We start from the raw sequence: 144,179 nt of genomic DNA, 5'->3' as shown, positions 1-144,179 counted from the left end.
GCTGAACAGGCAGAGAGGCAGCCACTGTCAATATTTACAGTTGGGGATGAATCACGGAGCATTACAATAACATTCCGTGCATGCTTGTGTGTGCTTGTGTGAAAAGGAAGGTGTGAAATATGCGGCTGCGGTAGCGGGGTTGCACAACGGAATCCGGTGGCACTCCCATGACGGACAGTAGCTTTTGGGAACGGAAGCTTTGTGGAACGGTTATGATATGGTTGTCTGTCGTGGTATAGAATAGCAAGGAGTCCTGTTGGCTCTATTCATTCCATTTCTATCTGCGACATTGTGAAAACGTTTACCTCACTGAATAAATAAACCCCTGTGGCTGTGTGTGTGTGTGTGTGTGTGTGTGTGTGTGTGTGTGTGTGCCATGCGTCTCATAGTAGGAGTGCTGATTTAAGCTCTAAGAGAGTTTTGGTCTCTTAGATCATAATGAATGGGAACTGATCCTAGATCAGAACTTCTGCTCTGACGCTTTATGAATACAGGTCTCTGGACTGTGTGGAGATGGGAGTGTGTTTGATGAGATGTGGTTCTATTGGTCATTACAGCAGTATCTATGTTGGTCATAAACACAGTAATAACACACTAATTGCACATTAATAACACAGTAATAAGCCCCATCTAGTATGCTAGGGTCCCGTTGCAGCATGTTTCAATCTATAGCTACTATTTGTCCCTCAGTCTATATTCCAAAAACAGTTGCTTCTGGTTCATGCACACTCACAAACTAGCTGTTGAATCCATTTCTTGATATGTTTATGGTTGGAGTCACTGTTTTTTTTATCCTCTTAAAAACTCCTTACTCCCAATGTACCTTTGTCCAAGGACCTTTTCAATGTCTTTTCCGGAGCTATTTGGAGTTAGCGAGCCTCACCTGTCTGGCCTTGGCCACGGAATGAAAGAAAGAAGGGAAGAGAGGACAGAATGAAAGAGAGGTGAAAGGGAAAATTGAATGAACTCATAGTGCGAAGGGAACATGCATTTGTGATCTAGTGCGGAGACTATTATCCTCTCTCATTGGCCAGTAATTGAAGAGAGTTCTCAACACAATCAATGGGTGTGTGTGTGTGTGTCCGTCCGTCCGTCCGTCCCCTGGCTGTTCCCGAACCACTACCAAACAAAGCCCCTATTGGCCGGGAGCCGAGGGCTAAGCCACGGACCCAAAAATATTCCTCTCAATCAATTGTTCTGTTGCCTAGTTGACTGGCCCTTTTTCTTGCACATTAACTCCAACCTGATAATTGTTTTAAGATGCTCATACTATAGATCATTTAGATTTTTGATTTGGAATTGTAGGACTCCGGTAGTTATCAGAAAAATATACCTATACAAATTTGGTAAAACATTGAATTTGGCCTTTACTGATATAGCAACATAGAAACACATTCAATAACACACTCATACATGTCAAAACAGGCAGTCAAAAAATAAGTCATAAGGCATAAGATTTGGAAGTGTCTGTCCTATGGGACATATAAGACAGCTTGGTAATATATATATATTTACACATATTTAACCCCCTTTTTTGGGGGTGCACAACACTACTTCCATTCATTAAAAAACAAAGCGGTACCGGGTTACCTTCAGATGAGTCCCCCGTGAACATCGTGTTCGTAAGAGTCTCACATTAGCTTGTAACCTGGTTCAGAGGCTACAGACAGAGGTTGTCACAGTGGCGGAATCAACTTCAGATGAGTCCCCCGTGGGGCTTGAGGGGGTCGAAGATAAAAAAATAATAATTTAAAAACAGGGAACGCCACCGTGCCTGATCATGTTTTCGTAGGCCAAACCGTTCGGACGCTACAGATGTTTTTGTGAGGAGATCGATTTTCGGGATCTAACCTGGGTCTGGTGTAGCTCTGCCACTTTCAACCACAGATGCAGGAGGCTGATAAGGGCGGATGCAGTAGATTAAGATGCAGCCCATAGAGAAAAAACTCCATCTTAAAGAGACATATTTCGATGGGGATGTGTATTGTTAGTTAGATTGACGAGCTGCTCTATTTATTTATTCTTTACTGACAAAATGTGACTCTCTCTGAGGCCGGCCTTCTACATTCTATCTCCAACCACCTAACTAACATAAGCTAGTGGCCTTAGCGCAGTGCTGCCCTGACAAGAACAGAGAGGTGATTCTTCTTGATTTACAAGGAATTCCTGTTTTTCTGACATCCTCCGTTGATATATAATTGGAACTGACCATTCCAGATTTTCCTCATTTCCTGTCTTGTTCTGATCACATCCCTGTCAAGAAGAAACGCAGCACAACCCAACAGCACAACCCGACATTATCTAGGCTACATCACCCAGCATTATCTTCTACATAACCCAGCATAACCCAACATTATCTAGGTACGCAACTTAACATGATCTAACACATAACCCAACATTTTCTGACTTCACGCAGTTGGAGGAAAACGGAAAGGGAAAAACACGTTTGAAGAAACCCTACTAGCAATCAACAGGCAACCGCAACCTAACATTATCTAGGCTACATACTCAACATAACCAAACATTATCAACTTAGCCTTTAATTACATAGATTATCTTCACATTGCTGTATGTTGGTGGAAAACAGAAAGGGAAAAAAACATATATGACTGACATGGCGACCTGCCTGCCTGTCTGACTGTCTGTGACGTTAGTCAGAGGACAGACCGACCTGCCTGCCTGCCTGCCTGTCTGACTGTCTGTGACGTTAGTCAGAGGACAGACCGACCTGCCTGCCTGCCTGCCTGTCTGACTGTCTGTGACGTTAGTCAGAGGACACACCGACCTGCCTGCCTGCCTGCCTGTCTGACTGTCTGTGACGTTAGTCAGAGGACACGCCGACCTGCCTGCCTGTCTGACTGTCTGTGACGTTAGTCAGAGGACACACCGACCTGCCTGCCTGCCTGCCTGTCTGACTGTCTGTGACGTTAGTCAGAGGACACGCCGACCTGCCTGCCTGTCTGACTGTCTGTGACGTTAGTCAGAGGACACACCGACCTGCCTGCCTGCCTGCCTGTCTGACTGTCTGTGACGTTAGTCAGAGGACACGCCGACCTGCCTGCCTGTCTGACTGTCTGTGACGTTAGTCAGAGGCTGATCAAATGCCTAGATATCTAGTCAGGACAGGCTCCTAGCTGTTCCAAGTTCAGGCTCACAGAGTTCGCAGGTCAGGCCTAGACATTAACCCAGGCAGATGCACTAATTAAAGAGCTGCATCTGTCCTGTGATGTGAAAGTGGAGAGTTCAAACCCAATGAGCTTTCTACTGCAAAGCAGCTAAATGTACTCATTACCCCCCTAAAGAAGTGATTGTCATAGTTGTAACTGGGAGAACTAGAGCAGAATCTTTTATGGTTTCAAAGGTTTTGTTTGTTTCCCATTTCAGTTTACACATTGCTTGCATAAACATGGTTTATTTTCATGTCATGTGCAGCAAAACCCATATTTTTTATTTCATTGAACCTTTATTTAAGCAGAGAATCATGCTGAGACCACAGTCTCTTTCGCAGACGAGCACCTGCGCGAACAAATCAATTAACAACAATTACACTACACACATCGATACACACATCAATTACCTGGAGGACTGTACAATGTTTACTGTGGTTCATTTCATCATTTCAGGCACAGATAATGTGGTGTGGTTTGTCCACCACAACCCACCTACATGTATTACCACTGTCCATTACTATTATTTTAGTTTCAATGAAGCGAACATATGATGTGCTTTCCCCCCCCCCCTTTCATCTGTATCTATGTGTTGGCCATAGATCCTAGCATACCAACTACCACATAGCAAAGAAGTTAGGTAGCAGAGAGAGAGAGAGAGCTGGTCCTGGAGAGTGTCTCGCTCTCTTTCTCTAACCCCCAGTTCCCACGCTGTTACACCTCCCTCCCTCCCTAGCAGATCTTTACCTGACTCACTCCATTCTGCTCGCTGCAGATTGAATCAAATCACTAACGCTCCATTGGCTAGCGGCCTGGGTCACTGGCGCTCTATTGGCTAGTGGCTCAGGTCATGTGACCCAACAGCCAGCCAGTCCCACCTCCTGTGTGCAGTCCAGGATTTTCCCATGGGAGCGACCAGGAGAGGAGAGGAGAGTGGGACTGAGCCTGTGTGTGTGTGTGTGTGTTCCTCCTCCTTTCCTCTCTCACTTCACTCACTATCCCCCTCTTTTCTCTCTTTTTTCCGACACATCTTCTCCTTTGAAAAACAGTATCACATTCTGATAGCCTTTGTTGTCACGACAAGGAGAATTATCTTTGGCATTGTCCCAAAGTGTGAGATACCGGGACACTGTGAAAAGAGTGGAAAGAGATAGCTTACAAATCTCTTACACTCATAAAAATCTTTGCACATTGTAAATGTTGTGTCTATGTATGGATGACTTACACCAATCTACGTTTATTTTTTGCTTACTTTCATTATTTTTAAGTAGTTAGTATGTTATACTTTTATATATTTTTATTTCACATTTCTTTAACCAGGTAGGCCAGTTGAGAACAAGTTCTCATTTACAACTGCAACCTGGCCAAGATGAAGCAAAGCAGTGTGACACAAACAACACAGAGTTACACATGGAATAAACAAACGTGCAGTCAATAACACAATAGAAAATGTCTATATACTGTACAGTGTGTGCAAATGGCCTGAGGATGTAAGGCAATAAATAGGCCATAGTAGCGATGTAATTACAATTGAGTAAATTAACACTGGAGTAATAGATGTGCAGATGACGATGTGCAAGTAGAAATACTATAGAAGAAATACCATAAAAACAATATGGGGATGAGGTAGGTAGATTAGATGGGCTATTTACAAATGGGCTGTGTACAGCTTCAGCGATCGGTAAGCTGCTCAGATAGCTGATGCTTAAAGTTAGTGAGGGAGATATAAGTCTCCAACTTCAGAGATTGTTGCAATTCGTTCCAGTCATTGGCAGCAGAGAACTGGAAGAAAAGGCGGACAAATTAGGTGTTGGCTTTGGGAATGACCAGTGAGATAAACCTGCTGGAGCGCGTGCTACGGGTGGGTGTTGTTATCGTGACCAGTGAGCTGAGATAAGGTGGAACTTTACCTACCAAAGACTTATAGATGACCTGGTGCCGAATATGTAGCGAGAGTCAGCCGACGAGAGCATACAGGTCACAGTGGTGGGTGGTATATGGGGCTTTGGTGACAAAACAGATGGCACTGTGATAGACTGCATCCAATTTGCTGAGTAGAGTGTTGGAGGCTATTTTGTAAATGACATCACCGAAGTTGAGGATCAGTAGGATAGTCAGTTTTACGAGGGTATGTTTAGCAGCATGAGTGAAGGATGCTTTGTTGCGAAATAGGAAGCCGATTCTAGATTTAATTTTGGATTGGAGATATTTAATATGAGTCTGGAAGGAGAGTTTACAGTCGCAGCCAGACACCTAGGTATTTGTAGTTGTCCACATATTCTAATTCAGATCCATCCAGAGTAGTGATGCTAGTCGGACGGACGGGTTCGGGCAGCGAACGGTTGAAAAGGATGCATTTAGTTTTACTAACGTTTAAGAGCAGTTGGAGGCCACGGAAGGAGTATTGTATGGCATTGAAGCTCGTTTGTAGGTTTGTTAGCACAGTGTCCAAAGAAGGTCCAGATGTATACAGAATGGTGTTGTCTGCGTAGTGGTGGATCAGGGAATCACCCGCAGCAAGAGTGACATCGTTGATATATACAGAGAAAAGAGTCGGCCCGAGAATTGAACCCTGTGGTACCCCCATAGAGACTGCCAGAGGTCCGGACAACAGGCCCTCCGATTTGACACACTGAACTCTGTCTGAGAAGTAGTTGGTGAACCAGGCGAGTTAGTCATTTGAGAAACCAAGGCTGTTGAGTCTGCCGATAAGAATATGGTGATTGACAGAGTCGAAAGCCTTGGCCAGGTCAATGAAGACAGCTGCACAGTACTGTCTTTTATCGATATCGATTATGATATCGTTTAGTACTTTGAGCGTGGCTGAGGTACACCCATGACCGGCTCGGAAACCGGATTGCACAGCGGAGAAGGTACGTTGGGATTCGAAATGGTCAGTGATCTGTTGATTAACTTTCGAAGACTTTAGTAAGGCAGGGCAGGATGGATATAGGTCTGTAACAGTTTGGGTCTAGAGTGTCACTGCCTTTTTACATAGTTTACATAATTTGCTCTCTCTAGACAAGACAATGCCTCTACTGTTTTGAACAATGATTCATATGCTATTCATATACTTCTAGAAAGAAGATGCAGTATAACAAAATAAAAAGTCATATTTTAACATCAAGGTGTCATTTCATGTTATACATTTTTGGGCTTGAGGAGTGGCTTTTGTCGTGTGTGTGTGTGTGTGTGTGTGTGTGTAGCAAAGAGAGAGAGAGAACGGTGTGTGAGTGGTCAGCAGGGTTGGGTAGGTCACTTTCTAAATGTAATCTGTTACAGCTACTAGTTACCTGTCCAAAATTGTAATCAGTAATGTCATTTTTGGATTACCCAAACTCAGTAACCGAATCTGATTACAATTTCCCCCTTAAGAGACATTAGAAGAAGACAAAAATGTATGTTACCAATTGAACGACATCTATTGCAGGATAAATCAATGTTCAAGTTTACATAGCTGGCCATACATGGATGTTACATTTTACTTTATGGGTTGATTATTTAGGCTTATTCTAACCCATCACTTTCGAACACATATAATAATATGATTAAATTGTATCTTTACATTAATATATATAATTTACAGTGGTGGAAACAGTACTCAAATCGCATACTTGAGTAAAAGTTAAGATACCTTAATAGAAAATGACTCATGTAAAAGTGAAAGTCACCCAGTAAAATACTACTTGAGTAAAAGTCTAAAAGTATTTGGATTTAAATATACTTAAGTTTTAAAAGTAAATGGAATTGCTCAAATGTACTTAAGTATCAAAGTACAAGTATAAATAATTTCAAATTCCTTTTATTGAGCAAACCAGACCGCACAATTTGTATTTTATTTTTTATTGATGGTTAGCCATGGGTACAATACAACACTCAGACATCATTCCCAAATAAAACATTTGTCTTTAGCGAGTCCGCTAAGTCAGAGGCAGTAGGGATGACCAGGGATGTTCTCTTGATAAGTGTGTGAATTGGACCATTTCCCTGTGCTGCTAAGAATTCAAAATGTAACGAGTACTTTTGTGTGTCAGGGATGGAGTAAAAAGTTTTTAAAAAATATTTAAGAATGTAGTGAAGTAAAAGTAACCAAAAATATGAGTAGTAAAGCACAGATACCTCAAAAACTACTTAAGTAGTACTTTAAAGTATTTGTACTTAAGTACTTTACACCACTGATAATGTTTAAGTCCAAAAATGGATGTAGGAACTACAGATGGCCCCTTTTAAGTCTATCAAAGTGTGTGAGTTTGAGCATGTGTCCATTAGGCCTATGGATTTATGGATTTTAATCAGCGTGAAAAAGATTGAGCAATAAAAACCCTAATTTTATTCCATAGGCACTATGCAGGTGTTGCAAGAGCGCATTTTTCACTGGCTGTCCACTGGTTTCAAAAACAATGATTGATAAACAGCTTAAACTTCTTGAATTCAATTATTGGGTTGAAATATACATTTATATTTGTGAACAGCCATCCACATCAACCACAATCCACAAGGCACAAATAGCTAAATGAGAGAGCAGCAGTGTGATTCACATTAATGCGCTATGTAGATATCAATAATAAGTGATATCCGTATAGCCGTAGACTACATCACTGCTGTCATCCTTACCTCCAAACATTTATTCAAGTTGGATCATATTTGGATGCCGACAGCAGTCGCACCATAGGAAGACATAGCTTGGACTGTAGTCTACAAAAGTCCATTCCTGCTCTTTTCCTGCGATCCATCAAACACATTTGGTGTGTCATCATAGTGGTCTCTGATTTATGGTCATAGTGGTCTCTGACTCACTCAGGTAGAACAAACTTAAACTTAAAGTAATCATCTAGTTTTTCTAAAGTATCTGTAATCTGATTACAATATGTTTTGATTACAGTTACCTTCTTTTTAAACCTTTTTTTGTAATCCCTTATGTAAACCGTTACTCCCCAACCCTGGTGGTGAGGAGGGTGTGTACTATCTGTACTGTATTTGTGTGAGAACCTTGTGTCTGTGCGTATCTCTGTCCGTGTGTGTGGTGAGAACGTTGTGTCTGTCTGTATTTGTGTGAGAACTTTGTGCCTGTGCGTCTCTCTGTCTGTGTGTGTGAGAGGACGGTGTGTGTGTGTGTGTCTGTCTGTGTAACAAACGTCGATGGAAAGAAAGAAAGGAGTGTGTGAGTACTTGCATAAGCTGGGAGAGTTACCGGTGCAGGTTTTGACTTGCTCGACCATGGGAAACTTTGAGCTGAGTAAATAGTCACTGTTGTCCTGGCTGAAGCGCTGTGATGTGTGTGTGTGTGTCTGCGTGCCTGCCTGCCTGCCTGTCTGTCTGAGCAATGTGTGTGTGTGTGTGTGTTAAGAGATCAGCCTAGTTAGAATACAGAGGGGCATGAGAGCGATGTCTCCATTCAGACAGCCAGAGGTTAGCACATGTGACACTCCAACACACACGTCCCACACCTCCACAGACTACACTACAGACTACACTCACATTGCTTAGTAACAGACGGAAGAGGATCATGTTCAGTCAAGAAAATGATGGAACCCATACATTCATCTCATTTGCACATTAGACACATGCTATTATAATTGCTTTGTTCACTTTGAATAGTAATGTTGTAATACAAAGCTATTCATTAAAACTGTACTATTATTGTTCAAGTTCAAGCTTTTACTGATATCCACATGGCAGTCAAGACACTAAAATACATGGATGTTACAATACACAGTAAAACACACTGTAATGTTCAAGTTGTAAAATTCACGACTATAGTTTAATACCTTTAAGGACACTCAAAGAGTTTTGTTGATCCAGTTGCATAGGCAGGTTATGGGTTCCTTTATATATCTCTCAGTCCTGGCCTGTGGGATAGAGAGAAGGTGGGTACTTCAGGTGGATCTCCCTGACACTTGTCCTCGACAATTGGGTAGCCAGTCTTGGAAGGGGGTCACGGAGTGAGGGCAGTATTAGGGAAGATACGAGCATCCTTGTATCCAGGATATGCTGTGCCGAGGACGATTCCACAAGTGTGCTTCTGTATGCGTTTGAGTTGGTCAGAGAGGGTTTGAGCTGTGCCAAGCTGGTGCGGCATTGTCTAGGCAGGGTCTAACATAGCCTGTGTAAATGGCTTACCAGGTCCATTTTCATACATTTTAAATATGCCCACAGAGGACTGAGTTGGGTCATATTCATTATACACCAAACTGAGTTCAAAGAACTGAAACGGGGAGTAACTACCTGCACTTATGCAAAAATAAACACTTGCTTGAATCTTTCCTTTGCAAACCGTTTTGTTACACTTGTCTGTTGATTCACGGCCCTCTCCAAAGTGGCGTGTTGTTTACAGGGGTTGAGTCCAGGGGTATTGACAGGGCTCTTAGCATCAGTTTGCTGTCAGGGGGGGCTACAGATGAGGGCTCAGCCATGTGACACTAGAGAACTAGAGAACACAAAAGCACCATAGAAGTGTGAGTGCTACCCAAGCGCGAATGGTATCTCCCACAGTTCCTCTCTGTCTCCCGTGTGTGTGTGTGTGTGTGTGTGTGTGTGTGTGTGTGTGTGTGTGTGTGTGTGTGTGTGTGTGTGTGTGTGTGTGTGTGTGTGTGTGTGTGTGTGTGTGTGTGTGTGTGTGTGTGTGTGTGTGTGTGTGAGGACGGTGGGTGTGGTGGTAACTGGCTGTATCTGGGTGTGTCTGTTGTGTGAATGCTGCGGAAATGCCTGATGGTCTTTACAACATCACATGAAATGCCTTAGCTTGGGAAGGTTTATACGGTCTCTCTTTTCTTCAGCTAGCTGTCACTTTTATTCAAAAGTAACTTACAGTTGACACAGACACATCTATTCAGTACATGTGTGTAGCCAATGCCATGCTCCATTCATTCATGTCTCTTGTGAATACCATGCAGATGTTAAGGCAGTAGGTAAATATTACGTTTGGTGTGTTCTTCAGTTTTCAAGGTAACAGTGACCAGTACCTGAAGCTACCTAGAAAGACATGACACGCATGCTGAAGGAGAGAAGTACATTCCCTGTCCCTTCCTCAGACACCTTCCGGTTTCAAATGTCAGAGATGTTCATTTTGAAAGTAAATGGAGTTTTCTATTCCTCTCTGCAGGGTTTCTACAACAGTAGCAGCAGGCTCCTGTTCCACCAGAAGGTGAGACCTGGGACAACCCTCCCCCCAACCTGTCTACCACCCCAGTCCCCTTCCTGGCCACAGGGGCCCACACGTTCAGACATGGACCCCTCCACCTTCCACGCTCACCTTCACTTCGGGAGCTGTGTTTTTTTAAAATGAATTTTCTTTAACCAGGCAAGTCACTTAAGAACAAATTCTTATTTACAATGACGGTCTACCCCAGCCAATGCTGGGTCAATTGTGCACTGCCCTATGGGCCTCCCAATCACAACCAGATGTGATACAGCCTGGATACGAACCAGGGACCGCTGCGCCACTCAGGAGCGTTACAGCTCCACACCGTGCCCCCTGGCCTGCTACCTAGGTTGTCCTTCTTCTTTATCTGCACTGGCTGTGGCAAGGTCTTCTGGGAATGGTCCCACGTTCAGCAGGGTCGTGTCAGAGTTCCAAGAAGTGCTGTATATCACTGAGGATACTGAGGATACTACTCCATCATCGAACAAGGCTAGACCCGTAACCTCTGACCCCTGACCTCTCTCAGTCCATCTTGTAGGAGTCAAAATGGCCACTGACTGAAATAGGCCGACTCTGCTGATTACTGTCTCCCCCCCCCCCCCCCCCCCCCCCCAAAAAAAAAAATATTCTGTTGGACTGTTTAGGGGTGGGTAAAAAAGAGAACTTTCAAAAAAGAGAACTTTCAAAAAAGAGAACTTTCATCATCGCTGATGATGGTGTTCCACAAGAACGTTTTAGGTAGTTTTACTTGTCTTCCTTTTGCGCAACGTTTTGGCCATTTCTGTTCTTATCTTATTGTTCATTTCAACGGGAGGAGTTTGACTAATGGCTAATCTATGATGCAAAATCGCTCAACAAAGACGGCTGGAGGCATTTCTCATACTTGGATAGTGATGGTGCCACCTCTGTGACTGGTGGTGCAATGTGACTGACTGCTCGGGGGTCTTTCCTTCTTCCCACAAGCCCCGGGGCAAGGTCACCTGGTAACCCAAACCCTCCCCTGGCCCCCTTTTCTCTTACAGTCCCTGGTGAACAGCGGTGTGAGCTGCTTTATCCCTCCATGCTAAACAAATGAACACAGAACTCAACTCACACAATTTATATAACCAAGCGTCAAGATAATATAGGCTTTTGTTGCTTCTGTTGACTAATGTTATGGTACATAATAGTCTTGTTTTGACTTCTGTAAAGTAAAAATGTGCTTTTCTGTGAACCAGCTGTTAATCGATGACGGTGCCACTATAGAGATCTACAGTCCCCTACATATTTATGTGGGCAGTGAAGCAAAAATGTTTAATTTGGCTCTATATTCCAGCATTTTGGATTTGAGATCAAATGTTTTATTTGAGGCAACGGTACAGAATGTTGAACCGTTCATAAATGAAAGCGCTTTATGCATGCCACCATTTGACGGTGTTATAGTGTATTAAAGTAGTCAAAAGTTGAGTATTTTGGTCCCATGTCCCTAGCACACAATGGACTCCATCCATCAAGCTTGTGACTCGACAAACTTGTTGGATGCATTTGCAGTTTGATTTGCTTGTGTTTCAAATGTTGTTGTGTTGAATAGAAATGAATGGTAAATAATGAATTGTCATTTTGTAGTCACTTTTATTGTAAGTAAGAATCAAATATGTGTCTGAACAATTATACATTCATGTGGATACTGCCATGATTACAGATAATCGTGAATGTATCATGAATAATGATGAGTGAGAAAGTTAGAGGCGAAAATACCATACCTGTTTCATACAGGTATGGTATTCATTCATGTTCTGTCTCTTATCTTAGACGACACAGATTGAACAGTTAAACCATTTCAGTTGCTTAACTATTGTTTATTAAAGGTCAACATCTCATCATCAATACAGATACTGGGGCACTGTAGTTGCATGGTAGGAACGAGTGTTGCACACATTAGTGTCCCCACTGCAACACAACAATACTCCCGTTAGAATGCCCCTCACCCCCAATTTTTTTTTATACCTCAGCTGTTATTGGTAATTGTGACGACCCTCCCACTCTGTCTGCCGTATTTTGTCTTTGTTCTTGTTTCCTTCCTTATTAGGATGCCGGTGGGCGGAGTTGAGAGGGTCGTCAGCTACATGGGAAACACCTGGGCCCAGGTGTTTCCCAGGATAAATACACCCCTTCCCCATTCATGGAGGAGACTCTCTCCATGCAGACATTTGTAGATTGTGTTGTGGTTCTTGTTGACTTTTTGTTTGTTTGCTTTGGCACCTTTCAACACCCTGCATTATCACATTCATGCATGCAAAACACTCACTTACACTACTGATTACTGATTACACACATCATTGTATATTTTCCTTAGTTGCTTCAGTTAATAAATATCTTTTGTTACTCCTTATCTCCACGTTGTCTCCCTTTGTTACGGGCTTTGAGCCGGTTCGTGACAAGTGGGGGCTCATCCGGGATATTTGAACTGTTGGTTTGGGAGACCGTGGAAGTACGTGTTTGTTTGTATATTGTGTTTGAGTTTAATAGGCCCAGTATTGGTTGCCTTTGGTTGGGTTGTGTGCTGCGTTGGAGAGAGTATAATGGTTAGTTTCCAGGCCCTGTCTAGCCTGGAAACGTTTGTTCTACTTTCTTTTGGGACATCAGCCTGAGGTGAGTAATCGGCTGTGTACCTCAGTGGGAGATTTGGGTAGGGTAGTGGAACTTGCTACCTGGAGCTATAGTTTTTTTCCCCTGATAGGCTTAGCGACAGGTTTCATTTTTGGAATATGTTGGGCATGGTTAATGTTTGTTATTTTTGTGTGGTGTCTGTGGACTGAGCAGTTGTCTCGGGGGCACATCCGTGGCTTGGTGGAATTTACCAGCATGCTGGGGAGTTTTTCCTTGCCAGCGGGCTACAGCGCGTAAATTCCCACTGCAAATCTGCACGAAGACTAGGGTTGAGTTATTATAGGTTTTGGGGAAGCTCCGTATCTCATCTCTCTTCTGTGGTGCTCAGGGTGATTGTCAATTCTCGGGTTATGGTCTGGTGTGCTCAGCAGAGGGGAAGAGCGAAATTTTTTTTTTTTTTTTTGTGTTTTGTTGTAACTATGGCATCTTATATAGATGAATTCATTCGCTTTCCATCTGAGAAATTGTTAGACTTAGGTACTAAAGAACAGCTGTTGAAGGTCGCTGAACACTACAACGTTGAGATTAGTGATAAACGTCTAAAGAATTCTATTAGGTTGATATTGAAGGCCAATCTGATGGAGAGTGGTATTCTTGAAGTTACCACTGAGCCAGCCTCTGCTGAGAGTTTGTCGTCTCCCCATAACGTTACAATGGCCATTCCATCGGTTAGTCCAAGTAGTCTTCTTTTTGAACAGCAGAAAGAACTGCTTTTGTTACAGCTAGAGCATGATCGGCAAAGTAATCGTGAGAAGCTAGAGCATGATCGTGAGAAGCTAGAGCATGATCGTGAGAAGCTAGAGCATGATCGTGAGAAGCTAGAGCATGATCGTGAGAAGCTAGAGCATGATCGTGTAAAGTATGAAAAGGAATTGGCATTTAAACAAGATATGGAGCGTGCTAAAATCAAGTTGCAACAAGAACGTATAGAGTTGGTTAGGGAAGGAAAGATCTCAGGGGAGAGTTTGTTTTGGGAAGGTGATCCAGATTTACCTAGGGGTAGTTCCTCTTTTGGTCGTGCCCCAGAGACATTTGATATTGTTGGGAACTTACGGTTATTGCCTCAGTTTAATGAAAGGGATCCCGAGACATTCTTTTCGTTGTTTGAGCGTGTTGCTGACGCTAGGAGTTGGCCTGATTCTGACCGCACTTTAATGTTGCAGTGTGTGCTGACTGGTAAAGCGCAGGAAGCATATTCAGCTCTTAGTGTACACGACAGTGCCAATTATGATAAAGTTAAAACAGCTGATTTATGAATTGGTCCCTGAGGCTTACCGCCAACGATTTAGAACATTAAAAAGGGATGATAAGCAATCTCATGTTGAATTTGCGCGACAATTATCTTTACAGTTTAATCGCTGGTGTTCCGCCTCTGCAGTTGTGACTTTCCAAGGGCTGTGTGATCTGATTATGTTAGAACAATTTAAGGACACAATTCCTGAACGTATTGCCACGTATATTAACGAACAGAAAGTAAAGAATGTCGCTGAAGCTGCGGTTTTGGCGGACGAGTATGTGTTGACTCACAAAAGTGTCTTTGCAGAGCCTCGTATTCGGAAAGAGTGGGGGCGTTCGGATAGATTTGGGCTTCGCTCACCGAGATACTTTGGTTCACGGGCAGAGTTCTATTCAACTAAGGTTGAGCCTGACTCCCATGGTAAAGCTGACTTTGGGCAGGAGTGTCACTACTGTCAAGGTTCAGGTCATTGGAAAAACGAATGTCCACTTCTCAGGTCAAAGGGTGCTTACGCTAAATCCAAGCCTACCGCGTTAGCTGCACCTTTTTCACATCAGTTCACTCATGACTCATTTCCTCAGGCCCAGGAGAATGTGAAAGTCCATATTGATCCAGACTATTTACCTTTTATTACGGAAGGTTTTGTGTCTATGTTAGGAAGTAAAGACCTAGTGCCAGTGAAGATCCTGAGAGACACAGGTGCCTCTGAATCATTTGTGTTGGAATCTGTGTTACCCTTTTCTGCTAAGACTGATTCGGGGAATAGTGTTCTAATTAGGGGAATAGGTTTGAACACTCTGTCAGTTCCATTGCATAAACTGATGCTGGATTGTGGACTGGTGAAAGGTGAAGTTGTTGTGGGAGTGCGGCCTTCGTTGCCTATTAAGGGTATCGACGTTATCCTTGGGAATAACTTGGCTGGTGAGCGTGTATGGCCTGCCGTGTTTCCATCTCTAGTGGTTTCCACTAAGCCGTCATTTGTTGGGATTCCTGATGAGAGTGTACAGAGTTTCCCAGAGGTGTTCTCTGCGTGTGCAGTGACACGTTCTATGAGCCGTGGCGAATTGGTCACTGCGCCGACTAATGATAATAATACAAAGAAGTATGCCACTGTTTTCCCTGTTATTCCGTTATCTGTAACCCGCTCAGATTTAATTAATGCGCAACGGGATGACCCCACGTTAGAAGAGTTGCGTGACCAAATTGTGCCTGTAGAACAGTTGGGAGATGTCGCCCATGGCTATTTTCTCCAAGAGGATGTCCTGATGAGAAAGTGGGTGTCTCATGATAGTTGTTTTCTGGGGGAGGCAATTAGTCAGGTTGTTGTACCAGTTAAGCTTCGTGACTTGGTGTTGGAAACTTCCCACAGCGACGTTGCTGGACAAATGGGGGTGAGGAAAACCTACAATCGCATTTTAAGACATTTCTTTTGGCCTAGATTAAAGAGGGATGTTTCTGATTTTATAAAAACTTGTCACACCTGTCAATTAACTGGTAAGCCTAATCAAGCTATTAAACCGGTACCATTGTTTCCTATTCCTGTACTCAGCCAACCTTTTGAGTATCTGATTATTGACTGTGTGGGTCCCCTGCCTCGTTCTAAAAAGGGTAGCAGTTACCTGTTCACTGTGATGTGTCAGACCACTAGGTTTCCTGCTGCCTATCCTCTCCGATCTATCACAACTAAATCTGTGTTAAAAGCTTTGACTCAGTTTCTCTCATTGTTTGGAATCCCTAAGGTCATTCAGAGTGATCAAGGATCGAATTTCACCTCTAATCTGTTTAGTCAGGTTCTTCAACAGCTCCATATTAAACACAATTTGTCTAGCGCCTATCACGCGCAAAGTCAAGGAGCACTGGAACGTTTCCATCAAACTCTAAAGTCGTTATTGAGAGCTTATTGTACTGAGATGGATAAGGATTGGGAGGAGGGGTTGCCTTGGTTACTGTTAGCCGCTAGGGAGGTTTCACAGGAGAGCACGGGTTTCAGTCCAAATGACCTTGTGTTTGGACATAGGGTGCGTGGACTTTTATCTGTTCTCCAGGATGACTGGAAGTCTCCCGAGCCTCCTCAGTCCCTGTTATCGTATGTGTGTGATTTCCGGAGACGGCTGTATGCCGCTGGTGAAATGGCTAAAGAGAAGTTATCATCTTCACAGGAGAGGATGAAGGGCATATTTGATCGCCGAGCTGAGCCTCGTCAATTTAGTCCGGGTGACCAGGTTCTTGCTCTGTTGCCAATTGTTGGTTCTCCTTTTCAAGCCAAGTTTCAAGGTCCATATACAGTGTTGCGCCAGTACACTGAGCAAAATTATCTAGTGGCCACTCCAGAACGAAGGAAAGCACACCAGCTGTGCCATGTAAATCTGTTAAAACCCTATTATGCACGTTCCTCTGAGACTGAACAGTGGGATTCTGCAGAGGACGCTAAACCTGTTCTTTTGGCTGATACCGTTGTTTCCTTGGGTTCTTGTCGTGCTAGATCTGTGCATGAGGAGGAAGATGTTCCTGGTCCTGACGATTGTATATTGCAGGGTAGATTGAAAAATTCTGAAACACTGGATATCTTAGACAGTCTTCTCACTCACCTACCTGTTGATGGGCGGAAAGAGATGGTTGGTCTGATTCAGAGATTTCCAGGTTTGTTTTCTGATACACCTACACGTACAAACTTAATGGAACATGATATTGACATTGGAGATGCTGACCCCATTCGTCAGCGGTTCTATAGAGTTTCTTCAGAGAAACTACGTTGTCTGGATGCTGAGGTCAAGTACATGCTGGAGAGTAAGATAGCAGAGCCTTCTTTCTCCAGTTGGGCTTCTCCCTGTATCTTGGTCAGTAAACCATTTTGTACGGACTACCGTAAGGTAAACAGTGTCACAAAGCCAGATTCATTTCCTCTTCCTAGGATGGAGGACTGTGTTGATCAAGTCGGTGCAGCTAAGTTTGTGAGCAAATTTGACCTGTTAAAAGGCTATTGGCAGGTGCCACTGACGACTAGGGCACGTGAAATCTCTGCCTTTATTACACCCTTTGGTCTGTACTCATATTTGGTTATGAGTTTCGGTCTGCGTAATGCACCTGCGACTTTTCAGCGACTTATGAACAGGGTTGTTGCCGGTCTGACCGGGTGCGCTGTTTATTTGGACGATGTAGTGATATATGCAGATACTTGGGAAGAACATCTGTCCCGTATTCAAGCCTTGTTCGAGCGTCTGGCTGCGGCTCGCCTCACAATCAATCTGGCTAAATGTGAGTTTGCTCAGGCAACCGTTACATACCTTGGAAAAGTGGTTGGGCAGGGTGAAGTGCGTCCTGTTCGGGCGAAAGTGGTGGCTATTGATGCTTTTCCATCACCAACTACTAAAAAGGAACTGATGCGTTTCTTGGGCATGATTGGTTATTACCGTAGTTTTTGTAGTAACTTCTCTACTGTGGTCGCTCCCTTGACCGATATGCTGAAAGCTAAGGCTGTTTACGTTTGGTCTACTCGTTGTCAACACGCTTTTGAAGAGGCAAAGAGGTTGCTTACCTCAACTCCGGTGCTGGCTGCTCCTCGCATGGATTTGTCATTTACCTTGCAGGTGGATGCGAGTCATGTAGGGGCAGGTGCAGTTTTGCTGCAAGCAGATGTGTCTGGGGTTGAGAGGCCTGTTAGTTTCTTTTCCAAAAAGTTTAACGATTATCAGTTGAACTACTCGGTTATTGAAAAGGAAGCACTAGCACTCATTTGGGCGCTACAACACTTCGAAGTGTATGTCGGGTCGGGGGTAGTACCTATTGTGGTCTACACCGACCATAACCCCCTCACTTTTTTGAGGTCCATGATGTGTCCAAACCAGAGGATAATGCGATGGTGTTTATTTTTACAATCATTCCATCTCGATGTGCGGCACATCAGGGGATCTGAAAACGTGATTGCTGATGCGCTCTCTCGTGCACCCTGCTCCTAAATGTTTACGGGACTGACCATTGCTTCCTATTGTCATGTTCTCTCTGTCCTGTCTGCTCCCTCCTGGTCTTGTTTTCTTCGTTCCTCTTAAATGTTGCTTCCTGTGCGAAGGTTGCTGAGGTTTGGGGAGGAGGTTGGCTGGGGCAAATTGTAAGTGTAAACACATAACCCCTCACCAATTTGGGACTGCAGGGGCTGGTATGTTGTTCCGGGGTCCTTGTTGGTCCCCGGTTTTATGGGGGGGAATGTGACGACCCTCCCACTCTGTCTGCCGTATTTTGTCTTTGTTCTTGTTTCCTTCCTTATTAGGATGCCGGTGGGCGGAGTTGAGAGGGTCGTCAGCTACATGGGAAACACCTGGGCCCAGGTGTTTCCCAGGATAAATACACCCCTTCCCCATTCATGGAGGAGACTCTCTCCATGCAGACATTTGTAGATTGTGTTGTGGTTCTTGTTGACTTTTTGTTTGTTTGCTTTGGCACCTTTCAACACCCTGCATTATCACATTCATGCATGCAAAACACTCACTTACACTACTGATTACTGATTACACACATCATTGTATATTTTCCTTGGTTGCTTCAGTTAATAAATATCTTTTGTTACTCCTTATCTCCACGTTGTCTCCCTTTGTTACGGGCTTTGAGCCGGTTCGTGACAGTAATGGTGAGAGGTAAGTATGATTTTGGGGGCATGGTTTTGTAACTCCGTTACGGATCATTATTCAAGATCATTCATTCTTTACATAATCATGGTAGCATCCACATTCATGTGACTCCAAAAAGTGACTCCAAAATGACACAATTCATTATTTACAATGTATTTATATTGGACACAACACAACCAAAACCAACTGCAAATGCATCCAGCTTGTTGTAGTCATTCCGTGATAGGAATATGGGACCAAAATACAAAACTGTTGACTACTTTACTAGAACTTAACGGCCTCGGGTAGCCGAGTGGTTAGCGCGTTGGGCAAGTAACAGAAAGGACACGAATCCCCGACCTGACAAGGTAAACATGTGTCGTTCATTGTAAGTAGTTGTTCTTAACTGACTAGCCTAGTTAAATAAAAGGTTACAAAAAGGATAGTACTTATGACACCTTCGAATTTGGGGACTATATAGGCTACATTAAGTGTTTTAATTTCTACGGTAAAACAGATATGTATGAAAATACCCTAAAATAAAAAGGTGACATTCTGTACTGTTGCATCATTTAACCCATGTTATTTCAAATCCAAAATGCTGGAGTATAGAGCCAAATTAAACGTTTTGAATTTATTGTATCTGTCTGGCTATGACCAATGCAGGTGATGCTAAAATCCCTAATTTGAAGTTGCAATGCAATAATAGTGCAACCAATATGTTGCCTCAATGAATTAGACTCAATTTGCACGGGGGAAAGAGGAGTTAATGCAATGCACTTCAAGCGGGCAACAGTTTGGCCAATAGTTTATTCGTTACATTTTAGAAGGCGATTTCCTCTACTTCACAGTAGCAATAATTGTTCAATGGCAATTTGCCCCCCCCAAAAAAAATGTGATCAGTATGTCTGGCTGAGCCTCATTCAGTAGAGAGAAAGTAGACTCGTTGAAAGAGATAATTTAGGTCAAATCGGGGTTTGTTCTTTTGTAGAGAAAGCTGGTGTTTGGATCGGAATATAATCTAAAACAGTGCATGCATGGCGCGTTCTCATCGCTTTACCGAATTGACTGTGAGGTCTCTGTCCCATTTAGTCTTGTCTATTTTTAACTTTGACATGTTTTAAAGAATGTTTCAATGAACCCTGAATAGTAGGTTCGTATTTTTTAAATGTATTTAACCTTTATTTATCCAGGTAGGCTAGTTGAGAACAAGTTCTCATTTACAACTGCGACCTGGCCAAGATAAAGCAAAGCAGTGCGACACAAACAACACATGGGATAAACAAACGTACAGTCAATAACACAATAGAAAAGTATATATACAGAATTGAAGCATTTAGCCCCACTACAGTATTATATTGTTATGGTGGCGTGCGCTCTCCAGCCCTCTTGGAATAATCTGTCTCGCCTGGCAGTAGGCTATTTGTAGGATTGCAGGATTCTGTCGAGCCCTGGCCGCGCTGCGTATAGTAGCTGCCTGCTCGCAGAGCTTTTGCTGCACTGTTATTTGATCCTCGCTCTTTCTTTGCTGGGAAGAAAAGCTCGCCTCTTTCCCACGCTCCTTGAACACGTGGTGCTGTAATGAATTGGATTCCCGAAGCCCATCCCTCTGTTGAAACGTCACAGCCCGCTCCACAGAATCCCTGTGATGTGAGTCAGTAGAGGCTAGGGGCTCCTCCCGTCCTGTCTATTCTCCCTGGCCTCGGCGCCAAAACCCAACACAACGGCCTGCCTGGCTGGCTGGCTTCAGTTTGTACACATAGCAGCTCACGCTTTTGTGTTTTCTTATCTGTCGTAGAGAAAGAATGAAAAAAAAATGTTTATCAGCAATAGAAAAACATTTTTATTTATCCCCCCCCATCTTATTATAGACCGTTCAGACGCTTCCCTTTTAGAAGTCTGAGAAGTAGGAATGGTCACTAGGCTGCTTTTGTTGTTTTGGCTGCTCTGACTCTACACCCTCTTGAAATGACGGAGGGCCTCCAATATGGGAGATGAGAGATGCGCTTACAATCCCCACTTTGTTGTTTATTGATCATCCTCTGGAGACCCCTGATTCTACTTTACGCACGGATTGCTCACGGGTTTGTGTTGGGGGAAACGCTACTAATAACTTTGAATGGTGGTGTGCGTTAAAATAGCGATTGAATAGATTTCATTCCAGTAGATGACGTTTGACTCTGAATAAAACTAAATTGTTATTTGTCAAAGCGTTTTAGAGAGTATGGCGGGCAAACAATGAGACTACTCGTTTTTAAGGCGTGATCAAAACAATACCTTACTTTTTTAATCCAAACATGTTTCCAGTATTACTGTTTGAGTGCTTTAGTTGGCTTCGTCGAAAGAAAATAGCGTTTTAACATTTTCCAGACTTCAACTGCGCCCTAGACATGCCAAGTAAGAGGAGAGCAAATGCCACAGTTTGGGAGAGCTTGGCCAGGGAAAGGCTCCTGCAGGGTTCTTTGCAAACGTTTTCCACCTGGCCAGACACCACTTTCTGATTAGCAGACAGATGTTCCCGCGGTGTTTAGGATCTCCCCTGGCTAGTTTGGGGAGCTCTATGACCATGGGCAATGGTTTAGTATTGTCTAAAGGTGCCTGCCTATTTGGTACCATGCCATTAAATATTGCTAAAATAGGCCTACATGCCACAGACACTGCAAAGTAATGTATGTAATACATTTTCCAAAACTAGGAGTACTAAGGTACAAAGTTATCATTATTGCCTGCATTTGATTTTGATATTCGTTCTGTCCAGGGGTGCAACTTTCACCGGGGAAGGGGGGGGCATGTCCCTCCCACATTCTAAAATTGCATTTAATTCCCCCCCCCCAGTTTTAGCATTGGAATGTGATACAACACGCAGCACAGTGTGCTTTGGAACTATGTGGACGCCTCCGAGTGGTTGGGTAGGCTGTTTGGAGTGTTTATTTGACTGGATTTAGGACCATGCGGACACTACACAGAGCGGGCTGACAGGCTGTGTGAAGGCAAAGCTTCAGGAATGCTGGCTGGACCAGAGAGTTGAGCATGGTTCAGTGTGTAGGGTTGTGCTCTTTCACCGAGTTGTAAAGGGTAGCAGAACAGCAACTGGCTACTCTTTAGTTGCCTGATGTAGCTGGCAAGGTAACTGCTGTTTAACTTAACAGAAAAAAACGAAACTAGTGTTTATTCGCAGTGCTGAGCTAGTATTGTAACTGACATGCAATGTTAGCTAATGTTTAATCCCCTCTCGCCTGAGGTGAATGAAAAAGCTACGGTAGCGAGTAGCTACCACAGCCAGATCAGCTCTAGCCTCTAGTTATCTGTCAGATAGCGATATGAGGTGGCTATTATTAATATCTGACATCAGTTGTTTGTATGGAAATATCATGTAGCTTTTGTTTTGTCCCGTTTCAGAAGTAAATGAACTTGGCAATCTTTTGCCAGTTAATGTACCGTTAGAGAGAGAGAGAGAGCTGTCCAAAAGTTGGCTTACATTAGCTTTTATTTTTGTCACCTACGCCGAATACAACAGGTGTCAGGTGTCACCTTACTGTGAAATGCTTACTTACAAGCCCGTAACCAACAATGCAGTTCAAGAAATAGAGTTAAGAAAATATTTACTAAATAAACTAAAGTAAAATGACATAACAATAACAAGGCTATATACAGGGAGTACCTGTACCGAGTCAATGTGCAGGGGTACAGGTTACTCAAGTTAATTTGTAAAGTGACTATGCATAGATAATAAACAGAGAGTAACAGCAGTGTAAAAACAGAGGGGGAGGCAATGTAAATAGTCCGCTCTGGTACCGCTTGCCGTGTGGTAGCAGAGAGAACAGTCTATGACTTGGGTGACTGGAGTCTTTGACAATTTTTTGGGCCTTCCTCTGACACTGCCAAGTAAACTCAGCAACAACAAAAAACACTTTTTCAGCACCCTGTCTTTCAAAGAGAATTCACTGTTATAGAATGTTTATTTAAATTGGAAATGTTGTGCATTTATCAAAATCCCATCAGATGTGTCATGTTAACAAGATTATTAGGGAACTAGTTTTTCTTGCAAAGCATGTAAATGTTTAAATCAAACTATTATATTAATCTGACTATTCATGAAAATCACCTTATTGTGCACAATCTCAGTGCTGGCCGTGTTCCTATTGGTCTGTCACCGCGATCGGCTCGTAACACCAGCCACACTACTTGATAAATTCTCATCATTTCGGACACTGACAGAACTTAGTCGGAGCCTACGACCATATTTTTTATTTAATTGAATTTATTTAACTAGGCAAGTCAGTTAAGAACTAATTCTTATTTTCAATGAAGGCCTAGTGGGTTAACTGCCTTGTTCAGGGACAGAAGGACAGATTTTTACCTTGTCAGCTCGGGGATTTGATCTTGCAACCTTTCGGTTACAAGTCACTAGGCTACCTGCCGTACTTAGTGGTACTTAATCGACAGACCTAGACCCTGTCAAACATGAATGAGCCAAGACATCCGACAATTTTCCCACAAAGTAATCATTTTGGCTAGGACAGCAAAATCGTGGCATAAGATGACTAAACTGGTACAGTCTGTGCAGGCCTTTAGTTCGTGTTGAGACAGAACCAGGGGCACAAGTTTAGTTTTAGAAGTGGGGGGACATATTTAAAAATATATATTATTATATGTATAATTATATATTTTTAGGGAGTAGATCAGCTTTAATATTGCAGAAAGATTGTGGCTTCCATCAATGTAATTATCTGCATTATTTCCAACCCCCCCATATATTTTATGGTAAATATATATATTTTTTCAAATATATTTTCCTTTATTATTTTCCCCTAACCCTACCATCTTCCTCCTAATTGGAGTAAACGAATGGACAACAAAACTTAGGCTTCTACTTCTATCTTATACATACTAAACTCAGCAAAAAAAGAAACTGACCTTTTTCAGGACCCTGTCTTTCAAAGATAATTCATAAAAATCCAAACAACTCCATAGATCTTCATTGTAAAGGGTTTAAACACTGTTTCCCATGCTTGTTCAGTAAACCATAAACAATTAATGAACATGCACCTGTGGAACGGTCATTTAGACACTAACAGCTTACAAACGGTAGGCAATTAAGGTCACAGTTATGAAAACTTAGGAGACTAATGAGGTCTTTCTACTGACTCTGAAAAACACCAAAAGAAATATGCCCAGGTCCCTGCTCATCTGCGTGAATGTGCCTTAGGAATTCTGCAAGGAGGCATGAGGACTGCAAATGTGGCGAGGGCAATAAATTGCAATGTCTGTACTGTGAGACACCTAAAACAGCGCTACAAGGAGACAGGATGGACAGCTGATCGTCCTCGCAGTGTAACAACACCTGCACAGGATTGGTACATCCGAACATCACACCTTCGGGACAGGTACAGGATGCCCTAGTTACACCAGGAACGCACAATCCCTCCATCAGTGCTCAGACTGTCCGCAATAGGCTGAGAGAGGCTGAACTGAGGGCTTGTAGGCTTGTTGTAAGACAGGTCCTCACCAGATAACACCGGCAACAACGTCACCTATGGGCACAAGCCCATCGTCGCTGAACCAGACAGGACTGGCAAAAAGTGCTCTTCACTGACGAGTTGCGGTTTTGTCTCACCAGGGGTGATGGTCAGATTTGCGTTTATCGTTGAAGGAATGAGCATTACACCGAGGCCTGTACTCTTCAGCGGGATCGATTTGGAGGTCATCCTGACATGACAATGCCACCAGACAAACTGCTCGTTCTGTGCATGCTTTCCTGCAAGACAGGAATGTCAGTGTTCTGCCATAGCCAGCGAAGAGCCCGGATCTCAATCCCATTGAGCACGTCTGGGACCTGTTGGATCGAAGGGTGAGGGCTAAGGGCCATTCCCCCCAGAAATGTCCGGGAACTTGCACGTGCCTTGGTGGAAGAGTGGGGTGCAGTCCATAAGGAGGAGATGCACTGCAGTACTTAATGCAGCTGGTGGCCACACCAGATACTGACTTTTACTTTTTTTTTGACCCCCCCTTTGTTCAGGGACACATTATTCCATTTCTGTTAGTTACAAGTCTTTGGAACTTCTTCAGTTTATGTTTCAGTTGTTGAATCTTGTTATGTTCATACAAATATTTACGCATGTTAAGTTTGATGAAAATAAAAGTAGTTGACAGTGAGAGGACGTTTCTTTTTTTGCTGAGTTTATATAGGTCCTGGATGTCAGGAAGCTTGGCCCCAGTGGTGTACTGGGCTGTACGCACTACCCTCTGTAGCGCCTTACAGTCAGATGCTGAGCAGTTGCCAAACCAGGTGGTGATGCAACCTCTCAGGATACTCTCGATGGTGCAGCTGTTGAAGTTTTTGAGGATCTGGGGACCCTTGCCTTCTTCACAACTGTTTTTGAGGTGTTTGGACCATGATATTTCATTGGTGATGTGGACACCAAGGAACTTGAAACTCTCAACTTCAGCCCGGTCGATCTTAATGAGGGCCTTCTCGGGCTTCCTTTTCCTATAGACCATGATCAGCTCCTTTGTCTTGCCCACATTGAGGGAGAGGTTGTTGTCCTGGCACCACAATGCCAGGTCTCTGACCTCCTCCCTATAGGCTATCTTATCATTGTCGGTGATCAGGACACTGTTGTGTCTTCAGCAAACTTAATTATGGTGTTGGAGTCAAGCTTGGCCAAGCTGTCGTGGGTGAACAGGGAGTACAGGAGGGGACTAAGAACGCACTCCTGAGGGGCCCCAGTGTTGAGGATCAGCGTGGCAGATGTGTTGTTGCCTACCATTACCACCTTGGGGCGGACTGTCAGGAAATCCAGGATCCAGTTGCAGAGGGAGGTGTTGAGTCCCAGGGTCCTTAGCTTAGTAATGAGCTTTGTGGGCACTATGGTGTTGAGCTGTAGTTAATGAACCGCATTCTCACATAGGTGTTTCTTTTGTCCAGGTGTGAAAGGGCAGTGTGGAGTGCGTTTGAGATTGCGTCATCTGTGGATCTGTTGGGGCGGTATGCGAATTGGAGTGGGTCTAGGGTTTCCGGCATGATGGGGTTGATGTGAGCCATGGCCAGCCTTTCAAAGCACTTCATGGCTACAGACGTGAGTGCTACAGGGTGGAAATCCCTTCGGCTGAATCAAATGTCGGTGATGGCCATCGGCCATTGATATTGATATTCTGACTTATTGTCAGTGCAGTGTGAGTTGTATTAGTCAGTATGGCAATGTAACTGTATTGATCTGTCAGTTTCCCTAGCTAATTGCTTACTTTTCACACTGACACGGTCAGTAAAAAACAGCTCTAATGTTACAGTCTTCACGGTCATGGTGCACAGTAGAGGTCTGCGCGAGACCAATTTCTTCAGCCCGCTCCCGCCCGCATCCGCTGGGTTTCTCTTCGACTCTCACCTGCTACCGCAAGAACTGGTCCCAAACCCAACCGCAGTTATTTTAGCTCATTTTAGCTCATTTGCCAGCCATGGTCTCAGCAATTTTGTGCCCTATAGGCAATATAAAATGCTCAAAAATACCTTAAAAATAGGTTAAATTACCTGAGATTCTCACATGGTCCTTACATTGTATTACTGGGCTATATTAGCCAATATGCTAGATGTAGTTTGAAGAGAGCATAGTTGGAGAGACTTGCACTTACTCTTGAGGTATTTTTATAGCCTACCTTTTAGGAGTGGGAAAATTCCCATCAGGGTCAGACAGCCAGGGAAGACCAGTCTACGGAGAACAGGAGAATTTGGCAGTATATTCAATGAATGATACAAATTTCCATCTTGAATTGATGGGTAATTCTACAGTAGATATAGAACATCAGCATAAGCTTAAAGCTACAGTCTGGGATCTGGGAATAATGGTCATTTCAATTGTTGAACCATTTATTCTATTCTTGGATAATATAATGTATACACCAAGGTAATTCTTTGTTATGCCGCATTTTTAGGAGGAACAGACGGTGACAGGGGTCTCAGCAGGGTCAGGCGGCCAGGGAAGACCAGTCTGTGACAGAGGTGAGGTGAATTTTTGCAGATACAACACTTTATTCTCTCTGTCCAGCAAACACTGGACAAAGACAGATGCTATTTAAAGGCAGTCTGACAAACCTCCAAATTTGATTTCCAAACTGTATCAAGGGTTGGTAGAGGCTTGGGGTTGGTAGAGGAAGTCCTGGGAGACGCGATTGATTATGATGAATGGATATAACAGATATGTTAGAAATCCCAGTCATGTTCATATAATCTCAGACATAAATGACTGCAGTTTAAGACCATCCATAGAACGTACTATATGCCATTGAAACTAAATATCATGCACTTAGAAATGGTATTATTCTGCTGGGGGTGTAAAACACAGAAAGGGACATATTTGCATGTGTTGTGGCCTTGTTATTTTATCTCGGCGTGTCTACAAATGTTTTTGTTTGCTTGGAAATGTTGACACTGGAGACTGTTATCAGAAGAAACTGTGTCATTTAGCATTTATAGTGGCTAATAAATGCATTCAGAGACTTGTCCCACAGTTGACAATGCATGTCAGAGCAAAAATCAAGCCATGAATTCGAAGAACTCAAGACAGGATTGTGTCGAGGCGCACATCTGGGGAAGGGTACCAAAATATTTCTGCAGCATTGAAGGTCCCCAAGAACACGGTGGCCTTCATCATTCTTAAATGGAAGAAGTTTGGAATCACCAAGACTCTTCCTAGAGCTGGCCGCCCATTAGCAATCGAGGGAGAAGGGTCTTGGTCAGGGAGGTGACCAAGAACCTGATGGTCACTCTGACAAAGGTCTAGAGTTCCTCTGTGGAGATGGGAGAGGCTTCCAGAAGGACAGCCATCTCTATAGCACTCCACCAATCAGGCCTTTATGGTAGAGTGGCCAGACGGAAGCCACTCCTCAGTAAAAGGCACATGACAGCCCGCTTCGACTTTGCCAAAAGGCCTCTAAAGACTCTCAGACCATGGGAAACAACATTCTCTGGTCTGATGAAACCAAGATTGAACTCTTTGGCCTGAATGCCAAGTGTCACGTCCAGATGAAACCTGGCACCATCCTTACGGTGAAGCATGGTGGTGGCAGCATCATGCTGTGGGGATGTTTTTCAGCGGCAGGGACTGGGAGACTAGTCAAGATTGAGGGAAAGATGAATGGAGCAAAGTACATAGAGTTCCTTGATGAAAAACTGCCCCAGAGTGCTCAGGACCTCAGACTGGGGCGAAAGTTCACCTTCCAACAGGACAACGACCCTAAACACACAGCCAAGACAACGCTGGAGTGGCTTCAGGACAAGTCTCTGAATGTCATTGAGTGGCCCAGCCAGAGCCCGGACTTGAACCCGATCGAACATCTCTGGAGAGACCTGAACATTTCTGTGAAGCTGTGTCAGAGGAAGGCCCAAAAAATTGTCAGACTTCAGTCACCCAAGTCATAAACTGTTCTCTCTGCTACCGCACGGCAAATGGTAACGGAGTCTAGGACCAAAAGGCTTCTTAACAGCTTCAACCACAAAGCCGTAAGACTGCTGAACAATTAATCAAATGGCCACCCGGACTATTTACATTGACCCCCCCATCCAACCTGACAGATCTTATCAGGATCTCAAGTCTGTAATCGCTGCCAAAGGTACTTCAGAAAAGTACTGAGTAAAGGGTCTGAATATTTATGTAAATGTGATATTTCCATTTTTTTTCTCATAAATTAGCAAAAATGTTTAAAAAACAGTTTTTTATTTTTCATTATAGGGTATTGTGTATAGATTGATGAGGGAAAAAATGGTTTAATATGTTTTAGAATAAGACTGTAATGTAACAAAGTGTGGAAAAAGTCAAGGGGTCTGAATACTTTCCAAATGCACCATATTATGTACCTAGTTCAGTCTTATAAAACACTTAAACATATTAAATAATATCTTACCTAACTTGATGACTATGGACATTTTTGCTTACTTTTTGTTGTTCTAAATAGAGTTGGCTAGAAGGGCCTGGGACATATTAGATTTTGTAGAATTGAAGGAAACGTGCTTAATATTCGCCCCAAAAATGTGAGGACCCCCAAGCCCCCTTCCAAGTTATGTCCCCCTATGTAAATAGCACTGCTGGGTGATTTAAAATGTTATAGTTAATCGATCAATAATTAATAATACTCTCAGCAAAACAAAATATTTTTTATTTACACTATTTGGAATCTCTGAAAATAGAAAGATTCAGATGTTTTGTGAAACATCACAGCAAGAAACCTGGATGGTGTTCATGTGACGGCTGGCTGAAGGACTGGACCAAGGTGCAGCATGGTAAGCGTATATTTTTTCTTTATTCAAAATGACGCCGACAAATGAAGAACATAAACCAAACCAAACCAAACCAAACCAAACCAAACCAAACCGTGAAGCTTTGGGCTATGTGCCCTGAACAAAGACAACGTTAACTTCCCACAAAACAGGTGAGGGAAAAGGGTACCTAAGTATGGTTCTCAATCAGAGACAACGATAGACAGCTGTCCCTGATTGAGAACCATACCAGGCCAAGACATAGAAATACAAAACATAGAAAAAAGGACATAGAATGCCCACCCTAGTCACACCCTGGCCTAACCAAAATAGAGAATAAAAAGCCTCTCTATGGCCAGGGCGTGACAGTTCAGAGATAGATGGGAGGGGTTGAGTAGAGCTGAAGGGTGGGACTAAAAACAAACAAAAGATAATTATTGTAAAATTTATAAAACTATAAAAAACGTATAAAAAAAATAAATAAACGTCCTCTCACTGTCAACTGCGTTCATTTTCAGCAAACTTAACGTGTAAATATTTGTATAAACATAACAAGATTCAACAACTGAGACATAAACTGAACAAGTTCCACAGACATGTGACTAACAGAAATGGAATAATAAGTCCCTGGGAGGGTCAAAATAACAAAGGGAGGGTCAACAGTCAGTATCTGGTGTGGCCACCAGCTGCATTAAGTACTGCAGTGCATCTCCTCCTCATGGACTGCACCAGATTTGCCAGTTCTGAGATGTTACCCCACTCCTCCACCAAGGCACCTGCCAGTTCCCAGACATTTCTGGGGGGAATGGCCCTAGCCCTCACCCTCCCATCCAACAGGTCCCTCAATGGGATTGAGATCCGGGCTCTTCGCTGGCCATGGCAGAACACTGACATTCCTGTCTTGCAGGAAATCACGCACAGAACGAGCAGTATGGCTGGTGGCATTGTCATGCTGGAGGGTCATGTCAGGATGAGCCTGCAGGAAGGGTACCACATTACAGTCTTCCCTGTAATGCAGAGCGTTGAGATTGCCTGCATTGACAACAAGCTGAGTCCGATGATGCTGTGACACACCGCCCCAGACCGTGACGGACCCTCCATTTCCAAATCGATCCCACTCTAGAGTACAGCGGGGCGGCAGGGTAGCCTAGTGGTTAGAGCGTTGGACTAGTAACCGGAAGGTTGCAAGTTCAAACCCCCGAGCTGACAAGGTACAAATCTGTCGTTCTGCCCCTGAACAGGCAGTTAACCCACTGTTCCTAGGCCGTCATTGTAAATAAGAATTTGTTCTTAACTGACTTGCCTAGTTAAATAAAGGTAAAATAAAAAAAATAATAAAAATAAAAAACAGCCCTCAGTGTAACGCTCATTCCTTTGACGATAAACGCGAATCCGACAATCACCCCTGATGAGACAAAACTGTGACTCTTGAGTGAAGAGCACTTTTTGCCAGACTGGTCCAGCGACGGTGGGTTTGTGCCGGTGATGTCTGGTGAGGAACTGCCTTACAACAGGCCTACAAGCCCTCAGTCCAGCCTCTCTCAGCCTATTGCGGACAGTCTGAACACTGATGGAGAGATTGTGTGTTCCTGATGTAACTTGGGCAGTTGTTGTTGCCACTCTGTACCTGTCCCGCAGGTGTGATGTTCAGCTGTACCGATCTTGTGCAGGTGTTGTTACACGTGGTCTGCCACTGCGAGGACGATCAGCTGTCCGTCCTGTCTCCCTGTAGCGCTGTCTTAGGCGTATATATATTACCATATATGGGTGGGTTGTAAATAAGGCAGACAATTACATTCATGGAAGCCACAATCTTTCTGCAATATTAAAGCTGATCTACTCCCTAAAAATGTATATAATAATGTATATTTTTTTAAATATGTCCCCCCCACTTCTAAAACCAAACTTGTGGCCCTGGTTCTGTCTCAACAAGAACTAAAGGCCTGCACAGACTGTACCAGTTTAGTCATCTTATGCCACGATTGTGCTGTCCCAGACAAAATGTTTACTTTGTGGGAAAATTGTCGGATGTCTTGGCTCGTTCATGTTTGACAGGGTCTAGGTCTGCCGATTAAGTACCACTAAGTACGGCAGGTAGCCTAGTGACTTGTAACCGAAAGGTTGCAAGATCAAATCCCCGAGCTGACAAGGTAAAAATCTGTCCTTCTGCCCCTGAACAAGGCAGTTAACCCACTAGGCCTTCATTGAAAATAAGAATTAGTTCTTAACTGACTTGCCTAGTTAAATAAATTCAATTAAATAAAAAATATGGTCGTAGGCTCCGACTAAGTTCTGTCAGTGTCCGAAATGATGAGAATTTATCAAGTAGTGTGGCTGGTGTTACGAGCCGATCGCGGTGACAGACCAATAGGAACACGGCCAGCACTGAGATTGTGCACAATAAGGTGATTTTCATGAATAGTCAGATTAATATAATAGTTTGATTTAAACATTTACATGCTTTGCAAGAAAAACTAGTTCCCTAATAATCTTGTTAACATGACACATCTGATGGGATTTTGATAAATGCACAACATTTCCAATCTAAATAAACATTCTATCACAATGATCGGGTTATTTTTGGGAAGCCTATATGATTCTGTTCAGACATACATTGGGGCAAAAAAGTATTTAGTCAGCCACCAATTGTGCAAGTTCTACCACTTAAAAAGATGAGAGAGGCCTGTAATTTTCATCATAGGTACACTTCAACTATAACAGACAAAATTAGATTTTTTTTCTCCAGAAAATCACATTGTAGGATTTTTAATGAATTTATTTGCAAATTATGGTGGAAAATAAGTATTTGGTCACCTACAAACAAGCAAGATTTCTGGCTCTCACAGACCTGTAACTTCTTCTTTAAGAGGCTCCTCTGTCCTCCACTCGTTACCTGTATTAATGGCACCTGTTTGAACTTGTTATCAGTATAAAAGACACCTGTCCACAACCTCAAACAGTCACACTCCAAACTCCACTATGGCCAAGACCAAAGAGCTGTCAAAGGACAACAGAAACAAAATTGTAGACCTGCACCAGGCTGGGAAGACTGAATCTGCAATAAGTAAGCAGCTTGGTTTGAAGAAATCAACTGTGGGAGCAATTATTAGGAAATGGAAGACATACAAGACCACTGATAATCTCCCTCGATCTGGGGCTCCACGCAAGATCTCACCCCGTGGGGTCAAAATGATCACAAGAACGGTGAACAAAAATCCCAGAACCAGGACCTAGTGAATGACCTGCAAAGAACTGGGACCAAAGTAACAAAGCCTACCATCAGTAACACACTACGCCGCCAGGGACTCAAATCCTGCAGTGCCAGACGTGTCCCCCTGCTTAAGCCAGTACAAGTCCAGGCCCGTCTGAAGTTTGCTAGAGAGCATTTGGATGATCCAGAAGAAGATTGGGAGAATGTCATATGGTCAGATAAAACCAAAATATAACTTTTTGGTAAAAACTCAACTCGTCGTGTTTGGAGGACAAAGAATGCTGAGTTGCATCCAAAGAACACCATACCAACTGTGAAGCATGGGGGTGGAAACATCATGCTTTGGGGCTGTTTTTCTGCAAAGGGACCAGGACGACTGATCCGTGTAAAGGAAAGAATGAATGTGGCCATGTATCGTGAGATTTTGAGTGAAAACCTCCTTCCATCAGCAAGGGCATTGAAGATGAAACATGGCTGGGTCTTTCAGCATGACAATGATCCCAAACACACCGCCCGGGAAATGAAGGAGTGGCTTTGTAAGAAGCATTTCAAGGTCCTGGAGTGGCCTAGCCAGTCTCCAGATCTCAACCCATTAGAAAATCTTTGGAGGGAGTTGTAAGTCCGTGTTGCCCAGCAACAGCCCCAAAACATCACTGCTCTAGAGGAGATCTGCATGGAGGAATGGGCCAAAATACCAGCAACAGTGTGTGAAAACCTTGTGAAGACTTACAGAAAATGTTTGACCTCTGTCATTGCCAACAAAGGGTATATAACAAAGTATTGAGATTAACTTTTGTTATTGACCAAATACTTATTTTCCACCATAATTTGCAAATAAATTCATTAAAAATCCTACAATGTGATTTCCTGGATTTTTTTTCTCATTTTGTCTGTCATAGTTGAAGTGTACCTATGATGAAAATTACAGTCCTCTCTCATCTTTTTAAGTGGGAGAACTTGCACAATTGGTGGCTGACTAAATACTTTTTTGCCCCACTGTATAAATCTTACATATGAAAACTATTTCCAATATACACTGAACAAAAATATAAACGCATCATGTAAAGTGTTGGTCCCATGTTTCATGAGCTGAAATAAAATATCCCAGAAATGTTCCATACTCACAAAAAAACGTATACTCTCAAATGTTGTACACAAATTTGTTTACATCCCTGTTTAGTGAGTATTTCTCCTTTGCCAAAAAATCCATCCACCTGACAGGTTTGGCGTATCAAGAAGGTGATTAAACAGCATGATCATTACACAGGTGCACCTTGTGCTGGGGATAATAAAAGGCCACTCTAGAATGTGCAGTTTCGTCACACAACACAATGCTACAGATGTCTGGAGTTTTGAGAGAAAGTGCACTTGGCATGTGACAGCAGGAATGTCCACCAGAGCTGTTGAAATATAATTTATTGTTCATTTCTCTACCATAAGCTGCCTCCAACATTGTTTTATAGAATTTGGCAAGATGTCCAACAGGCCTCACTACTGCACACCACATGTATGGCGTTGGGTGGACGAGCGGTTTGCTGATGTCAACATTGTGAACAGAGTGCCTCATGGGGCAGTGGGGTTATGGTATGGGTAGGCATAAGCTACGGACAACGAACACAATTACATTTATTGATGGCAATTTGAATGTACAGAGATACTGTGATGAGATCCTGAGGTCCATTGGAACACACCGCTATCATCTCATGTTTCAGCATGATAAGGCACGGCCCATGTCGCAAGGATCTGTACACACTACACACTACACAACACAACACTAAACAATACATGAATTGCACGATAATGGTGACAAACGGTGCCCACTGTTAGGGCCAGGGCCTACATAAAGCTGTCCCAACAGCAGAGCTTTCTTATCAGCAACCATGGAGTGAATCCTTATCCCCGCTAGACCTGGCTATTGTCTGTCAGCGAAACCGTTCATTCAGCCTCATTTACTGCCTTTAAAAAAAACATAGCTGATATGGCTGCCTTGCTTAAACAAATGTGGTTTCTACTCACAATTCATATGTACAAACAATGGCATAAGGGGACGATGAGCGGATAAGAGGCAATCCGTAATTTTGATTAAGACATTAATGAGCGAGCTAAGACGGATGTAGTCAATATAACTATTTGTTCAGCACTTTTGAAATGTACAGCGACAAAATTCAGAACATGGGCCATTCTTACAGTATTCTCCCTGTACACCAAGTCAGAACCATAGCATAAATAAAGGGGGCATATAAGCAGACAATGAATGCTCTTACAATATTCAATGATTACAGTTCTCTAAAACAGGTTATAGGCTACATGTGCACTACCAAGTCAGAACAGTAGGCTAAATTATGAGGGGGAAAGGGACCAAATTATTTAGGTGAGGCACATGGGCTACTAACAGCTTACTACACAACATACACTTAGTGTTACTTTCTTAGCTACAATATAAATATCTTCCTGGCATATTACATAATTTATGCAGCAGAATACAATACATTTTTGGACTCATTGTTGTGCTGTGCTCACTTAAACAACCTTTTTGTCATGAATTTTGTCATCAGAGTCTGGTATTCTCTGGATTTTTGGTGCTTTCAAGACAACTGGGAACTCTGGAAAAAAAATAGGTTAAATCTTGATGTCAGTGGTCTTCAGGTCGTAGCTGTAGAAAGAGGCCTGAGTTCCCGACTTGGAATTCCTAGTTGGATGACCGTTCAGAACGTATTTTCTCAGTCGGAGATAGTTTTTTTTCTGAGTTCCCAGTTGACTTGAACTCACTGAAGTCTGAGATTTCACAGTTCCGAGTTTCCAGTTGTTTTGAATGCAGCAGAAGTCATGCTGGATTGACAGCATGGCCAATGTATTCAACCTTTTCTGGCCCATGGTTTTGCGTGTGAATGTTTATGCTTTCAAGCTTGTAAAAGAGACCCGAATAACAGGCAGGGGAAGCAAAATAGTGATTGCTTTGCCACACTTGCAGTTAGTCACTGATTCCCACCAAACCACTTATTGTTGCATAAGCGATTTCCAATTTGTTGTGTAATGTTTATGTCCAGTGGCCGATGAGCACCGATACCTTTTATCTATAATTTCTCTTCATATGACATGTATTGAAAAGGATTTGCCAGTAGATTGTTAACGTGATTCGTGATTATGACTGCTTGGCTAGCTAAAATGTTGAAAGTATGATGTTGACATGATCAGTCCAATCAAAGCTACGCTCTGCCCCACCTTCCCTGAAATACTAACATAGCCAATAAAGTTATGAGTTTTTTTTATTGTTTCTAGACTATATACATGTTCCTTGAGCGATTCTGGTAGTGAGAAATTATGCCTGTGTATCAGATCAGATATAGGCCCCTTTAACTGAACACAACATAATGAGTCATCACAGTGGGTACATGCACCAAATGTACAGTTGAGTTCTTGGGAACCTGTGGACAAACTGAAACTGCTTCACTTTGAAAAGACAGGGTGGTTAGAGTATCACGGATCGGTCTATATGTGTAGGACTCCCAGGCTAGTGAAGATATAACGGTGTGGTTTCCACGCCAGAGTCGTGTGAGAAGAGCAAGGCGCGAGAACAACGCACAGAATTGCAGCCGTCCGGTTCCCACGGTAGCTATGCTGCTGCTGTGGAACTGCATGTCATTCTATGCGCAATGTCACCTTCACTTGCAAAAGAAAGTCACACAGGCTTTTGTTATTTGTTAAGTTCCATTGCTTCTTGTCACTATAAAACAATTGGACAATCCGCGTTGCTATTTTCGACGGCTCGTAACAGCCACAGAGGTATCCCTTGGCTTGATTTTATGGATGGGGGTTAGAGACTAGACTTGTGATCCGGTCTCATTAATTTTTTTTTAAGTTTAAGTGGACATTTGTTTTTCTCTGTCCAATTTTAAGTTTGTTATTGACAATTAATATGGCCATGCGTGTATGTCCTAATGTAGGCCAATGCGTTTTTTTTGTCACCCTCTTTCATATCAGATACGGTATGCCTACAGTATACATTATCTGATTGTTTGAGATAAAACTAACAAAGTTTTGGTTTTTAGTATTTTATAGTAGTGACTACTGGAAGCCTATCATATCTATTTTATGTGTACAATATTCCATGAACAGATCTATTGGCACAGCATTTGATTGTATCCGTGACAATCCCTTACGACTTTTGCTGTTTTTTTGTTGTTGTCAGTGTTTCAGAGAAAGTAAGGCGTCGTTTTGACACAGTAGCAAACTACACCTCGGCGTCGCTAGTTCGTAACTTTTAAAACCTGAGCCTGAATTAACACAACGACAAAACATCAAAGAGGACGCGTAACAGGTCCTTCACAGTTCAGTAGTACTTCTGCTTTTGACATTTTTTTAATCGGATCGTCTGTGGTTTAACTAGTCGTTCATCGATAATAATACGTTTTTGGAACGTGTATTATGACTCCATGCGCAAGAGCCTACTCCGGGTTATACTTTCGATCTGCTGCTCAACAACTACAGCATTATATTGCTTTTCTCTGCATTTTGTTTCTCCGCATTTTTTCACGATGTCAACACCATACTCCCCGTTTGAGTCACGTCTCTCTTGTGAGTGCGTTTCTCTCTTGAGTGAGTAAAAAGAAAAGAGAGACAATTTTATAGATTCCGCTTGATTTTATTTATACGGGACATTTGGTTCCAAGAGACCACGCCTTGCTCTACGGTTTCACCGCTTCTAGACCCTCCCCAAACGGACCCAGTAGCCTATTACCTCCCTCGGTTTCCGCACATTTCACAAGAGTTGATTCTATTGTGTACAATTGTTATGCAAATTAACGACGCGTAAAATATCCCCATCGTGCGCACTGTGGAGCAGAGACTCACTGGGACCGCACGAAGTACACGCAACACGGGGCACGCGGGGGAATTTCATACTACGTCGCCGCCAGGATCCGTCCAATTCTCACAGGCAAGTACCGAAATATATTATATTTAATCTACAACATCAATTATTGGATTTTGTATCTGAACCTTATGTGTAAAGTGTGCATAAAACGTGTTTTTGATGTCGATGTTGGAATGTAAACGTTAGGAGTATATAGCCCTGTTCAGTGTATTTATGTGGATCGTACCTGTCTCACACAGCTACCCTTGCCATACGAACTGCCGCGACTCCAGGATCCTGCAGGGTAAATTCACCGTGTTTGGAGATACTGATACCGTGGCTGTTCTTCCAGTAATAGCAACAGAAGAAAGGTTTCAACTGTCGCTCTGTTCCATCTCTGCAATATAGCCTATACTACCTGGTGCTGCTATTACAAGGGAGGGAAACGAAGGCAAGAGGAGACTAGGCTACACACTGCGACGGGATTTTGGATTTCGCAACCATTGACAACCTTTTGCACACCAAGTGTGTTATTTTGTCTATGTCCTGTTTGGGATATATTGTGTTCGTATTATTTTATCTATAGCATACGATTTATTTTTATTTTTAAAGAGCCTCATAACTGGTAGTAATCCAGTATCTGGGCACTATTCCCACACCAGAGACCCATACAGTGATTATCACATAGAACGACACAGGAGCTATACCTATCCTGGTTTCACAATGAGTCAGGGGGATGTATCAACTTGCTCAGCGCCTCAGAGAGTATTCCAAGAGGCGGTGAAGCAAGGCAACACAAAGGAACTTCACTCGTTGCTCCAGAACATGACAAACTGCGAATTCAATGTCAACTCCTTCGGGCCCGAAGGACAGACGGCGTTGCATCAGTCAGTCATCGACGGGAATCTCGAACTTGTAAAACTGCTGGTGAAATTCGGAGCCGATATTCGATTGGCGAACAGGGAAGGGTGGAGTGCCTTACACATTGCCGCTTTTGGAGGACACCAAGACATAGTCCTATACCTCATCACTAAGGCAAAGTACTCCTCTGGCGCACGGTGATCTGCTACACTGCTGTCAGGTAAACACACGGAAAGCCAGGCTTTTGTAAACTTGCGTTTCGATCTGTACATAGTTGTTCCAAATTACAGCCTAAAAACACACAGTAAATTACCTTTCATCAAAACCAAATCCGGGTCTCTCTGACTCGTGAGTCAAACACCACATGGTTCTTGTATCTGCTTCAGCATGAATCTTGAAAAAAATAAACGCCATTTTGGTGGGTTGGTACTAAAGCTTTTTTTTTCTTGAATGTGTATAATAGATTGGGACATAAAAATAACTAAGCCGGTGTTTGGGTCCCGAGGCCAGATAGCAGCCTAGTTTTACGCGGCGATGGACGTTCCATCTTTGTTGCCGCTGTTTCATTGAAACGCTTCTTTATTGGGCTTTGTTTTTGAGGTGTCGACCTGTAGCTACGCTGTTCACTTGTTAGGACCCTTTTAAATTATTTGATATACTAAAAGATGGCACTTGATGCTGTGGCTGCATGCTGGAATAGCCTATATGAAAGGGAAGAAGAGGTGAGCACGGGGAATGAATGCCATCATCTATTTGGCTTTTATATTTCTTTTTTAAATTAAAGGATTTGATCTATTTCAAAGTGCGGCATTATGATATATCCAATTTGCTTTTCCAGATGTGTATTCATTGTAACAGCAATGTACCTAATGTTGTTAAGTACTGTACACAATAGCTTTACTTTGTTTCTTTATATATATATATAAAAAAAAGTAGCTAAATGCGCTCTGCCTTCATCAAACAGGCTGCTTGGCTGGCATCAACGTATTTTCAGGCCAGTGCGACCAGTGTCAATGGTTAATGTACTATTAAACCGCTGCTTTCGCTTTGTATCAAAACGTCAGGAAAGTCGCATTTGGAATTCACTTTATCTCCTTTCAGTATTTTAACGAACAACACCCTGGTCATCACTGTGAATGCAGGCTGGGTTCTATTTATGAAGGTACATTGAGAAGATGCATTTTGAATATGTTGTGGTTCTTTTTTTTTCTCCTCTCTCTCAAATCAAATCTATTACGTTTTAAAATATTTAGGGTGACCTATAAAGCTGCTTCGGACTCTCATATCGTAGTATAAACTGTCCCGTGTGGAGATCCCATCATGTCCCAATTAGCCTAAATTTGTCTGCGCTGGAGAGACTATTCTTTTCTCTGATGAACTTCACGTTTGGTTTTCTTTACCAGCTACCTCGACTGTAAAGTATTCAAAATCATTGGACTCTTGCTCACTCCACAACACTCCAATATAGGAAGTCACTCAAAGATTCCTGTAGCCTATCCCCAACCTTGTCTAGGCCAACATAATGAGCATACTCACACAGACATTCAAGTAACAGATACTTTGGCAGTAAGGCCCCAAGGCAATGTTATTCAAACCACAGATTTAGGCTAGGGGACAACTATGGTATTTGTTCTGCAAAGCAATAGTTACTATTTACAGTTACTACTACCAAATGGTAATGTGACAAGCAAAGGGGTTTGCCTTTCTGTAAAGGTATGGTTGCAAACACACATTGCAAATGTTTTTTTTTTTTTTAAATCGGTGAACGGATTATATCGTCATCCTTTTTAAAGTTTCTATTTAGTCACAAAATTGGAATTTTATTTCATAACTTATAAATACAGGGAGTTTTATTGCACAAAATGCGGAGCTTTTTAACCCCCCCCCCCCCCCCCCCCCTGGTGCTTGTCCGGGTAACTGCAGGAGCTGAGGCTTAGAATTAGTTACTACTGAGCAGGAGTGTAAACCTATTATTAATCAACATGACTATTGCAGGATATCAAAAACAATTGGTTTAAAAAAACTGCCTGCTACATTTTGAAAGTCATGTCACCCTAATATTTGTTTCTATGCTGCTTGTATGTTACTTTTTAATTTGTGTTTATTTTTTATTTTACTCAATGGCCAACAGTGAGTGAAAGATATATAAAACCCGATAGCATCACAGTCATTTAATGAGAAGCCTTGTGTGAGAGTGTACACATGCGCATGTATGCATGTGCACGTGTTCATGTGTGTGAGTCTGTGTGTGTGTGTGTGTTGCATACATCTGACGGTTGTGTCCTGAGCGAGCTGAGCTGTCCCCCTGCCCAGGCCTGTGTCACGTGTGAGGCCTGCTCCTCTCCTCCTGTGTGTGGCATTGTGTTGCGACCTTGGTCTGCTCTGCCTACCATGAGTAGAGGGACATCAGGGAATAAGGACTGTCCTTCCATATACCTGGATAAACAAACTAGAGCAATAGAAAGAAACATCAAGGGATAGATTGGTATTAGCGGAACAAAAAAATATGCATCGCTGGTCTTAAACTTGATCGTTTTTTTTTATATATATATATTTGTTTAATATTGCACTGATGACTGTCGTTGATTTGGCTTTTTATCAAGTCAACATTTCATTTTTTTTCTGAATAGAAAAAAAGGAACACAACAAAATACTATTGTATAAAAAAGGCTCCAGGTTGTAATGTCTTTTGTTTGTTAACTTTGTGAAATATTGTTTTTGCAAAGGTTGTTTCTGTGTATCTCTGTGATCGGGTATATATATATATATATATATATATGTATGTATATATACACTGAAAAAATATCTTGGTGCACTTTCTTTTTTGAAGTGCTGCCTCCTCCTGTTGTTATGAAAGTGGTAAAATACATTTGATGGTAAGATCATTGTTACATAAAGAAATTGCACGGTGTATAGATGCTCTACTCAACAGTGTCATAACATTTATGGCCCAAGAGTGGATGCCTGGATAGGTGTAAATGAATGAGGTAAAGTGCTGACATATTTTTTCGGGGGGGGGGGGGGGGGGGGGGCATGTTCTGTTTTTGTTTAGCTTTTTTTCCCGAGCGACACAAAAACAAATGTCGTGAGTTTCTTGAGTGATGCAGTTGCTCCATCGTGTTTGATTTTGAGTGTGATTACATTTTTTTTTTGTATTTGTTTGTGTTTTCTTTTTGAACATTTGCAACACTGTGATCATGATGATGTGTGGTGAGGAAATGAGTGCTGTAATATTTTTGTACGTTTGTGTACAAGCCAGTAAAGAAATCATTAAACTCTCTGTTGTGTCTATGCATATGTTTATTTTTCCCTACTCCACCCCCAGCCCAGGCGGGCCATCCCACCCCGTTTCCCGTAGAGAAGAATGGCGAGGGGCACAGCCCACCTCACCCCCTCCTCTCCCTCTCAGACCCAGCCTCGCCCGGATCCCCATTCTCTCCTTTTGTCATTCAGTCGGCCTCCTTCTTTTCACATTCTGGATAAAAGAGCTATGCACAGGATTGTGGGTAGTTCTGGTTTAAGAGAAGGCAGGGTTCCCTCCCCAGTGTGTGTGTTTGTGCAAGTTTTATGTTACTCTCTCTCTGTGTGTGTGTGTGTGTAGACTGGGGTAGGTCCCTAGCTCAGCTCAGTGGCTCTGCAACACCATCCATCTTCTGCTTTCTGTTAAACCCCTGTGCACGCTGTCTGTTTTTCTCTCCTTTTCCCTCGCTCTCTCTCTCCCTCCCTTTCTGTGTGTCTCCTTTCCTCTGTAGCTTTACTCCACTACCCATACTTTGCATATACATACATAAACCTGTTTACGGGCTTACTAAGGGTGCTCGTTTTACAAAGTTGAAATGCGTACCATTTCTGAGGTCTCAGAAAATGCTGTCTGCTATGCTCATACAACATTGGAGGGCAACAACATAGTCGTGCATGTCCTCTGTAAACGAATGCGTACGCGTTTCCTTGAGTTTTATACTAGTACACTGCATAGTTATAGAGGTGTGATAAGCAACGGTTGCTCTTAGACTTGGTCTGATGCCTCTAGACTCATATCTGCCTATTGCTTTTAAATGATCTGGTACTCTGTCTGCGTGCACGGAGTGTAGCTCTTGATACATGTGACATAAACCCGGATTACTCATGCTTTGCGTTAAAGGACCAAACTCACCCCTGCTGTTGGCTCGAGACCACATAGTGGCTGCTTGTCCTTCTATTCTGCCTTCCCCTCTGTCTCTCCCTCCCTCTCGCTCTTTCTCTCCTGCTTGCACCCCCCTTCTCCCTCTCTCTCTCTCTTGCACTCTCTATCTGCGTTGCTCCCCCCCCCCCCACCCCGTCCTTCTATTTGTCTCTTTCGCTCGCCCTCACTTCTGCAGGATGTTTTTGTTGAGTTGAATTCCTATTGTCCGCCGGCTGAGTTGGCCACTGTCCCAGAGCAGAGCAGCTACACAGCAGAGCAGAGGCCCGCTAATAGATTCTTCATGTGCCTGCCCTGCCCGTCGCACATCAGAGCAGGGATTTGGAAATTATTTTAGCCGAGTCCACCCAATAAAAAGAGAATGAGAGAGAGAGTGAGAAAAAAAAAAAGAGAGAGAGAGATAGCGAGTGGGAGAACTGAGACTGAAGCTAGGGAGAGAGAGAAAATGACTCTTTTTTTGTGCCGGTGTGTGTGTTTCAGTGGGGTGTGTGTTCGTCTTGCCTGAAAGAAGCTGGGTGTGAAAGTACACACACTCAAACCTATCTGCCAGAGATCTCATGCAGCCGGTGGTTTAATTTGCTCAATCCATGTTTTGTGTTTGCTTTGGGTGGGTGGTGAATGTGTTAGCAGTACCGTTGTCAGGCTCTCTCATACTTCAGCAGAGGGGAACGAACATGGGGAACTGAACTGAATTGTTCCTACAGCCAGCACCTCCAGAGGATTGCATTATCTACAGCCAAACCCATGCATGCAAATCCCGAATGTCCACTTTTGTTGTGATCTTGCGCTCTCTGAAAACTGTTCCTCAGGCGTCTACTTCCGAACACACAGCAAATAGGCCCAAATGTTTTTTTATGCAGGGTTGGGGTCAATTAAAATTGAAGGCAGTCAGCTTTATATTCTTTATTTAACCTGTATTTTTACCAGGTAAGTTGACTGAGAACACATTCTCATTTACAGCAACAACCTGGGGAACAGTTACAAGGGAGAGGAGGAATGGGGGGGATGAATGAGCCAAATGGAAGCTGGGGCTGATTAGGTGGCCATGATGGTATGAGGGCCAGATTGGGCTTTTATTTGGTAGAAGATTGAAATACCAATTCAATAGTTGTAAAAACTATTTTCAATAACTTCTATAAGATGGAAAGGAGAAGCTATTTCTGTCAAAGGCTATTAAACGTCTGGATTTTAAATTCAAATCACTTCCTCATCAATTGAAGGACTGTTTTTATGACACAATTGGAAGTGGGCAGGCAGAGATGTTCAATTATTTTAAGAAGGTAGGTTGGTAGGCAACATGAGAAACCCTTTATCACATCGAGTATGTGGTGTTTCCAAGTATTAAAGGCTGATGAGGGCTTTGTGACCTATAGAGAGAAACTATATTAGAATATAGTACCATATTAAATGATTCATCTATTACAACTACTGTTGCAAATTACCATAGTCATACAAGACACGCATGTTTATGGTCAACAAACCACCAACTGTTGATCATTCTTTGCTATTGTCAATAGGATCATATGTGCAGTTTATGCAGGCAAATTCCACCGATGTCTTGAGGATTGTGCAGAAGCAGCTAAAGAGTCATCCGAATACACACCTGGGGATTGAGTGCAAAGGGTTTCCTATTGCATTTAACATGTGATTGGATACGTACTGTGAAGCTGTCTTTGGGTAAAATCACCACGTCTGCACATGGGATTGACAGGAGGGTTTATCAGCGCGTTTTAAAAAGGCGCTGACCTCGGCACTTTTCTCCCAGAATAAAACAAAAACGTGTCTGTCGCTAAACACTCGACTACCACAAAGACTGCTCTGCTCACTTCCTGAGAAAAAGAGAGAGAGAGAGAGAGAGAGAGAGAGATGGCCAGGCCGGTTCATTCCTTGCCCTCTGCTCCTTTTTTGAACTTTTACTTTCATTCTATCACTCCATTCTGTGCTTTTCCATAGCGCAGTGACAAGCCGCCCCCATTCACTCATTCATTCTTCTCTCCCCTCCTCTTTTGTCTGGGCTGCTGGGTCTTGGTTCAGCTCTATTCACGACCCAGACGCCGTGCCATTGACTGGAGCCCCGTCTAAACTCCCTGCCTCCCCTCAGCGACCCCCCCCCCCCATTCCCAAACCTGCCCTGTCCCCACCCTGCACTCTGCAGCTGCTATGCTAATGAGCTGAGGGACGGCCCGGGCAAGGGAAGGGATGGGAGAGAAGGAGGAGAGCAGAGCTGCAGCAAAGGGATAGAGAGAGTGAGAGTGAACAGAACAGAGGGGTGACCCTTCTTCTCCTCCATCTCCATAACATGCTGGAGGCTCCGAGCAGCAGACCTGTTACACAAGGGGAGTCCCCCTCCCCCATGCCCCTCCGCCCCACTTCCCTCCCCGTGCCTCTCCCCCTGTCCTCCCCTTTCTCATTCAAATCCGTTTTATACTCTGGTGTTAAGGGGAGAGCTGTCACTGCAGTGTGTAAAGTAACCCTACTCAAGCCTACTAAGTGACACCTGTCTCAAGCCTTTGTGTGTGTGCGTGCGCACACAAACGTACACACACGCGGCAAGCACACACACACACACACACACACACACACACACTACCCCCTTCTTCAACACGCCATATGGCTGAGGGAGCTCTACATTTAGTTTACATTCTGTTATTGTGCCGAGCATTATTTTAGGTACATAGTTGACAAGTTGAGGGAGAGATATAGCGAGAAGGAAGTCAAATAATGATCAGCGGTTGACAGAAAAAGTTGGAAGCGGGGTTATGCTCTAGTGACATCAGGGAACGTTAGTGGATGCATTTGAGGATGATAGTGGTTGTGCTTATTCTGTGTGTGTGTGTATTTCATGCATGGATATGTGCATTTGTTTGTGTACATGTATACGGTGGTGTGTGTGTATGTGTCTATCAGTATGTCTGTTCGTATGAGCATATATGTGTGATTATGTGTGTATGCGTGCCAGCCTGTGTGTATGAGTATGTGTGTGTGTATTTAAATGAGCATTTGTGTGTGTATGACTATAACCATGTGTGTGTGTATTGTGGTGTTGCTGTTCTGGCAGGCAGGCAGCTGGGCTGGGCCCCAGCCTCTCTCTCCTGTTTCCTCCTGCTCTGTTATTTACCCCACCATGCCTCTGTGTGTGTCGTGACCCGCTGGCCCATAGGGGCGGGGCCGGCCCATGTGACATCTGCCTGTTTGCACAGAGAGGGCGAGGAAGGCGAGGGGAGCGCCCATATGGAGCATCAAACCTCCCTCCCTCTTCCCCCCTGACCCACTGGCCCTCGCCCCCCGTCTCCCCCCCACGTCACATCGCGGTACTCTCCTGCTGCCTGCTGCATCTTTTGTCCCGCCCTTTGTGTTGCGTCTCCTCTCTCTGCCACTGTTTGGCTCATTCCTACACAGCCCCTTTTGTGCCCGCGCACGCACACGCTTATGAGTATGTGGGTCTCCTTCGTGCACAGAACAGAGCGTCTGGTCTGGGCCACATCCATGCAACAGGCTGCAGCAGGGCCATTTGATCAGACACCACTCCCCTCCTTCCTCCCTCAATCCCTCCCTCCATACCCCTATCCCCCAACCCAACCTTCTCCGGGCCTCCTTCCCTAAGGAGCCCATGAAGGGGATACCGCAGAAGGCTGGGGGGCTGGAGGAGGCTCTGTCATCAGTTAGACAGCCCCAAAAAATGAAAGGTTTTTTTTTTTGGGGGGGGGGGGGGGGGCTGCTAAAACAATGATTTGGTCAAACAGGGAAGTGCATTATCCTAATGATTCCTGTAATGAAAGTGTCTGCCCTGCCTCTGTGCCTGTGCTCTCACCGGGGTCCTACTGTTGTCATGAGCGTGCCACTCTCTTCTCCCCCCCCCCATGCGCTCAAGAGAAAAATTAATTCTGACCGGTGTATTACAAAATGCAATAGCGCAAAAAAAACACCGCTTTTGAAAGTACCATCCCCTTGTCCTTCTCGAAGTGCGGAGGGTCAGCTTTCTGTAGCTATAGTATTCAGCTCAAAAGCAACTATTTTACAACTAAGATATTTGACATGGCTTTGAGATATGGAGCAATGCGTGCGCGAAATGCACTCCAGCCATTGCAAGGGCATACTGTAGGCCTGTAGGCCTGTAGGTCTCATGGGTCAAACCGAAATTCATGGCAATCAGTGGATTGGTTTGAACTTCAAAATATCTCGAATCATGCATTCCTGCTTGGGCGTGTTAGATGAAATAACTTCTGTAGTCTATTTATTCGACAGTATTTATTCATGAAGCACTATGAATTACTTTAAAATATGATTATTCATGATTTGGGTCCGACAAAATCATGGGCTGGTGCCACCAACTGTAAAAGGTAGTGGCACCGGCGACACAAGGGTAAAGAGTTAGTCTGTAGCCCTGCAATAATAATGAACACTTCGGGTATGTGTTGATTCAGGGGAACACATATGACAGGCACTTATTTGCAATCTAGCTTCCCTCTCCAATTTAAATAACAACTTTGGTCAGTTTTCTGGGTTTAAAGTTAACAAAACCAAATCTGCTATCCTTTCCCTCAACAAGCAAGAGAGACTGAATCCAGTTGTACAGCATTATTTCTGAATACAGAACGGAGGTTTCACATATCTTGGTATTAAAATCACAACAGAAATTTGCTCCATGAGTTCAACAAATAACGAACCCATGGTAACGAGTGTAACAGAATCCACCAACAGTTGGACATCATTGCCTATGTCTATTATTGGTAGAACAAATATCATTAAGATCAATATTCTGCCCAAATTTCTTTATGCATTTCAATCAATCCCTCTCGCTCCACCACCTTTATTTCCCCCCAAAGATCAGAAAGATTCTATCAAATTTGATCTGGAGCAACAGAAAACCAAGGCATAGACTTTCAGGGGGGGGGGGGGGTTGCAACTTCCAAACCTACTGTGGTACTACTGGTCTGCACAAATTAGGGCTGCAATGTTTTGGTTCTCCAAGAAACCATACTTACCCTGAGTGCAGACTGAAACACTGTCCACAAACTTTGGATGGATATTTGTACTTTACTCCCTTTAAGAAGCTAAAGAAGAACACTACTAATCCAGTTGTTAAAAACACTCTAACTATATGGCACGAGATACAGCAATACCTGTGCGAATCCCCTTTATTATCCAGTTTTACACCAATTTGGAGCAATGACAATTTCCCACCCGGTAAAAATGACTTGGGCATTACAGAATGGGCAAGAATAAAGGGTGTACGTGTGGGGATGAGGTGTGTGTGTAGGCTGGTGGCCCGCCTGGGAGGTGGGGGCGCGAGCAATGTGGATAAACTGCCAGGGCCGAATTCTTGTCCCAGTCCACTCCTGGACGGGCTGGAGGGGGTTGGAGAGAGCCTGATGGTATGAAGCTCCCTCGCAGGGCAGGGTCAAACCCCCCCCCCCCTCCCCTCCCCCACATGTTCCGGGGTCTGTGGGGATCTCTGTCTCCTGACCCGGGCCCAGCTGGACACCATGGATGTGTGTATGTGTGGTGGGGAGGTCTGCCGATCCCAAGCATACTCAGCTCTGCAACAACACAACATTGACATAGTTTGGAGTTTCTTCGAGAGCTCGTCTCACGTGTCAAGCTGTGTTCCAAGACTTGGTGCTGGGTTCCAGGATTAGGTCGCCTATAATGCATTGAAAACTCCACAAAATGAAGACTGAATGGCAGCAATTAAATAGATGCAAGGATCCTGTATGGATATTGCTGGAAATATTTTTTGGTTGTGTCAAAGTTTCTGAAAGATCATTAAGAGTATGCCATTTGACTGCACCCTTGTACTTACTGTTTGTTGATATATAAGCCTAAATCTATGCTCCTCTCTCCCGCGTTGCTTGACATATGCTGCCAACCACACCAAATATTAATAATGTATAATACAGTGAAACAATGATTCTTTCTATGTACTTAATACACAAGGATCAGCTAGCCCCCATCCCAACACAACAGCCCTAGACATGACAGCCTATAAGCATGGTCTTAATGTAGGTTAACGAGCTCAGTAGAGTTTAACTGGACCGCAACAACACTCAGGAATAATGTGGATGATACTTACTGTGTAGTGTAGCACTATGCAATAAACACTGGATGGGTGTAGTTATGTTCACATTTGTACCTCAGTATATACTTCATGCACATATATAGCTAACAAGGAGAGTTTAGATGGATGGCTCCAACACTCATGATGTGGATGATACTGTGTAGTCTATGACTGTGTCATAAACACTGGGTATTAAACTACATGTAGGAGGATTCGTTATATTTTGACTTCAGTATGCTGTATATTGCATGATACATATGTAGCATATACTACTAGGCTTCATCGTGTTTGTATTTGTGTTTCGCCGTGCTTGCACTTCTTTGTGTGTGTGTGTGTGTGTGTGTGTGTGTGTGTGTGTGTGTGTGTGTGAGAGAGAGAGAGAGTTTGCGCGTGCATGGCTCCATGTGTGTTGGAGAGTAATTACGGAGAATAAAGGGCTAGTTGTACAGAGTGAAACTCAGGGTTTGAAGTGAGAGGGGAGATGCTTTTCTGTTTGGCTGGGCACACTGAATGGCCCTATTCACCATGCCCCCTTACCGCAATCTCCCATTCTCCCCATTGTCATCCCCCCCTCAGTACCCCTGGCCCATCCCCGGGCCCCCCTCTCCCCAACACTGCTGGGACTCAGGGTGAGGCCGGGAGGGGAGGCCTGAAGGAAAATAGAGGGGGAGAGAGAGAGCGGGAGAGGGGGGACAGAGACGCTGAATGAGAGAAGTGGGGAGGTGTGGAGAAGGGGAGAAGAATGAAGAGCCAAGAGTGGATAGAGGGGATAAAGGGGGAGGAGGGCTAGGGGTGAGAAACAGAGATGCAGTCCCCCTATCTCAACCCATCTCCCCCCATCCCTCTGTTGCCTTAATAATTCTGCATATCTGGTTAAGCTCTCTGTTCCTCGGACGTGAATCTGATAATATCAACCGCTCTATTCCGCAGTTGTTTTCTGCAACTGTTTTATTTGTGATCCTCTAACACATGGACATACAGTGAAAGAACACAACCTTCGCAAATCGGATGCCTTGTTATTTCAGAACGTTGTACAGAAACCACTGTGAGCAATAAACGCCTCCTGACTCTAAATTCTCGTCTCTAAACCCCGACTCTGTTTTCCCCTGAAAAACCTTGGCACATTTGCATTTCACAACGCAGTGCAGCAGCGGTTTAAGAAGTGACACTCGCTGTTTTTTCTCAAACAATATTCAGTGCCTTGCAGGCAGCCTTGCGCCTCTTTCTTCTGTTATCGTGTGTGTGTGTGCGTGCGTGCGTGCGTGTGTGTGTGTTAGAGACAGTTACATCATCAGACCCATCACAATCCCTCAACACCACTATATCAAACTCAACAAGAAACACAAAACACCCACAATGGGGCAATCGGGCTATATAGACTACAACAGGACATAAACCCAGCACAAGCTAAATGATTTGCCATTGAGTTGAGTCCCCACACCAGGGATATTTTCGACAAAACGTGAGGGATGGGAGTTTCTGCTGGGACTGGGCAGTCCATTGTGTTGTCCTTACACAACAAACCTATCAGTGTCATAGTGTTCATACACACACACACACACACACACACACACACACACACACACACACACACACACACACACACACACACACACACACACACACACACACACACACACACACACACACACACACACACACACACACACACACACACACACACACTTCTCCTGCTCCTCCTGCTCTTCCTCCTTATGCCCCATGCACCGATCCCCCGTCCCTCTTTCTCTGCAACACATGCGCACAGGCACTCCCAGTGGTCACTTGCTGTGTCTGAAATCTGTCTTGGATGGATCGAAATGGACAGAATGGGTACCTGGAGGAAAATAAGGGATAAGGGAATAAGGGCTTTTTCAATTTCCGTCCAGGGGAGGGTTTAGTATTATTTAAATCTAGTCCAGGGGAGGGTCATGTAATTTGTAATTGATGAAATGTCAATATTTCTCAGTGTTTTAGAATGAGTTGCTTATTAGGCTATGTATTGATGTGTGCCAGATGCTGCCCCCCATCTCTGATTCTCTGCTGGGCTCTGATTCTCTGCTGGGGTCATGGAAGCTCTGCAGGCACAGTGATTTGAGCTATCCAATTGGCCAGTGCAGTAGCCACACTCGATTTAGCCACAGGTCTGCCAGGCAGGCAGAGTTTAAATGGTTCAAAATGGGAACACTTTGCTTAACCTGTGCGCCGGGCATCCGAATCAAGTGCACCTACCGTCCAACAGCGCACAATGCATTTCAAAAAAGGAGCGTAAAAGCCTTTATCGTTGGCTTTTCTATAGACATGTTTGGTGGATCGACTAGGGATTCTTCGAAGATCGACCAATCGAGCGAGATCGACCGGTTGGCAACCACTGCCATATGCCTACCTTTTATTAAAGAAAATGGCAAAATGCACAGGCCCTAACCCCTGTTAACGTAAGATTTTGAAGAAAATAAAAACCGATCCGATTATTTAAAGTGATCCACAACAGCGCTTTAGTCCGAGATGCTTTATGCTAGAAACAAACTGTAAAATACCTGGGGAAGACTTTTACTCCGGTGGGGGTATGATTTTTTTTTTCGTTTCTTTGACAGTCAGAGGCTGAACTACAACTTTCTATAGCCGAGGAAACAAAAAATGGACTGCTTGGGAGTTATTCACTTTCTGAACAATAGAGGTTGAAACCCAGATAGCTTTTAGGGAAACACTTGTGACCTTCTCTCCTTGGGTTAAGCCACAGAAGAAGAGTAACCAGGAGGATGGGGTGGAAAGGTAGGCCTAACTTTTGAAAGTACCATGCTCGGATTCCTAATGACGTCTCAGATGTAATTATTTGCAAACAGGGACAGTTTTGTTGCAAACAGTACACTGATTTGGCATTGGAGACATATGACACATAGACCTATCACTGTCCATTCTTACCCTGTAATTTCGGGTAATTTGTGTGGTATTAAAAAAGATGAATCTAATATGTAAAATGACATAGAATTGCATGAAATACGATGATAGTTTCATGCAATGCTTTTACTATAAAGGAGATCTTTCCACCACTACTCCATGGTGGTCTGTGAACCCACAACCTTCTGGCCTGCAGCCCTGTGTTTTAATCAAAATTCTTGCATTGCCATATAATGCTTAAAGGACATCTGCATATCTAAGACTCTGGTCTGTCCAAGAAGAGAGGGTAAACGGTAGACATGTTCTCTGTTATCCACTTTAATGTTTTAATTATTCTTTTGGGTATAGGAGAGGGTTACTTGTTCGTTTTTTTAAGTGTCAAGGGAGGGTTTAGGTAAAACATATTTTGCTGAAGTAAGGGCCGTCCATTTACATTTCAGAGATCTGATTTGCTCCGTGTTACCCGTTCACTCCCTTACTAAAACTAATGCACAGCCTACTTATCGTTCAAAATACTATTTAGAGTGTAGGATACTGTTTAGTAAAAAACAAATGCAGGAAACAAATTATACAGCTACCCAGCCTAAAACCCCAAAGTGTAAACAATGCAAATGTAGAAGCACAGTGGCTAGGAAACTCCCTGGAAAGGCAGGAACCTAGGAAGAAACCTATAGTGGAACCAGGTTCCAAGGGGTGGCCAGTCCTCTTCTGGATGTGTCGGTGGATCTGGCCGTTCAGGCCAGATCGTTCTTCAAGATGTTCAAACGTTGACCAGCAGGGTCAAATAATAGTCACAGTGGTTATAGAGGGTGCAACAGGTCAGCTGCAAATGTCAGTTGGCTTTTCATAGCCGAGCATTCAGAGGTTGAGTCAGCAGGTGAGAGAGAGAGAGAGAGGGGGAAAGAGAAAGCAGGGGTCGAAACAGCAGGTCTGGGTGAACTGGTCAAGGTTCCATTAGTGGTAGGCAGAAAACCAGAAACTGGATGACCAGGTGGGAGGAGAGACAGAGAGTGAGAGAGAGAGAAGAATTAGATGAAGCATACCTAAGATCACACAGGACACCAGATAAGTCAGGAGAATTACACAAGATAGGACAGACTGACCGAAGCCCCTCGGCACATAGACTATTGCATCATAGATACTGGGGACTGAGACAAGGGGGGTCAGGGGACACTGTGGCCCTGTCAAAAGTTACCCCCGGACAGTGCCAATCCGGCAGGATATAACCCCACCCACTTTGCCAAAGCACAGCCCCCACACCACCAAAGGGATATAAACAGACCACCAACTTACTACTCTGAGACAAGGCTGAGTACAGCCGATGAAGATCTCCTCCACTGTACGAGCCTGAGGGGGCGCAAAACCATACAGGAAGATCACTTCAGTGACTCAACCCACTCAGGTTTAGTATAGAGGGGAAAACCTTGGCATGACGTGATGCACCCTCCTAGTGTGAGCAGGCCAGTGACTCAGCCCCTGTAATAGAATCCCAGTGGAGAGAGGGGAGCCGGCCAGACAGAGACAGCAAGGGGAGTTCGTCTCTCCAGTGCCTTGCAGTTCACCTTCACACCCCTGGGCCAGACTACACTCAATCATAGGATCTACTGAAGAGGTTGAGAACGATTCTGCGTCTCTCACATGGACAGGCAGACCATTTCATAAAAATTGAGCTCTATAGGAGAAAGCCCTGCCTCCAGCTGTTTGTTTAGAATAGTTGATTAGGATCCCCATTAGCTACTCCACATGTAGCAGCTACTCTTCCTGGGGTCCACATACAGTGCATTCAGACCCTTTGACTTCTTCCACATTTTGTTATGTTACAGCCTTATTGTAAAATGTATTAAATAGTCCCCCCCCCCCCCCCCCCCCCCCCCCCCCCCCATCAATCTACACACAATATCTCATAATGACAAAACAAAAACAAATTCCTGGCCCAGGGAGTTTTAGAAATGTTTGCAAATGTATTACAAATAAAAAAACTGAAATATCACATTTACATAAGAATTCAGACCCTTTACTCAGTACTTTGTTGAAGCACCTTTGGCAGCGACTATAGCCTTGAGTCTTTTTGGGTACGACGCTACAGGCTTGGCACACCTGTATTTGGTGAGTTTCTCCCATTCTTCTCTGCAGATCCTCTCAAGCTCTGTCAGGTTGGATGGGGAGCGTCACTGCACAGTTATTTTCAGGTCTCTCCAGAAATGTTTGATCGGGTTCAAGTCCGGGCTCTGGCTGGGCCACTCAAGGACATTCAGAGACTTGTCCCGAAGCCACTCCTGCGTTGTCTTGGCTGTGTGTTTAGGGTCGTTGTCCTGTTGGAAGGTGAACCTTCGCTCCAGTCCGAGGTCCTGAGCGCTCTGGAGCAGGTTTTCATCAAGGATCTCTCTGTATTTTGCTCCGCTCATCGTTCCCTTGATCTTGACTAGTCTGATAAGGTATAAGGTATTATAAGGTATTTCATTTATTTATTTTTAATAAATGTGCAACATTTTCTAAAAACCTGTTTTCGCTTTGTCATTATGGGGTATTGTGTGTGGATTGATGAGGGAAAAAAATATTTAAGCATTTTTAGAACAAGGCTGTAACATAACAAAATGTGGAAAAGGGGTCAAGGGGTCTGAATACTTTCCAAATGCACTGTAAAACATACAAATACATGACAAAGTACAGAACAGTTATAGACAAGAAAAACACAAGATATTATATTTAATAAGACGTAAAAAATACAAATAAGAGTAGAAATGAAGTATAGGTATGTACAGCAGGTGTAGGTATGGCAGGACCAAATTGGAGAAATAAGTAGGAACAAGTCCATGTAATGCTTTTAGGTTAACAGTAAAACGTTGAAATCAGCCCTAGCATTAACAGGAAGCCAGGCTAGAGTCAAGATTCTAGTCAAGATTCTAGCTGCCACATTTTGAACTAACTGAAGTTTATTTAGTACCTTATATCTGGTAGCCAGAGATAAGTATTGTAATCTTGAAGTGACAAAAGCATGGATGAGCTTTTCTGCATCATTTTTGTACAAATGTTTCAGATTTTTGCAATGCTACGAAGAAGCTGCTCTTGAAATATGAGACAACTGTACAATCATCAAAATTCATTGTCAGATCCAACAGCATATCTCTTTGTTTCTTGGGACCTAAAACTAGCATCTCTGTTTTGTTTGAGTTTAAAAGTAACAAAATTTCCTCCATCCACTTCCCAATTTCTAAACCCAATTGTGCGTCGTCTACATCGCAGTACAAGTTGACATTGTGTTTCAAAATGACATCACCAGGAGGTAGCATATAGAGTCAAAACAATAGTGGTCCTAGAACGGAACCTTGAGGAACACTGAAACTTACCATTGATTTGTCAGATGACAAACCATCCACAAAGATGAACTGATATCTTTCCGACAGAGATGAGCTAAACCAGGCAGGAATTTGTCCTCGTAGACCAATTAGGGTTTCGAATCTAAAGAATATGGTGATTGATGTTGTTGAAAGTGGCACTAAGGTCTACGAGCACAGAGCCTTGGTCTGAAGCCATCAAAAGGTAATTTACCACCTTCACAAGTGTGGTCTCAGTGCTATGATCGTGTCTAAACCTAGACGGAAGTGTTTCTTATGCATTATTTGTCTTCAAGAAGGCAGTGAGTTGGTGAGCAAAGGATTTTCCAAAATTTCTTGAGAGGAATGGAAGATTCGATATGGGCCGATAGTGCTTTGAATATTCCGGATCAAGGTTTGGATTTTTCAGGCGAGACTTTATTACTGCCACTTTTAGAGAGTTTGGTACACATCCAGAGGATAGGGATCCATTTATTATGTTTAACATCGGCGTGCCAAGCACAGGAATTAGCTCTTTCAGTAGTTTAGTTGGAATAGGGTCCAGTAGACAGCTGGAAGGTTTAGAGGCCATGGACATTTTAGTGAATGTTTGAGAGATACAGGATTAAAAAAACTTGAGTGTCTCCATTGATCCGAGGTCCTGCAGTTCTGTGCAGACAACTGAGTTTTGGAAAAAATATGCATATTCAAAGAGGAGTCCGTCATTTGTTTTCTAATGATCATGGTCTTTTCGTCAAAGAAGTTCATGAATTCATCACTGCTGAAGTGAAGACAATCTTCACTTGGAGAATGCTACTTTTAAGTTAGCTTTGCGACAGAAATGTTGGATGGTTTTTATTCTCCTCAATCAGCTTGGAAAAGTAGGCTGATCGAGCAGAAGTAAGGGACTTCCGATATTGCACAGCACTGTCTTTTCAAGCTAGTCAGAAGACTTCCAATTTGGTGGAGTGCCAATGATGGTACTGAAAGCCTTTTGGAGTGGGTCTGTGGGCATTCTTAATGTGAATATTGAGGTCACCAAACATGTGAATATAATCTGCCATGACTACGAGGTCCAGGAGGTCTGTAAACAGTAGCTATAAAAAGTGATGTTAGCAACACCTCCGCCTTTGCGCGATACACAGGGTATAAGGTCACTAGTGTAACCAGGAGGAGAGGCCTCATTTAACGCAGTAAATTAATTAGGCTTAAACCAGGCTCCAGTCCGGCCAATCACATCAAGTTTATGATCAGTGATTAGTTCATTGACTATGACTGCCATTGAAGTGTTTTATCTAATATTAAGTTGTGCCATTTTGAGATGTAAGGTATTATCACAATCTCTTGAATTAATGACATTAATGGAGGAGGTCTTTATTCCAGTGAGATTGCTAAGGCAAACACTGCCATGTTTAGTTTTGCCTGACCTACATTAATGCACAGACACATCTCAATGGGGAAAACTGAGCTGACTAAACTGACTGTGCTAGGGACAGACTCCACTAAGCTGGCAGGCTGGCTAACAGCCTGCTGCCTGGCCTGCACCCTATCTCATTGTGGAACTAGATTAATTGGAGCCCTGTCTACATTGATAGATAAAATGAGAGCACCCTTCCAGCCAGGATGGAGTCTGTCACTCTTCAACAGGTCAGGCTTGGTCATGTTTGTGGTTAGTCCCAGAAAGTTATTATCTTTTGGACTAGCGATTGTGTTGTGCGAGCCTGCTGTAGAGCTCATCACTCCCGCTAACTGTGCTACTGTTCTCGTGCATGAGTGTGTGTCCCTCGGTGCCTTGGAGGAGAACTCAAGGGATCCCTTGTGTGTGTAGGCAGGAAAGACCAGGCAGGCAAGCAGTAGATAGCCCAGTCTTTTGATCCAGTCTACTGGTCTGGATCCTCTCCTCTCTCCTTCCACAGATATTTGCCCACCATTACACTGCCGTACCATTCCTCAACTCAGACCGACAGACAGACACAGACTCTTTATCAGGGTACCGTGAGAAAGCAACCACAAGGGCGATAAGAGGGGCACTTTCTGCCCAAAATGTCGCAGTCTCACAGTTTCATGTGTATTTGCTTTCTGCCGGTCCCACTTGCTCAAGCTGTTAGAAAACATCTTGAGAATTTCCATGGGAACTCTTTCTTTCTGCCAGAGAGCAAATACTGCGGGCATATCTGTCAGTTAATGTCTGCCTGTGCCACTTTGTGTGCCAGTCTCACACGAGAAGCAGGGCTACTGTAACCGAGAGGGGACACTGCACTTTCATTACTTCCTTCACAGTCTCTTTTCACTCGAAACATTACACTGAAATAGTGTTGAAAAAGGGGGCCCAACTACAATGAAATAGCCAACTTGAATGCCAATGACCGAAACCTTCAACTTACAATAGCTAATACTGAAATAGTGTTATAAAGGAGGCATACATCAGCGTTGAGGGATTGTTTTCATATACAGCACCTCAGGGATGGGCGACTTTGATGGGGGTGGGGGCCACAAAAAAATCCGAACTCATCGTGAGGGGCCACAGTTGCTCGCAGGTCTTGCGTACCCACATGTGCGTTTTTCTATAGGGCGAAGAGAAATGTTTGCAGGTTTTAATATATCTGATTGAGAGTTACTAACAAAATCAATGGGGGGGCCCCACGGCCAGTAATTCGACCATGATCACTAAGTTTAAATAGCTGGCTTCCAGTAGCAGTGCTTGGGTAAAATCACTGGGGATGTCCCATCAAAAAGAAAAGAAGCCATATTACAACCTGTGTGTTGTGATAATTGCCTTGTTTGCTCTATAACCTGCTAATTCATATGCTTTGCGACCGTGATATATAGTCCTAAAGGCCCGAGACAATATCAAGACACAGTGGCAGAATAAATTCAACCACACCTTTGTTTTATCACAAAACCGGATAGCAACCTCTGTCCAGTGAAGTCCACAAAGCATATTGCATGTGCAGTAACAGACAGTGTCATGACCGACAACATGGTCAAGCAAGTTAATGTTTCCTACATTTTTGGACCACTATAAACAAATATTGATTTAGAACCAAAGAGAGTTACCGCGAGTCGCAAAGAAAACTGGAGCTGCCTCCGCTATTCCCGCACCAGTTCAACTTCAACATTTCAACATCATCAAATCACCTCTGCTTAGTCTAATACAGTGGCAACTAAAATATACCAAAAACAATTCAGTCCAATCAACATAAGCTAAATGAAGTGGCTGTCCATGGTTCTGATTTTTGTGTTTTCGTGTGTGTGTGTGCGTGCACGTTTGTGCAAGTAGAAAAACATCTTGATTCACCCTACTTGTAGAGAAACACCAATGCCATCCTCCTCTCTTTCTTGTTGACAAAACGTCTATCACTCTATCATACAGTACACGCTTTTATTTTTTGTTGTCCTAGGCTACCTGGCTAAAATTCTTGCTCGCTAGCCTAATTTCCATTAATGGGCAATGTTAGTTAACATTAGCCTTTTACATCTAGCTACATATTGAACTTCCATCCTCTCAGGCCAGGGACACAACAATGTATGAATTAATGTTTGGATCAGAATCACCGTTCTAATCATTGGCCAGTATGAAGAATTAAGTAAAACCACAAGTCCAAATCCCTATCTCAATCCATAGCTAATTTAGGAAATGGCCAATTTTAGCTAGCTGACTAGCTAGCAACAACAACACAACGAGATGCAGCAATTCAAGTTTTTCTGTCAATGACGTATGCTCTCAATGGAATTTGATAGGAGTGACGCCAAGTCCAAGCCGGGTTCCCTTGACACTTTTCTTGACCATTTACAGTTGAGCTCGTTCAGCTTAGATCAATGCTGAAAACATTTTTTTTTTTTTTTTTTTAACTCACTGGCTTCCCTTGCCTTCAATGCTACAGACAGCAACAATGTCGTGCTAGTTTGGACCAGACAGCATCAGATAGATGGCCTACACATAGAGAGACAGAGGGGCGCTGTTTCGCTCTCTCTGATTTATTCTCCTGTGAGATGCACTCAGACTCTTGCGAATTTAAGGAAATGTATGAAACACAGAGAGACATTGGTACATTGCTACATTGGTACATTTTATTGGTACATTGCTTGGGGAAGCCTGGCTTCCCTTGGCATCCATGAATACTTGCACTGCTGACTGCTAGACTAACTTACCAAAACGTTTTGATGACATGGGCTACTTGAGTGACTATCAGTGAGTGACATAACAAGAGACAAAGCGCTGATCCACAACCAAATTTCGAAATGACACCTTGTGTATTCTACTATTCTAACATGCAACAGTAAGTTGAGAGCCCAACTGAGTTCCCCCAAAACATTGATCCAAGGGCCGTCAAAAGGGTTCCGCATTCCTTTGGCCCGCAAGCTGCCAGTTGCCAATCCCCGATATACTTATATTCACACATAAAATGGGTAGGTACTTCAACTTGAAAAAGGCAGTCCAGAAACTGCATGTCTAGTATGTTTGCTCACCATGTATATCTAGTATGTGTGCTCTGTGAGTGTGTATTTTGGCATATTTGGTCAGTCTGAAAGTGTTCTGTTCTGTTCTGTGTGTGTGTGTGTGTGTGTGTGTGTGTGTGTGTGTGTGTGTGTGTGTGTGTGTGTGTGTGTGTGTGTGTGTGTGTGTGTGTATATATGTGTGTGTGTGTGTGTGTGTGTGTGTGTGTGTGTGTGTGTGTGTGTGTACGTGTACAGTGCCTTCACAAGAATTCATACCCCTTGACTTATTCCACATTTTGTTGTGCTACATCCTGAATTCAAAATTGAATAGTTTTTTCTCTCTCTCACCCATCTACACACAATATCCCATAATGACAAAGTGAAAACATGTTTTTAGAAATGTTTATTGAAATTGATTGAAACTGAAATACAGAACTACTGTATCTCATTTACAATAGTACTGTAGTCAAACCCCCGAGTCAACACATGTTAGAATCACCTTTGGCAGTGATTACAGCAGTGAGTCTTTCTGGGTAAGTCTCTAAGCGCTTTGCCCACCTGGATTGTAAAATATTTGCACATTATTATATTTACAATTCTTCAAGCTCTGTAAAGTTGGTTGTTGATCATTGCTAGACAGCCATTTTCAAGTCTTGCCATAGATTTTCCAGCCAATTTAAGTCAAAACTGTAACTCGGCCACTCAGGAACATTAAACGTTGTCTTGGTAAGCAACTCCAGTGTATATTTGGCCGTGTGTTTTAGGTTATTATCCTGCAGAAAGGTGAATTTGTATCCCAGTGTCTGTTAGAAAGCAGACTGAAGCAGGTTTTCCTCTAGGATTTTGCCTGTGCTAAGATCTATTCAGTTAATTTTTATCCTTAAAAATGTCCTATCTGCCAATGACGAGTATAACCATAACATGATGCATCCTCGACCATGCTTGAAAATGTGAAGAGTTGCACTCAGTGATGTGTTGCCCCAAACATAGTGCTTTGTATTCAGGACATAGAGTACATTCCTTTTCCACATTTTTAGCAGTTTTACTTTAGTGCCTTATTGCAAACAGGACACATATTTTGGAATATTTTGTATTATGTACAGGCTTCCTTCTTTTCATTTAGCTTAGTATTGTGGAGTCCCTACAATGTTGTTGATCCATCTTCAGTTTTCTCCTATCACAGCCATTAAACTGTTTTGTTTTAAAATCACCATTGGCCCTAATGGTGAAATCCCTGAGCGGTTTCCTTCCTCTCGGCAACTGAGTTAGGAAGGACGTCTGTATCTTTGTAGTGACTGGGTGTATTCATACACCATCCAAAGTGTAAGTAACATCTTCACCATGCTCAAAATAATATTCAATATATATTTTTTTTTACCCCATATCCAATTGGTAGTTACAGTCTTGTCCCATCGCAGGTCGAGAGCCATGCGTCCTCCAAAACACGACCCTGCCAAGCTGCACCGCTTGTTGACACACTGCCAGCCGCACCAATGGGTCGGCGGAAACACCGTACAACTGGCGACCGTGTCAGCGTGCATGCGCCCGGCCCGCCACAGGAGCTGCTAGAACGTGATGGAACAAGGACATCCCAGCCGGCCAAACCCTCCCCTAACCCTAACCATAGCTCTCCCGGTCGCAGCCGGCTGTGACACAGCCCGGGATCGAACCCGGATCTGTAGTGATGCCTCAAGCACTGCAGCTCTTGAGACTGCTGCGTACACTCGGGAAGTCTTTTTTTATCTACCAATAGTTGCCCTTCTTGAAAAATCTCCCTGGTCTTTGTGGTTGAATCTGCGTTTGCTCGACTGAGGGACCTTACAGATAATTGTATATGTGGGACAAATAGATGAGGTTGCCATTAAACAATCATGTTAAACACTATTATTGCACACACAGTCGATGCAAACATAATTCCACTTTGACATTATAGGGTATTGTGTGTAGGCAAAGTGACACAAAATCTACATTTAATCCATTTTAAATTCAGGCTGTAACAACCACAAAAATTGGAAAAGGTCAAGGGGTGTGAATACTTTCTGAAAGCACTGGATGTACACACACGTACACTGAGAGCATGTTTGCATGCAAAAGTGAGAGACTATGCTAAAGCACTGACTGAGCACGTCTGTGTGAATGCATCATTGTCTCGAGCCTGAGAGTGAACGTGTATTCTATTCTATTTCGATGTGAAAGCTAAACTGCAATGGTCTCCTGAGCCATGTGTACGTGCCAGTAGTTGTGTGAGACTTGTCTGTGAAAAAGCCCCGAGCTGGGCCAGTGGTGTATTTATTTGGCACCTCTCTCAGTCCGACCAGGTGATGTGCCCTTGTACGGAAGGTCACTCGATGCTGTCAGTTCCCTTTTCCTCTCCGGATATTCCCAGCATTCTACGGGCCAGCGGAACGCAGCGCAGAGAGCAGCCGGGAACTCTGGGAACCAGGAGCAGGAAGCTAGCACCGCTCCAGTTGTTCCTTGGTTGGGCCAATCGGAGCAAAGCAGAGCCGGGGAGGAGAGGTGGCGGAGAGGGCTTGATGCTGGGGCTAGGTGGGAGTACTCGAGGGCTGCAATTGTTACTGGAGCCACATCTCCCTCTGCTGATTATTGATTCACACACCTCAGACCTAACCCACAATGACCCACATGTATTTTTTTTTTTAGTTTTTTTATAGTTTGTAAACAATGAATTCCTCTACTGGGACAAAAAAATATTTAATTGACTTTTAAATGAGATGTTAGTTGTTGGCTATCAATGAATCATCTGCAATAGCCTTATGACCAATACCACTGGTGATTTTAGCATGTAGATCTTGGTGGGGCAAACAAAAACAAAAACATGTGATGCGTGCCAGGAAAGCACAACACAGCACTAAACAATACATTCATTGCCCACAAACTGTTAGGGCCTACATAAAGCTGTCCCAACAGCAGTCCCAAAACCTTACCAATGCTACACCTGGCTATCAGCGAAACAGCTCATTCAGCCTCATTTATGCCTATTGCTATGGCATAAGGGGACGACTGGCGTATATTAGGCAACCCGTAATTTCGATTAAGACATGAATGAGCGAGCTAGGACGGGCGTAGTCAATATAACTATTTGTTCAACACTTTTGGAATGTACAGCGACAGAATTCAGAACATGGGCTGTTCTTACAGTATTCTCCCTGTACACCAAGTCAGAACTCACTCCTTTTAATGGCACCCTTTTCTTGAGCGTAAAACAATTCACATCTCTTGCCCCCATTAGTTTAACCCAGAGCGCCTTCTCCCGCTGACCAACAGAAACACAAACAATCACAAGACCACTTCTGGTTACCCTCACCAATTCCAGCACTCTGTTTTCACCCACCCCAAAATCACAAATGGATCTGCCAAAAGGCAAGGGTCCACTTTTCCCAAAAACTTCACTCCTACTGTCACAGACTCATCTTTATCCTGACCCTCGGTGCTTCACCACACTTAACACCCATACTTCGCCCATACATTCACTTCAATTTCTCCTCCTGTCTTCTCACCCTGCTTACTCTTTGTACCAATCTTCTTTTACAAACCATCTCCCTTTTTCCCAACATTTTTAACCGACTTCAAGCTCACCGTCTTCCTCCCTCTCTCTCTTAGACCTCATCTTACTCTCTTTTTCCATCCATTCCTCCTCCGTATGATAATACTATGATAATGATGATGATATCCTCCTCCGTATGATAATACTGCACTTCTCCTGACACATATCTTGTTCCTTCCTTCTTAAAAGGGAAGCCATTTCACTGGCTGTCACAATCTCCGTACAATCAGCACGAACCCCTCGGGATGTAGCGCTCAACAGTGCATCCCACTTATAAAGCAGCTGCTTTGTCTTGATGTTCGTCTTTATCAATAGCGCTCTTCCAACCACCATCCACCGTCTCGCTTTCCTTTACCCTCCGCCTCCCTCTCCAGCAAGGTGCCCGACCACAGTGATGATGTCATCAAAAGTAAGACAATAGCTGTGTTTGAATACTCATACTAACTGCACTCACCATGCTATTTGTGATGTGAATTGAGAATCTTTGGATTCACCTTGTTGTGCTGTGCTCATTTGAACAGGAAGGTGGCACGGCGGTTCTTCGTGGGCACATTTTGTCATCAAACTTTGACATCAAAGTCTGGCATTCTCTGGATTTATGGTGCTTTCAAGACAACTGGGAACTCAGAAAAAAACAAGGTAGGAATCATGACGTCGGTGATCTTCAGGTCGGAGCTCTAGAAAGAGGCCCGAGTTCTCGACTTGGAACTCAGAGTTCGGTGACTGTTCAAAATGTATTTTCCCAGTCGGACCTCGTTTTTTTCGAATTCCAAGTTGTCTTGAACTCAATGAAGTCTGAGATTTCCCAGTTCCAAGTTTCCAGTTGTTTTGAATGCGACAGAGGTCATGCTGGATTGACAGCATGGCCTATGTTGAATGTTTATCCTTTTAAGCTTGGAAAAGAGACCCTTAAACCCAGACTTGGACCACACCCCCTCTCCACTGAATAGCAGTCTAGTGATTGCTTTGCAATGCTTGCAGTTAGACACGGAGTCCTTCCAAACCACTCATTGTTGAATTTGCGATTTCCAAATTGTTGTGTAATGTTTATGTCCAATGGCCGATGATCACAATACGATTTATCTATCATTTCTCTTCATAATGTCTCTTAATGTGACAAAGATTTAAAAGGATTTCCCAGTAGATTGTCAACTTGATTCATGATGATGAAGATTTTGAAAGTTTTATGTTGACATGATCAGTCCAATCAAAGTTACAGTAGATGTGATGTGATTTGACGTTATTTTTTTCTGTGGCCAATGACCTTGATCCTTCTTGGATGGGCACTTCTAATGTAACTCTATGGCTGCACCCAATGTGCTTACATTTTTGAGCTCTCCCCATAGATTTTGTGGTGAGGGAGTGTCCCTATGAGTGACAGAACACTGAGTCAATCATGTCGCAACTAGAGAACATTACCAATCGCCACCACAGAAAGCACTGAGCTAGGCTGAAACACTTGCATTTTGGGGATGCCTTACTCAAGAAAGCAAAAAAAGTGACCATGTTTGTATGCAGCTTTATTAACTGTTTGCAAACTGATATGTGACATATATTAATGTCCAAAAAACATGCAAAACAGGCACACCAACAACAACAAAAAAATAAATCCTATGTAGCCTTGTTTACAAGTTCAAACACTTGAATCTGAGATGTAATCAGGGGTGTGTCACGCCCTGACCTTAGAGATCCTTTTTATTCTCTATTTTGCTTAGGTCAGGGTGTGACTAGGGTGGGTAGTCTAGTTTTTTCATTTCTATGTTGGCCTGGTATGGTTCCTAATCAGAGACAGCTGTCTATTGTTGTCTCTGATTGGGGATCATATTTAGGCAGCCTTTTCCCACTGTTTTTTTTGTGGGATCTTGTTTTTGTATTGTTGCCTTTGAGCACGACAAAGCTGCACGTTAGTTTCTTTGCTCTTTATGGTTTTTGTGCCGGTTCTCATAATGAAAGATGATGAACCCAAACCACGCTGCACTTTGGTCCAATTCATGCAACAACATTCGCGATAGGGTGAAAGTAAGGCGATATGGTCCGGTATGGCGTCCCGTAAAATAAATTAGGTGGGTATGCCATACCGGTAAAACGTGAGCCTTTCACAATTAATAAAACATGTCCAGAAGACTATAGGCTATTATACCATTATTTAACATTACTGCATGTCAGACGCAATTAGTGAATTGATCGGAAACCGAAACCGAAACCGGCAAAAAAGTATTTAGTCAGCCACCAATTGTGCAAGTTCTCCCACTTAAAAAGATGAGAGAGGCCTGTAATTGTCATCATAGGTACACTTCAACTATGACAGACAAAATGAGGAAAAAAAATCCAGAAAATCACATTGTAGGATTTTTTATGAATTTATTTGCAAATTATGGTGGAAAATAAGTATTTGGTCACCTACAAACAAGCAAGATTTCTGGCTCTCACAGACCTGTAACTTCTTCTTTAAGAGGCTCCTCTGTCCTCCACTCGTTACCTGTATTAATGGCACCTGTTTGAACTTGTTATCAGTATAAAAGACACCTGTCCACAACCTCAAACAGTCACACTCCAAACTCCACTATGGCCAAGACCAAAGAGCTGTCAAAGGACACCAGAAACAAAATTGTAGACCTGCACCAGGCTGGGAAGACTGAATCTGCAATAGGTAAGCAGCTTGGTTTGAATAAATCAACTGTGGGAGCAATTATTAGGAAATGGAAGACATACAAGATAATCACCCTCGATCTGGGGCTCCACGCAAGATCTCACCCCGTGGGGTCAAAATGATCACAAGAACGGTGAGCAAAAATCCCAGAACCACACGGGGGGACCTAGTGAATGACCTGCAGAGAGCTGGGACCAAAGTAACAAAGCCTACCATCAGTAACACACTACGCCGCCAGGGACTCAAATCCTGCAGTGCCAGACGTGTCCCCCTGCTTAAGCCAGTACATGTCCAGGCCCGTCTGAAGTTTGCTAGAGAGCATTTGGATGATCCAGAAGAAGATTGGGAGAATGTCATATGGTCAGATGAAACCAAAATATAACTTTTTGGTAAAAACTCAACTTGTCGTGTTTGGAGGACAAAGAATGCCTCACTGTATGTATAGTGCGTATGTTGTGTATGTATAGTGCATGTGTGTGTGTGTGTGTGTGTGTGTGTGTGTGTGTGTGTGTGTGTGTGTGTGTGTGTGTGTGTGTGTGTGTGTGTGTGTGTGTGTGTCTGTGCTAATGTTTGTTTTGCTTCACAGTCCCTGTTGTTCCATAAGGTGTTTTTTTTAACCCTCACATTAACCCTTAAAATCTATAAATCATCTTTTCCCATCAAAGCTCACCCTCTTCCCCCTCCCTCAACCAATCCTCCTCCCTCCCATTTTGAAATGTCAGACTGTAGTTGGCACCCGCCCTCCCCTGGCCCCTATACCCAAGGTCCCTCACTGAGTGCTGTACACACCGCTGAGCAGGCGGCTCTTCTTCTCCTCCTTCTGGCTCTCGTTCTTCAGGTCAGCAAAGACCTGGGAGAAGAAGTTAGGGTCTGTGTTCATCTGGAGCATCTTGACACTCATCAGATTGGTGATGGTCATGCAGCGGATCCAGAAGGTCTGCCTGCAGGTGTCCACCAGGAAGGGTTTCAGGGGGTAGGCGATCTCGTTGCCCATGTAGGAGCAGGTTGTATAGAGGCAGGTGAGCAGCACGGCATGCAGCTCGTGCAAGGTGGCCACCTCGGAGGAAACTGCCTCGCGGCACAGCATGTAGAGGAAGACCACAGCGGCCGGATTGATGCAGCTCTGGTTCTGATAGCAGTTGTCCAGCAGATAACGGTCCACCACCCGCAGCCACAGCACCGGGTCCATGGAAGACATGTCCTGGAGCCGGTAGCAGCGCCGGCACAGGAACTCACCCAGGCAGCGCAGCAGCTCGCCGGTTGTAGCGTGGACCATCACCAGCCTCCTGGGAGTGTCGAGGTCCTGGACGGTCACCCTCTGGGGCGTGTCGGGGGCCGTGTTTGAGTTGGATAAGGGGGCCATCTCGACCAACGAGGCGGCGTTGTTGGAGCTGTTGGAGATGGCTGGAGTGCTCAGGTCCTGGGTGGACAGCTTGTCACAGGACTGAGACTTCTCCAGGGTGAGGGTGGACGGGTTGGAGAAGGACTGAGACTTCTCCAGGTTCTCATTACTCAGATGGGCAATGTTGTTTTGGTTGGTGTTCTCGTGGGCCTGCACCTTCTTGGAGCTCTTCTTCTTCACACTCCGCCTCCATGGTGAGTAGCGCTTCAGAGTCTTGTCTTTTGCGCTCTTACCGGTCTGGACTTCTATCAAGTGGCCCACAGTGTCCGGCCCATCTTTGAAGAGGACTGCCTTCTTGCGGAGCGAGATAGACATTGCGGTTCCCATGGTCAATGGTGCCTGTGGAAAACAAAATGCTTCAATATTAGCAAAATGAAATGCATGGCATCAGTTCAGTTGGCCTAGCTAGCTCAGCTCTGGCTGTCTCTGAAATGGCAACCTATTCCCTATAAAGTGCACTGCTTTTGACCATGGCCCAAAGGGGTCTGATCAAAAGCAGTGCTTTATATAGGAAACAGGGTTCCATTTGGGACAGATTCTAAATCACAGTATTAAGCATAGACATTAGTGCTCTGTGTTTATAAACAAGAGCAATATAACATTCCAAAGCGAAACAAAAATATTACTCACTGATTTCAAGTTGATATGTGAAAAAGTTATAAAGATATTTTGTATATTTTCTTTGTTAATTGAAAGGTAAAGACGGGTTGTCCAGTGCTTTGAGTTCAAGGCTGTTATGGTTGTGACCATCAGAATTGTCCAAGGTTCTGAAATCGAGTTTCCACGTCGTAATAAAGAAGTATGTCATAGAGGCGATTTTGTGAAAGATTATAAGTTTGATGTTGGCAAAAATAAATAAATAAACAAATAAAGAAAGTGACGTTCCCCGTGATAGAATTTGCCTCATATTTGATACAGCCCAGCTCAATAATTTGAAAACGAAATAACCTCTGAGTGTCTGCTACGTCACGGCGTTACATTTCTGTCATCAGTGGCTGAATAACATGTATCTGGCGAGTGTTTTGCATGGATCTCAATGGTCTGTCAAATTATATTGGCAGCTCTGTCAGGCTCCCGCTTATCTCGTTCACCAGCAGACTATTCTTCCGCCTAAATTGTGCTTTAGTAAATTCACTTCAGCAATCTACTCCAATAATGCGCATTTAGCCTGGGGACGAATATTTGCGCGCCTATAATCGCTATTTGAAGTGGGGAGCATACAGGCCTTCTTCTATGTCAGGCCTGACTGGAGGGCTAGCTTAAAATGCGCTATAAAATTAGGATAAATTGCATTTTCATTTAAAACGCAACATAAGAATCAGCACTAGCTGAATTAAAAGTGTATACAACTTCATTCAAACGTTTTTTTAAAGAATTTAAAAAATCATACAACAGTTGATCCAATACTAGACTAAGCTCGGTTTGAATATTCAAGTACCTCCCCATCCCTAATTGCTGTCCCAATATATTATCAATATCTCACAAACTCAAATCTCTCTCCCTGTGTGTGTCTGTCTGTAGGAGATATTGGGTCAGTGCAGTAGAGAGCAGGCGTTTAATACCATCCTGTTCTCTGGGTAACACTAAGACAACTGATTTTGTAATGTAAATATCACTGTAAATCTGCATGAACATGACACACACACTGGAAAACTCTTGTTTCCATGGTTACTGGTACTTTACTTGAGAATGTATATATTTTCTTACTTTTACTTCTACTTGACAACATTCAGAAAGAAAAGATGTGCTCGTTACATTTCCAATGCTCAGGCAGGACAGCAAAACGGTCAAATTCATACACTTATTAAGAGAACTCATCCCTACTGCCTCTGATCTGGTTTGTAAAGTATTGTTAGACTGTGCCCCTGGCTTTCCATAAATAAATTAAAACAAGAACATCTGTTTTTGAAATCTAATTTTACTGCTTGCGTCAGTTACTTGATGTGGAATAGAGTTCCATGTAGTCATGGCTCTATGTAGTACTGTGTGCCTCCCATAGTCTGTCCTGGACATGGGGACTGTGAAGAGACCTCTTGTGGCATGTCTTGTGGGGTATACATGGGTGTCCGAGCTGTGTGCCAGTATTTTAGACAGACAGCTCGGTGCATTCAACATGTCAATCCCTCTCATAAATAAAAGTAGTGATGAAGTCTATCTCTCCTCCACTTGCAGCCAGGAGAGATTGGCATGCATATTATTAATATGAGCTCTCTGTGCACATCCAAGGGCCAGCAGTGCTGCCCTGTTCTGAGCCAATTGCAATTTTCCTAAGTCCCTTTTTGTGGCACCTGACCACATGACTGAACAGTAGTCAAGGTGCGACAAAACTAGGGCCTGTAGGACCTGCCTTGTTGATAGTGTGTTTAGAAGGCAGGGCATCGCTTTATTATAGACAGTCTTCTCCCCATCTTAGCTACTACTGCATCAATATGTTTTGACCATGACAGTTTACAATCTAGTGTTACTCCAAGCAATTTAGTCATCTCAATTTGCTCAATTTCCACATTATTTATTGCATTAGAGTTTAGTGAGTGTTTTGTTCCAAATACAATGCTTTTAGTTTTAGAAATATTTAGTGCTAACTTATTCCTTGCCACCCACTCAAACTAACTGCAGCTCTTTGTTGAGTGTTGAAGTCATTTCAGTTGTCGTAGTAGCTGACGTGTATAGTGTTGAGTCATCCGCATACATAGAAACTCTGGCTTTACTCAAAGTCAGTGGCATATCGTTAGTAAAAATGGAAAAAAAACAAGTGGCCTAGACAGCTACCCTGGGGAATTCCTGATTCTAACTGGATTATGTTTGATAGGCTTCCATTAAAGTAACAAGTAACTCTTTACCCACATTATAGCAGTGGGTGTAAAGCCATAACACAAATGTTTTTCCAGCAGCAGACTATGACCAATAATGCCAAAAGCTGCACTGAAGTCCAACAAGACAGCCCCCACAATAATTTTATCATCAATTTCTCTCAGCCAATCATCAGTCATTTGTGTAAGGGCTGTGATTGTTGAGTGTCCTTCCCTATAAGCATGCTGCAATTCTGTTGTCAATTTGTTTACTGTAAAACAGCATTGTATCTGGACACAATTTATTCCAGACGTTTACTAAGGGTTGGTAACAGGCTGATTGGTCGGCTATTTGAGCCAGTAAAGGGGGCTTTACTGTCACGCCCTGATCTGTTTCACCTGTTCCTGTAATTATCTCCACCTCCTCCAGGTCTTGCTTATTTTCCCCAGTGTATTTATCCCTGTGTTTCCTGTCTCTGAGTGTCAGTTCGTCTTGTATGTTTGTCAAGTTTTGACCCCTGCCTGACTGGAATACTTTCCCGCCTGCCTGATCATCCTGCCTGCCCTGATCTTGATTCTGCCTGTCCTTCGGTACCGTTTGGACTCAGTTTTTGACCGTTTTGCCTGTCCATGACTATTCTCTTGCCTTACGCTATTGAATTAAGAAATATTGTAAGACTTCAACCATCTGCCTCCTGTGTCTGCACCTGGGTCTCGCCTTGTGTCATGATATTTACTGTTCTTGGGTAGCGGAATGACTTTAGCTTCTCTCCAGGCCTGAGGGCACACACTCTCTTTTAGGCTTAAATTGTGGCAATAAACCCTCAGTAATTTTCCATCTAGATTGTCAGACCCAGGTGGCTTGTCATTGTTGATAGACATTTTTTTCCACCTCTTCCACACTGACTTTACGTAATTCAAAAGTACAATTCTTGTCTTTCATAATTTGGTCTGATATACTTGGATGTGTAGTGTCCGCGTTTGTTGCTGGCATGTCGTCCCTAAGTTTGCTTATCTTGCCAATGGAAAAAGTCATTAAAGTAGTTTGCATTATCAGTGGGCTTTGTGATGAATGAGTCATCTGATTCAATGAATGAAGAGGCCGAGTTATCTTCTTTAACCAAAATTTCATTTAAGGTGCCCCAAAGGTTTTTACTATCATTCTTTATATTATTTCTTTGTTTCATCGTGTAGTTTCTTTTTATTTAGTTTAGTCACATTTCTTGATTTGCAGTACCTTTGCCAATCAGTTGGGCTGCCAGACTTAAATACAGAAATAAATACAATAATAGGTTAAAATAAATAGGTTAAAACACCAGAAAGCATGATTTGGCCACAGAGGATCATTAGCTTCTTTTTTTTAAAAGCTGTGGAATGTTTTACATCACATAGCCTACAGTCGGAAGGGCCCACCGTTTGGGTAGCAAGTGCTGCAAATACCAAATAGATGATTGTTGAGTTGTGACTGTCAGGGATAAGCTGAGAGACCCAGCCAGGCATGTCGCAATCATTTTAAAATACAATCAAGGAAAAACTGTTTTTGGACAATATTTCCTCCTCCAAGGTAGATAGACATCCTATTGTGTTCGTGTAACCCTTTTTGTCAAAATAAGAAAACATTGTTTGTATTGATCTGTTTGTCAGTGTCAGCAGAGTAGGCTACCCTGTAATTGTTCTACATAAAAAAGAAAAAGTGTGCGCCCAATTGGGTGTCCTGTATCTGTAAGAAATTAAATCTGTTCTCCCCCCTGGATGTAATATACACCTCAATTAGGCTTTTAGAAATCCTCATTATTTAGTTAAATTATTTAATATTTTTATTTCTATAGACCGCACATTTTCTCGCTCGGAACTTCTAATGCGAGTGGGACGGGTGTGGCTTCGTGATCACAAGATGATCACAGATGATCACAAGAGCAGCCAGCTGATCACTGATTTGACAGCTCCAATGCAGTTCCACCTCAGACACAGCTAAAACCATCAGCCATGCTGGTGTTGGTTTTCGCCAATTAAAGCTTATTCTGATTGAATCTAGGCCTACTAGTGCTATCGCACTGTAGCGCAGCTCTTCAGCGCTACAGATTGAATTGAGCACTCGGTGTTCCAAGCAAGAGAAGCATAATGTTGGTTAACAACATCTAAACTCAATGAAATGTTTTCATGAAGACTTTGTTAATGTAAGGCACTTTATGACAACTATTGATGTAAAAAAAAAAGACAAAGCTCACAAAGACATGAATCCAAGCAGCTTAATCCATCATTTTATTGTGCTGTGTTCTATTCTGCATTGAATGATGTAGGTATTCTGTCAGACGACTAACCCAGACGGTGATCTGTGCTATGTATTCTTCCTTATGACCTCTAATCTCCTTCAGTTAGCTTTCAGGAACTCAGTTTCTCCTGTAACACAAATACAGTCAAAAGATAAAATATATTGCCATATTTTAATGTTTAGCTGTATATTTAATTTTTTTATTTTTTATTTAACCTTTATTTAAATGAAAACGTAGGACAAAACACATCACGACAAGAGAGACAACACTACATAAAGAGAGACATAAAACAACAACATAGCATGGCAGCAACACACGACAACACAGCATGGTAGCAACACAACATGACAACAACATGGTAGCAACACAACATGGTATCAGCACAAAACAGGGTACAGACATCATATGGGCACAGACAACAGCTCAAAGGGAAAGGTAGAGACAACACTACATCGCGCAAAGCAGCCCCGACTGTCAGTAAGAGCGTCCATGAATGAGTCTTTGAATTAAGAAGTTGCGATAAAACTGTGTTTGTTGCAGCTCGATCCAGTCACTAGCTGATGTATGTATGCGTGTGAGCATGTATATAGATCTCTCTTACCATCCTTCATCACCCCACAGTACTCGTCACACTCCCCCTTGGAGTAGAACTTGTTACTGTTGCCCTGGCAGTAGTCCTTTTTATATTCCAGACAGAGTCCAGAGTTGGGATCGAAGGCCCAGATCTTGGGCTGCCCAGTGCAGGGTTGAGCATCCATGGGCATTCTGCAGGCAGCTGTAGGGAGACACACCTCACCAGACAGGAGGATAACACATTAGAGACCATCTAGTCTTACACATAGCCTATGGGATACTGTCATGAGCACCATAATGTATCAGAAAAGTGGGTTGAGCATTGCCACATTACCAACTAGGTTATCAAATCAAACTTTATTTGCCACATGCGCCGAATACAAGTGTAGACTTTACCATGACATGCTTACTTACAAGCCCTTAATCAACAGTGCAGTTCAAGAAGAAGAAAATATTTACCAAGTAGACTAAAATAAAAAGTAACACAATAAGAATAACGAGGCTATATACAGGGGGCACCGGTACCGAGTCAGTGTGCAGGGGCACAGGCTAGTTGAGGTAATCTATACATGCAGGTGGGGGCGAAGTGACTATGCATAGATAATAAACAAACAGCGTGTAGTAAATTGTCCGGTGGAAGTAAAGCCTGCGTCTCCTATGCACCACAAGACTGTATTAGCCCACAGAGCTAAAGTCAAGGCATTAGCTCTGGGGAGCTAACGGAAGTCTTGAGGTCTTACACAAGATTACCCATCACTCGAGTCTGGTTCGCCTACAGAATAACCACCTCTGTTACACACTATCCCCTCACCCTCAGTGCGGCAACTCTGCAGACACTCCCTCTCAGTTACAAAGTTGTTCTGGTTGCCCATACAGCCTCCGTAGGTGAACAGCTGACAGCCCATACTGGTGGAGTTGTAGAAGTAGCGCTGCACCATCCCGAAACAGGGACCTGCGTCTGGCTCCGCCTTACAGGACTCTGAGGAGAGATGTACGGTAGCAGTGTAGCACTGTTAGTCAGACAGTCTGGTAAGTGCAGTACATTGTGTGTGCTAACCATACACACAGGGATGGACTGGCACCAGAAATCTGGAATTTCTAAAACACCGGATCATTTTTCCCCCTGAGAACCCTGTTATTAGCCAAATAATTATAATTTGCCAGAATTGCCCTATGGCCAGTCCATCCCTGCGTAGACATACATTATGTAAGTCACTGTATGCAACATACTGTATATGTAATATACAGTGCCTTGCGAAAGTATTCGGCCCCCTTGAACTTTGCGACCTTTTGCCACATTTCAGGCTTTAAACATAAAGATATAAAACTATTTTTTTGTGAAGAATCAACAACAAGTGGGACACAATCATGAAGTGGAACAACATTTATTGGATATTTCAAACTTTTTTAACAAATCAAAAACGGAAAAATTGGGCGTGCAAAATTATTCAGCCCCCTTAAGTTAATACTTTGTAGCGCCACCTTTTGCTGCTATTACAGCTGTAAGTCGCTTGGGGTATGTCTCTATCAGTTTTGCACATCGAGAGACTGACATTTTTTCCCATTCCTCCTTGCAAAACAGCTCGAGCTCAGTGAGGTTGGATGGAGAGCATTTGTGAACAGCAGTTTTCAGTTCTTTCCACAGATTCTCGATTGGATTCAGGTCTGGACTTTGACTTGGCCATTCTAACACCTGGATATGTTTATTTTTGAACCATTCCATTGTAGAGTTTGCTTTATGTTTTGGATCATTGTCTTGTTGGAAGACAAATCTCCGTCCCAGTCTCAGGTCTTTTGCAGACTCCATCAGGTTTTCTTCCAGAATGGTCCTGTATTTGGCTCCATCCATCTTCCCATCAATTTTAACCATCTTCCCTGTCCCTGCTGAATAAAAGCAGGCCCAAACCATGATGCTGCCACCACCATGTTTGACAGTGGGGATGGTGTGTTCAGGGTGATGAGCTGTGTTGCTTTTACGCCAAACATAACGTTTTGCATTGTTGCCAAAAAGTTCAATTTTGGTTTCATCTGACCAGAGCACCTTCTTCCACATGTTTGGTGTGTCTCCCAGGTGGCTTGTGGCAAACTTTAAACAACACTTTTTATGGATATCTTTAAGAAATGTCTTTCTTCTTGCCACTCTTCCATAAAGGCCAGATTTGTGCAATATACGACTGATTGTTGTCCTATGGACAGAGTCTCCCACCTTAGCTGTAGATCTCTGCAGTTCATCCAGAGTGATCATGGGCCATTGTTAAAAAAGTTTGAAATATCCAATAAATGTCGTTCCACTTCATGATTGTGTCCCACTTGTTGTTGATTCTTCACAAAAAAATACAATTTTATATATTTATGTTTGAAGCCTGAAATGTGGCAAAAGGTCGCAAAGTTCAAGGGGGCCGAATACTTTCGCAAGGCACTGTACATAATTGGTTCTATCAGCTTCCAGAGATTCACTGACTAGACGCACACAAAGTGTAGGCTAAACCTTCAATTTAGAGGTCAATGGCATAGCTAGCAGGCCCATCATGCACTCTCACCTGCACTCCGGAAGATCATGGTGTCATCACCCATACCGGAGCCCTCCACAGGGGCAGGATCAGGGAGGACTATGTTCCTCTTAGCTCTCTGGAGACAGACAGGTGAGAAGTTAGCAGGGTTGGGGTCAATTCCGTGCTAACTCCAAATCCAATTAAAATTATCTTCAATGCTTTTCAATTAAGAAAATGTGGAATTAGAATTTGATTAACTAAATCCACTTTTTAATGAAATCTCCGTCTCTGATACGGGGTACAACCTCAACATTGAAACTTGAATCATTGAATACAGGAAATACCGGTGCCGTAATCTCAGATGGAGACTCTGCTGCTACAGGCTCTGCTCCTGGTACACACTCGCCTGTGGAGAGAGACAGCAGAGGTTCAAAGGTCAAAGAATGTTCAGACACATAGTGGATGTCACAGGTGTGTGTGTTTGTGCCTGTGTGCACACATTGCCTGCCTGTGTGTGTGCGTACGTGTGTGTTTTGCTCACGTTTGTGTGTCTGTACCTTTGTTCTGTTTGATGATGACTGTGTCGTCAGCCATGCCCTGCTCCCTCACCAGCCTCCTGAAGTCGTCCAAGATAGTGGTCCGCAGTTCCATGGTGCGGCCTGAAGGAGGCAGCATTTTCATTTAGTTCTGCTGCAGAATATACAGGACTAACCAGAAAAATAAAATCTATTTCTACGATAATAACATTATAGCTGTGTCATTATAGTTGTGAATGGCCTGGTCCCAGATCTGTTTGTGGTCCTGCCAACTCCTAAAGTCATTGTCATAGTTCTGTTTATTTCTGTTTGGGCCTTCCACTTATACTTATACTGTGCTTTCAAAATACACCTCATAATAAGGCATAATAAGTCACGCCAAACTGTGTAGAATTGCAGGAAATGCATTTTAAAATGTCAGAAAAAAACCTGGACCCCCGTCTACTGTTAGACCCATCCAATATCAACAACACAATTTCGGGCCTTGCGCAAAACATGACAACAACCACCGTAGCTGGAACCAGGCTAATAAAGGGGTTTGATTAATCTCACCCGGGCGCACGTGTAGGCGTGTTTTGCATCGGCTGAAAGTTGATTGCATCAGATTTTGAACCGGGCTACATCCCAGGTGTGAGCCAGGTGCTCTGTTCAAAGGCCTCGGCGAAGTTGGCTCAAAACAAAAGCAACGTAATTAAGCATGGGTAGTAATTAGTAGGATTCTGTGATTTCCCATGCAAAAGTGCCTTCCCAATGACAAATGCAAACATTTACACAGGGCAAAGAGATGTTGTATATGATGCTGGACGATGCCTTGTTGAAAGAAATGACAGAGCAGCACAGATTACGGTTCGATTTGAGAAGGGAGCACCTCCCTCCCCGCTTTTTCAGGATGACGTGACAGGCCTTTGCCCGGGGCCCTGCGGCTCAGCATAATCGAATCCGCCCATTGTCTCAGTGGTGTTGTGTTATACAGGTGCATTAGTAAAAAAAAAAATTTTTTAAACTTTTGTCAGAAACACCGGATAGGTGCAGTTAAATGTGTCGCTTCACAGGGTCAACCATAGTAGCCCGTCACCCCTGGAGCAAGTTAGGATTAGGGTTAGGTCAAGGGAACATCGACAGATTTGTACGGATATTTGTACCAGCAACCTTTCGGCTACTGGCCCAACACTAACCGCTAGGCTATCTGCTCCATATTAGTAGTGACACTCACTGTATAGCTTGGCAGACTTGGTCTTCTCGCCACCTGTCTTCTGTTTACTCATCATGACGATGGCATACTCATCATAGTTAGTGTGAACAACATAGGCATCAACATCAGCCCCCCACTCTGCATGGAGGAGACAACAGACATACAGTACATACTGTCAATGACCCGCCACCTTTGACTTTATAAATATGGTTGGTAAGACAGTGGCATACATTTTGTTTTAAAATCCCTGGCCCTTACCTCCCATTCTGAGAGTATTAGAATGGTGTAAGCCATTGGCTGCAATTCCATCTCGCATATCAGAGGGGACACATGTTTTTTTTCAGATCTACAAGTGCCCAGGAGGTAAGGGATGACTTGATTTGTGGATTCAGGGTATGAACAGACATTAAAGACTCACTGGCAACGTGGTAGGTGAATCTTCCAGGTGTGTCTGTTAGCTCATAATCACCGGAGATCTGCTTACATGTCCCGTGCCTGCGCACACACACACGCACACGCACGCACACACACACACACACACACACACACACACACACACACACACACACACACACACACACACACACACACACACACACACACACACACACACACACACACACACACACACACACACACACACACACACACACACACACACACACACACACACACACACGTACGTCCATAATATATTTAGTCAAGCTATGGTGAATCCAGTAGCACTGTTAGAGGCTGTTCAGAGACACACGCATATGTGTTTGTAACCTCACTTTTTCATGCTGCGTTTCATGCTGACTTTGCCTTCAGTGTCCCCGGCCTGCAGCTCCAGTATGCCGATAGCTGAGTCTCCTCTGTGGCGCTGCATCCAGGGACAGGTGGAAGCTACCGCAATATCATGCCACTTCCCCATGAACTGACCCATGAAGATGAAGAGAGAGAGAGAAAGAGAGAGAGAGAGAGAGAGAGGGGGGGGGGAGGTAGCGAGAGAGAGAGAGAGAGAGAGAGAAAGAGAGAGAGAGAGAGAGAGAGAGGGGGGGAGGTAGCGAGAGAGAGAGAGAGAGACAGAGAGAGAGAGAGAGAATATGTATGCACTACTAGGCTCACATGACCTGGATTTGAACTTTTATTTAAAGCTTTTTCATCAAAATGTCCCCATTTCTTGTTATCCTCAGACAAATTATTGCTTTCATTTTTGGTCTAATTCTCATTTCCGGAAAAGGCTTAAAATAAAAGGTTAAAATCCAGGTCATGTGGCATGATTAACCAAAACATAATTTGGTTCTGGGTTCCAAGATGGAGTTTTTTTTTTCAGACCAACAATGCAGTACTTACAGATGTTAATAGGCACCCATAGAAACACTTTAGACCGTACAAGCTGATCAAAAGCAAACACATTTTGACCTCTCAACATAATCAGACAACTACCCATCCAGTATGCACCATTTGTAAACATGCAACTGGTTACGGATGTGCTACTGAAGAATATTTGAGAGAACGCAAGAGAGACAGAGCAAACTCCTTGGGAAGGCTACGAGAAAGGGAGAAAGAGCAACCGCGATGACTAAGAGACTAACTCTTACCTTGCTCAGGTCAAAGTTCTCCTGTGTGGGGAAGAGCGGTTCGGCAAGCACTGGCACACCATGGAGGGAGTTCACCAGGACCAAAAGGACCACAAGTATGGCACCCTGCTGCATTCTGTCTGTGTGTCTCCGATACGAACCTCCGACTGAGTTTCCTCTGAGCCCCTGGATCTGCTGGGAGATCACACCCACCCCTCCAACCCTTTACCTCAGATCCCTCCATCCCTCCACTGGACTAGGCTAGCAAACCAGAGAGCATTGACCCATATGTATTTACCCCTCTCTGTACCCCCTCAAACTCCAGCAGAAAACAAACAGCAAACAGAGCAAAGTTCTCCTTTATCTGACTGTTTGTCCCTTTTTCTGAAACATTGAACATCAAAGTGGAATTTAAGGAGGGAAAAAATCATTACATTTCAGCGCCACAGAGTTGTAGCATGCATAGCGAAATCAATTATTGCTCAAGGGCTGAACCCTGTGGTTCTTCATCACAAAAACATGTAACCTGTTATGTATGTGGTATGAACATGAGTTGCTCAGATAAACATATGGAACTAAACCCACATAAACACACACATAAACACACACACACACACACACACACAAACACAGGGTCTACTCTGCGTTGAACAATGCTCTAAATATATGTCTCCCAAGTTTCTTCTGTATCCCGTCTCTATCTCACATTCTTTCCAATTCTATCTCTCTCTCTCTTTAATCGCTCTAACACTCTTATGCGCTCAGGCCTGCGATCCAATAGGCAGGGAAAAAGACAAAGAGGTCACAGACACCACGTAGCACCATAGGCAGAGGGACACTAGCATTTATTCAGCCATAGCGGTGTTATACAAGACAATGATGTCCCTTGTTTATCGGATTCAGAAAGGAAAACAAATTTAACTGTCCGTTGTACCGAGGGGACAAGAGACAGACAGACATCAGAGAGGATGTTGGGAATAAAATAAGACGGGCTGTCTAAGAGTGCATCTGTCATTAGTGGTTATACTATTTCACCCTTGTGAGGTAAAGCGTGTTGAGGTTCGGTTGTTGCCCAGTGAAACGTGTGGTGTAAAGGTGAAACCCATCCTGATGCTGTGCTCCGATGGAGAGACAAATGTCTAATAGGTGCCGGGAAACTGGTGCGGCGAAGCAAATCAACGAGTAATCATGATGTTGCTCTGATCTGAAGGAGAGCACAAAAACAAAACCTGCAGTTTATTCAAAAATCAAGTGTTCCGGTAGTCAGTCGACCACAACATAGACTGTCTGTAGAAAGGATTTCCAGTGACTCACCTTAGCGTCCAGAGGGAGGACAGTTCTCTGCAAACAACAAAGAGCACGACAACGCTGTGTTACACACTGTCTGCTTTCAGTCGTACAGCTGAGAGACGGGAAATGTAGGGACTGTTTGTGTCTGTGTGTGTGTCCATACTTAGGCTACTACCTGCAGGTGGTGGGGTCAGAATGGCGTCCTTGGGAAATCCATGAGATGTGGCAAAGTCTTTAAATTTCTGAATCACTTCAGGCTTTACCTTCTGAGAACGACCTGCAGGCAGACGGACGAACGGCAACGTTTGATGCAAGCAAATATGCATTTCAACAAACACAATGTACAGGCTCACTCCAGAATTAGACATTTAGCCATGTTTGTCCAAATGTCAAGTTTCAAAGCAGCTACAAACGCGACATTTCCAGTTTTTTGACACTGAGTTTACTCCTCCCGCTCAGCATTGTTCCGTTTCTCCAAACGTCAAATTTTGAAGTTGCTCCAAATTTCGAGGTATAGGGTTAAGGTTAAGGGTTAAGATTAAGGGTTAAAACAATATGTTTAGGCACTCATTCAGAATGTTTAAGGTAAGGGTTAAGGTTTGGAATAGGAAACGTTTTGTAATAAATACGAGTGTCCACTACTGGGATTGAACACCTGACCTTCTGATCTGGAGTCATCTGAAGTTGAGGGATTACGCTCGTCCACCACCCTGGTCCACCGTGCCTTAGCAAAACCCAAGCCTACTTGATGGTAATAGCACTCACTTTTGTCAAAAGTGTCCGGTTTTGAAGGAATTTTCCTCAGGACATGGCTAGACGTCCAATTTCGAATGTGCCTGATTTATGTGCATATTGCCCCATTCTAAGCCTATGCAACAAAGATGGTTAGGTGAACCTTGCCCTCCAGTCTTTGCGATAGCTAACAATAAAGCTAACTTAAACTATCTTCAAACTTCACATAGAGACATACAAAAGAGTTCATCTGACTCTGGGCAAGTAGAAAAAAATTGTATTTTGGTGCATGAGAGACCCTGGTTTAAACCTGGTCAGTCACACCTCTACCACGAAGAGCAGACTTACCATAGAGGGCCACCTGTGTGTACTCTCTGTCCATCTTCTTGTGCTTCAGGACCAGTGCATATTCATTATAGTTGGTCTCCACTACTGTGATGTCCTTTACTTTGTTATGGCCTGGAAAAACACAAATATATTTTCTCATTATTTTCAACAACGAAAAAGAAAAAGAAAAGAAGACTACAATACCGACGCAAAGATCAGCGACTCTGTACAGCAGGGGTCCCCAACTACATTCAGCCATGGGCCGATTTTGTCTGGAGCGGATGGTTGGGGGGGGGGGGGCGACATAATTACTGGTTTGTTATTGAGCTACATAGCATTAGTGCTGGCAGGCAGAGGACTCACGGGTGCTGAAATAGGTGAAGGCGCCAGGTATCGCTGTCTTCTCGTACGTGTAAAGCTTACTGCGGCAACCTGTTGATCTTCACACAAGCAAAAAAAGAACATACGATATGAATGTCCTGGCCAGGATATCAGTTCTGTGGTTATTTTGCCAGAATGCCAACGTCCATTCTAGTGTTGTATTTAAGGATGTGTTCCTGCCCACCTCTGGGTCCACATGGTGAGGTTGACGTCGCCGTTGGTCTGTGGATTCAAGATGCCCATGGACACTCTCAGCTTGTCTCTGTATGAGGCAGTAAACCCTGGGGAGTCATACGCCAGGCCCACACGGTACCACTTCCCTGCAAACTGAACACATAGACAGAGTCAAACCCACTGGAGTTGCTCTATCAGAGCTACTCTATAAGAGTAACCCTACCCAGTCATACAGCATTTAATGCGGACTGACCATAACATAGAGATAGTAGGCTACACAAAGGGAGTCAAACCTGTCTGAAGAATATGTGGATAGAATAGTTGAATTTTTTACCCCGTACAGTATATAAATATGAAATGGGTAAACATTATGTAAACATTCTTTTTTTGTTTTTACCCCGTTTTCGTAGTATAGTTACTATCTTGTCTCATCGCTACAACTCCCGTACGGGCTCGGGAGAGACAAAGGTCGAAAGCCATGCGTCCTCCGAAACACAACCCAACCAAGCCTGCTTCTTAACACAGCGCGCATCCAACCCGGAAGACAGCTGCACCAATGTGTCGGAGGAAACAGGCCCGAGTCGCTAGTCCTCATGAGAGCCAGTTTCATCATAGTGCTTGATGATTTTTGCGACTGCACTTGAAGAAACTTTCAAAGTTCTTGACATTTTCCAGATTGACTGACCTTCATGTTTTAAAGTAATGATGGACTGTTGTTTCACTTTGTTTATTTGAGCTGTTCTTGCCATAATAGGGACTTGGTCTTTTACCAAATAGGGCTATCTCGGGTATACCACCCCTACCTTGTCACAACACAACTTTTAACAAGGCACACCTGTTAACTGAAATGCATTCCAGGTGACTACCTCATGAAGCTGGTTGAGAGAATGCCAAGAGTGTGCAAACCTGTCATCAAGGAAAAGGGCTGCTACTTTGAAGAATCTCAGATATAAAACCTATTTTGATTTGTTTGACACTTTTTTGATTACCACATGATTCCATATGTGTTAATATTTTAGTTTTGACGTCGTCACTGTTATTCTGCAATGTAGAAAATAGTAAAAATAAAGAAAACCCCTTCAATGAGTAGGTGAGTCCAAACTTTTGACTGGTACTGTAGATAATTATCTAATAAGGAAGTTAGTTCTATATCTGTGTCTGTCCATGGGCCATGGGCCGAGGGAACTTAGCGTGCATTGCTAGTCCTTCTATCTGTTTTGCAACCCTGCCGTCTGCCTGACCTTTGACCCTAGCACTGTTTGCTTTGGGTTCAGCCTCTGCCTCTGTCCTAATGCGGTCCCGTCCCGACCACACGGATACAACGTTCCGTTCCCTATCAGACAGCCAATGAGTACTGAACCTGTGGGGACGGGGAACATGTCTATGACTTATTTAAATAATAGACTCACGGACTAGAGGTCGAGGTTGAAGAGAAACTGCCCCTAAAAAACAACTTCTCATTTAGGAAACAGCCTATGTGGCATTGACATGAGTCAAACATTTATTCCACTGTCAGAATTGAGTATAACGTGTAAATAGGATAATTTTGGTCATAAATTCACTGTTGTCCAAAACAGTTTTGTGAGATTTGTGGTCGGGATTGAATCACAACATAAATGAAGGATGGGTTTGTTTCAATCCTGCCCACAAGCCCACAGCTGGCAGCACACAAGTAATCATCAATTCGGAGTGCAGCTGCACACAACCCGATTGTATTGCCTGTGGAACAATATGTAAATAATCCAAAAGCTCCAAATTTCAACGACTTAAAACCTCAACCTTGTAGAAATTAATATACACATTTTGAAAGAATTTAATGAGAAAGCTCAAAGCTGTGCATCATGAAAATATTGACAGATTTTTATTTTGTAATTTATTGACGGCCCATAACAAGCCCCGTATATAGGCTATCCAAAGTCAAACCAATTTTGCCACGCTCGCACACCAGCCGGCTGAAGCTAATTGGCTTAATAATTTGGAAAACTCTTCCCACCTGCGAACACACACGAGACACCACATCAAATCACACCCTGAAAGCAACTAACGTTTGAATTCAGTCATGACCTCTAGCATTTCTTAATTAACCAAATCTAAAACAACGCCAAATCAGGAAGTGCAGTTGCCCTTTAAAGTTATGCGTCACCTAATGAAAAACCAATACAACAGTATGCCATTGCCCTCTAAAAATGAGCTTAATCATTTCCCACAAAGATTAGATTACCCAGCTAGTGTGATGTGAAATGTCTTGTGGAAGCAGAGCAGGCCCTTCACTAATGCACCCTGGGTAATTAAAGCAAGCAGTTGAAAGAAGGAAGCAGCACAGACTCTGACATGACTCTGGCTCCTTCTGATATTGCTCCTTCGGATATTTCTTGTTTATTTTTGTTGTTGTTGATTATTTGTGTATTAGTATTGTACTGTTAGACATTTACTGCACTGCTGGAGATAGAACGTGTTTCGCTGCACCTGCTTTAACATTGCGCTCTGTGTATGCAAGAAATAAACTTTGATTTGATTTGAGTCTGGTCTCACCCTCTGCAGGTCGAAGTCTCTCTGAGGCTGCACGTCTCCATGGACACCCATCAAACACACCATCGCCGTGGCCATTGTCACAAAGGTGATCCTCATGGTTGGTTGCAGAGGAAGAGAAGGAAAGAGAGAGAGGAGGAGAGAAAGACAAGTACCCTGTTCTGCAACCAAACTGAACTGTAAAAGAGTGAAAAGCTGGACTGGAGCTGGACTACAGTGGCAATGCCAATTTTTTTCTCAAGTCCGCCCATTATTTGCCCAGCCAATCATTGATCAGAAGCTGAAGACAGTGCTCAGCTGCAGCAGGCAGAGAGGGAATGATGCCGCGTTCACGTGCCAGTCGGAACTAGAAAACTCAGACATTTCAGACTTGCTAAACGGTTGTAGTTATAAACATGTCGCGTTCAACCAGTTAGCAAGTTGGACATTTATGAGTTTCCTAGTTCCGACCAGCATGTGAATGCGGAATGATAGACAAGTTGGCTCCTGAATAATTGGTGAGCATTCCTGAGGGACATTGAATTCCTGAATTCCTGACAGGACAGAGGAGTGCTTCAAATACCACCCATCAAATACATCAGTTAAAGTATTCAGACAAGGGGCATTTGTGCTTTTTTAAACAGTTATTCAATTCACTGTTTGTCCTTTTACCAACCAAGAAGTCTTTGTTTTTGACTCATACATTGGGAAACACTCTCAGAAGAGCAACATGTCATTTTACAATATTAAAGAAAAACAAAAAAGACAACAGTTTTAAGTCCAAAGCAGACGTTTTTTAAAATTTTATCTCAATACAAATAATTTCTGGGTAACAATTAAGTATCTTACTGTGATTGTTTTAAAATAAAATGGTCACAAAGAAACAAAAATAGCTTCTTAGCAAAGAGCAATTTCTCAAGAAAGAATTTAGCTAGGACTTTTCTAGGGGTGGTCTGAGTGGAAATGAAAAAAACTGAAAACTAGCTGCTATTGGCAGAGAGGTTTGGAACTCGCTTTTTTTTATTGGTCTATTAACTAATTTACCACCTGGTAATGTCACCAGGCAGGCCGGAACGCCATCTCACCAAAACAGGCAGAAATTTCAGGCGGTCTTTTCAAACAGCTCTTACACTATCAGGGCATTATCAGGATTTTCACAATTTCACTGTATTATTCCAACCTCATAGTGTAGATATATACAGCATATAACACACAGGACAATCACTTTTTTGACTGCACTGGGCCTTCAAATTATTTGTATTAATATTGATTTTCCCTTGCCAATGTTTTTGCATGTACAGCCAGACAGTACTACTTGTAGTGGCAAGACAAGTATGTGAATCCTTTGGAATTACCTGGATTACTGCATTAGTTTGTCATCAAATTTGACCTAATCTTCATCTAAGTCACAACAATAGACAGAGTCTGCTTAAACTAATAACACACAAACAATTATACATTTTCATGTCTGTATTGAACACACTGTGTAAACATTTACAGTGTTAGGGTGGAAAAGTATGTGAACCTTTGGATTTCATAACTGGTTGACCCTCCTTTGGCAGCAATAAACTCAACCAAACGTTTTCTGTAGTTGCGGATCAGACCTGCACAATGGTCAGGGGGAATTTTGGACCATTCCTCTTTAGAAAAGTGTTTCAGTTCAGCAATATTGTTGGGATGTCTGGTGTGAACCGCTCCCGAGGTCATGCATCTCAATCGGGTTGAGGTCAGGACTCTGACTGGGCCACTCCAGAAGCTTATTTTCTTCTGTTGAAGCCATTCTGTTGTTAATTTACTTCTATGTTTTGGGTCATTGTCTTGTTGCATCACCCAACTTCTGTTGAGCTTCAACTGGCGGACAGATAGCCTTACATTCTCCTGCAAAATGTCATGATAAACTTGTGAATTCATTTTTTCTGTCGATGACAGCAAGCTGTCGAGGCCCTGAGGCAGCAAAGCAGCCCCTGAGCATGATGCTCCCTCCACTGTACTTTACAGTCGGGATGAGGTTTTGATGTTGGTGTGCTGTGCGTTTATTTCTCCACACATAGTGTTGTGTGTTCCTTCCAAACAACTTTAATCTGTCCACAGAATATTTTGGCAGATGTTCTGTGGAACATCCAGGTGCTCTTTTGCGAACTTCAGACGTTAGGAATGTTTAAAAAAAAGAAAGAAATCTTCTTCCGTGGTGTCCTCCCATGACCACCATTATTGTTTGGTGTTTTACATTTCAAATAATCTTCAACAGAGATGTTAGCACGTTCCAGAGATTTCTGTAAGTCTTTAGCTGACACTTTAGGATTCATCTTAACCTCATTGAGCGTTCTGCACGGTGCTCTTGCAGTCATCTTTGCAGAACGGCCATTCCTAGGGAGAGTAGCAACAGTGCTGAACTTTCTCTATTTGTAGATAATTTGTCTTACTGTGGACTGATGAACATCAAGGCTTTTAGAGATACTTTTGTAACCCATTCCAACTTTATGCAAGTCAACAATTCTTAATCGTAGGTCTTCTGAGATCTCTTTTGTTCGAGGCATGGTTCACATCAGGCAATGCGTCTTGTGAATAGCAAACTCAAATTGTGTGAGTTTTTTTAATAGGGCAGGGCAGCTCTAACCAACATCTCCAATCTCGTCTCATTGATTGGACTCAAGGTTAGCTGACTCCCGACTCCAATACGCTTTTGGAGAAGTCATTAGCCTAGGGGTTCACATACCTTTTCCAACCTACACTGTGAATGTTTAAATGATGTATTCAATATAGACAAGACAAATACAATAATGTGTGTGTTATTAGTTTAAACACACTGTGTTTGTTTATTGTTGTGACTTAGATGAAGATCAGATCAAATTTGATGACAAATTTATGCAGAAATACAGGTAATTCCAAAGGGTTCACATACTTTTTCTTGCCACTAAGTCGTTTTGTATATTTTTGACAACTTTTACTTCACTACATTCCTAAAGAAAATATCCAGACAGTTTCCCTGACAACCCAAAGGACTTACATTTTGAATGCTTAGCAGAACAGGAAAATGGTTCAATTCACGCACTTATCAAGAGAACACATGGTCATCCCTACTGCCTATGCTCTGGGGGAAACACTAAACACAACAGCATCTTTTGTAAATCATATCTGAGCGTTGGAGCGTGCCCCTGGCTATCCGTACATTTTAAAAAGAAGAACATGGTGCCGTCCGCTTTGCTTAATATAAGGAATTTGAAATTACTAATACTTTTACTTTTGATACTGTAACGGGTGTCGTCGTCGGATGAGGAGGAATCGGACCAAAGCGCAGCGTGGTAAGTGTTCATGACTTTTATTGAACTGAACACTTAAACAAAAATAGCAATGAATAAACAAAACAGTCCTGTCTGGTGAAGAACACTAGACAGAAAACAACTACCCACAAAACACATGTGGGAAAAAGCTACCTAAGTATGGTTCCCAATCAGAGACAACGATAGACAGCTGTTCCTGATTGAGAACCATACCCGGCCAAAACAAAGAAATACAAAAACATAGAAAAAAGAACATAGAATGCCCACCCAAATCACACCCTGACCAAACAAAAAAAAAGACATAAAAAGCTCTCTAAGGTCAGGACGTGACAGATACTTAAGTATATTTTAGCAATTAAATGTACTTTTGATACTTAAGTATATTTAAAACCAAATACTTTTAGACTTTTACTCAAGTAGTATTTTTACTGGGTGACTTTCACTTTTACTTGAGTAACTTTCTATTAAGGTATCTAATACTTTTACTCAAGTGTGACAATTGGGTAGTTTTTTCACCACTGCTTCTCTGCCACACCACCTTCTCTACCATTGCTTAATGTTGTTCCTAAATGCCACAACAGAACAGAAAAACAGAAGACAAATAATCTAATCAAATGTTATTTGTCACATGCGTCATACAGTGGCTTGCGAAAGTATTCACCCCCTTGGCATTTTTCCTGTTTTGCTGCCTTACAACCTGGAATTGAAATGTATTTTTCTGGGGTTTGTATAATTTGATTTACACAACATGCCTACCACGTTGAAGCAAGAAATAAGACAAAAAAATGAAAACTTGAGCGTGCATAACTATTCACCCCCCCCCAAAGTCAATACTTTGTAGAGCCACCTTTTGCAGGAATTACAGCTGCAAGTCTCTTGGAGTATGTCTCTATAAGCTTGGCACATCTAGCCACTGGGATTTTTGCAAAACTGCTCCAGCTCCTTCAAGTTGGATGGGTTCCACTGGTGTACTGCAATCTTCATACCTCAGTCATACCACAGATTCTCGATTGGATTGAGGTCTGGGTTTTTGACTAGGCCATTCCAGGATATTTAAATGTTTCCTCTTAAACCACTCAAGTGTTGCTTTAGCAGTATGCTTAGGGTCATTGACCTGCTGGAAGGTGAACCTTCGTCCCAGTCTCAAATCTCTGGAAGACTGAAACAGGTTTCCCTCAAGTATTTCCCTGTATTTATCGCCATCCATCATTCCTTCAATTCTGATCAGTTTCATAGTCCCTGCCGATGAAAAACATCCTCACAGCATGATGCTGCCACTACCATGCTTCACTGTGGGGATGGTATTCTCAGTGTAATGAGAGTTGTTGGGTTTGCAACAGACATAGCGTTTTCCTTGATGGCCAAAAAGCTACATTTTTGTCTCATCTGACCAGAGTACCTTCTTCCATATGTTTTGGGAGTCTCCCAAATGCCTTTTGGTAAACACCAAATGTGTTGGCTTATTATTTTCTTTAAGCAATGGCTTTTTTTCTGGACACTCTTCCGTAAAGCCCAGCTCTGTGGAGTGTACGGCTTAAAGTGCTCCTATGGACAGGTACTCCAATCTCCGCTGTGGACCTTTGCAGTTCCTTCAGGCTTATCTTTGGTCTCTTTGTTGCCTCTCTGATTAATGCCCTCCTTGCCTGGTTTGTGAGTTTTGGTGGGCGGCCCTCTCTTGGCAGGTTTGTTGTGGTGCCATTTTCTTTCCATTTAAAAAGAAAATTGATTTAATGGTGCTCCGTGGGAGGTCCAAGGTACTGATATTTTTTATAACCCAACCCTGATCTGTACTTCTCCACAACTTTGTCCCTGACCTGTTTGGAGAGCTCCTTGGTCTTCATGGTACCGCTTGCTTGGTGGTGCCCCTTGCTTAGTGGTGTTGCAGACTCTGGGGCCTTTCAGAACAGGTGTATGTATACTGAGATCATGTGACAGATCATGTGAAACTTAGATTGCACACAGGTGGACTTCATTTAACTAATTGTGACTTCCGAAGGTCATTCGTTGCACCAGATCTTATTTAGGGGCTTCATAGCAAAGGGGTGAATACATATGCACGCACCACTTTTCCGTTTTGAATTTTTTGAGAATTTTTTTAAACAATCTTTTTTCATTTCACTTCACCAATTTGGACTATTTTGTGTATGTCCATTACATGAAATCCAAATAAAAATGTATTTAAATTGCAGGTTGTAATGCAACAAAATAGGAAAAACGCCAAGAGGGATGAATACTTTTGCAAGGCACTGTAAACAACAGGTGTAGACTAACAGTGAAATGTTTATTTGCATTGTTGGAAAAGAACCTGTAGAGTTAAAAAAGTAAAATAGAAACAGTGACACAAGGAATAAATTCACAGTAAATAACTAATAACAAAAACAAGTTTAAAAAAAACACAGCTCTATACAGGGAGTACCAGTACAGAGTCGATGTGCAGAGGTACTAGGTAATTGAGGTAGCTATGTACATATAGGTAAGGGTAAAGTAACTAGGCAACAGGATAGATAATAGACTGAGCAGTAGCAGCAGCGTATGTAGTGAGTTTGAAAGTGTGTGTGTGTGTGTATGTGTGTGGCATCGGTGTGAATGTGAGCGCATGTTAAGTGTGTGGGGCGGGGCGTATGCAGTGTGTCTGTGTTGGTAAGTTAGTGTAAGTACCGTATCAGTCAAAAGTTTGAACAGACCTACTCATTCAAGGGTTTTTCTTTATTTGTACTATTTTCTACATTGTAGAAGACATGAAATAACCCATATGGAACCATGTAGTAACCAAAAAAAGTGTTAAACAAATCAAAATATATTTTATATTTGAGATTCTTCAAAATAGCCACCCTTTGTCTTGGTGACAGTTTTGCACATTCTTGGCATTCTCTCGACTAGCTACACCTGGAATGCTTTTCCAACAGTCTTGAAGGAGTTCCCACATACAGTACCAGTCAAAAGATTGGACAAACCTACTAATTCCAGGGTTTTTCTTAATTTGTACTATTTTCTACATTGTAGAATAATTGAAGACATCAAAACTATGAAATAACAAATATGGAATCATATAGTAATTCCAAAAATATATTTTGTATTTGAGATTCTTCAAAGTAGCCACCTTTGGACAGCTTTACACACTATTGGCAATCTCACAACCAGCTTCACGAGGTAGTCACCTGGAAGGCATTTCAATTAACAGGTGTGCCTTGTTAAAAGTTAATTTGTGGAATTTCTTTCCTTCCTAATGCGTTTGAGACAATCAGTTGTGTTGTGACAAGGTAGGGGTTGTACACAGAAGATAGCCCTATTTGGTAAAATACCAAGTCCATACTATGGCAAGAGCAGCTCAAATAAGCAAAGAGAAACAACAGTTTATTATTACTTTAAGACATGAAGGTCAGCCATTCCAGTAAATGTCAAGAACTTTGAAAGTTCCTTTGAGTGCAGTCGCAAAAACCATCAAGCGCTATGATGAAACTGGCTCTCATGAGGACCGCCAAAGGAAGCAAGACCCAGGGTTACCTCTACTGCAGGGGATAAGTTCATTAGAGTTACCAGCTTCAGAAATTGCAGCCCAAATAAATGCTTCACAGAGTTCAAGAAACAGACACATTTCAACATCAACTGTTCAGAGGAGACTGCGTGAATCAGGCCTTCATGGTCAAATTGCTGCAAAGAAACCACTACTAAAGGGCACCAATAATAAGAAGAGACTTGCTTAAGCCAAGAAACACGAGCAATGGACATTAGACCGGTGGGAATTTGTTCTTTGGTCTGAAGAGTCCAAATTTGAGGTTTTTGGTTCCAACAGCAGTGTGTGTTTGTGAGACGCAGTGTAGGTGAATGGATGATCTCCGCATCTGTGGTTCCCACCGTTAAGCATGGAGGAGGAGGTGTGAAGGTGTGGGGGTGCTTTGCCGTTGACACTGCTTTGCTGGTGACACTTGACCAGTATGGCTATCACAGCATTCTGCAGCGATACACCATCACATATGGTTTGAGTTTAGTGCTTTGAGTTTAGTGGACATTGTTCCAACAGGACAATGACCCAACACACCTCCAGGCTGTGTAAGGGCTTTTTGACCAAGAAGGCGTAGTGCTGTATCAGATGACCTGGCCTCCACAATCACCCGACCTCAACCCAATTGAGATGGTTTGGGATGAATTGGACTGCAGAGTGAAGGAAAAGCAGCCAACATTGCCCTGTTGAAAAACAAGTCTCAAACAAGTGTTTAACACTTTTTTTGGTTACTACATGATTCCATATGTGTTATTTTCTAGTTTTGATGTCTTCACTATTATTCTACAATGTAGAAAATAGTAAAAATAAAGAAAAACCCTGGAATGATTAGGTTTGTCCAATCTTTTGACTAGCACTGTATGTGTGGGTGTGTGGGTAGAGTCCAGTGTGTGTGCATCGATTCAGTGCAAAAAAAGGTCAATGCAGGTACTCTGGGTAGCCATTTGGCTAGCTATTTAACGGTCTTCTTTAGCAGTCTTGTGGCTCGCTCACGGTCCTGTTGGTTCCAGACTTGGTGCACTGGTACCGCTTGCCGTGTGGTAGCAGAGAGAACAGTCAATGGCTTGGGTGGCTGCAGTCTTTGACAATCTTTTGTGCCTTCCTCTGACCCCTGGCATAGAGAGAAGTCCTGGATGGCAGGGAGCTCGACCCCAGTGATGTACTGGGCCGTACTCACCACCCTCTGTAGCGCCTTGCAATCGAGTGGTTTCAGTTTTAACACCAAGCGATGATGCAACAAGTCAAGATGCGCTCAATGGTGCAGCTGTATAACTTTTTGAAGATCTGAAGGCCCATGCCAAATCTTTTCAGCCCCTGAGGCGGAAGAGGAGCTACCGTGCCCTCTTCACAACTGTGTGGGTGTGTGGTGGACCATGTTAGCTCCTTGGTGATGTGGACACAGAGAAACTTGAGGCTCTCGACCCGCTACACTACAGCCCCATCGACGTGGATGGGGGCGTGCTCGCCCCTCCATTTCCTGTAGCCCACGACCAGCTCTTGGGTCTTGCTGACGTTGAGGGAGAGGTTGTTGTCCTGGCAACACACTGCCAGGTCTCTGACCTCCTCCCTGTAGGCTGCCTCATCGTCGTTGGTAATCAGGCCTACCACCGTTGTGTCGTCAGCTAACTTTGATAATGATAAATAAAAAGTGCATCATGTGGCTAGGTTGGTGAGAAGAAGAAGGGTTTACTAATATTACTTATACCATGGCATTGTTGAATGCTCGTTGCTGATTGGCTTGAAGGGCATTCTAGAGCATGAATTCAATGGATATAGTTCTTGCATGTTCTATGTTTGAGCTGCTTTTGACAGCAAAAGTCAAATTGAAAACATTATTGGAATCGGTGAATTTGATTTTCATAATAGCAAGCTAGGACTTATAGTTTGGTTAGCTAAACTAGCAAGTCTGTTTGTTTGGTTACTGTCACTATCTAGCAAACTTGTTAGCTACTTCAGTGGATGTTTAACACATTTATACCCGCAAATGAACACATTTCTAGCTATACATTTGTTAAAATTATAGCCATGGTATAAAAGGGACAATCAGCTCGGGGCTCTTTGTGTTCCTTGGGAAATAAAGCAACTCCGTGGAAGGTCAGTTCCACTCCGAAAGTGTGTCATGGAACACACCTTCCACATGGTTCATTATTTTCCAGAGAACGCATAGCCCCCTCGTTGATTTTCCCTTCCTAAACTGGAGTGATCCTTTCTGAGACCAGAGAGATACAGAATTATGCCACAGTCAATCATCAGATAGGAGAGAGGTGTTTTGCTCTCCACACACAATACACATTACCCCATAATAGGTTCCGATGTCTGACACAGTTCTCTTGACATGTCAATGGCTAGAGTGCATTGAGAAAACAAGGAGACACGGAGAGAAACTCAGTTGCATACTCCTGGCGCCAAAACCCATTGGATGAGAAAGCCAGAGGTCCCGCCCCGCCGACCTTCTCCTCCAATGGGTTTTCGGAATGGGGCGAGTAGAGAGGATGCGAGGAGCATGCAATTGAGATTCTCCCCGAAATCACATAGCATATTCATTGCAGGTTTCTAGTTCTACATTCTACTTCCTTTTCTCAGTAGCATCGGGGTTTCATGATTGGCTCAGGCATACCATATAACATGGTTATAGACCATTGCTTACTGGCCATTTGAGACTCTCCACTTCGTTGAGCATCCGCCGAGGACAGTGCCCAGCTGCAGCAGGTAGAGAGGGAATGATAGACATTGCTGAAAATTCTTTACTACAATTCTGAGAGGAGAGCAAAGAAGACCAAGCTTCAAATACACCAGTCGTAGGATTCAGACAGATAAAGGGACATTTGTGCTTTTTTTTTATAACAATTATTCAATTCACTGTTTGTCCTTTTACCAACCAAGAAGCCTTTGTTTTTTGACTGAGTCATACACTGGGTAACACTGTCAGAAGAGCAACATGTCATTTTACAATATAACCCCGCCCCCCAAAAAATACTATTTGAATCCTATTTATTAATATGGATTCACTATTGCCAATATTTGTGTATGCATGATTTAAAGCCAGCTAGTCATTTATAGACAAGAGGACATCAGCATTGTCACGTTCTGACCTTAGTTCCTTTGCTTTGTCTTTGTTTTTGCATGGTTTTTGTATGGTTTCATTAAATATTACATCATGAACACTTACCACGCTGCGCTTTGGTCCGATCCTTCTTCCACCTCTGAAAACCCTTACAGAAACACCCACCACCAAAGGACCAAGCAGCGTGGTAACGAGCAGCAGCAGGAGAGGCAGCGATATTTGGAGAACTGGACTTGGGAAGAGATTCTGGACGGCAAAGGACCCTGGGCACAGTCAGGGGAATACTGCCGCCCCAAAGCAAAGCTGGAGGCAGCGAAAGCAGAGAGGCGCTGGTATGAGGAAGCAGCACGGCAGCGCGGCTGGAAGCCCGAGAGGCAGCCCCAAAAATGTCTTGGGGGGGGGCACACGGGGGGTGTGGTGAAGTCAGGTAGGAGACCTGCACCAACTTCCCGTGCTTACCGGGCAGGCACCGTGTTATGCGGTGGAGCATCCCAGCTCCCTGTATCGGAGTGGGCATCGGGCCAGGTGCCATGAAGCCGGCTCTGCGCATCTAGTCTCCAGTGCGTCTCCTCGGGCCGGCATACATTGCACCAGCCTTACGCATGGTGTCCCCGGTTCGCCAGCACAGCCCAGTGCGGGCTATTCTACGTCGCCGCAATGGCCTGGCTACGGGGAGCATTCAACTAGGTAAGGTTGGGCAGGCTCGGTGTTCAAGAGCTCCAGTGCGCCTTCACGGTCCGGTCTATCCGGTGCCACCTCCACGCACCAGCCCTCCGGTGGCAGCCCCCCTCACCAGGCTGTCTCTCCGTCTCCTTCCTACAGGTGCTCCCGCCTGTCCAGCGCCGCCTGAGCCTTCCTCCTGCCCAGCGCCGCCAGAGTCTCCCGTCTGCCCTGAGCCACCAGTCAGCCCGGAGCCGCCAGAGCCGCCAGTCAGCCAGGAGCCGCCAGAGCCACCAGCCAGCCAGGAGCTGCCAGAGCCGCCAGCCAGCCAGGAGCCGCCAGTCAGCCAGGAGCCGCCAGAGCCGCCAGGAGCCGCCAGTCAGACAGGAGCCACCAGAGCCGTCAGTCAGCCAGGCGATGCCAGAATCGCCCTTCACTTTTTTGTGTTTTTGTGTTCGGCCTAGTATGGTTCTCAATCATAGGCAGGTGTCGTTAGTTGTCTCTGATTGAGAATCATACTTAGGTAGCCTGGGTTTCACTGTGTGTTTGTGGGTGTTTGTTTTCCGTGTGAGTGTTTGGTCCACACGGTATTATTTCGGTTTTCGTTCGTTCACTTTATTGTTTTGTATTTCAGTGTTCAGTTCGTTTCATTAAATATGACATCATGAACACTTACCACGCTGTGCTTTGGTCCGATCCTTCTTCCACCTCTGAAAACCCTTACAAGCATCCTCACTACCCCATGATAGGTTTAGGTGTCTGATGCAGTTTTCTTGATAGATCAAGGGCTAGTGCATTGAGAACAAGGAGACAAAAATCTAAATATGGTTAACTGCATACTTGGAGTGTGTTTGAAAGTGGGCATTGCAAAAGAAGTGGATGGATCAATAGCGATGGATGTAACATCAGTGGATGGATCAATAGCGATGGATGTAACATCAGTGGATGGATCAATAGCGATGGGTGTAACTTCAATGGATGGATCAATAGCGACGGATGTAACATCAGTGGATGGATCAATAGCGATGGGTGTAACATCAGTGGATGGATCAATAGCGATGGGTGTAACATCAGTGGATGTATTAATAGCGATGGGTTTAACATCTGTGGATGGATCAATAGCGATGGAAACAGATTAGGCTTAGCTAAAATGCTACAGTTGTCAACAATCGAGTCGTTGTGAGGCCAAATCAGCCCCACAAAACAGTATTGAGTGGCAACAAACCTGCCCAATTAGCTGATTCGCTTTCCATATACCCACTTCTGTTGATCCTCCCACTTCTGTTGATCCTACCACTTCTGTTTACATGCCCACTTTCAGATACACTCCGTCTATGCAGTTACCCATGACTCCAAAAATCACCTAACATATTCAATGCAGGCTTCTAGTTCTACATCCTACTTCCTGTTTGTCAGTATCATCGGGTCTCATGATTGGCTCAAGCATACCATGCAACTGATATGAACCAATCATAAAAAATAAAGGTATAGAGCATTATTTATTTACCATTTGGGACTCTTCACTTCAACACAGTATACATCCAAAGGTAAACAAAGTAAGTTTCCATTCATCAATCAGTTTTATTCGTTATCCATCATCCCAGTACCCCAGTACTATAGAAGAGCAATGCATTGATATTTCAACAATATATTTTATAAATAAATCAGACATTCTTTGATACAGTTTGTTAGTAGGACATAATAATAATGTTTAGTCCTATGGAATGAGGGTTGACTGGTGTGTTAGGCAGCAGCAAGGATGATTTTGCTGGGAAACAGCGCCTCCCTCTGGTTAAAGACCTGACCAACACCCTGTCCCTCTCACACACGTTACAATACCTCCCATTGGTTTGTGACACATGTGCCCTTGTCCAGAAACAACTCCTAGCCTCTTACCCCTTAGTGTGTGCGTTCTACACAACTTCCTAGCAGCTAGGGAGTTGTCTCTGGACATTACCAAACAGAGTAAACTGATAACCTCAGAGAGTCTGTGACACTCGCGTCTCTCTATTCAGTGTCACAGGAATAAGATAGCAGTACGTAAAGATAACTCTGAAATTGGGATGTGTGGGTACTAGGTAGGCCTATTCTCTGTACACGCCTGCCCACAAGGCGTTAGAAATAGCGGCATCAAAGTTACAGTGCAAAGCAACAGTATTGATGTAATGGCTTATAAAGTAAGCACGTGGCCATTATTCATACTCATCTCAAGTTTCCACATATTTTTATTCTGCTGGGGACAGAGTAATCTCGCTCGCCAGACTCAGGGAACTCTGCACAGTTGTGAGACGAGACTGCTTGCCGTGTGGGGTTTTAGGCTGGGTTTCTCCACATCACTTTGTGACATCGGCTGATGTAAAAAGGGCTTTATAAATACATTTGATTGATTGATTGACTGGGGACAGATTGACAAGAGACATATTGGAATGGAATGTAGGACTAAACCTGTTTCTTAAGCGGTTGGACTGTAGCTATCCAAACAATACACTCTGATATTGCCATACTCTCCTTCGACTTTCATCTGTGCGTGTGTCACATTGTGACCAATGCAGGACAGGTATGAAAACAGAGGGCCTCCGCACAGCAGACTGTATAGAAGGGATGGCGTTTGGCGCCCTCCAGTGGTCAGGGGCTGTCATAGGTGTGGGTGCTGGTCAACGGTCTAACAGGCAGACAAACTCGCGGAGCCGCCTTCACTCACTTCCAGAATCCTGACACATTAAAGCTTTGATTACACACAGAGAAAATAACAAACAAACACAACGCATAGCTCTGACACAGTCAATGCACATTCAAATAAGGAATAATTCATACTTAAAATATGTATAATTTAAATTCCCCCCCAAAAAGGAAGTGGGAAACACATCTGGGACAGACAGGAGGTGTATCTCAATAGTCTAAAATAGATCCCGCTCCTGGTCTCCTCTCCTTTAACACAACAACACAACAGGTTAGGTGAAAGCAATACGGCTATGGCTGTTTTTCACTTGTCTCCACTCCTTTCATATCAGTGCAGATGAAGGAAAGACGACAAGCGAGGAAACCACTTCAGACTATTGCCCAATGCCCATCCAGATTCCTCTGGGCCTGCCCAGTCATGCGCCACCTCGTGGTCATACTATCCTATGACACCCCAGGATCAAAAACGTCAAAGCAGCATTCTCATATATAACCCCCAAAATGTATATATTCCTCTTTACAACATAACTATTGGTCTAATTGTTTTCTTCCACAAACACTTTTCCTCTTTAAACATTGTGAGCAACAAAACGATCATCACTAATAATAAATACACAAAATGGTGGATAGAGCTGGAGAGCAATGTCATCACTTCCTCTTCCTCCTCATCATCCCGGTGTGCACGTATGTAAGACGACAGACACACCAGACAGGAGACAAAGGGGAGGAACCTGGCAAACTACACTACCCATGATCCTCAGCGTGGTAGGAGAATCCTTCTCCCCTGGTCTCCACCATCGACTTCACACAGACAGGATGTTTGGCTTGCCGAACTGGCTCATGATTTGTTTGCTTGTTTTGAGAGGACACAGAGATAGAGTGTACACTGACAGTCGTCGGAGTGGAGACGGTAGAAGTGCATTTATGTGCTCTGAGAAAAATTACAGCATGACAGAAAATGTCTAGCCGCAAGAGAAGCAAGGATCAAAAACAGAAGTGTCCGGGTGGGATGAGAGTTTGAGGTACTTTGGTGGGAGACATGCCTAACGGGAGTGAGAGAGGGAGAGAGGGAAGAGACTGAGGGGAGAGAGGGAAGAGACTGAGGGGAGAGACTACGGGACAGTAGGGAGAGAGGGAAGAGACTGAGGGGAGAGAGGGAAGAGACTGAGGGGAGAGAGGGAAGAGACTGAGGGGAGAGACTACGGGACAGTAGGGAGAGAGGGAAGAGACTGAGGGGAGAGAGGGAAGAGACTGAGGGGAGAGACTACGGGACAGTAGGGAGAGAGGGAAGAGACTGAGGGGAGAGAGGGAAGAGACTGAGGGGAGAGACTACGGGACAGTAGGGAGAGAGGGAAGAGACTGAGGGGAGAGACTACGGGACAGAAGGGAGAGAGGGAAGAGACTGAGGGGAGAGAGGGAAGAGACTGAGGGGAGAGACTACGGGACAGTAGGGAGAGAGGGAAGAGACCGAGGGGAGAGACTACGGGACAGTAGGGAGAGAGGAAAGAGACTGCGGTGAGAGACTACGGGACAGAAGGGAGAGAGGGAAGAGACTGAGGGGAGAGAGGGAAGAGACTGCGGAGAGAGAGGGAAGAGTGAGGGGAGAGACTACGGGACAGAAGGGAGAGAGGGAAGAGACTGAGGGGAGAGACTACGGGACAGAAGCGAGAGAGGGAAGAGACTGAGGGGCGAGAGGGAAGAGACTGAGGGGAGACACTACAGGACAGTAGGGAGAGAGGGAAGAGACTGAGGGGAGAGACTACGGGACAGTAGGGAGAGACAGAAGAGACTGAGGGGAGAGAGGGAAGAGACTGAGGGGAGAGACTATGGGACAGTAGGGAGAGAGGGAAGAGACTGAGGGGAGAGACTACGGGACAGTAGGGAGAGAGGGAAGAGACTGAGGGGAGAGACTACGGGACAGTAGGGAGAGAGGAAAGAGACTGCGGGGAAAGACTACGGGACAGAAGGGAGAGAGGGAAGAGACTGAGGGGAGAGAGGGAAGAGACTGCGGAGAGAGAGGGAAGAGTGAGGGGAGAGACTACGGGACAGAAGGGAGAGAGGGAAGAGACTGAGGGGAGAGACTACGGGACAGTAGGGAGAGAGGGAAGAGACTGAGGGGAGAGACTACGGGACAGTAGGGAGAGAGGGAAGAGACTGAGGGGAGAGACTACGGGACAGTAGGGAGAGAGGGAAGAGACTGAGGGGAGAGACTACGGGACAGTAGGGAGAGAGGAAAGAGACTGCGGGGAAAGACTACGGGACAGAAGGGAGAGAGGGAAGAGACTGAGGGGAGAGAGGGAAGAGACTGCGGAGAGAGAGGGAAGAGTGAGGGGAGAGACTACGGGACAGAAGGGAGAGAGGGAAGAGACTGAGGGGAGAGACTATGGGACAGAAGCGAGAGAGGGAAGAGACTGAGGGGAGAGAGGGAAGAGACTGAGGGGAGACACTACAGGACAGTAGGGAGAGAGGGAAGAGACTGAGGGGAGAGACTACGGGACAGTAGGGAGAGACGGAAGAGACTGAGGGGAGAGACTACGGGACAGTAGGGAGAGAGGGAAGAGACTGAGGGGAGAGACTACGGGACAGTAGGGAGAGAGGAAAGAGACTGCGGGGAAAGACTACGGGACAGAAGGGAGAGAGGGAAGAGACTGAGGGGAGAGAGGGAAGAGACTGCGGAGAGAGAGGGAAGAGTGAGGGGAGAGACTACGGGACAGAAGGGAGAGAGGGAAGAGACTGAGGGGAGAGACTATGGGACAGAAGCAAGAGAGGGAAGAGACTGAGGGGAGAGAGGGAAGAGACTGAGGGGAGACACTACAGGACAGTAGGGAGAGAGGGAAGAGACTGAGGGGAGAGACTACGGGACAGTAGGGAGAGACGGAAGAGACTGAGGGGAGAGAGGGAAGAGACTGAGGGGAGACACTACGGGACAGTAGGGAGAGAGGGAAGAGACTGAGGGGAGAGAGGGAAGAGACTGCGGGGAGAGACTACGGGACAGAAGGGAGTGAGGGGTGAAGGAGTAGGGTGTTATGGGACAGGGCCTGTGAATCTGAGTCGGTAAACTCACAGTGAAGGCACAGTGCTCTGTTTGTGTTGATCATTCATGCTGCTAAGAAGATGAAACAAGGAAGAAGAAGAACAAACAACGATGACGAAGAGAATGATCTTTGCCCTTTCCTCTCAACTCTCTTCGATCGTTTGGTTTGCTGCACCAGAGTCTGAGAGAGAGTTGAATTCCTTCTGAGGCACCAGAATATTACTCTGCTCATATTAAATCCGCCACAGAGACGGACAGAAGTTGGTGCTTTTCAATTCAGCGCTCTTTGTCCGGCTTTAAAATATCCACTATGCCATACCATTTAGGCCCAACCTGCACAATACTGACAGAAACCCTCCCCATCTAAATCAGAACCTTTCAGAATTAGAATCTTCTATCCCAGGTTCAGAACCTTTCAGAATCAGAATCTTCTATCCCAGGTTCAGAACCTTTCAGAATCAGAATCTTCTATCCCAGGTTCAGAACCTTTCAGAATCAGAATCTTCTATCCCAGGTTCAGAACCTTTCAGAATCAGAATCTTCTATCCCAGATTCAGAACCTTTCAGAATTAGAATCTTCTATCCCAGATTCAGAACCTTTCAGAATTAGAATCTTCTATCCCAGGTTCAGAACCTTTCAGAATCAGAATCTTCTATCCCAGGTTCAGAACCTTTCAGAATCAGAATCTTCTATCCCAGATTCAGAACCTTTCAGAATCAGAATCTTCTATCCCAGGTTCAGAACTTTCAGAATCATGTTTGAAACTGTGAGAGTTATGTGTTCTAGCGGCCGGTGGTTGGTTGAAGAAGGGGAGGAGAACCCCGTAAGGTAGTGAAGGGGAAGTCAGGAGAAAGCCGAGCGCAATCGTGGACATAACATGATTAGCATTTTGATTTGCATTTTATTAGGAACTCGATGTTAAACATCATCGTTTATTTTTTTTTAAATATGTAAAGACTACTCTACAAATTAAATATATTTGGTGTAACGCAGACATATTTCAATATTATAGACAGCTTCTTCTCAGATCACCTTATGGCTGGCTGATTATTGATCTGCCAATGCTGGATCCCAGTTTCAACCACATGTGAATCTCCCTCCCCTGACATACAGCCTCTAGGCTTGCTGTACTGTATGTCTAACATGGATGGGCAGACCCCGCTCCACTAAAACCAATCTGTCATTTTGTGTAACAACAGAAGCCACTGTTCACTGACTGGGCATTGTGCAGGCTGGGCCTCAGATGGAGTGACCTCATCAACAGTAGACAGACAAACCCGACAGACCAATAGGAGTGTTTCCTTTGTTCAATTCACGTTCCTTCATTGTGCCATGTTCATGTTCCTCTAACTAGTTTTTTTAAATTTTTTTTTTAGATTTGGAGTAAGTTATTATGTTTTTGCATTCTGGAGACATGCCACATGCCCCTCTCAGCGAACAAGTTGTGTCCTTCCAGCGGGCGCTCCTCTTGGTCCAGGTCAGGTGACGCTCTGGGGTTGGGGGGGGGGGGGGGGGGGGGGGGTGAAGGGTCGGGGGAAGTGCCTCAGGGGTCAAAGGGCAAAGGTCGCTCTAGGTGTATCATGGGATAGGGTGTCAGATTGGCTTGTCATGTGTTCCAGATGAGACCCAGCTGCCCCTTTCTGGTTGCTGAGGTAACGAGGGGCGTGGGCTTAGAGAGAGCAGATAGGGGGGTTGTGGGAGTTAGACTTTTTCTGGGGGGAGGGAGAGTGACTTCAGGTATAGGGGTGTTTCTGTGTGTGTGGGGGGTGGATAGGGATGTTTTAGGAATATTGCCTGAAGGGAGGGGGGGGGCAAAGAGTGACCAGATCAGATGTCACATTTACAGTTTCTGCTTCCCTGAGATGATGCTGCTGTAGAGCTCCTGGTGCAGCTCCACATAGCGCCCCCTGCTGGGGTCAAGGAAGTACAGTTTGTTTGACGTGATGCTTGGGTCAAAACCCTCCCGCCGCATCTCTGTCTTCTGGAACTTATAGGTGCCTGGAGGAGGAGAGTGAGGGAGAAGAGGAGAGGTGGTAGTGCGGTAGAGAAGTGTGCACTAGTTCACTACTTCCCACAAATCTAAAAGCATTGGATTGCCGGAGGCATGGGCTAGTGGGAGTTTACGCCACATTTCTTATACCAGTAATTTCATTTCAAAGTGAACAAATGCACACTTTGGGAAGAAGGAGAGATCATTGGGACACAGCTCCAGACTGAACCCACCTGTCTTGTTGACCTCGTTGAGGAAGCGTAGGAAGACGGGTCGTGCGTATGGCGGCAGGGCTTTCTCCAGATCCTTCCCAAACTTGTCCAGGTCTGTAGACCTCTCTGGGTCTGCTACGGCAGCCATCCCAGCCTTCCCCTCGGCTCCTGAGACAACATAAAACCCCAAAAGCTTTTATTTATTTTACGGTATGGTCATTTAATTAACCTCGATTTAACCAGGAAAAGACCACTGAGGTTATACAACTCTTTTGAAAGGGCGACCTGTACATACAACTAGTGAAAGATCAAATCATTCACATCTGCTGTAACAACCAAGAGGCGGCTGGAATTGCCTTAAAGAGGAAAACATGCTTTAGTGATGACATCATGGGGTCAAACATTCCAAAGCCTGTCTGCTGCTCAGTGCTCACCGCCACCACATTACCGCCAATAGGCGACATGGTCGGTCGGCAAAGCACAGTCAAGCAGACAGACGTGACTAACAACATATCCTTGAGAGCGCAAAGCACACACCCGTGACACGCTATTGGCAGTCACAGCGCTGCAGTTCTTCCTCTTCTCCTCCCATCACCAGAACCGGGGAGAGTTTCACATAAGCTTTGAAGCTAACGTGGTGCTCTATTTCGACATGGCGACTCAGTCCGACGCCCCTCGTAGAACGGCAAAGTGCTTCCTTTGACACATTCTGTTTGGTCACATGCAGAAGAAACAACGATTGATACACTCTCTTGGCTGTGTGGCTGGGTTTGTCCAAAGAAAGTTAAAAAAGTGCCAGGGTATCTATGACCCTTTCCGTGGGGAAACTATAATGATTAAGAGGTGGGGGAGGGTAACATGGATTATGTCCCCAATGCTGAAAAAAAAAGACCTAGGGGGGTCTAGCATCCTTAGGTCATTTATATAGTAGCAGGCTCAAGGGGGTGGGGTTTCCACTTCACCCAGTTCAATAAGGGGGGGGGGGGGGAGGGGGGGGGGGGTAATCAGCCAGTCCAGGTCACAACAGGTAATATAGATCGCACGCACACCTCTCCTGTTTGTGCAGCCCGCTTCCTCTTTTATCCCCAAGCACTCCATGGCTTAATGATCCACAGGCTTGCCTCGTTGGGGAAGGAAGTCCATATAAGGCTCGTGGGGTGGAGCCAGCGGGCTGCAAGATATCTCCCTTCAATCACCACTCCCCTCACCTCTCCTTGCCTTCTGCCCAAATATATATACCGTTCTGAGAATATGAAATATACTTATTCATGTCACTGAGGGAGAGATGGGAATGTATAATGTTTACATTCTGTCCGGATATGTTATTGTTAGCCATCAAGGATCCTATGGGAGGAAAATAGACAGTCTGGTACGAGTAAACATGACAGCCGTGAGTTGGGGAGGAGTGAGCACTTTGGGGCAGAGGTCAGGTCAAATGAATTGAGGAAGAACAGATATCACTAAGGCTCTGCCTAGCAAGAGAGATGCATCGGCTGTTCAGATGTGTAGGAGGAGACTCAGCATAGGAGAAAGGGTTAAATACCAGCGCTTGTGTCATTATGTATTTTATCTTATGCAGCTGTGTGTGAATAAACTTGGTTTGAGATTTATTAAGCATCCGTGAGTTTTAATAGGTTCATTTAGAACCTAACAAAACTGAACAAAAATATGAATGCAGCATGTAAAGTGTTGGTCCTGGTTTCATGAGCTGAAATAAAAGATCCCAGAAATGTTCCATATGCACAAAAAAGCTTATTTCTCTCCAATTTCTCTCCAAGGTGCACCTGTGTATAATAAAAGACCACTAAACTGTGCCGTTTTGTAACACAACACAATGCCACAGACGTCTCAAGTTTTGAGGGAGTGTGCAATTGGCATGCAGACTGCAGGAATGTCCACCAGAGCTGTTGCCAGATAATGTAATGTTAATTTCTCTACCATAAGCTGACTCCAACGTCAGTGTTACAGAATTTGGCAGTAGGTCCAACCAGCCTAATAACTGAAGAGCACGTGTAACCACACCAGCCCAGAACCTCAACATCCGGCTTCTTTATCGGCGGGATCGTCAGAGGGGGGAGGGTGGGTGCTGAGGAGTATTTGTGTCTGTAATAAAGCCCTTTTGTGGGGAAAAACTCATTCTGATTGAATGGGCCTGGCTCTACAGTGGGTGGGTCTGATTCCCAAGGGTGGGGTCCTATGCCGTCCCAGGCCCACCCATGGATGTGCCGCTGCCCAGTCATGTGAAACCCATAGATTAGGGCCTAATGACTTTATTTCAACTGACTCATTTCCTTATTTGAACTGTAGCTCAGCAAAATCTGAGAAATTGTTGCATGTTGCATTTATATTTTTGTTCAGTATATATACTGTATATATATATATATATATAAGATATGTGTTACTGTACCTGGGACCTCGACTCCGTAGACCACCACGTCCTTCATGTCCAATAGACGACTCAACGTCCCCTCCACTTCCGTGGTCGACACGTTCTCTCCCTTCCAGCGGAACGTGTCCCCAGTACGGTCCTTAAAGTACATGTAGCCATACTGGTCCATGATGAGGACATCGCCTTGAGGGAGACAGGGGTAATAAGCATAAGAATGTGTGTGTGTGTGTGTGTGTGTGTGTGTGTGTGTGTGTGTGTGTGTGTGTATGCGTGCGTTTGTAAAGTACAAGTAACCGTACTGGTCCATGATGCCTCAACACCACAGAATGTGTGTGAGAGAGAGAGAGAGAAAACAAGAGAGAGAGAGAGAGAGAGAGAGAGAGAGAGAGAGAGAGAGAGAGAAAACAAGAGAGAGAAAACGAGAGAAAACAAGAGAGAGAGACAGATAAAAAAAGGGGAAAGTGAGAAAGAGGGAGAAAAGGATACAGCGTGAGAGAGCGAGAGATTGATTGATTGATTGATTGATAGAGACAGGGGGATCTATGATTAAGTTTAGTAGCCTTTTACCTGACAGATAGGCACTGTCTCCCTTCTTGAAGACGTTGTTAGCGATCTTCTTGGTGGTGGCTCCTTCGTTCACGTAGCCATCAAACCTTCTCAGGGGATCATTCTGAATGATCCTACCCACCAACTGGCCGGGCTCACCTAGACAGACAGACAGACAGACAGACAGAGAGACAGAGAGAGAGAGAGAGAGAGAGAGAGAGAGAGAGAGAGAGAGAGAGAGAGAGAGAGAGAGAGAGAGAGAGAGAGAGAGAGAGAGAGAGAGAGAGAGAGAGAGAGAGAGAGAGAGAGAGAGAGAGAGAGAGAGAGAGAGAGAGAGAGAGAGAGAGAGAGAGAGAGAGAGAGAGAGAGAGAGAGAGAGAGAGAGAGAGAGAGAGAGAGAGAGAGAGAGAGAGAGAGAGAGAGAGAGAGAGAGAGAGAGAGAGAGAGAGAGAGAGAGAGAGAGAGAGAGAGAGAGAGAGAGAGAGAGAGAGAGAGAGAGAGAGAGAGACAGAGAGCGAGACAGAGACAGAGAGTCTATTACATAAAGCAACAGGCCTGGCCAACTCAACTACTGCAAACACAACATTTTAGTCACAGCGACCTTTTGTGCAACCTTGCTGCTTTTGTTAACAAATGTATACTTGGTTTACTTAACCAAGTACACACAGTCTGCGGTTGTCCATTCCACCAATTTGCTTTGGGTTTTGCTTCTCCTAATATACATTGGTGAACTAAAATGTGACTTTATAGGTGGGCAAAACTAAATATTCAACCACTGTAAAGAAAAAAAAAGAAGGTATAAATAGGTATTGAATGGGTATAGGGCGGGGACGTACCAGGCTTGCATGGGATGCAGACTCCATCGGGCCCTCTAGTGAGCTCCATAGTCTCTTCGTCCACCTTCACCAGTCTGATGGGGTAGATGAAGGGGAGGATCTGGCTGTTGAACCCGCACGCTCCCGTCTGGTGGATAGATAGCATTACTACGACATTACCACACTGTAACATCAACCCAACTAACATCTAGTGGGTACACTACAGGGTTGTGCAGTAGATGAAAGGGGAGGATCTGGCTACTGGACCCGCTACGCTACCGTCTGACAATAGAGGCAACACTACCACATACAACTACTGGTCAACCCAAACTACTGGTCAACCCAAACTACTGGTCAACCCAAACTACTGGTCAACCCAATTCAACTACTGTTACAGAAAAAACGGTGCACTGAAACTCTGTTAACCTTTCAGCCAATAGCTACGTAGGTCAGACGAGGCAAATCAATGGGAGAAATTCAATGTAGAGTGACATTTAATACAGTATTTTACTCCTGATGATTAAATACCATACAATAAACGACAAGACTGGTGAGTTCTTTGAGCCCCATGAGAACATAATTAAGACCAGGCAGCGTTACAAAGTGGACGTCGATCCCCATGGATTAGATTCTATAGTAAAAGACCAGAACATGCCCCGTGAGAGCCAAAAGGTCTAGCTACACCATATCATCTGAGATCTAGGTTTGTGCTAGAACCAAAATGTCCGCCTCAACGCCTCACCATGTTGCCGAAGTTGCCTAGGCTGCAGTTGCACTCTGTGGCGCCATAGAACTCTGCTATCTGTGGCACGTTGAAGCGAGAGGTGAACTCCTCCCAGATGGACTGGCGCAGGCCGTTACCCAGCGCCATGCGGACCCGGTGTTGCCGCTCTATGTCCTTTACTGGCTGGTTCAACAGGTACCGGCAGATCTCCCCGATGTACTGGACAATCTGGAGAACAGTGTCAATCAGTCAGTCAATTCATCAATCACCAGCACAGCGAGACAAGGGGGTATGAGTGAGGAACTACAACACCTGGCCACACACACACACCACTCTTAACACCCTTACTTTATTATTCCACAAATCTTCTTGAGCTACAGTACCGTTCAAAAGTTTGGGGTCACTTAGAAATGTCCTTGTTTTTGAAAGAAAAGCTACTTTTTTTGTCCATTAAAATAACATAAAATTGATCAGAAATACAGTGTAGACATTGTTAATGTTGTAAATGACTATTGTAGCTGGAAACGGCAAAATGTATATGGAATATCTACATAGGCGCACAGAGGCCCATTATCAGCAACCATCCGTCCTGTGTTCCAATGGCACATTGTGTTAGCTAACAGCGCAAACTGTCTCTAACCAGAATAGAGAGAGGAGTGGGAGGCACCGGTGCACAACTGAGCAAGAGGACAAGTACATTAGAGTGTCTAGTTTGAGAAACAGACACCTCACAAGTCCTCAACTGGCAGCTTCATTAAATAGTACCCAAAACACCAGTCTCAATGTCAACAGTGAAGAGGCGACTCCGGGATGCTGACCTTCTAGGCAGAGTTGCAAAGAGAAAGCCATATCTATGTCCAGTGTCTGTGTTATTTTGCCCATCTTAATATTTTATTTTTAATGGCCAGTCTGAGATAAGGCTTTTTCTTTGACACTCTCCTAGAAGGCCAGCATCCCGGAGTCACATCTTCACTGTTGATGTTGACACTGGTGTTTTGCAGGTACTATTTAATGAAGCTGCCAGTTGAGGACTTGTGAGGTGTCTGTTTCTCAAACTAGACACTCTAATGTACTTGTCCTCTTGCTCAGTTGTGCACCGGGGCCTCCCACTCCTCCGTCTATTCTGTTTAGAGACAGTTTGCGCTGTTCTGTGAAGGGAGTAGTACACAGCGATGTATGAGATGTTCAGTTTCTTGGCAATTTCTAGCATGGAATAGCTTTCCTTTCTCAGAACAAGAATAGACTGATGAGTTTCAGAAGAAAGTTCTTTGTTTCTGGCAATTTTGAGCCTGTAATCGAACCCATAAAATGCTGATGCTCCAGATACTCAACTAGTCTTTAATCAGCACACCAGTTTTCAACTGTGCTAACATAATTGCAAAAGGGTTTTCTAATGATCAATTAGCCTTTTAAAATTATAAACTTGGATTAGCTAACACAACGTGTCATTGGAACACAGGAGTGATGGTTGCTGATAATGGGTCTCTGTATGCCTATGTAGATATTCCATAAACATTATGCAGTTTCCAGCTACTATAGTCATTTACAACAATAACTACACTGTATTTCTGATCAATTTGATGTTATTTTAAATGGACAAAAAAAAGTTGCTTTTCTATCCAAAGCAAGGACATTTCTACGTGACCCCAAACTTTTGAACGGTAGTGTATCTGTGGGTCCTTCTGTAGAAAAACAGACAACAACCGGCTTTTATAATGCTGTCTACAACCCTTTGCAGAGCCCTTACCCGAAACCATTACCTCAAATTTCACTACTTAGACATCCTGAACAGATTTCTCCCAGACCCCCTAATCCTAAAACCAAATCTCCCTGCGCTATCGTTGAGCTTTTCTGTAGATAAACATCAGCCCAGTGGAACAATACATTAACAACGCTACCTTCTAAACCAAACTAACCCAAAACATGTACAGTATCTCCTCTCAGTCTCTACTGATCCCAATTTTCCTTTTCTGTACAGATTTATCCTCCAGTCTCTGAGCTACTCTGTACTCATTAGGCTACGGAGTTAGATAGCTTACCATGCGGAGTGTGTGTGTGTGTGTGGCTCACCGTGCAGTTATACTTGGCACAGTCATCCCAGAACCGGGAGGCAGAGAACTTCTTCTTGATGACCACTGTCATGCCATGGATCAGGCACTGCCCCACGCCGACTATGTTACCTGGGCAACATATGTATGTGTTTAGTATTTCAGAGGTAACACACACACACACACACACGGACACCTATAGCCACGGAAAGTAGTTTGCTGGGTGGGCGATGCTGAATTTGTTTTTATTTTGCCTGCGCTATTCATAAAAAGAAAAATAGAGTTCTGAATATTTGTTTTTAGTCTGATTTTTCAGGCGGTGCTGCAGCGACCTCAGCACCCCTACTTTCCGCGACTATGACTGACACGCACACACACGCATGCACGCACACACATTTAGCTTCACCCTCTCAAGCACACACTCGCACCTACACATGCACGTACACAGACACGCACAGGCATGTGCAGACACACACACCACGTGCAGACACACACACACACACACACACACCACACCCGCACTCGCAGCACTGTTACCTGCAGAGTGGTAGAGTGGAAGGCAATCGTACATCACATCATCAGACGTCATCCCGAAGCCATAGTATACCAACGCTGCCATGCGGTAGTACCTGTCAAGCACAGGTGGGAGAGAGAGAGACAGTTAGAAGAGGGGGAAGGAGGGATGGAGTGAGAGACAGTTAGAAGAGGGGGAAGGAGGGATGAGTGAGAGACAGTTAGAAGAGGGGGAAGGAGGGATGGATGAGAGACAGTTAGAAGAGGGGGAAGGAGGGATGGAGTGAAAGAGAGAGAGACAGAAGAGGGAGAAGGAGGGATAGAGTGAAAGAGAGAGAGACAGTTAGAAGAGGGGGAAGGAGGGATGGAGTGAGAGACAGTTAGAAGAGGGGGAAGGAGGGATGGATGAGAGACAGTTAGAAGAGGGGGAAGGGGGGATGGAGTGAAAGAGAGAGAGACAGTTAGAAGAGGGGGAAGGAGGGATGGAGTGAAAGAGAGAGACAGTTAGAAGAGGGGGAATGAGGGATGGAGTGAAAGAGAGAGACAGTTAGAAGAGGGGGAAGGAGGGATGGAGTGAAAGAGAGAGACAGTTAGAAGAGGGGGAAGGAGGGATGGAGTGAAAGAGAGAGACAGTTAGAAGAGGGGGAAGGAGGGATGGAGGGAAAGAGAGAGACAGTTAGAAGAGGCGGAAGGAGGGATGGAGTGAAAGAGAGAGACAGTTAGAAGAGGGGGAAGGAGGGATGGAGTGAAAGAGAGAGACAGTTAGAAGAGGGGGAAGGAGGGATGGAGTGAAAGAGAGAGACAGTTAGAAGAGGGGGAAGGAGGGGTGGAGTGAAAGAGAGAGATCCAGTGCCTTCAGAAAGTATTTACACCTTGACTTTTTCCACATTTTGTTTTTGTTACAAGTCTGACTTGAAAATGGATTCAATTGAGATTTGTCGTCACTGGCCAACACACAATACCCCACAATGTCAAAAGTGGATTTATGTTTTCCGAAAGTTTTACAGATGAATTAAAAATGAAAAGCTGAAATGTCTTGGGTCAATAAGTGTTCAACGCCTTTGTTCTCACAAAACTAAATAATTTCAGGAGTTAAAATGTGCTTAACAATTCACATCATAAGTTGCATGGACTCTGTGTGCAATACTTGTGTTTAACATGATTTTAGAATGACGTCCTCATCTCTGTACCCCACACAGATAATTGTAAGGTCCCTCAGTCGAACAGTGAATTTCAAACACAGTTTCAACCACAAAGACCCGGGAGGTTTTCCAATGACTCGCAAAGAAGGGCTCCTATTGACAGATGGGTACACATTTAAAAAGCATACACTGAATATCCCTTTGAGCATGGTGAAGTTATTCATTACACTTTGGATGGAGTATCAATACACCAAGGCACTGCAAACATACAGGCATCCTTCCTAACTCAGTTGCCAGAGAGGAAGGAAACGGTTCAGGGATTTGATCATGACACCAGTGGTGACTTTAAAACTGTTACAGAGTTTAATGGCTGTGATAAGAGAAAACTGAGGATGGATCAACAACATTGTAGTTACTCCACAATACTAACCTAATTGACAGAGTGAAAAGAAGGAAGCCTGTACAACATTTTTAGAAATCCAAAACATGCATCCTGTTTGCAACAAAGCACTAAAGTAATACTGCATGGGCAAAGCAGTTCACTTTTTGTCCTGAATACAAATAGTTGAGTACCACTTTCCACATTATCAAGCAAAGTGGTGGCTGAATCATGTTATGGGTATGCTTGTAATCATTAAGGACTGGTGAGTTTTATGGGATAAAAAAGAAACAGAATGGAGCTAAGCACGGGCAAAATTCTAGAGGAAAACTTGGTTCAGTCTGCTTTCCACCAGACACTGGGGGATTAATTCATCTTTCAGCAGGACAATAACCTAAAACACAAGGCAAAATCTACACTGGAGGTGATTAACAACCAATTTGACAGAGCTTGAAGAATTTTGAAAATAATAATAAGCAAATGTTGCACAATCCAGGTGAGAATATCTCTTAAAGACTTACCCAGAAAGACGCAGCTGTAATCACTGCCAAAGGTGCTTCTACAAAGTATTGACTCAGGGGTGGGAATACTTATGTACAGTGGGGCAAAAAAGTATTTAGTCAGCCACCAATTGTGCAAGTTCTCCCACTTAAAAAGATGAGAGGCCTATAATTTTCATCATAGGTACACTTCAACTATGACAGGCAAAATGAAGAAAAAAAATCCAGAAAATCACATTGTAGGATTTTTTATGAATTTATTTGCAAATGATGGTGGAAAATAAGTATTTGGTCACCTACAAACAAGCAAGATTTCTGGCTCTCACAGACCTGTAACTTCTTCTTTAAGAGGCTCCTCTGTCCTCCACCTGTATTAATGGCACCTGTTTGAACTTGTTATCAGTATAAAAGACACCTGTCCACAACCTCAAACAGTCACACTCCAAACTCCACTATGGCCAAGACCAAAGAGCTGTCAAAGGACACCAGAAACAAAATTGTAGACCTGCACCAGGCTGGGAAGACTGAATCTGCAATAGGTAAGCAGCTTGGTTTGAAGAAATCAACTGTGGGAGCAATTATTAGGAAATGGAAGACATACAAGACCACTGATAATCTCCCTCGATCTGGGGCTCCAAGCAAGATCTCACCCTGTGGGGTCAAAATGATCACAAGAACGGTGAGCAAATATCCTAGAACCACACGGGGGGACCTAGTGAATGACCTGCAGAGAGCTGGGACTAAAGTAACAAAGCCTACCATCAGTAACACACTACGCCGCCAGGGACTCAAATCCTGCAGCGCCAGACGTGTCCCCCTGCTTAAGCCAGTACATGTCCAGGCCCGTCTGAAGTTTGCTAGAGAGCATTTGGATGATCCAGAAGAAGATTGGGAGAATGTCATATGGTCAGATGAAACCAAAATATAACTTTTTGGTAAAAACTCAACAAGTCGTGTTTGGAGGACAAAGAATGCTGAGTTGCATCCAAAGAACACCATACCTACTGTGAAGCATGGGGGTGGAAACATCATGCTTTGGGGCTGTTTTTCTGCAAAGGGACCAGGACGACTGATCCGTGTAAAGGAAAGAATGAATGGGGCCATGTATCGTGAGATTTTGAGTGAAAACCTCCTTCCATCAGCAAGGGCATTGAAGATGAAACGTGGCTGGGTCTTTCAGCATGACAATGATCCCAAACACACCGCCCGGGCAACGAAGTAGTGGCTTCGTAAGAAGCATTTCAAGGTCCTGGAGTGGCCTAGCCAGTCTCCAGATCTCAACCCCATAGAAAATCTTTGGAGGGAGTTGATAGTCCGTGTTGCCCAGCAACAGCCCCAAAACATCCCTGCTCTAGAGGAGATCTGCATGGAGGAATGGGCCAAAATACCAGCAACAGTGTGTGAATACCTCGTGAAGACTTACAGAAAACGTTTGACCTCTGTCATTGCCAACAAAGGGTATATAACAAAGTATTGAGATAAACTTTTGTTATTGACCAAATACTTATTTTCCACCATAATTTGCAAATAAATTCATTAAAAATCCTACAATGTGATTTTCTGGATGTTTTTTTCTCATTTTGTCTGTCATAGTTAAAGTGTACCTATGATGAAAATTACAGGCCTCTCTCATCTTTTTAAGTGGGAGAACTTGCACAATTGGTGGCTGACTAAATACTTTTTTTGTCCCACTGTAAATTACATATTACTGTATTTCATTTTGAATAAATGTGCTAAAATCTTATAAACACGTTTTCACTTTGTCATTATGTGGTATTGTGTGTAGACGGGTGAGAAAATACATCTATACATTTTTTAAATTCAGGCTGTAACACAACAAAATGTGCAATAAGTCAAGGGGCAGTAATACTTCCTGAAGGCACGATCGATCGATAGATCGATAGATCGATAGAGCACCCGCACTCGTCTTTCTACAAACACTCCTCTTTGAAAAGGAGCTCCTCAGAGATAGTGTAGAGAAAGACAAGAAAAAAAGAGAGGGAGTGAGTGAGTGAGAGAGAATAGAGAGAGAGAATAGAGAGAGAGAGAGAGAGAGAGAGAGAGAGAGAGAGAGAGAGAGAGAGAGAGAGAGAGAGAGAGAGAGAGAGAGAGAGAGAGAGAGAGAGAGAGAGAGAGAGAGAGAGAGAGAGAGAGAGAGAAGAGGAGCTACTTAGTGCCTACCTGCTGTGAACCACAATGGCAGCTTTGGGCATCCCAGTGGTCCCAGATGTGTAGATGTAGAACAGACGATCTGTAAGACAGAGACAAGAAATCAATAAACACATACAAAAACAAATAAGGGAAAAACAGTCAAAATAAAGGAAATACAATAGAAAACAGTGGACAAACCAGTACAACTATGGGCTTGATTGATCTTGCCTGGCTAGCGCAATGGAAGCAATGGAATAGTCCCGAAAGTGGAAACACTGCACTTCAGACAGGTTCAATCAAATGTTCAAAATATTTGTAAGAATAAACTATTTGAGCCCAGGTCTGGCTCCTTATACAGTGTCTGAGTGTGATTGGATGGATATTTTGAGTGACAGATTGACTGACCTGTGAAGCAGCGGTCTGGGCGGCTGGGCAGGTGGATGGGGGCAGCGTCCAGAAGAGGCTCCAGGCACTCTGTCCCCACAGGAACCTGTTTGGGGTCCCAGTCCCCTGAACACAGCATCTGCACTGTCTTCCCCATGGAACTGTGTACCTCGCACATGGCTGGGAGGGAGGGATGGGGAGGGACAGAGGGAGGGAGTGGGAGAGAGAAAGAGAGAGAGAGAGAGAAATGACAGGAGAGAGTGAGTTAAAAGTTAATTTCACAGAAACAGAGACACAAATAAAATAAAAACCTACTCGGTCTGCATTCTCTCAGCAGGAAAATATGCTGACTGCATTTGGCATGTTTAAAACGCAGAGGGATGCAGGGTTTCCTGACTTAAACATATAAACCAACGGATAAAAGATAAGACTTGATATATACTGTGAGCTTTATCATTAGTCTGAACAGGACCCCACATCTCTACATAGTTAATAGTCATGTGTCCTTCCTCTTTTTACTATAGATTAGACGTCTCTCTCTCCTTTCTCTGTCATCCTCCATCTGTCGAGGCTCCTCGTCTGTGTATTCCAGTTCAAATATAATAAAGGCTGGCCTGCAAATTTGGAACACTTCCTCCTCGTGTTCGTAGGCAGACATGTTGGACGCGTAAACACGTCGGAAGCGTAGTAGTTTGAAAGAAAATATATATACAGTGCCTTGCGAAAGTATTCGGCCCCCTTGAACTTTGCGACCTTTTGCCACATTTCAGGCTTCAAACATAAAGATATAAAACTGTATTTTTTTGTGAAGAATCAACAACAAGTGGGACACAATCATGAAGTGGAACGACATTTATTGGATATTTCAAACTTTTTTAACAAATCAAAAACTGAAAAATTGGTCGTGCAAAATTATTCAGCCCCCTTAAGTTAATACTTTGTAGCGCCACCTTTTGCTGCGATTACAGCTGTAAGTTGCTTGGGGTATGTCTCTATCACAGCACATCGAGAGACTGACATTTTTTCCCATTCCTCCTTGCAAAACAGCTCGAGCTCAGTGAGGTTGGATGGAGAGCATTTGTGAACAGCAGTTTTCAGTTCTTTCCACAGATTCTCGATTGGATTCAGGTCTGGACTTTGACTTGGCCATTCTAACACCTGGATATGTTTATTTTTGAACCATTCCATTGTAGATTTTGCTTTATGTTTTGGATCATTGTCTTGTTGAAAGACAAATCTCCGTCCCAGTCTCAGGTCTTTTGCAGACTCCATCAGGTTTTCTTCCAGAATGGTCCTGTATTTGGCTCCATCCATCTTCCCATCAATTTTAACCATCTTCCCTGTCCCTGCTGAAGAAAAGCAGGCCCAAACCATGCCACCACCATGTTTGACAGTGGGGATGGTGTGTTCAGGGTGATGGGCTGTGTTGCTTTAACGCCAAACATAACGTTTTGCATTGTTGCCAAAAAGTTCAATTTTGGTTTCATCTGACCAGAGCACGTTCTTCCACATGTTTGGTGTGTCTCCCAGGTGGCTTGTGGCAAACTTTAAACGACACTTTTTATGGATATCTTTAAGAAATGGCTTTCTTCTTGCCACTCTGTCCAATGGACAGAGTCTCCCACCTCAGCTGTAGATCTCTGCAGTTCATCCAGAGTGATCATGGGCCTCTTGGCTGCATCTCTGATCAGTCTTCTCCTTGTATGAGCTGAAAGTTTAGAGGGACGGCCAGGTCTTGGTAGATTTGCAGTGGTCTGATACTCCTTCCATTTCAATATTATCGCCTGCACAGTGCTCCTTGGGATGTTTAAAGCTTGGGAAATCTTTTTGTATCCAAATCCGGCTTTAAACTTCTTCACAACAGTATCTCGGACCTGCCTGGTGTGTTCCTTGTTCTTCATGATGCTCTCTGCGCTTTTAACGGACCTCTGAGACTATCACAGTGCAGGTGCATTTATACGGAGACTTGATTACACACAGGTGGATTGTATTTATCATCATTAGTCATTTAGGTCAACATTGGATCATTCAGAGATCCTCACTGAACTTCTGGAGAGAGTTTGCTGCACTAAAAGTAAAGGGGCTGAATAATTTTGCACGCCCAATTTTTCAGTTTTTGATTTGTTAAAAAAGTTTGAAATATCCAATAAATGTCGTTCCACTTCGTGATTGTGTCCCACTTGTTGTTGATTCTTCACAAAAAAATACAGTTTTATATCTTTATGTTTGAAGCCTGAAATGTGGCAAAAGGTTGCAAAGTTCAAGGGGGCCGACTACTTTCGCAAGGCACTGTATATTAGCTAGCTAGTGGACACGTTGTTGTGGACTGGCTAGACTGCTTCTGAACCAAATGAAATCAAATTGCATTTGTCACACGGGCCGAATACAAAAGGGTATAGACTTCACCGTGACATGCTTGCTTTACAAGCCCTTCCCAAGAGAATGCAGAGCGATGCAGAGTAAAATAATAATAATACAATTTTAACAGAAGAGGAATAAAATCAAATACACAAGAATGGAGTTATATACAGGGAGTATCAGTACCAGATCAATGAGCAGGGGTACGAGATATTGGAGGTAGATATGTACATGAAAGCAGGGTAAAGTGACTAGGCATCAGGATAGATAGATAGATAATAATAAGTGGTGGCTGCATCATGTTATGGGTATGCTTGTAATGGTTAAGGACTGGGGAGTTTTCACAGGATAAAAAAATAAACAGAATGGAGCTAAGCACAGGCAAGATCCTAGAGGATAACCTGGTTCAGTCTGCTTTCCACCAGACACTGGGAGATGAATTCACCTTTCAGAAGGACAATAAACTAAAGTGACTAGGTATCAGGATAGATAATAATAAGAGTAAAATAAAAGAGAGAGTAACAGCAGCATATAAGGACCATAAAAGTGTGTACAGTATGTGTGTGTCGCGCAGTAGCGAGAGGAACGAGGAAGTACAAGGCAATATGCTTGCGGCAGAAATTATAGCTTGAGTTCAACAAAATGGATTATAACGTTGCAGATAAAGTTAGGAATGACACAATTTTAGAATTAAAACTAACAAAATGTGGAAAAAGTCAAGGGGTCTGAATACTTTCCGAATGCACTGTTTGTCTGCAAAACCAGCCCATGGTGTATACAATTTCCTTAAAACAAAGGCTTTCAGCCAGAGGTGGCACCACAGGTCCCAGAGTGGTTTGGGGAGAAGAAAATAAATAGCTGGGCCCAGTAGTTTTTCCTGATCTGGTAACGGAACCAGGTAAAACTCCAGACCTCATACAGTATAATGTGATTCATCTTTTGTAAAAAGGTTTAATATGGGCTATGATGGGACCACAGTTTTTCTAATCAGGTCACACGGTTTTGAGAAACTCCTCGGGGAGGATGAAAACCCTGTCAAACTGCGGCAACCTTGTACTTGTTCATATGAATGATATTTTAAGGACTTGCGGGGGTTCCTATACACAGACACAAAGGAAGCAACATGATTGGACAATAAAAGTTACAGGGCTGAGCTTGATTTTATGCAGGTTTGCATCGTGTAGTCCTGCCCTATGCAACTGTAGATCTAATAAAATATCAACTCAGAGTTTTTGCTTGTCTGTCGGGAGCACAGGCGGCTAGTGGCACCTTAATTGGGGAGAACGGGCTCATAGAAGTGTCTGCAACGACATAAATGGAATGGTTTCCATGTGTTTGATACCATTCCATTCACTCCATTCCAACCATTATAATGAGCCGTCCTCCCCTCGCCTGCCTCCTGTGGTCGTGAGTGATGTGTTAAAAAAGTGGAGAGCGCCCCTTGAGCTTTGTGCGTTGGGCCCGGTCCGCGCTACCTGCAATTTCCGTGAATCTGATTGGTCATGGCATGCAAAGAGCCTGCAGCAACACTCCGATGTGAAGGACAGAGAAAATGTGCGTGAGTCGAAGAATCAGGAGTCAAATCGGTTTAAAACAAGCAGTACTTTGCCCCTCTTTTATACGCTTTGCGTATAATATATTATATTAAATTAAAATAAAAAGTGGGGTATTAAATGCCACCTCACCCTGCTTCCAGCAACCTGTCACTCAACCAATCACTCCTTCCGTCCACTCCCTCCATCCCCCCCACTTCCTCACCTAGACCTCCATCCTCTCCTCCCTCCACCCCCCCCTCTCCTCACCCTTGGTCAGCTCGCTGCCGAACACCACAGCCTTGGCGTTGGAAATGGTGACACAGTGCACCAAGGCCTCCAGCCTCAGGTTGAAGTTGATCAGGGCCGCCTCCACACCAATCTTGGCCATGCCCAGCCAGAGGCCCACGTACTGGGACCGGCTCTCCATGAAGAGAGCCACCACATCCCCTTCCACGAAGCCCCTCTGGAGCAGCAGGTTGGCCACGCGGTTGGAGTACTCGTCCAGCTGCCGGAAGGACCACTTCTCGCCGGTGCCTTCAAAGATGAGCGCTGTCTTGTCCCCATGGCGACGCACGGTCTCTGCGAAGATCTTCGGGAGGGTATTTCGTTCCCGCAGGTGACGCTTGACGTTCCATTTCACCTTGATGAGGACGCCCGCTGCACTGTAGGGGTGGAAGGAGGTGAAGGATAGGGTGAGAATACGACGACGACAACAACAACAACAGCTCAAAGGTGCTAAGGACGACGACAACAACAACAACAACAGCTCAAAGGTGCTATGAGTCTAAAGAGAACAACAAAGTTCATCTGAATGTTGAGACATGGTAGTAAACTGGGCCGTGTTCACTAGGCACCAAAAAGACAGAAACAGTTTGAAACAGGGAGGGACTACCTAAACTTAAGTGCCCTAATGAACACGACCCTGATGTTGTTCCGCATGTTTTTTCCTGACTATTTAGCAGTGGACGTGATGTACATAGTGATAAAGCAATACCATCGATCTCTGTTTTGCATCTGGTATCTGGTATCAAAGTTCAAATTGAGAAATTTCTAGAATTCTATGCTGTATTCTTAAAAGTCCAATGTAGCCATTTTTATATCAATATCAAATCATTTATGGGTAACAATTGAGTATGTTACTGTGATTGTTTTCAATTAACTACTCCCGAGTGGCACTGCATCTCAGTGCTACTACAGACCCTGGTTCGATCCCGGGCTGTATCACAACCGGCCGTGATCGGGAGTCCCATAGGGCTCCGCACAATTGGCCCAGCGTCGTCTGGGTTAGGGGAGGGTTTGGCAGAGGTAATCTATCATTGTACAATAAAAATGTGTTCTTAACTGACTTGCCTAGTTAAATAAAAAAGTTAAAATTCGAACTAAACCAAAGCATGGATTGCTGTCATACCTTGTCGAATGACTGCTTACAGGCTAAGGAAAAACACATTTGTCATTTTGTAATTTGGGTGAACTATCCCTTTAATGAATTTACATTCATGAATATGACATTAGCAAAGGTCATCAAGAATATCATCAATTGTAAATCTACAAATACCTTACCTTAATCGCTACACATGTAGACCATGACTAAATAACTGCAAAACTGTTTCTGGATGCTCATCACAACAAGTAGAGTTAACGTTAATATGTCTTTTGTTTGTCTCTTCAGGTAATGATTCGCAGGGTAACACTTATAAATCATCCTGAAAGAGACCTCTTTGACCTTGTTAACAAGCAGGTATTTGAGTGGTAATAACCAAACTTTGTTTTCCCAACAGATAGGATTGACAAATGTATTCCAGTAAGTTGTGACATCATGAATAGATACAGCATTCCCTTGAAATAAAGTATCTGTTCTTGTTCTGAGGGAGCAAGTCATTTCTATACAAAATGTCCTTATCGTTCCAAATGAAATACCTATGCGGGGAAAAAGTAGGGTTATATATTAATGACCACGCTAAGAACACTTGTCGATGAAAAGCAGATGATTCTGTAGGAATCTCATCGAATGTTGTAGTTGCAAAGCAGAAACAAATTGAAGCCACCAAAACGGGAGAAGATATGAGGGATGAAATTCCAAGTTGAAGTTGTATTATTTATTAAGGAATGTCCAATTTACCTTAAAAGTATTATTCAAAGTAGGGAAACCCACAAAAATGGACACCACCGTATTCATGCGTTCATAACGACAGATTTCCTAATATAACGTGTACGATTTTTCCGTCTGACGTTGAAAAGCATCTGGTCAACAGATTTACCCATTTTGTTATCAAGATGTTGGGACTGAGCTGCGTAAGGAAGCCTGGAGCCTGGAGCCCCTCAGATGTAGATAGCAACACTCAACCCTTTCAGGGATAAATCCCTCTGCAACCATTGGTTCAACTTCTTTTAGTTTTTGTTGTTGTTACAATTAATAGGCTTGAAGTTTAATGAGCATCTTTCCGGTTGATCCTAAACTATGGTAATCCCAAATTATGTTACTTTTCCTTGACTGGAATATTGCAGATAGAAGCTAACAATTCACACTTAAGATTTAGGCAAAAGACCAGGGGCCTCATTTATCAGTCACGCGTAGGCACAAATCTATGCGTAAACCATGCTTGGGATCGTTTCCACACATATCAACAAAGTACTGAGTAAAGCGTCTGAATACTTGTAATAAATGTAATATTGATGTTTTAAATTTTTTATAAATGAGCCTTTTTTTTTGTTGCTTTGTCATTATGTGGTATTGGCTGTAACGTAAGAAAATGTGGAAGAAGTCAAGGGTTCTGAATACTTTCCAGATGCACAGTATATTTTGGTATGTCATGGCTGAGCTGTGGAGATCTGCCGCAGTCTAATGTCAGCTCTTCTCTCTGTACGGTGTTCTCTGTCATATAACCATGTTGTCACACCCTGATCTGTTTCACCTGTCCTTGTGCTCGTCTCCACCCCCTTCCAGGTGTCGCCCATCTTCTCCATGATCCCCTGTGTATTTATACCTGTGTTTTCTGTCTGTGCCAGTTCGTCTCGTTTGCCAAGTCAACCAGAAGTTCTCTCTCTCAGCTCCTGTTTTTCCCCAGTCTCTCGTTTTCTCGTCTTCCTGATTTTGATCTTTGCCTGCCCTGACACTGGGCCCGCCTGCCTGACCACTCTGCCTGTCCCTAACCTCGAGCCTGCCTGACCACTCTGCCTGTCCCTGACCTCGAGCCTGCCTGACCACTCTCCCTGACCTCGAGCCTGCCTGACCACTCTGCCTGTCCCTGACCTCGAGCCTGCCTGACCACTCTGCCTGCCCCTGACCTCGAGCCTGCCTGACCACTCTCCCTGACCACTCTCCCTGACCTCGAGCCTGCCTGACCACTCTCCCTGACCTCGAGCCTGCCTGACCACTCTGCCTGCCCCTGACCACTCTGCCTGCCTGACCACGAGCCTGCCTGACCACTCTGCCTGCTCCTGACCTCAAGCCTGCCTGACCACTCTGCCTGCCCCTGACCTCGAGCCTGCCTCCCGCCCTGTACCCTTTTGGACTCTGCCCTGGCTATGAACCCTTGCCTGTCCCCGGCCTGCCTTCTGTCTATCCCTTGGACTATAATTAACAGCTAAAACCATCTGCCTCCTGTGTCTGCATCTGGTTCTCGCCTTGTGTCGTTTCCTTTTAGAAATCTCATTCAGGCGAATGCCGCCTTCCTCACCAACGGTCCGATAGCAGGGTTTCAGTTGATTTTAGGTGTCAGGACCCTTCCGTGTGTAGTATGCTCGGGAATAACATCTGACCACCTCCTCTTCATGGCCTACGAAGAAGCGACCATCGTGTATATCAAAGAGTATCTCTCCTCTCTCATTAGAACACAAGTTTGACTTTGACGTTAAAGCAATGGTGTTGGGTTTACACTGACGCTTTTCCAGAGGCGGTCTGTGTGATGGCTCTTATGGGTTCGTCATTCCGAAGTACACCATATGTTCCATCCCTTTAAATATTGTATGATCTCTCAAGTTCTGGCCGCTTATGACCACTCCCATGTTAATTGTATTCTCATACACTCCAAGAATTTAAGACTAGCAATGGAACATCAGTTGTCATCACTAGAATTAACACTGCCTTTGTCCTCTCGTTCATGTTATGCTAACTGCATGCTGACCACGGGCTGCACCTGGCGAACCCCTGTCGAACAATGATGCTAGCAAAAATGACAAGATACTGCAACTCATCATGGCTCCGGTTCCTTCGACCAGCGTTGAGAGCGAGCTCTGAGCTACAGACAGCCCACTCCAGCATGGACGCTGCTACTGCTTCTCAATGGGTCCCAGCGTAACCTCAAGATCATTGGCCTCTGCTGCTTACAAACAGAGATTGTGGAAGCCTAGATGAGTTACTGCAGTAATGGTTAATCGTGTCATTACTACTATATACAGCACCAGTCAAAAGTTTGGACACACCTACTCATTTCAGGGGTTTTCTTGATGTTTACCATTTTCTACATTGTAGAATAATAGTGAAGACATCAAAACCAGGATATAACGCATATAGAATCACGTAGTAACCAACAAAAAAAAAAGTGTTAAACAGATCAAAATACATTCTAGATTCTTCAAAGTAGCCACCCTTTGCCTTGATGACAGCTTTGCGCACTCTTTGCATTCTCTCTGCAATGAAGCAATAAGGCCCGAGGGGGTGAGGTATATGGCCAACAAGCCGAATCGTGGTTTTCTGAGGAGCTATCTCAGTACGGTGTGCCTGCTGTAGCTTACACGTAGTTTATCCTTCACGTCACACATATGCAGTAGCAACCATATTGGTGATCTTAAAAGCTCTTGGTGGCGTGCGCCTGCCGTGAACATAGTCCATTGTCTGTTTTGGGGATTGGTATAGCATACCTTGATATCTGCCTGTTATTATTATATCGGACATGCAGTGAGCTGCCCTGAAGGAGCCGAGCTCCACTGCTGATGTTGCTGCATCTATTGTCATCGTCTAATAAAATGGTTTCCTTTCTGAAATAAAGAGCAAAAGGCTCATACAGGAAACACGAGTGTTGCATCAGCTGATATTGCACCAATTTGATTCATCACCGTACCTTAATATAGCTGTGGACACACACACACACACACACACACACACACACACACACACACACACACACACACACACACACACACACACACACACACACACACACACACACACACACAGCAATATTGTAATGGCAATGATGGAGCATTGTACATTTGTATAGTGCACAATGTATTGTGTGATGTTTTGTTGCGTTTCTGATGTAGATTATTGCTGTGGTGTGTTGTTTCTTCTTTCATTCCTGTTTGGACCCCAGGAAGAGTAGCGCCTTGGCATCAGCTAATGGGGATCCTAATAAAAACTAAATGGTGGTCTATTAGTCAACCAGGTTAACGCACACATACTCCGATGGCTGCCGTGCACAAGCTATGCGCTGGTGTTCTCGGTGACATGCTAATGCTGTAACATGCGTTACTCGCCATGCCTGTCTGTATTCCTGCTTTCCCACCACCCACCCCAGCCTCCACCTGTTTGGGCTCTGCTTTTGTTTTCGATCAGGGGGATTGGTATAGCAGTACCTTGTTTTCTGCCGGAATTAATACATCTTACATGACGCATGATCGGTCAGTGAGCTAGCCCCGAAGGAGCAAAGCCTAACGCCAAGGCTAACGTACAGTACTGCGTGTATTGCAATCTTCGAATGAATGGCTAAACTAATATGTGACGTTTCCTGTCTGAACCATGGTGGACGCACAACCAGGCTAGAGTAGTACAACTCAGCTCAACTCAGCTCAGCAGTGTGACAGATACGGGTAACAACCGATTCCCCTTCCCCTTCAATGTTTGCAGATGTGTAAGGTCAACACCACTACACCATTCCAGACCGTTCAGATCTGCAAACATTGAAAGGTTACATGGGGGCGAGGGGTAGTGGCTGTACCTGTCACCATGGTTTTGTCTGACACGTTGTTCCCCCTGCTGCTGTTGGACCAGGTCTCTCTTGGAAAAGAGATGTTATCTCAATGAGAAAAAAACCTGTATAAACAAAAGGTAAAAAAAAAAAAAAGAAAAAAGAAGGTGAACAGCTTATAACGCAGAGAAACCTCAGCACCTGTCTCTCTCGTGTGTCTGCGCTATGTCTCTGTTCTCTCTGAAATAACCCTCCATACCTGACCTGATTAACTCCTCAACTCTTCCCTCTGTCACACACTTTAGCTTGTCTTACAGGAATATGATCATTTTCTTGTAGGAGACATTTGCACTCCTAGTCCTAGTCGCATTTGTTGTTTTAGATCTGTTCTGCAAAGCTGTAAACTGGTTTAAGGAGCAATGACTTCCTGTTGTTGTTTCGCTCCACTTTTTTGCTTTGCTTCCTGTCTTTAAGTTTGGTTTTAAATTTTGTTTGCTTGTTCTTGGGCAAATTAAGTGGGCGCTCATGGTGTGTTTCTTTTAGGTCTCAGTTGCTGTTGCTCGTCAACTTTCAGTGGACACCCAGATGAGTGTCTTTCAGAACCCCTCTTAAAACCACAACTGTTTAGTTTTGCTTGTTGTCAGTGACTCTTTGTTAGTTCTCCTTAATTTTTGAGCGTCAATTTTTGGTTTTCTTGCTGGGGAACGTAACACACATACCCCTAACCCCCTACTCACTCCAGGTGTCGGCCAATGGTCTTGTCGAGCGAGCTGTGAAGTCACAACACAGAGAAACCTCAACAGTCCCCGTCCCCCCCCCGTCCCCGTCCCCGTCCCCGTCCCGTCACACACTTTAGCTTGTCTTACAGGAATATGCTGCTTTTTTTTGCTGGAGACGATTACACAACTATTTAGCCATGGTCAAATTATCTGTTGTTTGAAAGGTCTTAAAACCAAGCAGGACTGACACACATGTTTCCATAAAACAGGCTTCTGAGTGACTTGAAAAACAAACCCGTGTACTTGTAGACAGGTACACACACACACACCGCAGCCCACACTATACTCCCACTCACTGTACGTCTCTGCCGATGGTCTTGGCAAAAATGTGTATGAACTTCCAACCTCCAGAGCCCAGGTAGAAGATGAGGATGGAGGGGAGGACTTGGAACCAGGGCAGGCCCACCAGGAGACGGAGCACGAAGAGCAGGACAGTGCAGCAGGCCAGGCGCATCATCCTGGAGAGTAGGAAACACAAGTCACAATGTCAACACATTCTATCAATTTTCAAGAATATTTTCTAAGGGCTTTAAAATCAGTGGTCCCAAGTTCTGAACACAAGTTACTGTACAGTCGGTGACGTGACGAGATGGCATTTGCCTGTCATGTTGCAAAGGACACCGTGATTTTTTTTTTGAAAGGCTGTGAGGAAAAAAACATGATAAAATGTTACAAAGCATAAACTAGACCTTTACTTTCATTTACTGGTATGTCATTTTATTCTAGCACAGAGGTTGCACTTTCAATGAACCTGTGGTGTGTGGTGTGTGGTAGACTCGCCTTCCTTAGCCGAATGCACTTTTTGTAAGTCTCTCTGGATAGGAGCGTCTACTGAATTAGTGATGTGTCAAGTGTAACCGTGCATAGGCCTACACCCTGCCTATCTAGATGAGGAAGGAGACTAAAAATGTGACCTTTGACATTCGCTGCCTCCGAGCCTTTCCTGAGCAGCATTCACAGCTGGGTATGGTGGGGTCGGGGTCGGGATGTTGCTGATCCATTCTGATCATTCATGCTCTTCTCGATCAGAATAGAGGGGCCTCAAACGTTCTCTGTTCTAAATCTCTATAGGAGGTTCTCTGTATTCCACATCCATTTTCCCCTTTAAACGTCTTCCTACCTATTTATAACTTCCAGATTTAGATCTACTCTACATGTCTTTTTGGATAGGCTTTATGCTAAATTACAAGTGAACGAAAGTAAAGGTCTAGTTTATGCTTTGTAACTTTTCCAAGAATGCTTCATAACATGTTTTTTCCTCACAGCCTTTCAAAAAGCAAGGTGTCCTTTGCAATATGTATTAGAGCGGGTCGAGAGCTTCAAGTTCCTCTGTGTCCACATTAGAGGTCGGCTGATTAATTAGGGCCGATTTCAAGTTGTCATAACAATCGGAAATCGGTATTTTTGGGCACCGATTTTTTTGTATACCTTTTATTTAACTAGGCAAGTCAGGTAAGAACACATTCTTATTTTCAATGACTGCCTATGAACTGTGGGTTAACTGCCTTGTTCAGGGGCAGAACGACAGATTTTCACCTTGTCAGCTCAGGGGTTCCAATCTTGCAACTGCACAGTTAACTAGTCCAACGCTCTAACCACTGCACTCCACGAGTAGCCTGTCTGTTACGCGAATGTAGTAGAAGCCAAGGTAAATTGCTAACTAGCATTAAACTTATCTTATAAAAAACAATCAATCATAATCACTAGTTATAACTACTGATCCAGTATAGCAGGCAATATTAACCAGGTGAAATTGTGTCATTTCTCTTACGTTCGTTGTACGCAGAGTCAGGGTATATGTAACAGTTTGGGCTGCCTGGCTCATTGCGAACTAATTTGCCAGACTTTTACATAATTATGACATACATTGAAGGTTGTGCAATGTAACAAGAATATTTAGACTTAGGGATGCCACCCGTTAGATAAAATACCGAACGGTTCCGTATTTCACTGAAATAATAAACGTTTTGTTTTCGAAATGATAGTTTCCGGATTCAATCATATTAATGACCAAAGGCTCGTATTTCTGTGTGTTATTATGTTATAATTAAGTCTGATTTGATAGAGCAGTCTGACTGAGCAGCAGCAGGCCCGTAATCATTCATTCAAACAGCACTTTTGTGTGTTTTGCCTGCAGCTCTTCGCAAGCACAGCGCTGTTTATGACTTCAAGCCTATCAGCCTAATGGCTGGAGTAAGGTATGGAGTAACCAATGTGAAATGGCTAGCTAGTTAGCTGAGTGTGCGCTAATACTGTTTCGAACGTCACTCGCTTTTAGATTTGCAGTAGTTATTCCCCTTGCGCTGCAAGGACCGCGGCTTTTGTGGAGCGATGGGTAACGATGCTTCGAGTGTGGCTGTTGTCTATGTGTTCCTGGTTCGGGGCAAGGAGGGGGACGGAAGCTATACTGTTACACTGGCAATACTATAGTGCCTATAAGAACATCCAATAGTCAAAGCTTTATAAAATACAAAAACTTTGTTTTTTGCATTATTTAAACCAAATTGAACATGTTTCATTATTTATTTGAGGCTAAATTGATTTTATTTATGTTTTATATTAAGTTACGTTGTTTTTTTGTTTTTTTTTTAATCGGCAGATTAATCGGTATCGGCTTTTTTGGTCCTCCAATAATCGCTATCGGCGTTTAAAAATCATAATCGGTCGACCTCTAGTCCACATCACTAAGGACCTATCATGGTCCAAACACACCAACACAGTCGTTAATTGGCCAAGCGTCATTGTAAAAAATCATTTGTTCTTAACTAGTTAAATAAAGGTTACATTTAAAAAAATAATAATAATATTTTTTTTTAAAAGAGGGCACGACCACACCTCTTCACCCTCAGGAGGCTGACACGGGCCCTCAGATGCTCAAAAAGTTCTACAGCTGCACCATTGAGAGCATCTTGGCTGTCTGCATCCCCGCTTAGTATGGCAACTGCTTGGCATCCGGCCGCAAGGTGCTACAGAGGTTGGTACGTACAGCCCAGTACTTCCCTGGGGCAGAACTCCCTGCCAATCAGGACCTCTGTACCAGGCGGTGTCAGAGGAAGGCCCTAAAAAATGTCTAAGACTCCAGCCACCCAAATTATAGACTGTTCTCTCTGCTACAGCATGGCAAGCGATTACCAGAGCACCAAGTCTGTGACTAAAAGGCACCTGAACAGCTTCTACCCCCAAGCCATAAGACTTCTGAACAAATGGCTAACCGGACTATTTACATTGACCCCCTCTATTATTTTATTATCTTAATTGTTTTGCACTGACTCTCTTGCACTCGCTCTTTGCACACTGACTAGACTCTACGCACACACTCACACATACTACACTCCAACACACACACACTACATACAAAAAAAACACACACACGCATATTGACACGACACATATAGACACACTTTCCCACACGCTGCTGCTACTCTGTTTACTATATATCCTGGTTGCCTAGTCACTTTTACCCCTACATACTGTATTACCTCTACCTACCTCGTACCCCTGCACATTGACTCTGTACTGGTACTCCTTGTATGTAGCCTTGTTATTGTTTTCATTGTGTTACTATTTCCTTGTTCTATTAAAATATTTGTCTTACTTTTTAAAAACTCTGCACTGTTGGGAATGGGCTCATAAGTAAAGCACTTCACCTGTTGTATTCGGAGCATGTGACCAATAAAATGTGATTTTGATTTGTTTTTGCAAGGTCCAGTTTGGGAATGTCCTGACCACAAGGGCTCTCCAGGCCAGGCACCAGGCCAGCGCCATATTGACGTAAAAACAAAGCCAAAAGGTGTCTCTGCCTATGACATATTTTGGTATCAAAGAATTATAAAATTGGCTATGGGCCATTAGTGTCATGTCAGTATGCAGTAGGCTATGCAGTAGGCTACAGGTGAGAAATGTTGTTTGTTACAATTGTATCTGTCCACTTACAGAGCAAGCTTGGGCTCACAGATGACATAAAAAATGTATTATTTACTGTTGGACAAACAGATCAGAACCAGCACAGAGCCAGAGGGCAGAGGACACCAGCGGTAACAATAATGTGTTGACGTTGGTCCATCTCAATGCTATCTGATATGGCCAGTGCCTTTTGTTAATGAGATAGAAACCTTTATCTGACGCGACTATCTATGCATCGGTGTCAACAAGAACACATGATTCTTATTTATAATATTTTCTGTTAGGAGGCGGGAGCATGATTATGATAACAAATTATCGCTTGCGTCAAAGTGCTCATCATCAGCGGATATAACACCATCTGGCCAGCATGGCAATAGGCTACATACATTTATAATGTAGCCTAGGCTATGGCCCACAGAAGATGATTAAACATAGCTGCGATTAAATAATATGACTATTTAGGCTATAAATCATCATTCAACATCACAACTTACGCAGGGGCTTGGAAAATGAGAATGTTTGGCAACCTGCGCATCTATAGATGGTCTATAGCTATAGCCTACATCCCGGAAATTTAAACGCGCGTACAGTAGCATCACAGCAGCAGTACTGCGGTAGTAGGGAGAGAGAGAGAGAGAGAGAGGCAGGCTCACTGCTGATGGGAAATTTAAAAAAGACTCGACCAACACCAGCAGCTATTTCCATGTGCGCGACCCGACCAAATATAAATCAGAACCGTTACATCTCTAAAAGGTTTCAATCATGTACATCCGATCGAACGTCCATGGTGTCGATCGACACCTATGATAAGGTGATAGCAACATCAGCAAGGTTGCATGTGTCGCTATAGTGCGCAACGAAATACACACCAGAATGGAAGTGGTGGTGGCTATTCTGTAGCCTCTCAATTTAGTGTGTCAACGCTGGCCGATTTTCGGCCACACGCCCTCTTGGCACGGACAACATGTAATATTAGGGTATTCTACATAACGGAATAGAATCGTCCAACAGATTCGAACCTGGTCCATTCAAACACAGGCTTCCATACACTGGCAAGGTTGTTAAAGGACAGTTGGTGAAGCCTACGCTATTCGGACCTCACTAGGCTACTAAATAATCATGGAGCCGGAAACCAGCCCATTGAGGGAAATATAAATGACAAGTGGTGTGAGTGTTCTTCTTTGACATACCTTGTTTCACGTCCCCCACAATCACAATAATGTGCGTATTACACCGGACGTGGAACCCGTTTTGTAGTCTACAATTCCGCCTTGATCGGCTTAGCAAAGCCTTCCACCGCTCTCTGGCTTTTACTTGTGCGTTGGAACACACACACCCAACACACACACAGCACACACACCAGGGTTTCAGCGAACTGCCCTTCCTCCTGTAGGATTATATCAAATTCGCCTGCCTCCTTGGTTCGACTTTGCCCCCATCTAAATCATCAGCTAATTCATATCGTCAGTATAATTTTTTTTTCAGCTTCATTGTAGCCATGAGCTCTCTCGCTACAGTAATTCAAATGACTATAATTTTCTTAGTTGAGCCCGCCCCCTTCGTATACACTGTTATGTGTAAACGATGAGTGGCATGACCTACGACGAATCACAGCGCCCATAGTTTATAATTGACTCCGATAGAGGTGGAGCTTGCAGCAGAAATTCTGTCAAGGAAATGCGGCCCTGCAGACGAGTGGGTGCACGACCGTTTCCACCCGGTAGTGACATAGGCCTGATGCGGGTCTATGAGACGCGCGTAAAAATCCTCACATCATCAAATCTTAGGGTAGGGTAGATCACCGTATACAGTCATATCGTGGGAGCCGCTCACTGTACCAGACCTGCGCATAACGGTAGTTCTAGTCTGTCCATAATAAACCCAGGCCTCCACCAGAGCGCAGCACTGGTACTGTTCGGATGCTCGGATATGGACCGAGGTAGGTGCAGGGTTCAATAAGGCATTCGTTTCACACCATAACCACATTCTTCTATGGCAATATAGTCAGTGAGGCACTGTGCAGGCAATTGTTTTTAGGCTGCGAAAATTATCACAGGATAATACTTAATCATTTACAGAAAGCCCTTTTTTAATTTAATGAGCGTGCCTTGCGGTTGCTTGCTATTTTGCAAGCTCTTTCTAAAGCAGGAAGTGTGAATAAACACTTGGCCAGTTCGGTAGGCTATAGTCAGAGGAAACCACTGGGCACACCACATCAATTCAACATGGAAATTCGGGTCATTTGTGGTTGAGACGTTGATTAATGGAATTTCAACCTTTTACTCGCAAACTCAAAAAAGCACAATAAAGTTGAAATGGGAATACAATGTAAGATATGTTGTATTTATACAACAACTTAATATGTTATCACTGTGCTTCAACTAATAGCACAACCAAATGACCTGTATTGCAGTTGAGGTTACATTAAAAAAAAAAAATTGTTGTGTAAGTGATCAATGCTGTTCGAGGTTCTGCACAGATATTTATATATGTGAAGATCTCCACTGACCAGAAACCTTTGCATTCTATCTTGAACACACACACTTTCTATGATTACATAAGACTTTTATAGTTACAGTAACCTCAATGTTACCATGGATTGTGTTACTCGTTTTAAGGTTGAATAAAAACTTTGACATTAGTTTGTAAGATAGGCTATTTACAAAAGTCACGTAGAATTGTGTTAGGTGGACAACTCAACCAACATTTAAAGGACATGTATCTAAGGCTCGGATAGTTTAATCTGAGCCACTGGCTTAAAATCCTATTCTTTAACTTTAATTTTTTATTTAGTTGGAGATGTGTTCATTGGCCGTAGTTTATGCCTACTGTTACGGATACAGTTATCCTGTGTGTGCGTTTCTTTTCTCTCCTTCTCCCCTCACAGGTGAAAATCATCACTCCCCAATCAGTCAACAATCAACCCATCAATCAGAAGACACACCTCCTCCTGTTTCCTACCCAATCACAGTTCCTTTCCCTTGGTTTAAAAACCCCATCAGTTGTTTGCTCTAGAGCTCAATCTCTCTGTGTAAAATGCCATGTATGTAGATCTCTGTGTTTCACTCTCTCTTTGTGTCTTAAACCTCTCTTTTGTTTGAGCACCTCCATATCACTTTGTCATCTCCTGTGAGTATGGTGTTTGCTGGTGGGAAAAGGGGAAACCAAGACAAGTCGCCCATGGGCATGCGCTACCCGTAGGTGAACTTTGTTAAATACACTAGTTAGAACTGGGCGGACCACCCACTGTATTTTTGGTTAGTTAGCTGTTGTTAAAGTAGGCTAGTCTAGCTTAGGGGTGTTTTTGTATACTTATTGTTTCTTTCCTTGGGTCCAGCTCAGCCCCTTTTCCTGCTCCCCCCATTACCGTGTGTTTATCAAATAAACCTTGAGTTTGACGGTAGATTTCAGTTGTCCTGGTTATTTCGTTCACACTTTTACTTTGTCACAATTCTAATTTGCATGAGTTATGCGTCATTACCATCCCCCCTAGACTGTCGGGCCAAAAGGGATTCGTAACACCTACCCATTCCATAACCTCACCGCCACCAAGCTGCTCACCCACATGACGCCATACACGCTGTCTGTCATCTGCCCGTACAATTGAAACCAGCATTCATCCATACTGCCAAATCTCCAAATGTATGGCATTGCTGTGTGTGACAAATCTGCACGTTTTAGAGTGGCCTTTTATTGTCCACAGCACAAGGTGCACCTGTGTAACAATCATGCTGTTAATCAGCTTCTTGATATGCCACACCTGCCAGGTGGATGGATTCTCGGGAAAGGAAAGACCAAATGGATAGCTGTAGATGAATCAATTCTCCAGTAGGAGGTGCTGCCTAGCCTTTTGTTTTTTCCGATAGTGGATAGAACATTGAAGATCTGATGTTTCAAAGGCACAAATTGAATATATTTCATACAAGGTTTGTCTGTTGAAAATGGGTTACCATGATAATTCTATGGCGGAAATTTCACCCTCAAAACAAGTTTACATTGACTTTTTGCAAATCCAATGTACTGTCCATGACACGTTGAAAAATTAAGTTGAAACAACTAGCTTGCGTCCACTGGGTATGCTCATTGACTCATGCTAAAGAGGAGAACACACACAAAGCCAACCACACTAATCATTGGATCATCTGGGAAGTGCGGCAGCACTTCTTACAGCCACTTTCAGCTCAAGATAATATTAGTGGTTTCCACAGATTATGACAAGGCACCTTATTTTTTTTAAATCAGTGACAATCATTCTCCTCAGTGATCTTCAACAGAACGTTCTCCTCCAATAAACAAGCCCAACAAAAACCTCTGAAGACACTGGAGGGACAATTCACTTTATCTCTAAACATGCAGTCAAAAACAAAACACACTGCACAAATTGTTATTTTATTGGAACTTGCCAGAACTTAATTTGCAAATATAATACATTTATGAAGTAAAACATTTGTTTTACTAATAATCTTGCCAGCACTACATTTAGAAATAGAGCAGATGTCAGTTTGCCCTTGTACTTCTGAAGCAGAGAGTGCACCATTACTATACTTAATGGAAATAAATGCATTACTCTCTTTGAGTGCAATGTAGGAGAGCAAGTAGATTCCGTTTTGAAGTTAAGATTAATCCGTTCTCTTAGTTCTTTGTCAACACTAAAGACCCATAAAACGGGGGGGGGGGGGGGGGGGGGGGGGTTAGTAGAAGAGAACGATGTGCAACAATTAATTCTAGACTCTGTACTGTTCTGAATTTCCACTTTTGTTGTTGGCCCAGAGGGCAATTGTGTACGGTGTGCTGCCTACACACATGGTTATACCGATATAGATTAGGCCATACCGCGCCAAACACCCACCAAAGAAAAGACTGTTGAAGAACGCAACTTAGCCCCTCCTTCTTGTTCTGGAGGGGGCAGAGCATAGGATGGGCACCCACTCGCTCTCCCTCAGTCATCCAGCTCAAGCCCAAATTGGCCGTACAGGTCTCGTGTGGTCACTCCTCTCAGGGCTGCTGCAACACACACACACGTTTGAAATCATTTCCAACACGATCTGTGCTTGCCTGACAATGTAATTTTCAGAAAAGTAGAATAGAGTTGAAATTATTTGAATAACTAAAGTAAAAGAGTTTGAAATTATATTATGGTCAGTCCGTGAGATGTCCTTCACTATGGCTATTCTACTGAATGGAAGAAAAACATTTTACTACCACCAAAGCTGATTAGATTGTGGCAGAGTAGTTAGTGAATGTGATAATCTGTGTGTGTGTGCGTTTGTATACTGTGTACACCTGTGTGTGTGTGTGTGTGTACGCACGTGTGTGTGTGTGTAGGCCTCACCTATTCTGCCTACTAGTGACTGTCCGATGTCTTTGATGTCGTTGTACTCATGTAGCAAGTCGATGTGCTGCTCCAACTCATCAACTCTGATCCCACTGTAGAAATCCACACGAATTGGTTAGTCTCTCAACAGACATGGTTTCATCTTATACCGCCAATGCGTTGTTTGTGAACTGATAACAGTATAGAAACCGAAGTGTTAATGTTATTGCAAATATTGGACATCACTATCAGATAACACACACAACCTAATCAACAAGTAAAAGATTTTCACTCCATTCAGTAGAATAACCACAGTGAAGGACATCTTAAGGAACGACATTTAAACTGCTCTACTATTCAACTCTATTCCCCATTGTACGCACTCTTTCTCCAACAGTGTAATCTCAGAGTCTAACTCTGCCCGTCTCTTCTTCAGTTCCTCTAGCTCTTCTTCAGGCTTGGCAGGGCCAGTACTGGAGGTCTGGACCTGGGGAAAGACAAGGACTATGATGATGCCAAAACATGTTGTGGTGTGTGTGTGATATGCAAAAGCAATTCCACATCAGAAGGCTTACAGGTGATTTGAAGCTGGAATGGACTTTTGTGTGTCCCGAGTATGGGGTCCTAAAGGGGAGGAAAAAGAAAACAAGTAGAATATTTCCTATTCAATGAAATCACTGATCTATAACCTAGATGGAATAGTATCACATGCCACATCTCAGTGTGTATAAGAGTCTGGCCAGGTTATCAGGGATCTAGGCCTAAAGATAAGGTAGGTAAGATTACGTTCAAGATCCTGTCACAAAGTTATATCAAGTTGTGTTCAAGAGGGAATGGTATGATAAATGTGAAATAAACCTAGATTATTCAACCTAGATGTTGAAATGGTGCCACACTATGGAATTTGCTTTGCCACAAACTTAATTGATTCATGAAAATGCAACTAGTACTCTCTGCCAGGTAGTTTGTACCTTGATGGAAGTGCAGTTAGCTTGTGGAAAAGTCCATTGTGTGGCACCATTCAATATATTGGTTTATTACTCTAGGTGTACTTGATCATAGAATCTTAAAAAAAAAAGTAATCTGCTTGCCTTGTACGTTGTATAGTTTTCAAACGTGTAACATTCAATAACGCTACACTACCGCCACCTAGCGGCAAAGATGAAGCATCACAACCTTTCAGCGAACAACTGAATAGACGCTAACTACGACACCGTGATAGAAAAAGTACCTTGAATGTGGAGCAATTACAATAGTGTCACCCCACGCTATAAAAAGGTAGCTATGACCCTGTCCAGTTAACAAGATTTGGGACTTTGTGGAACACTATTTTCGTACCTTTTATGAGCCCCTTTTGCTGTAGAGAAGTCCTTCCCCTTTGGCGTTGACAACGTTACATCCGGGACATTCCCACATATTTCAGGACTCCGTTCTGTAGCCATAGCACCTCGAAGGATATTAGCCAAGATGAAATGACAAACTATGCGAAAACGACGTCTCAAAACTGGCTTCCGTGGGGTGTGTGTCTTCGCCTTTTCCCTGTAGTTTACCTATGTAGTTGTCGACATCATTCTTTCCCGCGCTAAGAAAACGTACGGCGTTTTCATTGGTCCTCAGCATTAAATGGGTCGATGTGTGATGTTACTATTTGACCGCTAGGCGGCGGCATTAACCAAAACTATTTCACCAGGAGACAAGCCCAACTCCAAGTCAGAAGGTCTCAAGGACAATAAAATAAAAATACCCTTGTTGAATTATGCAAAATTCATATTGATATTGAATTACATTTTTGACATATATATATTTTTAATTTTCGCACTGTATAGGCCTAGCAAGTGTTTTCCCCTCAGCACAAATTCCATGGCACCCATGGTGATACTGTTGAATTATAATGAACTATTTAGCAGTATTATGGCGTGGGGGGTAGAAGCTGTATCATTATTCAATATCTACCCGGACTATCTGCATTGACCCTTTTGCACAAACCAATTTATCCTTTGATCTGAAAATGTGGTCGGAGGACTCGTATGTGACGTAAAGACGGAGCATCAGAGGCCAAATCGAGCTCTGTACCGCATCGTTGTGTGGCTCTCAAATCAAATCAAACCTATTTATATAGCCCTTCTTACGTCAGCTGATATCTCAAAGTGCTGTACAGAAACCCAGACTAAAACCCTAAACAGCAAGCAATGCAGGTGTAGAAGCACGGTGTAGAAGCAATGTGGCAAAATGTGGATGGCAACGTATATCTAGCTCCACATTGACATGATTGGTTTGACGGTAGATGAGAGCGGGATGTCCTGTATCAACACAAACTAACTTCCTTGACAACAGCGTTGCGTTGGTCGACGAAGTGCTAGAATGCCTAGAGTTCTGCGTAGGCCGTATCATCATAAATGCTGCACGGGCAATGCAGACGACGTATTGACCATGCAGCGCCTTTAACTATTTGGACTCATCGCATACACTGCTGCTACTGTTTATGATCTACCCTGTTGCCTAGTCACTTTATCCCTACCTATGTACACAACATATCTACTACCTCAATTGCCTCGTACCCTTGCACATCGACACGATGCTGGTACCCCACTTATACAGCCAAGTTGCCGTTACTCATTGTGTATTTATTCCTCGTGTTTTAACGTTGTTCTATTATCTGGTCTTTTTTTCTCTTTGCAATGTTGGGAAGGGCCGACAAGTAAGCATTTCAATGTTAGTCTACACCAGTTGTTTACGGAGCATGAGACAAATAGCAATTGATTTGATTTTGATCGTAACGTAGAGTCGGTACTCTTGTAGCTATCTCAGGAAAGAGCGGTCACACTTTATTTGGATAGTTCAGATAGTCCATCCGGGAATGTTCTACTGATGGTTATACTAATCAACAAACTATCTGTTGATAAGCCACTGCTTGCTAAGGTTAGGGATATGTTTAGAATGATGGTTAACGGTTAAGGTAAGGGTTAAGTTTAGGGTTAGTAAGTGTTACTAATAGTCTGTATAGCATCTACAGATGGACTATCCAAATAAAGCCTCATGAACAAGCTGTCTTCTTACCTCACGGTTCACTAGGAAAATATCAAAGGAGAAAACGAGATGACATTTTCCATACAAAATAAAGGACCAAAAGAAGCATCCCATTCTGCGAGCCCTCTGGCTTTATTTATCAGTCGTTACAGAAAGAGGAGTGTGCAGAATGAAACATTCAGAGAGGCACATGGCCTCTTTCTCCTTTTAGAAATCAGGGGATCAAAATCATGTGGTAATGGTCCTGTAGTGACCTCTCAGGGTCTGAAACTGTGATAATTATGCAACAGGTATGTGTGTGTCAGAAGGTGTGTGTGTGCGTATGTCAAGTTTGTGTGTGAGCTTGCCATGCTTGCGTGTGCGTGCAGTACATATGTGTGTCTGTGTGTGTGTGTGTGTATGTGTGTGTTCTCACTGGCTACTCTCTCTCTGGTGCTGTGGAATATTCTAGCAGTACTGTACACTGAGTGTCCAAACCATTAAGAAGTCCATGACATAGACTGACCAGGTGAAAGCTCTGATCCCTTATTGATGCCACTTTATTATTTACATTTTTTCTTATTTTTATTTAACTAGGCAAGTCAGTTAAGAACAAATTCTTATTTACAATGATGGCCAACACCGTCCAAGCCCGGATGATGCTGGGCCAATTGTGCACCGCTCTGTGGGACTCCCAATCACGGCCGGTTGTGATACAGCCTGGATAAATCCACTTCAATCAGTGTAGATGAAGGGGAGGCGACAGGTTAAAGAAGGAAGTTTAAGCCTTGAAACAATTGAGACATGAATTGTGTATGTGTGCCAATCAGAGGGTGAATGGGCAAGATTTAAGAGCCTTTGAGCAGTAGGTGCCAGGCGCACCGGTTTGTGTCAAGAACTGCAACGCTGCTGGGTTTTTCAAGCTCAACAGTTTCCTGTGTGTATTAAGAATGGTCCACCACCCAAAGACATCCAGCCAGCTTGTCTCAACTGTGGGAAGCATTGGAGTTCACATAGGCCAGCATCCCTGTGGAACACTTTTGAGACCTTGCCAGAGAAATTGAGTCTGTTCTGAGGGCAAAACTGGTAGGTGCTACTCAGCGTTAGAAAGGTGTTCCTAATGTTTCGTATACTCAGTGCCTTCAGAAAGTATTCACACCCCTTGAAATGTTTCACATTTGGTTGTGTTACAAAGTAAGATATAATGAATTTCATTCCACATTTTTGTCAACGACGTACACCAAATGTACTCTGTAATATCAATGTGCAAAATTCTTTGTAAAAAAACCCCCACATTTGTCAAAAAAAACCGTGAAGAAAAACACTAATATATCTTGATTATATGACTATTCAACCCCCTGAGTCAATACATGTTAGAACCACCTTTGTCAGTGATTACAGCTGTCAGTCTTTCTGAGTAAGTCTCTAAGAGCTTTCCACACCTGAATTGTGCAGTATTTCAAGGCAATTTAACTCAAAACTGTAACTCGGCCACTCAGGAACATTCACTGTCTTCTTGGTAAGCAACTCCAGTGTAAATTTGCCTTGTGTTTCTGGTTATTGTCCTACTGAAAGGTCAATTAATCTCCCAGTGTCTGGTGGAAAGCAGACGGAACCAGGTTTTCCTCTAGGTTTTTCCCTGTGCTTAGCTCTATTCCGTAATTTTTTTTACCTGAAAAACTGCCCAGTCCTTAACTATACAAGCATACCCCTAACATAATACAGCGACCACTATACTTAAATATACAGAGAGTGGTAAGGTGTTGTATTGGATTTGCCCCAAACATAACACTTTGTATTCAGGACAAAAAGTGAATTGCTTTGCCACATTTTTTGCATTATTACTTTAGTGCCTTATTGCAAACAGGATGCATGTTTTCGTTTTCTCCTATCACAGCCATTAAACTCTGTAACGGTTTTAAAGTCACCATTGGCCTCATGGTGAAATCCCTGAGCTGTTTCCTCCCTCCCTAGCAACTGAGTTAGGAAGGACGCCTGTATCTTTGTTGTGACTGGATGTATTGATACACCATCCAAAGTGTAATTAATAACTTTACACGCTCAAAGGAATATTTATTGTCTTCTTTTTTTTTTTTACCCCTCTACCAATAGGTGCTCTTCTTTGCGAGGCATTGGAAAACCTCCCTGGTCTTTGTGGTTGAATCTGTGTTTGAAATTCACTGCTCGCCTGAGTGACGTTATTTTGTAGATATTTGTAAGTGTGGGGAACAGGGAAGAGGTAGTCATTCAAAAATCATGTTAAACACTATTATTGCACACAGAGTGAGCCCATGCAACTTATTATGTGACTTGTTAAGCGGACGTTTACTCCTGAACTTATTTAGGCTTGCAAAAACAAAGGGGTTGAATACTTATTTACTCAAAACATTTATGCTTTTCATGATAATTCAGCTGTAAAAATGTTGAAAAACATCATTCCACTTTGATATTATCGGGTATTGTGGGTATTCCAGTGAGGAAAAATCTATTTAATCCTTTTTAAATTCAGGCTATAACACAACAAAGTATGGGAAAAGGTCAAGGGGTATGAATACTTCCTGAAAGGCCAGTGTGTCTATGTACAGTGTGCCGATGACTCAACACTAGACACGTCAGCTACTGCAGCGAGTGAAATCACTGCAACACTTAACAAAGAGCTGCAGTTAGTTTCAGAATGGGTGACAAGGAATAAGTTAGTCCTAAATATTTGAAAAACTAAAAACATTGTATTTGGGACAAAATCATTCATTAAACCGTAAGCCTCAACTAAATCGTGCAATAATTAATGTGGAAATTGAGCAAGTTTAGGTGACTAAACTGCTTGGAGTAACTATGGATTGTAAAACTGTCACAGTCAACACATGTTGATACAACAGTAGCTAAGATGGGGAGAAGTCTGTCCATAACAAAGTGCTTCTCTGCCTTCTTAACAACGTTATCAACAAGCAGGTCCTACAGGCCCTAGTTTTGTTGCACCTGGACTGCTGTTCAGCCGTGTGGTCAGGTGCCACAAAGAGGAACCTCGGAAAATTACAATTGGCCCTTAAATGTACACAGAGAGCTAACATCAATGATTTGCATGTACATCTCTTATGGCTCAAAGTGGAGGAGAGATTGACTTCTTCACTACTTGTTTTTGTAAGAAGTGTTGACATGCTGAATGCACAGAGCTGTCTGTTTAAACTACTAGCACACAGCTCAGACACCCATACATACCCCACAAGACATGCCACCAGAGGTCCCTTCACAATCCCCAAGTCAAGAATAGACCAAAGGTAGGCACACAGCACTACATAGAGCCATGATTTCATGGAACTCTATTCCACATCAGGTGTCTGATGCAAGCAGTAGAATCAGATTTTAAAAACCAGATCAAAATATATACCTTATGGAACAGCGGGTACTGTGAAGAGATACACACACAGACAGGAACAGACACGCATATGCACACACATGCTAGCACATGCACTGTACATACACGTACATTGTAATATTATTGTATGGTGGTATTATACATTTGGTACTGTAGATACAGTGGGGCAAAAAAGTATTTAGTCAGACACCAATTGTGCAAGTTCTCCCACTTAAAAAGATGAGGCCTGTAATTTATCATAGGTACACTTCAACTATGACAGACAAAATGAGAAAAAAAATCCATAAAATCACATTGTTTATTTGCAAATGATGGTGGAAAATAAGTATTTGGTCACCTACAAACAAGCAAGATTTCTGTCTCTCACAGACCTGTAAGAGGCTCCTCTGTCCTCCACTCATTACCTGTATTAATGGCACCTGTTTGAACTTGTTAGAAGTATAAAAGACACCTGTCCACAACCTCAAACAGTCACACTCCAAACTCCACTATGGCCAAGACCAAAGAGCTGTCAAAGGACACCAGAAACAAAATTGTAGACCTGCACCAGGCTGGGAAGACTGAATCTGCAATAGGTAAGCAGCTTGGTTTGAAGAAATCAACTGTGGGAGCAATTATTAGGAAATGGAAGACATACAAGACCACTGATAATCTCCCTCGATCTGGGGCTCCACACAAGATCTCACCCCGTGGGGTCAAAATGATCACAAGAACGGTGAGCAAAAATCCCAGAACCACACGGGGGGACCTAGTGAATGACCTGCAGAGAGCTGGGACCAAAGTAACAAAGCCTACCATCAGTAACACACTACGCCGCCAGGGACTCAAATCCTGCAGTGTCAGGCGTGTCCCCCTGCTTAAGCCAGTACATGTCCAGGCCCGTCTGAAGTTTGCTAGAGAGCATTTGGATGATCCAGAAGAAGATTGGGAGAATGTCATATGGTCAGATGAAACCAAAATATAACTTTTTGGTAAAAACTCAACTCGTCGTGTTTGGAGGACAAAGAATGCTGAGTTGCATCCAAAGAACACCATACCTACTGTGAAGCATGGGGGTGGAAACATCATGCTTTGGGGCTGTTTTTCTGCAAAGGGACCAGGACGACTGATCCGTGTAAAGGAAAGAATGAATGGGGCCATGTATCGTGAGATTTTGAGTGAAAACCTCCTTCCATCAGCAAGGGCATTGAAGATGAAACGTGGCTGGGTCTTTCAGCATGACAATGATCCCAAACACACCACCCGGGCATCGAAGGAGGGGCTTCGTAAGAAGCATTTCAAGGTCCTGGAGTGGCCTAGCCAGTCCCCAGATCTCAACCCCATAGAAAATCTTTGGAGGGAGTTTAAAGTCTGTGTTGCCCAGCAACAGCCCCAAAACATCACTGCTCTAGAGGAGATCTGCATGGAGGAATGGACCAAAACACCAGGAACAGTGTGGGAGAACTTGCACAATTGGTGGCTGACTAAATACTTTTTTGCCCCACTGGATGTAGTGGTGTAATAATGTTATCTGATGTGTGCCTTAATGTGTTTGGACCCCAGGAAAATTGGAATCCTTAATATATACAAATACAAATACACTATGAGATCCCTTCATGGTTTCCCTGCCTTCTAAATGCTGCTACCCACTGGGTGTATCTACCACTCTACATGTTCTGAGTGGTTCTGTATACCTGTTTAGCCTGAGGTGGAAATAGACAGAAAGAAGTTGAGCAATCAATATGCCTTTATAAACCCACATACCTCCCCCCAGCTAAGCCACAGAACAGGAGGATGAAGTTTGTTGGCTTTGTAAAGAAAGGTCACGTCACATCAGAACTCTGTTTGGGTGTTTTAACGCTTCTGGCATCTGGTATCTATTTTGTAACAGATAGACTTGAAAGGTGATAGAAGAAGCATCTTACAGTTGAGATGGAGTTTATATTCTTTCAGGTACATTGGATTTTTTGACAGAAATATATTCAGTACCAGTCAAAAGTTTGGACACACGTTCAAAGGTTTTTCTTAATTTTTAAAACTATTTTCTGCATTGTAGAACAATAGCGATGGCATAAAAACTATGAAATAACACATATGGAATCATGTAGTAACCAAAAAAGTATTAAACAAATCAAAATAGATTTGAGATTCTTCAAAGTAGCCACCCATTCCCTTGATGGCAGTTTTGCACACTTTTAGCATTCTCTCAACCAGCTTCACCTAGAATGCTTTTCCAACAGTCTTGAAGGAATTCCCACATATGCTGAGAATATGTTGGCTGCTTTTCCTTCACTCTGCGGTCCAACTCATTCCAAACCATCTCAATTGGGCTGAGGTCAGGTGATTGTGGAGGCTAGGTCATCTGATGCAGCACTCCATCACTCTCCTTCTTGGTCAAATAGCCCTTACACAGCCTGGAGGTGTGTTGGGTCATTGTCCTGTTGAAAAACAAATCATTTCCACACTAAGCACAAACCAGATGGGATGGCGTATCGTTGCAGAATGCTGTGGTAGCCATGCTGATTAAGTGTGCCTTGAATTCTAAATAAATCACAGACAGTGTCACCAGCAAAGCACCCCCACACCATTACACCTCCTCCTCCATGCTTCACTGTGGGAACCACACACGTGGAGATCATCCGTTCACCTTCCACAAATGAGCTTTTAAGAAGGCACACCTTTTAATTGAAATGCATTCCAGGTGACTACATCATTAAGCTGCTTGAGAGAATGCCAAGAGTGTGCAAAGCTGTCATTATGTTTAACACTTTTTTGGTTACTACATGATTTCATATGTAATATTTCATAGTTTTGATGTCTTCCCTATTATTCTACAATGTAGAAAAAGGTACAAATAAAGAAAAACCCTGGAATGAGTAGGTGTATCCAAACTTTTGACTGGGTCTGTATATACAGTATCTACCATTTTTATTAAAATAACAAAGAAATACCAGAGCCAGAATTAAGATCAATGGACCAAACACTGACTAGCACGCACACACACACACACACACACACACACACACACACACACACACACACACACACACACAGCAACTAAGGGTCAGAGCTGAGGTACTGAGGTGGAGAGGTGGTCCAAAATAGTGGAGGGTTGTCAAACATTTTGTTTTTGCTTTGGGGAGGGTTGTGTGGTTTTTTGGGGGGCACAGTTCCGAAAACAGACGATTTTTACGCACTATGCGCTTCAGCACTCGGTGGTCCCGTTCTGTGAGCTTGTGTGGCCTACCACTTCGCGGCTGAGCCTTTGTTGCTCCTATACGTTTCCACTTCACAATAACAGCACTTGCAGTTGACCGGGGCAGCTCTAGCAGGACAGAAACTTTACGAACTGACTTGTTGGAAAGGTGGCATCCTATGATGCGGACACTGAAAGTTACTGAGCTCTTCAGTACAGGCCATTCTACTGACAGTGTTTGTCTATGGAGGTTGCATGGCGGTGTTCTCGATTTTATACACCTGTCAGCAACGGGTGTAGCTGAAATAGCCGAAATCACTAATTTGAAGGGGTGTCCACATACTTTTGGCCGTATAGTGTATTTCTGTTCGTCGAGATTGACATAGGGAAACCTTGATTCTAAAGTATCGAATTCTGTATTCTTTTTTTATTGTTTGTGTGTGTTGCATTGGCACAGAAACCTGTTGGTGGAAAATTGGTTGCATATATTGTATACAATTATAAATATGGCATCAAAATGTAGATAATCTGATTTCCCCCGAGCTGATCATTGTCTGCAGCTGTCTCTGATCGTAGTGTAATGAAACAGGCAGGGAGAGTGAGCTTGTCTGTGGTTTCGGGGAATCCTCAACCTTCGGGCCAGCAGCCCTGTGTGGCATCCACTGTACCACAAGAGCATGTTGAAGTGGAAAAGTCCATATCCACGTTTATAAACACAGGGTCACTACAGTTATTTTGTGGTTTTGGAAACATTATTTTGAGTTAATTCTATGAGGGTGTTTAATTTATTTTAGAGTACAAGGGGAGGGTAGTGTGAAAATATGTTTTACTTTGGGGAGGGAGGGTTCAAGATAGAGGACAGACGGAGGAGTGGATAGAAGGTTAAGAGGAGAGAGACACAGGAAGAGAGGAGAGGGGAGGAAAGGAGGAGGAGGAGGCGGCGGTGGCTTTCATCATGTTTATAATTCATGATGCCCCCCACCTGCACTGCATCTAAACAACACTTCACTGGTATTACTGCCAAAGATTATAAATCACATTGCAGACACCCCCCTGCTCTCCACTGGGACACTGGGATGGAGAGAGAGAGGGGGCGTAGGAGCGACTCTGACATTGAGGGGGGACACATTCCGCTACGGGATTTCGGGGGCATGCCGGTTTAAATTCTAGTGACTTTTGAGGAAAGGATATAGACAAATCATAACTTACAAATGGGAAATTTTACAAGGCTAATGGGGGGCCTTGCAGAGGGGCACTTACTCTGGTACAGTCCAATCAGTCTTAGGGCCATGGCCATTCATACTGTACTGAATACCACTGTGACTGTTAATGTGGATATATTCAATTAAACCACCATTTTGTACACTATCTTACCTGTTGGTTTGTAGCCTCTCTCTCTCTCTCTGCCTGTGTCTGTTTGTTGGTATCATCATGGCTGCTTCACTCCTGAATGATGTTAACACATGCAATACACCCTCTAGACTTAAGATGCTATCATTTCATCAGAGACCA

General features: G+C 43.6%; 6 protein-coding genes across 10 annotated transcripts; 1 reads left to right on the top strand and 5 right to left on the bottom strand.

The window, feature by feature from the left end:
- The first annotated feature begins 37,368 nt into the window (after positions 1–37,368).
- LOC110523950 (notch-regulated ankyrin repeat-containing protein A) lies at positions 37,369–41,248 on the top strand. The gene has a single exon (XM_021603113.2). The coding sequence runs from the start codon at positions 37,831–37,833 to the stop codon at positions 38,167–38,169; it is 339 nt and encodes a 112-aa protein (XP_021458788.1). The 5' UTR covers positions 37,369–37,830; the 3' UTR covers positions 38,170–41,248.
- Positions 41,249–65,830: 24,582 nt separating this feature from the next.
- LOC110523949 (cyclin-dependent kinase 5 activator 1-like) lies at positions 65,831–68,032 on the bottom strand. The gene has a single exon (XM_021603112.2). The coding sequence runs from the start codon at positions 66,800–66,802 to the stop codon at positions 65,843–65,845; it is 960 nt and encodes a 319-aa protein (XP_021458787.2). The 5' UTR covers positions 66,803–68,032; the 3' UTR covers positions 65,831–65,842.
- Positions 68,033–71,499: 3,467 nt separating this feature from the next.
- On the bottom strand, positions 71,500–78,570 carry LOC110523946 (protein AMBP). The gene is made up of 10 exons (XM_036977678.1): positions 77,914–78,570; positions 77,104–77,246; positions 76,749–76,825; positions 76,352–76,468; positions 75,160–75,261; positions 74,947–75,008; positions 74,651–74,738; positions 72,922–73,089; positions 72,139–72,312; positions 71,500–71,664 (listed from the first exon to the last, which is right to left on the bottom strand). Exons 1-10 carry the CDS (start codon positions 78,025–78,027, stop codon positions 71,636–71,638), a joined length of 1,074 nt encoding a protein of 357 aa, XP_036833573.1. The 5' UTR covers positions 78,028–78,570; the 3' UTR covers positions 71,500–71,635.
- Positions 78,571–78,708: 138 nt separating this feature from the next.
- On the bottom strand, positions 78,709–83,697 carry ptgdsa (prostaglandin D2 synthase a). Of its 4 annotated transcripts, none has more exons than XM_021603109.2 (7): positions 83,329–83,697; positions 80,807–80,949; positions 80,605–80,681; positions 80,263–80,373; positions 79,346–79,459; positions 79,207–79,233; positions 78,709–79,121 (listed from the first exon to the last, which is right to left on the bottom strand). In XM_021603109.2, the coding sequence occupies exons 1-6, from the start codon at positions 83,422–83,424 to the stop codon at positions 79,208–79,210; spliced, it is 567 nt and encodes a 188-aa protein (XP_021458784.1). In that variant the 5' UTR covers positions 83,425–83,697; the 3' UTR covers positions 78,709–79,121; position 79,207. The 4 variants fall into 4 exon arrangements, with proteins under 4 accessions (XP_021458784.1, XP_021458783.1, XP_021458786.1 ...); XM_021603108.2 differs by having other exon boundaries at positions 78,709–79,096; XM_021603111.2 differs by having other exon boundaries at positions 79,358–79,459.
- A 17,172-nt stretch (positions 83,698–100,869) lies between these two features.
- LOC110523945 (long-chain fatty acid transport protein 4) lies at positions 100,870–129,368 on the bottom strand. The gene is made up of 13 exons (XM_036977677.1): positions 128,990–129,368; positions 124,193–124,354; positions 117,479–117,873; positions 113,340–113,498; positions 112,965–113,034; positions 108,787–108,878; positions 108,272–108,381; positions 106,220–106,429; positions 105,499–105,625; positions 104,684–104,821; positions 104,135–104,299; positions 101,749–101,895; positions 100,870–101,523 (listed from the first exon to the last, which is right to left on the bottom strand). The coding sequence occupies exons 2-13, from the start codon at positions 124,351–124,353 to the stop codon at positions 101,366–101,368; spliced, it is 1,932 nt and encodes a 643-aa protein (XP_036833572.1). The 5' UTR covers position 124,354; positions 128,990–129,368; the 3' UTR covers positions 100,870–101,365.
- A 2,747-nt stretch (positions 129,369–132,115) lies between these two features.
- On the bottom strand, positions 132,116–134,743 carry swi5 (SWI5 homologous recombination repair protein). 2 transcript variants are annotated; one of them, XM_021603105.2, is made up of 5 exons: positions 134,452–134,743; positions 133,689–133,737; positions 133,497–133,600; positions 133,132–133,226; positions 132,116–132,800 (listed from the first exon to the last, which is right to left on the bottom strand). In XM_021603105.2, exons 1-5 carry the CDS (start codon positions 134,553–134,555, stop codon positions 132,739–132,741), a joined length of 414 nt encoding a protein of 137 aa, XP_021458780.1. In that variant the 5' UTR covers positions 134,556–134,743; the 3' UTR covers positions 132,116–132,738. The 2 variants fall into 2 exon arrangements, with proteins under 2 accessions (XP_021458780.1, XP_021458779.1); XM_021603104.2 differs by having other exon boundaries at positions 132,116–132,803; positions 134,452–134,739.
- Between the last annotated feature and the right edge of the window lie 9,436 nt (positions 134,744–144,179).

Source organism: Oncorhynchus mykiss, chromosome 5 (genome assembly GCF_013265735.2).
Source record: "Oncorhynchus mykiss isolate Arlee chromosome 5, USDA_OmykA_1.1, whole genome shotgun sequence".
In the NCBI taxonomy this organism is placed as follows: Eukaryota; Metazoa; Chordata; class Actinopteri; order Salmoniformes; family Salmonidae; genus Oncorhynchus; species Oncorhynchus mykiss.
This window is presented reverse-complemented; position numbering and strand designations above follow the sequence as displayed.

Coding starts and splice junctions, on each gene's coding strand:
- LOC110523950 (XM_021603113.2), top strand. CDS start 37,831: ATGAGTCAGGGGGATGTATCAACTTGCTCAGCGCCTCAGAGAGTATTC.
- LOC110523949 (XM_021603112.2), bottom strand. CDS start 66,802: ATGGGAACCGCAATGTCTATCTCGCTCCGCAAGAAGGCAGTCCTCTTC.
- LOC110523946 (XM_036977678.1), bottom strand. CDS start 78,027: ATGCAGCAGGGTGCCATACTTGTGGTCCTTTTGGTCCTGGTGAACTCC. Junction 77,247..77,913: donor AGAACTTTGACCTGAGCAAG/GTAAGAGTTAGT, acceptor TTCATGGGTCAG/TTCATGGGGAAGTGGCATGA. Junction 75,009..75,159: donor CATCATCAAACAGAACAAAG/GTACAGACACAC, acceptor CTCTCTCCACAG/GCGAGTGTGTACCAGGAGCA.
- ptgdsa (XM_021603109.2), bottom strand. CDS start 83,424: ATGAGGATCACCTTTGTGACAATGGCCACGGCGATGGTGTGTTTGATG. Junction 80,682..80,806: donor CTCACCATGTGGACCCAGAG/GTGGGCAGGAAC, acceptor GCTTGTGTGAAG/ATCAACAGGTTGCCGCAGTA. Junction 79,460..80,262: donor CACACAGGTGGCCCTCTATG/GTAAGTCTGCTC, acceptor GTCTGCCTGCAG/GTCGTTCTCAGAAGGTAAAG.
- LOC110523945 (XM_036977677.1), bottom strand. CDS start 124,353: ATGATGCGCCTGGCCTGCTGCACTGTCCTGCTCTTCGTGCTCCGTCTC. Junction 113,499..117,478: donor CGGCAGCGAGCTGACCAAGG/GTGAGGAGAGGG, acceptor CCTCCCTCCCAG/CCATGTGCGAGGTACACAGT. Junction 105,626..106,219: donor TAGGCAACTTCGGCAACATG/GTGAGGCGTTGA, acceptor TCTATCCACCAG/ACGGGAGCGTGCGGGTTCAA.
- swi5 (XM_021603104.2), bottom strand. CDS start 134,555: ATGGCTACAGAACGGAGTCCTGAAATATGTGGGAATGTCCCGGATGTA. Junction 133,738..134,451: donor GCAAAAGGGGCTCATAAAAG/GTACGAAAATAG, acceptor CCTCCCCTTTAG/GACCCCATACTCGGGACACA. Junction 133,227..133,496: donor ATTACACTGTTGGAGAAAGA/GTGCGTACAATG, acceptor GGATTTCTACAG/TGGGATCAGAGTTGATGAGT.